The sequence below is a fragment of the Populus euphratica genome, unplaced genomic scaffold (assembly GCF_000495115.2).
Source record: "Populus euphratica unplaced genomic scaffold, PopEup_1.0 scaffold6.1, whole genome shotgun sequence".
Taxonomy (NCBI): domain Eukaryota; kingdom Viridiplantae; phylum Streptophyta; class Magnoliopsida; order Malpighiales; family Salicaceae; genus Populus; species Populus euphratica.
Genome location: NW_011499849.1, coordinates 2,361,872 through 2,464,425, shown reverse-complemented (window position 1 = coordinate 2,464,425; position 102,554 = coordinate 2,361,872). Strand labels below are relative to the sequence as shown.

Sequence of the window (102,554 nt, the reverse complement as noted above, 5' to 3'; positions counted from 1 at the left end):
CCCTACACTTTTGGTTCCTTTGTCTATATAGTTTTATTTTTAACTTTTTTTTTTATTTTTTTGTATTTTGATATTTTAAAAAAGGCAACTTCAATGTCGATTTAATACCAAGAATTAATCAATGATTTTCAAATATGTGTGTTAATTGCTAAATACATCGAAAACAAATTTTTAAATTTTGATTTTTTTTTTAAATGATCCTGAAAATGATGCAAATATATCAAGAACATATATTTTTTGAGTTTTTGTATTTTGAAAATATTTAGATAAAATAATTGGGGTAAAAAATTAGGTTATGACAACAGATAACATGAGTTGGCATTTTATGGTAGCAAGCTAGATAGACAGTATGCTATTCAAGTATTTTTTAAGTCATTTGTTAAATAAAAAAACTTGACTCCACCGAATTGTGTTTATTTAGTATTTAAAAAATTTCTATTTTAAATGTAATGAAAAATTAGTGGTTTATCTAGCTATTTGCATTATCAGGATGGATACATATACATCAGTGATCTTGTTGATATTGTTGAGTAACATTTTCTATATCAGGTAACGTATTAATTCAACAACAGACAACATATTTCAAATGATATTGATATGAGTGAAGCTTTGTACATTATAACTAGTTAGGGTAAAAATGATGATTATAATTGGTTAAGTTGCATTGAAGTTTATATATTACAGTGGGATGTATGAAGAAATGAAATATTTATAAATATACATCTTGTGATTACAAATGAGTAGTATTTGATTTGGTACATGAATATTACATATCAAGTCATTACTTTGGATTCCAAGTATGTTCCTTAACATGTCTAGTAGCTTCAAAATATCATAAATAATATAATATATTATAATTAATATATGTTAAACATTGATTTTTATATATTGATTTTTTAATTTAAAATTAATGTTTTATAAATATTAGGTATAGGAGGGTTAAAAGACTATATTTGTGCTTTGCAATATTGATAAAAAAAAAGTTACATCTATGAATCCCAATTGTTAAATGTTTGTTGCATTGAATTTGAAACTTTTAAAAAAGATTAACTCGTGATGATATCATGATAAAGAATAAAGTCATTTGAGCAAGTATAAAAACTTAGATCCAATCATGCTATTAATAAGTCTGGATCATCCAATAAATATTGTAGATATAGATAGATAGATAAGTTGTATTTATAAATTTTGGAATTTCAATTACTTGAATATTGCATTATTTAAATAATTGAAATTTACTTGTCATGTATATATGTTTTCTTATTTGCACTCGTGGGCTACTTATAATTATGAAATATGAGATTTTGTTGAGTTTGGTAAAAGTTTGTTGAGTTTGGTTATTATAAATTTTTACAGGTTTTTTTAAATGAAACAAAATTTTAGATATAGTTCTTACATAGAAAAAACACTTTCCCAATCTTGTTAAAAATATAAAATTTTTAACTCACTAAAATTATTAACTAAATTAAATATTATATTAAAAAAATAAATAATAAGTTCATTTATTTTTTTATTAGATTTAGATATGGCAGAAGCTTCACTACATATCTTTTAACTCAACTGGTTAGTCAATTAAGATAATTGTATAAATTGAACAAGGAAATTGTATAAATTTATTAATTGATTTATATAAAAATTATAATTTTATTAAAAAAAAAATTCAAAATATGTTTTATGAGTGAAAATATATACCATTTTCTAACTTCTAGACTCAAGAATAAATTTTAGTCAAAATCTTATGAAATATTTGTTATATAGTAGTTTGTTTTTGTTTTTCAAAATCAATCGATAATTTAATTAATGTAGTGATCATAAACTACACTATTAATTATAATTTTTTAATGTTTTCAGAATGACAATAAAATTATAATTGTTATCCCAATTTATAAACATCATATTTAATTAAATATCACCTCTTTAAACTGTGACATAAATAAAATTATTTGTTGTTGCCGTGTTAATTCGCTTTTCTTTTTCATTTTGAATACTAACTGCCCAAATTGCACGTCGATGTCTTACAATCCTGAGCTCCCATAACCTCAACGATGGGTCCCAGATAAACTGGAGGCCAGAAACAACCTTAAAAAAAAAAGAAAAAAAATAATATTAATAAGGACACGGGATACACATGCGAGGGCAAAAGAACGAATAAGAAAAAATTGCTGCTTTGTTAACCTATTTGGACACCCACAACAAGCAGAAGAAACGCATACGCCGCGTAAACAAAAGAAAAGGGCAAGGGAAGAGAAAAGAAAAGAGGACGCCAACACTCGAAGGTTTCCTTCCTTCCTTGCATGAATACTTGCCAAAAAAAGCATGCAAAATTGCCTCTCACACCCTTGCAGTCTCACTCTCCATCTATAACTCTTCCAGTCAACTATATTTCCCTTTGCATACAAACTCTACTAACACCAGTAAAATGTCTCCATAACAATCTTCTTCTCCGATCAAATCACCAATTTTCTCTCCTTTAAACCCCCAAACCTCTCAAAACTTGTATTTAACCCATAACCCTCCCAACCCTTATCTGCCTCTTTCTCGCTTCTTTTATCTTTTCATCCTGAATTATGGACCCTTACCACCACCAGCGCCGCAGATTTCTTGCTGGAACGGCGCCGTTTTCCCCTGAGACTCCCTTTTCCCGTTTAATCGATCAAAGCCTTGCGAGCCCTGAAACTTCTACTCAAAACCCCTACCTAGAAACTCTTGAATCTGTCTTCTTAAGACTCAATGTATCTCATGATAATCAAACTTTATATTCAGGTTCTCATGACAATATCTTTAATGGGTCCGTTGTAGATTTTAAAATTTTGGATGGTCTTGCCTCTAGCGGCCTGGTTGGTTTTTTGCCAACCCAAAACAATGAGATAAATGCTTTCGGGGCTACGAGGGTTCAAGATTTTATTCACAATCCAATGATGGCTGGTTCTAATTCTGATTTGAGGAGTAACACTTTCGTTTATGGTGGTGCGTATCAAAATCCAAACCTTAACAACCGGAGAGGATTAATGCAAAGAGAATCGCATTATGGGTCGATGAATAATGTTTTGGTGTCTAAAAGCCAGAATTATGGGAGGAGGCCACCTTGGTTACAAGATTACGTGTCCTGGGAGGATTTGAGTGGCAAGATCGTGGCATTGGCTAAGGATCAACACGGATGTAAGTTCTTACAAAGGCTTATTGAGAGTGCAACAAGAGAACAAATTGATATGTTGTTTTACGAAGTGATCGACTATGTTGGGGGGTTGATAGCGGACCCATTTGGGAATTATGTTGTACAAAAGCTTATAGAGGTGATTAGTGAGGAACAGAGGACTCGGGTTTTGCGAATGCTTACTCGAACGGATTTTCAACTTGTGAGAATTTGTCTTGATGTGCATGGGTATGGACATACATTCGGCTGTTATTTTATTCATTCCTATTTTCTATGCAAATTGAGAATGTGGTATGTGTTTTTTGTTTTTTCTGTTTTCGCTTAAAGAAACTGACATACAGCGGCTAAGTTTGTTTCTTCTTACTATATTGACTGTTGAATTGATTTATTTATTCTTTTTGTCAATAGAACTCGGGCTGTGCAGAAGTTGTTGAATTGTATTACAAACCCTCTGCAAGTTTCTTTAGTTGTATCAGCTCTAAACCAAGGTGCTATTGCATTGATAAAGGATTCCAATGGTCATCATGTGATCCAGCATTCTGTGAAGCATTTTTCTCCTCAAGACAATAAGGTGATCTTCAATTCATTGAACCCCCCACTCCCAAAAAACAAAAAGTTTGTTGGAGATCCTTTGTTATATCTCTGTAGTGTAATCTGGGTTATTATTTCATATTTCTGATGGAGTGTAATATGGGTTATTATTTCTTGTCCTGCCGCTATTTATGTTTCTAGATAATTTGCTCCATCACTTCCCTTCAACGTGGTGTGATTATTTTACCTGTCTTCATATTTTGTCTCTGTCAAGTGATTTTCTTTATCGATCAAGTTCTTTTTTATACCTTTTTTTATCTTTGAATAATTCAATTTTTCCATCTTTTAAGTTTTACTTAATGGATACTTAGTTGGGTTATAAACAATTCTAGATTTCCCCATCCACCTGAACTTCTTAGAGGTGCAATTACTACTGCAATATTCTCCTTTCTGTATACGCATTTATGCTATAGCCTAAAATCCTGAATATTTAACCGTTTCCAGTGGAATCTTTCGTTTAAGATTGTGAAAATCTTTTATCTTTTATGGGGAAGAAAAGGGCTGCAATTTTTTCTCCCACACTATTATAACTTTAGTCACTTTTCTCGATAAAGGATAGCTGGCAACCTCTCTGTGGGTTGTCATAGGCTTCATAGCTTTGGCTTTTGATGGGTTCCTTTTGAAGAAGTTTAGTATAATTTATGCCATTGCTTGCACTTGATATATACTGGTTGCACTCATTATTCATCTGGCTGGGATCTATGATAACTTTATGGCTTCAGTTCTGATTGCTTCCCTTTTTTATTTAATTTGCAATAGAGTTTCAAATCAATTTGCAAGTTGAAATTCTCTTGTTTGAGTTGTCGTGAACATCTGATGTGAGCTATTGTAAACACCATATCAGAGATTTCTGAAGTAAAGTGATCGGCTGCTTTAGCTAATTATATAGCTGACTGAGGTTTGAAAATATCAGCACAGGGTTTCTTGGGTCAACTTTGACCCTCAACTGCTATAACAATTGAAAATTTTTTAGCAAAATTTTCAGAAATTCCATAAAAACTTGTAAAATGAAACCCTTATTTTCGTATAGCTTGTATTGATTTTCTCCTGTATTTAATTATTTGTTTATTCCGTGCTCTCTTCATAGTTCATTCTTTAGAATATCAGGACTCCAACATGATATGAGTCCTATGCTTTGATTTGGATTTGAATCTTTCGGACTTTGCAAGGTTCTTCCTTTCTACAAGCTCTTTTTTTAGACTGGATGTGAAATGTTTTTCTGTGCCTAATCATTGGTGTGCAGTTTGGGGGGAGGATATAGCTATAAACATTACATCTCCACCACCTGAATTAGGGTGTAAAGCTTAGGACCATCAACAAGCTTGCAAAAACTTTTGGTAGTTTGTAGGCCGTAATAATGGAAATATTACTTGATCTTGCCGTGGTTGGATCCACAGCTTTCTAAAATCTTTTCATCTGAATCCATGGTGTTACCTATTTACCATGGGTTATTTTATGTCTGTTGCTTCATGTTTCTCTTATCTTCCTCTCTAACGTTCTATCACAATTTCCTCACTTTCTTGTTTTTGTCCATCACCAACTTTTTCAAGGCATTCTATGTCAGCGTAGTTGCACAATAGACTTGCATAAAATGTGAAATAGGGAAATATAGGTATTTCATCACCAAAATCTGCTTTAAAATTACAGGATATTGGAACTTTTTGCTCTAACACTTGTAATCCTCTTTTTTGATGCACTTGTGATCTTCAACAAGCTAGACTTGCTGTTATTCTGCAAATAAAATATTGCCTGAAACCAAATCATATTCTGGCTTCATGATTATCTGATAGTGGATTTTCTTTTGCAGTATATTTTGAAACAGGTGGCAGAGAAGTGCTTTGAGATTGCAACCAACAAGAGTGGATGCTGTGTGCTGCAGCGATGTGTTGAATACTCTGAGGGAGAACACAGAGATCGACTAGTAGCTGAGATCATAGCAAATGCACTAATACTGGCTGAAGATCATTATGGGTTTGTTTTACTAAACCTCATCAATGCTTTACAACACATTCAAACGTAATATTAACTTAATACGGTTCTTGCAATTTTCCATAATTTTCTCTAGAAACTATGTAGTGCAACATATTCTGGATTTAAAGATGCCACAAATCACAGAAAATCTCCTCGCACAGTTTGAAGGGAGTTACATGGCTCTTTCATGTAACAAGTATGGAAGTAATGTTGTGGAGAGGTGCTTGTTAACAACAAGTGAGGATCAATCCACACAAATAATATTGGAGTTGCTAAGCAATCCAGGTGCTTCCATGCTCCTTGTGGATCCTTTCGGAAACTTTGTTATCCAAAAGGCACTATCAGTATCTCAGGTTAGATAATTGCACTCCAAGATATATCTCACCTGCTTGTTGGATAACTGCAAAACAGGTGTAATGTGCAGATAGTAAGCATCGCTTTATTCTTCAACATATTTAACAGAGATTGTCAGTATCAAATTGTTTTTCTTTGCCATTTCTGTTGTTTAATTGAACTTTATAGTGCGAGTGTATTGACAATGTGGATTTGCCAGGCTCAAACTGCTTGAAATGGTCTGAATATATTTTAGTCAATTCTCAACATGAGAGACATATTTTTCTGTGAGGAATTGAGTCTGTTACATCTTTCATTTTCTCAGACATTGTGTACTGTTCTTTTTTTCTTGAGGTAGACTACTTATCTCAAAATCAGTCTCTGTACTGGGGTGATGATGGTTTTAAACTTGCATTTGTTGAAATTCCATTTTGACAATGATTAGTAGTTAATAGGCCTTTTAATGGTTGTTAGATCACGTAATAGTTTTATGAAATATATTCCATCAATACGAAGAGCCACAGTGCTTCTCAAAAAAAATTTGAAAAGTTTTTCCAAGCTTGCCAAAACTTTGCTCTACCTACTTCATGCATGACTAGTATAGGTTTAGTACCTTTTATTTTTTTTCTTTTACTGTATCAAGCTTATTTTAATCACAAAATCAAGCGGGCTTTGATCACTTGTTGTCATCTTCCCATTTTTGCAAGAGCAGGGTGAAGTCCAAAGAGGTTTAATTGCTCTGATAGAAAGAAACAGTCAAATGATGATCAGCAATATCTATGGGCAGAAGGTGCTTGTTTGGCTGACCAAGAATAGGAGGCTGCTAAACCTATAGGCATGTATAGACTGAGGGAGTTACTCTAATCACAATTTTCCTACAAGTCTCGGTATTGTTTTTTTTTTTTTTTTCAAGTTTTACTCCATTATTAGTGGTGTTGTTCAGTTGAGCTCGTAACTGCCCTCTTACACTTCAGCATGGTGAATGGCTTTGCGGGTGTCTGTTGTTTGTTGTTGTTTAGGATGTTACCTGTTTTTTTCTTGTGATGTACTGTTGTAGACTTGTAGTATTGGAACAAATGAATTTGGAGGTCGTGGTCACTCCGCAACTGAGTAGGAACTAGCTAGCCTGAATTGCCTACAACAATCTCGAGGGAATTAGAAGGTTAAACTGTGTATATTTTGAGATCATCCCGCTGTTTTTACTGCATATTTAACGTTCTCCATTCGCAAAAGGGCATTTTAAGTTCATGGTGTTTCAGAAGTAGGAAGTTTGATGATTTTTTATAGTGCAGTTTGTTCCTTATTTGATGTGAGGTAGATTTCATTAGCGATATATCTTCTCCTGATGGCGAATTATTTGCAAATTGTCACTTTGAAAAATATAATAAATGAGAAAAATGCCCATTGTTAATTCTTAGGGCGGAATCGCCCCGTTCCCAAGCCAAAATACTTACCCAAGTGCATGTTTGGCGTGAGCTCTTCCCTGACACACAAATGGGAGGGAAAGCTAGTTGTTATATGTAGCCTGCTGGGTCCATTCTTCGGTTTGTTCGTGTCGATAGCTGCTGCTGGTCCTTTCTGCTATGGTCTAAACTCTCATCTTTTGCTGGCTGCTTGAGATAGGTCTATGTTCCAAATGAATAGATCCATGACAAAGGGCAACCAAAAGGTATCGCTGTCATATTCCCAGGACTAGCTTTCCATTGCTGGAGAAAGACAAGCAAAAGCTATCGTTGTCACATGACTAGGCTTTCCATGCTAACCGGAGAACTTTTTGGTTCATAACAATGGGAGACATAAAGTCCAATTCAAATTCTTCTCCGGTCATATCGTGAGCTTATGAAATTCACACTTTTTTTTGAAGGGATCACTATTATACATGTCTAGATCAACACTGAAAGTAAATAAAGTAGACAATAACAAATTATTAACAAAAACCTATTTCTCATAGTAAAATTACTGTTTATCAAGAATACCGTAAAAGTGTAATTATGAAATTATCCTTCAATAAAAAAAATCATTGATTTAAGTATTGAAGTTTATACGGTCTTTTCATCATATTACCATTGTTCTTTTTAGATTATATAGGGGTAAATTAGTTTTTTATTTTTTTGCACGAATAAATTACATAGTTTCCACTTAATTAAAAAATAACTTTAGCTTACATTAGGAGCATCTTAGTCTTCTTGATTTTTTTAAACAATTAAATGATTTTATTACCTGTAAAGATAAATTCTACTAAACTTTCATACAATGGCTTTTTAGTTCTTTTACCACTTTTCGGTTAATTTCAAAGAGATTCTAGAGCATTTTTATATTTAAATATCTATTAAATATTTATTTGAAAAAATTAGCATTTGTCATATATGTACTCACAGGAATATGATCTGTGCACCTTTTAAGCTATACATACAGGGTTATTTAATCATCACACCGCCTTTTATGATAGTATTTAAAAGGTCTTAACACCTCTTTTGTAATGGAATGGCTGATCCGACAAACTAATTTTTGGTTTGGCACATACAACCATTTTTTTCTTCTCTTTCCACCATGAATTATATGCCATTTCTTTTTAAAAAATTTCCTTGACATTTGGTTCATGTCCTTTGAAAACTATTTTTTTTGTTTGAATAATCTATAAAATTAGAATTTCTTTTCAATTTCAACACTTCTATTTTCTTCATCTTTTAAATTTAATCTTTATTTTTTTATTGTTATTTATTTTGTTTGGGATTATTTTTATTTTTATTTTTATTTTACAATTTCATCCCCCTTAAATTTATTTTTCCTATCAAACATGATCCCTATTTTGTTATTGCTTTTTTTTTTTACTCTGGCAAATATTTTAATATGATATATTTTTTTTATTTCATCCTTCAATATAATTTAATCTTTTTAATTGAGCTTAGGTCAAAGATTGCACAAGTTGTAAATTTTAGAGATCAATCTAAGTTTAGGATATTTGCTTGGGTTCACTTTTTTTTTCTCTTTTCTTTAAGTTCATGTTTTCTGAGTTTCATCATATAATATTCATTCAATTCGAGATTAAACTCCATCATTTTTATTTATCTGTTTTCTTTAGAATTTTCACTAATCTCTTAAATGACTCAGGTTATCTCAGGTCTTTTTATTTGTTGTTTTTTGTTAAATTTTATTTGGCTAATTTTTCTAAATTGATATTTTTTTATTCCATCCTTTAATATTTGAAATAATTCTATTGAGTAATTTATAAAATTAGAATTTATTTTTAATTTCATCCCCTTTAATCTTTTAATCTCTCAAATTTAGTTCTTATTCTTTTAATTGCTATTTGTTTTGTTTAAAATAAATTTTTAATTGATTTTTTTTTACAATTTCATCATCCTTAATTTTTTTTAAAAAAATAGTATAATAAATTAAAAATATTAGTGGTGTAATACAATTTTAAAAAATAATTAGTATAGTATAATTTCAACTTATTGCGATTAAGAAGTGTAATATTTCATGAATATCACACTTCTAAAACGCAACAAATTGCTCTGTCAAGTTTGAAATTGCTACATGTCATGAAATGAAACCAGCCTCCCTTCTTCTCTCATAATAATAGAAACACACTCTTCTTTTACTTTCTTTTTTAAAAAACTAACAACCATCTCATTCCCTCTCTCAAAATTCTACAAAAAACAATTGGTTTTCATCATAAAACATCCAGAAATTGCATCTCCTGCTTCTCCAAGCCTTGAAGCATGTTTTTCTCACTGAAACTGCCACCCCAGTTGTTGTCACCACTTCACGCTAGACCTATTTAAACTTTTGTAGACAAGTTTTGTCTGGACGATTGAAGTCAAAAGTAGTACAGATTTCATCTGTAGTATAGCTATATCATAACATTCTATATTGCTATTAATTTTATGATTTTATAGTTAATTCTTGATTGGTATAACTATGATTAAATTATTTTTTAGGATTTTTTGAATTTTTTATAAATTAGCTATAAAATAAGTCAATTAGAGTTGGTTTTGTATAATTAAGCATGGAAATAACATGAATTCAACAAATAGACTTGAGTTACTTGGTTGGCTAATGACTCGATTCCGCTGGAGTGTCCAAATAGACTTGATTAGATAAGTTTTAAAAAATCATGCACGTCAAAAATAAAAATTGATACAATTCGCAGCCAAAAAGTAAATCATAAAAAATCTTATTGGAGGGTGGGATTCATTGTGTTGCTGGAATGATGGTCTTACATGGAGCATGATAGGCATATCTTGAATGGACTTTTAAAGTCAATGGGCTTAATAACAAAAGTCAAAGCCTCAAAAGAAAGCGGAGAACTAAAAAACAAACGGAGGTCCAGAACCATAGGCTAAATGCCCAAAACGAAGCCCAGATAAAGAAGAAAGACCCCGTTCGTTCTTTAGATGGATGAGGATTCTCTCACCACCACCAATATTTTCAGCATTTATTTTAATGACAAAAAAAATAAAATTATGATTGACCTGAAAAGGAGAATAGGTCACAGTATGGGTCAATTTATGAGTTGCGGGTCAGAAACATTGCCTCTGAGATTTTTTTTAAAAATTTCATATAATTCAATATTGGTATTAAAAATTATATCTATTGATATAAAGCTATATATTAGAAAAAAAAATTCTCCCACATCATAAAGTTTTCCTAACAAGAAGAGAATGATGGTTTTACACTATCGCAAGTAGTTGTGATTAAAACAAGATTCTAATGAGAATGCGACAGTGAGAGTAGCAATAAAGAAGCTGATGAGGGAACCCAACATGCATGGTGAAGAACCTGTACAGAAAATGATCAGGAAACTTTGTTTCAATTAATTTCAGAACTTTTATTCTTTCGTAACATCTAGGAAATTGCAAAGATTTATTCTTTTTGATTAAGTGATTCTTTACCACAGGACATTGTGAGTGTATATATAAATAAGAGGATTTAGAGGGTGAAAAGAGTGAGATTCAAAAGCAAAGAAGAGCTCTATGTGGAAGGTCTAAAATGCTAAGGAGTAATAGGACCACCAGCTTTATGAACTGAGAAGCACTTGGCATGATGGAAGAGAAATGTTGCTTAATTTATGCATTCCTCGGGGTCCATGAACTGCTCAGGAAGATCGGTTCATAGAATGACGAGTCCTGTCAAATATTAAAATTAAGGAATGGTAATTGGCTGAAATTTCTCTCTTTTTTCTGGTTTTGTGGGGCGAAGAATTGTAGATAGTACGTCGATACCTCCCCCTCCCCCGCTCCTTAAAGGACTGGTGAGGACCGCTTGCTTTATGATCTGGGAAGCACTTGGAGAGCATACAGTAGTGAACAACGTATAATTTATGGATTGTTTTAGCTAGGTTCATAAACTGCTGAGGAATATAAAAGTGTAGATTTTTCAGAATAGAGAGTAATTCCATTGGTATTTAATGGCGAACAATGGCAATTACTATTGTTTTGGGTTCTGTGTGTAGAAGAAAGGTAGATGATGCACCCTCCATTGAGCTCCAAACAAACAAAATCTCCCGTCCTGTCCTCTTACATCGAGCATGGTGATCGTAGTATCAGTAGTTTCCTCCTTGTTTATGATATTTCAAATTAATGCCTTTAAAGTACCCTCTAGAAGAATGTATATGAATAGCATCTTGTAACTATTGGATCTTCCATTCTCGAGCTCGTAAATACATGCAGCGAAGTACAATCTCTGTAAGAGCCGTTATAATAAATTTAGTTGCTGGTGAAACAACCGAGTCTTAACCTTTCTCGAGAACAAAAGACAAACATTCGATCTTGGAAAATGCTTCTAAGAAAATCTGAATTTATATATTATTAAAGATTGTCACGTGCACAGTACAGCTAGGTGACTAGGTGTCACTCCACCAGCAGGCCCCCGCTTTTTCATGTCCTCTGGTTAAATTTTATATGTTACAAACCCTAAGCTAACCCTGAGAATTTTTTTTTGAAAAAAAACACTAAACCAATTCTTTCATTTGCCACTGAACTATGGATTCCTTAAAGAAAAAGGAGAAGATAATGTTAGGTTGGTTGTCATTAATGTACAACAACCATGCAACAATTATTTGTTATTGTACCAATCATGTGCACTCATTCAAGATGTCAAAGGTTGACAGCCACCATTGTTGAAGAAGAGTTGGAGTTGGCAATCATCTTTGTTGAAGAAAAGCCTCCATGAATGCCTATAAATAGAGGCATATGCAAGAGAGCAAAATGAATGAAGAGAATTATGAAAATGTGAAGAGAGTAGAGAGAAAAAAAGAGCTGCAATGGCAGCAGCCTTGCTGCCATTGCAGCAGCTGCAAGTGCAGCAAAGAGAGTTGAGAGTTGAGTATGAGAGGGTGTAATCCTCCTCCTCCATGTATTTGTTTTGTATTTTTTCTCTATCTCTAAATATATTGACTTCTCCCGTGGATGTAGGCGGTTTTGCCGAACCACGTTAAATATTGTATCAGTGTGCTTGGCTCTCCTATGAGCAAGTATCAGAACATCACCGGTCGAAATTCCCAACAGATAATTCACACCATAACCACCAACAGCAGTAACGAAGGCATTATTGATAATGATACTGAACAGAACTGCATCAATCCCAGTTGTTTCTTTTGCACGATGAAAGAGCCAGACTCAATGATCAGGAGAGCAGGACTTCAGAATTGTTTCAAGGAAATGCCTTTCAGAGACAGCCAAGCACTTGCTCTGGTTCTTAGCGGTCTATGGAATATTGCTATGACACAACCAGATGATCCAGAGTTCCCATCCCTCGGTGTTTTCCACTGCATGGCAAGTTTGATCCAGAAAGGTATTGATAATAGAAGTTGGCTTCTTAAGGATCAAAACATTTACATCCCTTATTATGCAGCTCATATTATTGGCTCTTACACCATGAACAAGGTTAAGTTTGCAGAGAAAGCTGTTCAATCTGGTGTGATACCTCCATTAATGGATCTTTTAAGAGGAAAGATTAGTTGGGTGGAGCAAAGAGTTGCCGTTCGAGCTCTGGGTCACCATGCAAGCTTTGAGAAAACGTTTGATGCAGTAGCAATGTATGAAGAAGATGTGGTGAAATCAGCTATGCGGTTAGCTTCCAATTGCCTTGAAGTGGTGTACTCAAAATTCGTTGGGGTACGGGATGCAAAGGAGAGGCTGAAGTATCATAGTGACTTGCTCACAAGAGGTGTTGGAGGGATAGACACTGAGAACACGAAAGCAGAGGAGTGGGCTTGCCAACTTCAACGCTGGTCTCTCAATCTCTTAAATTGCTTTGTTTGCAAAGAAAGGTCTCTGAATCTCATTTGTAGGCAAGATTTTTTGAGAGATTTGTGTGAAATGTGGGGTGGATTGGTGATGAATCACGTATCACCTGCTGGGGTTGGACTCATTAGAATTTTATGTTACAGCAAACACGGAAGAAAGAGTATTGCTGAATCCAAAGAAGTTGTAAGAAGTCTCTGTAATCTCTCGAGATCTTCAGATGATTGGCAGTACATTGGTATTGATTGTCTTCTATTACTTCTCAAGGACCAAGATACCAGGTTTAAAGTCATAGAAGTTTCCGCCTTGTTTCTTGTGGATTTGGTTGAACTCAGGAGCCTTGGCAATCGATCAAATGTAGGAGAAGCAATCGCAAGAGTACTTCTTTTTTATTACAGACAAAGCATGTTGAAATTAAAGAACAATGAAGTTCAAAAAGTTATGCAAGAAATTTGGGATTTGAAGGTAGAGAGGAGAAAACAATGACTGAAGAAATGGTTGAAGACAGAAGGGTTTTGGCGGGTTTTATAAAACAACAGGGCAACCACATGTTTTGGCTAGGAAACATAGAAGAAGCATTGGTGAAGTATACTGAAGCACTAGATGTATGTCCATTGAGGTTAAGAAAAGAGAGAGTGGCACTTTACAGTGACCGAGCTCAGTGTCGCTTGCTGCTTGGGAACCCAGATGCTGCCATTAGTGACTTAACTAGAGCTCTGTGCCTGTCCACTCCTGCAAATTCTCACAGCAAGAGCCTATGGAGAAGATCACAGGCCTTTGACATAAAAAGGTTGGCCAAAGAAAGCTTGATGGACTGTGTAATGTTCCTGAATGGCTGCATCAAGACTGAAACAGCCAAAGGTGTGAAAATTCCATACCATGCAGCACGTATGATCAGCAAACAGATGGAAGCTACGTGGGTTTTTGCCAATCTGAAGTCAAAAACATCAAACAATCAATCAAGTAGAGTGCAAGAACTGGATTGTGACTCTGAGAATTATGACAAGCAAAAATATGATGAGATGATGAGAATTATGATAGAGAAAAAAGGTCTTATCTCCAGTAAGCGATATGAGCTTTCATCATACACATTAATTATAGTGCATACTTAAACAATTGTTTCCAATTCAGATGTTTCACTCAATTTCTTCATTAAACTTGGTGCATGTGCCTGTTGCTTGAACTATTTAGTACTCCATTGTTGCGAGTGACAATCACTTTTGCTTGCAACCTAGCTATTGCTTGAACTATTTAGTCTAGTGTTGACAGCCACTTTTGCTTGCAACTTTTCAGGGCTGTCCACCATAGGAAGTGAAGGGGTGGAGAGAAAGATGGAAAGGGCAAGGAGTAAGAAAGCTGTTGTGGCTCGATCAATGGAAGGTAGATGGAGATCAGGATTGTTGCGTGCTGAGGGAGAGATACTGTGATTTGTGACTTCCAGATTTTATTGTGGTGGACTCGATATCTTCGATATACTTTTTTGGCCACTTGTTTTCCTGAAAAAATATGCAGACCGTTTGTTTATTTATTTATTTATTTATTTATTTATTTATGTGGGGTGTTCGGGTCAGCTTATGTGCACCACGATTAATTTTTATAGCCTACTGAACATTCTGTAAGCCCAGTAAACAAGTAAGACACTGAAGTAATGACAGGTGTACAAAATAAAATTTGAATCCAAGTGCAATATTTATTTTATTAAACAGGAAAATGGAATCTCGAGCACATTGACAGTGATCAATTTCTGGAACATTTTGAGTAATTAAGTTGTAACCTTTTCAAGTTGGTGAGCATGTGAGAACTAGTACCAGTATTTATTTTAAATTTATTTATATATCATGAGGAAGCAAATAGTTCAAAAAATAAATTAAAATTTAATCACAATACCAGATACAGCTGAAGGGAAGTTTAAAGGTGGCTGAAATATTCTTCCAAGATTACCACCATTGCATTAATTATTAAAAAATAAAATAAAATAACTATGACCACTTCGGAATACACACAAACACATATACATACATACATACATATATATATATATATATATATATAGGGAGCATGGTTGGATTTAATTTTCATCCGCTCATTAAAACAATCATTAGGTCAAATCATGCATCAATAAAATGGGCTTGAATTAATTATTTGATCATGTTACAAAATAGAAAAGATCTACATTTTATACGTTAATTCACACACACATATATAAATTAAGTCAATATTTATTCAGTGTTATTTAATAAAATGACAACGAGAATTAATTGTATCAGCAACGTAAATATATATATATATATAAAATAATATATTTTAAAAATGAAAATTATCAATTCCATATATAAAATCACAAGTTAAAAAAAAATTATATAAAAAAAAAGTTTTGGGCGAGGCTGAGTTTAATTGCTATAAATGTAACTATTGCTGGGCTTAAGAACTAGAGGCCTCGACTCCTTAGAGGTGTGAAATCTGCAGAGTGGACTTCTTGAAAATGGACTGAAGATATTGGGCCTACAGTAGGCCTTAACCTTCAATAGAGGAGTCCATTTGTGTAATGGGTTTTTTTAGGTTAGCATTCAACAACATAAAGTATTTTTTATTTAAAAATATATTAAAATATTTTTTATTTTTTAAAAATTATTGTTATCATCAATATGTCAAAAAAATCTAAAAATATAATTTTAAATAAAAATAAATAATTTTCCACAAACCTCATTATCTCACTCCCAAACAGGGCTAAGACACCCATCCATCTTGCAAGGTGCAGCTGCAGATAAATTTGAGTTTGGTCACAAGCACTTGATGGACGATTTAAAGTATTTTTTATATTTATTTATTTAAAAAAATATTAAATTATTATTAAAAAAAATGAGATGGTTTTAATATTTCATTGTTAAAATAAATAATGAAATATAAAATAACATCATGATAATTCATTTCTAACTATGAGCATCATAACTATCTAGGTGGTGGTCAAGTGGTAAAGACTTGGAACTAAGGGGTTTGTTTTCTCTGTGGTCTCAGGTTCGAGTCCTTGGTTGCTCATATGATGGTCACTGGAGGTTTAGATGGTCGTTAACTTTAGGGTCCGTAGGATTAGTCGTGGTGCGCACAAGCTGGCCCGGACACCCACACTAATTAACAAAAAAAAAAAAAAACTATGAGCATCATAATAGCAGGGTCTGGAAAGAACGTTTGTTGCGACGAAGCTAAAGTGTCTGGATTACTTTGAATGGTGCCCTGCTCCTAAAAGACAAATAAATGTTTGTTGTGAGCTTTGACAGTACAATTAACCTTTTCCCTCTACCAGCAGAAGCCCATGTCCGCATATTTGTATCCTAACTTTAGAAAAAAAATTAATAAAAAAAAAAAAAAAACATTCAACCACCTTCACGCTTGTCTTGTTCTTCTACCAGAAACCACACCTGTGCCAAAAACAAATAAATAAAAAATTAGGGGCTAAGGAAAAATAAGTGACATTCTGGAGCTTTTAATTCTTTTCACTTTTTTTTTTACAGTGAAATGACTCAATCGCTTTTGAGATATGAAGTTTTAAAGCTCGCATGTCTTTTCGCAAACATAAGATGTTATTAAACTTGAAAAAATAGCTGGTGTATGCAAAAATGTACAAGCCTCCCATGAACTTCCAGCGAGCAACGTCGTTCTTTTAGCAGGCTTGCAGTTGAATGAATGGGCGATGGTAGGGTTTCTTTTTTCTTTTTTCTTTTTTTTTAGAATAATGTTTGATATTTAAATTTTTAAACGTTTTCTTTTAGTTATTTATATTTTAACTTTGATTTTTATTTTTTTTACTATTTTATAAAAAAATATATTTTTTCAATTTCATCATTCAATTTAACTATTATATATATATATATATATAGCCTTTTTATTGAAATGATTGTTATTTTCAATTTTACCATTTAATTAAAAATTCATTGTTATCCTCTAATTTATTTTTTAATTTAAATTTTATTATTAATCTTTTAATTGTTATTTTTTTATATATTATTTTTTATAATTTAATTTTTTTCCTTGATTTTATATTTCAATATTTTATTGGTTAATAATTGGGCTTATGTATGTTTTTATGAATAATGTTTTTAATCTAGTAATTTAATTCATAAGTTTAAACAATTAACATTAGTTGACAACTTGACATCCTTTCATTTCTTTTTTTTTAAGTTGATAATTTGACATCTTTTCATTTTTTTCATTTTATTGTTGGATGTTGTTTTTTAAAATAGATTTTATGATTTTTTTATTTATTTTATATCAAATTATCTTTATTTTATGATTTAAATTGCAAATTTAAGAGGTTGACCCAAGTTGTTTTGCCTCTTGTTATCTATATTACATGTTAATTATACTAATTCAAGCTGACTCAAGTCGGGATTTTTTTTTAATTTTATCTAATTTTATCTTTTTATATTTAATTAATTAAAAATTAAACTACATTAATTTATTTTTAAAAAATTATCATGGTCATTTTTTAAAAAGTTCTAGTTTGTTTGATATTATTGTTAATTTTTTATCAACTAATTAAAATAAAACCAATTATTTTTACGTATTCATGTTTATTATCCAAATCATAGATTTTCTTCTATACTTTTAAAAACACATTTACAATATCTAAAAATTATTTTCTATAAAAAATTTTTTTATGTTTCTCCATGGTAGCACAGGACCATATCTTGTACAAATTAATATTTTAAATAGCTGTCTGAGAACACGTTTAAAATTATATTTATTTAAAAAAAAATCTTAAAAATAATTTTTTTGATAACCACCTGTTCAAACCCTACCTGCTATTGCTAGGAGCTAAAATTATAACAATCAATGTTTGGGAAAAGTTGGGGCTCGGTTTTTGGGGAATAACAATTGAAACGTTGAGTGACTTTCAGAATGTTTTTATTTTTCACTGGGAGCTTGCAAGATTGTGAGCATTTTTAACGGCCCTGAACCTTTCTAAGGTTATTTTTAGTTAGTGTCGTAGGTTAATGATTGATTTTTAAAGTTTTTTTTTGGTTAAAATATATTAAAATAATATTTTTTAATGTTTTAATTTTTTTAATATAAATATATTAAAATGATTAATTTTTTTTTTTAAAAAATCAAACTTTAACAAAAAAATAGGTTGAAATTCAATAGCAAAAACCCCCTAACAAGAGAGCCCAAAATAAATACTTAATTTTTAAGTTTTCATTTTGCTTTATTTTGCAGCTCTAATGAAAAAATCAAATGAAAAGAGACTAAAAAATCATTCTTACATATCTATTAAAAAAGTCAAAATATTAAAAAAATATTTCATCAATTAGAATTTTCTTAAAAGTATTAAAATTAAATATATTTCTTAGCGGTCTATGGAATATTGCTATGACACAACCAGATGATCCAGAGTTCCCATCCCTCGGTGTTTTCCACTGCATGGCAAGTTTGATCCAGAAAGGTATTGATAATAGAAGTTGGCTTCTTAAGGATCAAAACATTTACATCCCTTATTATGCAGCTCATATTATTGGCTCTTACACCATGAACAAGGTTAAGTTTGCAGAGAAAGCTGTTCAATCTGGTGTGATACCTCCATTAATGGATCTTTTAAGAGGAAGGATTAGTTGGGTGGAGCAAAGAGTTGCCGTTCGAGCTCTGGGTCACCATGCAAGCTTTGAGAAAACGTTTGATGCAGTAGCAATGTATGAAGAAGATGTGGTGAAATCAGCTATGCGGTTAGCTTCCAATTGCCTTGAAGTGGTGTACTCAAAATTCGTTGGGGTACGGGATGCAAAGGAGAGGCTGAAGTATCATAGTGACTTGCTCACAAGAGGTGTTGGAGGGCTAGACACTGAGAACAGGAAAGCAGAGGAGTGGGCTTGCCAACTTCAACGCTGGTCTCTCAATCTCTTAAATTGCTTTGCTTGCAAAGAAAGGTCTCTGAATCTCATTTGTAAGCAAGATTTTTTCAGAGATTTGTGTGAAATGTGGGGTGGATTGGTGATGAATCACGTATCACCTGCTGGGGTTGGACTCATTAGAATTTTATGTTACAGCAAATACGGAAGAAAGAGTATTGCTGAATCCAAAGAAGTTGTAAGAAGTCTCTGTAATCTCTCGAGATCTTCAGATGATTGGCAGTACATTGGTATTGATTGTCTTCTATTACTTCTCAAGGACCAAGATACCAGGTTTAAAGTCATAGAAGTTTCCGCCTTGTTTCTTGTGGATTTGGTTGAACTCAGGAGCCTTGGCAATCGATCAAATGTAGGAGAAGCAATCGCAAGAGTACTTCTTTTTTATTACAGACAAAGCATGTTGAAATTAAAGAACAATGAAGTTCAAAAAGTTATGCAAGAAATTTGGGATTTGAAGGTAGAGAGGAGAAAACGAGAGAAAACAATGACTGAAGAAATGGTTGAAGACAGAAGGGTTTTGGCGGGTTTTATAAAACAACAGGGCAACCACATGTTTTGGCTAGGAAACATAGAAGAAGCATTGGTGAAGTATACTGAAGCACTAGATGTATGTCCATTGAGGTTAAGAAAAGAGAGAGTGGCACTTTACAGTGACCGAGCTCAGTGTCGCTTGCTGCTTGGGAACCCAGATGCTGCCATTAGTGACTTAACTAGAGCTCTGTGCCTGTCCACTCCTGCAAATTCTCACAGCAAGAGCCTATGGAGAAGATCACAGGCCTTTGACATAAAAAGGTTGGCCAAAGAAAGCTTGATGGACTGTGTAATGTTCCTGAATGGCTGCATCAAGACTGAAACAGCCAAAGGTGTGAAAATTCCATACCATGCAGCACGTATGATCAGCAAACAGATGGAAGCTACGTGGGTTTTTGCCAATCTGAAGTCAAAAACATCAAACAATCAATCAAGTAGAGTGCAAGAACTGGATTGTGACTCTGAGAATTATGACAAGCAAAAATATGATGAGATGATGAGAATTATGATAGAGAAAAAAGGTCTTATCTCCAGTAAGCGATATGAGCTTTCATCATACACATTAATTATAGTGCATACTTAAACAATTGTTTCCAATTCAGATGTTTCACTCAATTTCTTCATTAAACTTGGTGCATGTGCCTGTTGCTTGAACTATTTAGTACTCCATTGTTGCGAGTGACAATCACTTTTGCTTGCAACCTAGCTATTGCTTGAACTATTTAGTCTAGTGTTGACAGCCACTTTTGCTTGCAACTTTTCAGGGCTGTCCACCATAGGAAGTGAAGGGGTGGAGAGAAAGATGGAAAGGGCAAGGAGTAAGAAAGCTGTTGTGGCTCGATCAATGGAAGGTAGATGGAGAGCAGGATTGTTGCGTGCTGAGGGAGAGATACTGTGATTTGTGACTTCCAGATTTTATTGTGGTGGACTCGATATCTTCGATATACTTTTTTGGCCACTTGTTTTCCTAAAAAAATATGCAGACCATAATGTTTATTTTATTAAACAGGAAAATGGAATCTCGAGCACATTGACAGTGATCAATTTCTGGAACATTTTGAGTAATTAAGTTGTAACCTTTTCAAGTTGGTGAGCATGTGAGAACTAGTACCAGTATTTATTTTAAATTTATTTATATATCATGAGGAAGCAAATAGTTCAAAAAATAAATTAAAATTTAATCACAATACCAGATACTGCTGAAGGGAAGAAAGGTGGCTGAAAAATTCTTCCAAGATTACCACCATTGCATTAATTATTAAAAAATAAAATAAAATTACTACGACCACTTCAGAATATATATATATATATATATATATAGGGAGCATGGTTGGATTCAATTTTCATCCGTTCATTAAAAAAATCATTAGGTCAAATCATGCATCAATAAAATGAGCTTGAATTAATTATTTGATCATGTTACGAAATAGAAAAGATCTACATTTTATACGTTAATTTACTTACACACACATATATAAATTAAGTTAATATTTATTCAGTGTTATTTAATAAAATGACAACGAGAATTAATTGTATCAGCAATGTAAATATATATAAAATAATATATTTTAAAAATAAAAATTATCAATTCCATATATAAAATCACAAAATAAGTTTGAAAAAGGAAAATAAGTTTGAAAAAAAAAGGTTTTGGGCGAGGCTGAGTTTAATTGCTATGAATGTAACTATTGCAGGGCTTAAGAACCAGAGGCCTCGACTCCTTCGACGTGTGAAATCTGCAGAGTGGACTGAAGATATTGGGCCTATAGTAGGCGTTAACCTTCAACAACATCATAGTAGCATATTTATTAAAGGAATGATTGTTTTTTAAAGTATTTTTTATTTAAAAATATATTAAAATATTTTTTATTTTTAAATTATCAGCATGTTAAAAAAATTTAAAAAAATAATTTTAAATAAAAATAAATAATTTTCCACAAACCTCATTATCTCACTCCCAAACAGGGCTAAGACACCCATCCATCTTGCAAGGTGCAGTTGCAGATAAATTTGAGTTAGGTAAGCCAGCCCCCGCATCAAGCACTTGATGGACCCAAGCCCGGGGAGGGTTTTTATGATTTAAATTATTTTTAAAGTATTTTTTATATTTATTTTTTTATAAAAAATATTAAATTATTATTTAAAAATATTTTTAGATGGTTTAAATATTTCATTTTTAAAATAAATAATGAAATATAAAATAACATCATGATAATTCATTTCTAACTAAAAGCATCAAAATACCAGGGTCTGGAAAGAAAGTTTGTTGCGACGAAGCTAACCAAGTGTCCGGATTACTTTGCATGTTGCCCTGCTCCTAAAAGACAAGTAAATGTTTGTTGTGAGCCTTGACAGAACAATTCACCTTTTCCCTCTTCCAGCAGAAGCCCATGTCCGCATATTTGTATCCTACCTTTAGAAGAAAAAAAAACATTCAACGAACTTCACGTTTGTCGTGTTCTTCTACCAGAAACCACACCTGTGCCAAAAACAAATAAATAAAAAATTAGGGGCTAAGGAAAAATAATTGGCATTCTGGAGCTTTTAATTCTTTTCACTTTTTTATTTACAGAGCTTTTGAGATATAAAGTTTTAAAGTTCGTATGTCTTTTAGCAGACATAAGATGTTACTAAACTTGAAAAAAATAGTTGGTGTGTGCAAAAACTATAAGAGCCTCCCATGAACTTCTAGCGAGCAACGTCGTCATTTTAGCAGGCTTGCAGTTGAATTAATGGTTGTTGGTATGGTGTTTTTTTAAAAAAATAATGTTTGATATTAAAATTTTTAAAAGTATTCTTTTAGTTACTGAAATTTTAATTTTAATTTTAATTTTTATTTATTTTATAAAAATTTTATTTATTTTTAATTTCATTCTCCAATTTAATTATAATATATTATTCTTTTTATTTTTTTGTCTTTTTATTAAAATGATTTTTCTTTTCAATTTTATCATTTGATTGAAAATTTATTATTGTTTTTTAATTTATCTTTTAATTTAAATTTGATCATTATTTTTTTAACTATTATTTTTTATTTTGTATTTTTTATATAATTTGATTTTTTTTCTCAATTTCATCTTTCAATATTTTATTAGTTAGGGATTAGACTTTGTAATGTTTTTATGTATAATGCTTCGATCTAATAACTTAAATTATGAGTTTAAACAATTAACATGAGTTGATATCCTTTTATTTTTATTTTTTAAAAATTTTATCATTTAATATTTTTTTAAAATGAATTTTATGATTTATTTTAATTTATTTTCTATTGGATTCTCATGATTCCATGATATAAATTGCAAATTTTAGAGGTTAACTTAATTTATTTTGTCTCTTGTTACCCATGTTACATGTTAGTCATATTAACTCGAGATAGTTTCGGTTAGGGTTTTTTTATCTATTTTTATTTATTTTTATTTTTTTATATTTAATTGATAAAAATTAAATTATATTATTTTTTTATTTTTCTAAATTATCGTGGTCATTTTTTAAAAAGTTCTAGTTGGTTTTTTATTGTTATCAATTTCTTATCAACTAATTAAAATAAAATCAATTCTTTTTACTCAGTCATATTTATTACCCAAATCATAGATTTTTCTTGCATGTTTTTCAAAACACATTTGCAATATCTAAAAATTATTTTCTACCAAAAAGATAATTTATGTTTCTTCGTGATATCACAGACCATGTCTTGTACAAACTAATACTCTAACTAACGGTCTGGGAATGTGTTTGAAATTTTATTTTAAAAAAATAAATTTACTTTAAAATAAATTTTTTGGTTGTTTTGATATATTAATATTGAAAATATTTTTAAAAAAATAATAAAATATATATTTTTAATTAAAAAAAACTTTAAAAAATATCATTTACCACCCTTTCAAACTCAACCTGCTATGGCTAGGAGTTAAAATTATAATAATCAATGTTTGGGAAAAGTTGGGGCTCGGTTCCTGGGGAATAACAATTGCAACGTTGAGTGACTGTCAAAATGTTTTTATTTTTTACTCTGTACATAGGGGAGTTTGCAAGATTGTGAGCATTTTTAACGGCCCTGAACCTCTCTAAGGTTATTTTTAGTAAGTGTCGGAGGGTAATGATTGATTTTTAAAGTTTTTTTTATTAAAAAATATATTAAAATAATATTTTTTGATATTTTAATTTTTTTTGTATAAACATATTAAAACAATTAAAAAAATAATTAAAAGTAAAAAAATAAAACTTTAGCGAAAGATAGGTTAAAATTTAATGACAAACACCCCATAACAAGAGAGCCTAAAATAAATATTTAATTTTTGAGTTTTCATTTTACTTTATCTTGCAGCTCTAATGAAAAAATCAAATGAAAAGAGACTAAAAAATCATTCTTACATATCTATTAAAAGAGTCAAAATATTAAAAAAAATATTTCATCAATTAAAATTTTCTTAAAAGTATTAAATTTAAATATAAATGGATTGTTAAAATATTTTTTTTTACTATTGAAGTATAAATAAAAAATAATTATATTTATACCATTTAAAAAAGTCATATCAACAATTTAATTTTTCTAAATAACATTTGACACTGTACACACAATCAAGATAGGTGATAATCGCGGGGCGGGCCTGCAAAAATTATTTATTCCAAACCGTCGTCCATGCCATATCTATATATGACAACCTTCAAAAAATGGCACCACAGAGCATCCCTCCAAAGGTTGGTCGGTTTTTTTGAACACCCCTACCACATAGCATCCCTCCAAGCTCCAAAATCAACACCATCACCCGCCCACCCAAAACAACAGACAGGCTTGCGAGACAGTAAAGATTGACTGTTAGTTAGACTCTTCCTGTATCCTTTATATCCCTCCCTTTTTTCCCTTTATAATCCATTACCATTTCTCCTACTTCTTCAATAATCCAGTCTAGAAAATGAGCCGGTGGTGGGCAGGTGCAATTGGAGGTGCCAAGGTAAAAACAAACCATCCCATTTACAAATCTTCACTTTATTTCAACTTTTGAATTATGTTGTTACTTAACGTTTCATTTTTTGGGCAAATGTTTTGCAGCAGCAGTCTGAAAATGGCAACGCGTTCCGAGGACACCAGAGCGTGGCCCTAGTAATAGGCGTAACTGGCATTGTTGGCAACAGCTTAGCTGAAATCCTTCCACTCTCCGACACACCTGGTGGACCATGGAAAGTCTACGGAGTGGCCCGTCGTCCAAGACCAAACTGGAACTTAGACCACCCTGTTGAATACATCCAATGTGACATATCTAACACGGCGGAAACTCAAGCAAAACTCTCCCAGCTAACTGATGTTACTCACATTTTCTACGTCACATGGGCCCTTCGATTCACGGAGGCCGAGAACATCGAAGCTAATAACCTCATGTTCCGCAATGTCCTCCAGGCTGTTATCCCCAACGCCCTCAATCTCAAACATGTTTGCCTCCAAACTGGTCTTAAACACTATGTTGGTCCATTCGAGCTGGTAGGCAAGATCGAACCACATGACACTCCTTACACGGAGGATCTGCCCAGATTAAGCGCACCCAATTTTTACTACGATTTGGAAGACATTCTGGCCGGGGAAGTGGCAAAGAAAGAGGGAGTAACTTGGTCTGTGCACAGGCCGCATACAATTTTGGGGTTTTCTCCATATAGTTTGATGAACATAATGGGCACCCTTTGTGTTTACGCTGCTATATGTAAACATGAAAGGATGCCTTTACTGTTCCCTGGGACCGAGTCTGTTTGGGATGCTTATTCCATCGCATCTGATGCAGATCTGATTGCTGAGCAGGAAATTTGGGCAGCTGTGGATCCTAATGCAAGAAATGAAGCGTTTAATATCCACAATGGTGATGTTTTTAAGTGGAAGCATTTGTGGAAGGTTTTGGCTGAACAGTTCAGGATAAAAAAATATGGGTTGCCTGAGAGTGGGAAGAAAGTGAGCTTGACGGAGTTGATGAAGGATAAAGGAGCAGTGTGGGAGAAAATTGTGAAGGATAATCAGCTGTTGCCTAACAAGTTGGAGGAGGTAGGAGTGTGGTGGTTTGCAGATTTTGTGTTGGGTGCCGAGTCCATTATTTCGTGTATGAATAAGAGTAAGGAGCATGGGTTTCTGGGGTTTAGGAATTCCAAGAATTCGTTGATTTCGTGGGTGGACAAGTTGAAGGCTCATAAGATTGTTCCTTGAGCTGAGTGGGTTTCGGTTTGCTTGTTTTTTACTGCTGTAGTAGGTTGTTTTCAAAAATAATTTTGAAGATCGATGGATTTTTCTTCTTGTGGGTGAATTCTATTAAAGCATATATCTGAATTCTGAAGAAAAATGGATTTGCTGGAGGTCTGTTTCTCTTGTGGTTGTTCTTGTCAGGAATTTAGAATAAAAAGAGAAAAATCTCTCTTCTTTTTGGGCTACCAGTAATATCAATAAACAACTTGGGTTGCCACTCTTTCATGTCAGGACCCAGAGCCCATAAGAAAGATAACTTAAAGTTTGTAATGCTTGGGGAAACATTAACATTAAAAAAGAATAATAATACACAGCTAAAAGAGGATGGATTTTAGAGGAGTTTTGTGATTATTTTTTAAATTTATTTTTATTTAAAAATATATAAAAATATTATTTTTTTATTTTTTAAAATTTATTTTTAATATCAACATATCTAAATAATCTAACTTAAAAATTAATTTTAAATAAAAAAATAAAATTTTATAAAATAAGGTTTCACCACAAAATCAAATTGTTCATCCTCCAGGTGTAAATATTGTAGCAATGACAGTCCTGTGTTTTTCACCAGTTTCTTTCTCTTTTTTTTAAGAACAAAAGGCTGGAAAATGATGGTTTTTCATTGTTCTTGTAACAGTGACAATCCTATAATTTTTGACAATTTGTTTTTTTTTTAATTTTTTCCCACCATTCACTCTCTTTTTGTAGATATTGTGCAGTGACATTCTTGTGATTTTTAAATAATTTTTTTAATAAAAACTTTCTTTTATATTTTTCTTTTAAATATTCACTCTCTCATTATATATTGTGAAATGTAGTACTTATAGCTATTTTAAAAAAAATATTATTGGATTTTTTTAATAACTTCTTCTTCGTTTTTTTGCATGGGTTTTTTTCCATGGTATCTTTCTTTATTTGCTTTTATAATGCACACTTCTTATTTGTTTTTGTATTTTAACATTATTTAAAAAAATTATATATTTTTTATTTTTTACTTCAAATTAATATTTTTTTATATATTTCTAGATCATTTTAATGTGCTGATATTAAAAATAATTTTTAAAAAATAAAAAAAATATTATTTTAATATATTTATAAATAAAAAATAATTTAAAAAGCAATAACAACTATACTCTCAAACATGCTCCAAAGATATCAATCTCTCTCATAATCTTTTTTTCTTTGTTCTTATCTTAAAGGATGTGGAAGTTTCTTGATGTTATTGAAATTTTCTTTTAGGTTTTGTTTTTTATTCTTTTTCTTTCCCTGGTATTTTTTTACTTTATTATATGTGATCTTTTTATTATATTTTATATTTATAAAAACATCAAATTATTTTTTGATCGACTTAATTATTACAAAAAAACTAATATGAAAATTTAAAAAAATCATTAAACCCCAATTTATTAAATTTTAACTTTAAAGGTTGTTTAATCATTTTACTTAACAAAAAGACTACTATTTTTTTTTTTTTTGACGTGGAAGAAATGTTGTTTAGATGATGTAATATGTCTTGAAAAAGAAAAAAAATGACTTGGGTTATAGATCCAAATGGTTCAAATAAGTTAGCTTTATTTAAGTTAGATGATAAAAAAAACAATGATAAAATACGGAAAAAAATCTCTTTAAGAAAAGTGATCACTATAACCTATCAACATTTAAAAAAAAAAAAAACCAATGATAAAATACGGAAAAAAATCTCTTTAAGAAAAGTGATCACTATAACCTATCAACATTTAAAAAAAAAAAAAACAAATGATATGGTTCAATTTTTAGCTAATTAAATATAGAATAATGAAATGAGGTTAGCTAAATCTAAAAAAATCAAGTTTAGTCAAATCGAGTTAACATAACAAATTTATAACCTTAATATTAGAGTTAATCTAACTTGAACTATCAACCAAATTTGCAGTCTATGTTATGAGATAGAGATAATCTAATAATAAAAAAAATCATAAAGCCTATTTTTTTATTAAAAAAACAATGTCAACCGTCGTTAACTTCTTAAACTCGTGACTCGGGTTATTAGACTTGAAGTATCCTATCTAGAAAAGCCATGAAGCTAAAAAAAAATTCAATTATATAAAAGGATTCAAAATAAAAAATTATAATTAAAGAAATGAGGATTAAAATCAAAAAATAAAATCAACTTTATTTTTTTATTGAATAGTAAAATTAAAAAGAAAAATCAATTTAACAAAAGGACAAAAAAATCAAAGTAATGAGAATCAAAATTGACATAAAAAATAAAAATAGTTTCTGAAGAGTGAAAATAAAAAGAAAAATCAATTTAACAAAATAAATAAATAACAATAAAAAAATAAGGATCAAATTGAAAATAGAATAAAATTTCACAAAAAAATTAAGAACAAAAATTAAAAATTAAAAGGACAAAAGTGGAGATCCATATAAATTAGAAGACAACTTTAAAATTTGGTATGGCTTGCGCAAAATCAAGAGGAGAAAAAGAAAAAAAAAAAGAAGCATTGCCAATAACAAATAATGCTACCATCAGAAAAAGAATGTTATGCCGTGTTCAATTGCATGATAAAATGAAAATCTTGGCCATCGGGAAGTTTTGCACAAGCTATCTAATGGTTATTGGTGTCTTCAACAAGCTGGCATGTACACTATATGCACTGACCCCTTTTTTTTAATATTTAATTAAATATCAAATTGTTTATCAACTGATTTAATAATAATTAACAAATTATTGTAAATAAACAAACGAGTCCTTGAGAGCATGTTTTAAATTTTTTACTTTCAAGAATATTTTGGTCATTACACCATGCTTTTAAAATAAAAAAAAATATAAACATTTATTTTTTTTGATCAATTTTGTAATGAATAATACTTCTTGTATAAGAATTTCAATGCACTTAATAATTAATTCAATATTTTTAAGTGTGAAAGAAAAAAACAGTCATTACACGTTTTCATGTAAGAATATATCCAATGAAAAAGACCATTTAAAATAGCTAAATAATTAATATAGCATTTTAAATAGTATAAATATAGCTTCTTTATTATTTTTATATGTACATTCCAATGGTAAATGCTATTTTATCAACCCATTTATATTTTAATATGTTTGATTACAATTACTTTGACTTAGTAACTAATTTTGCAAAGTTCTGCATTTCTCAATGTGCTGCGCTGAAGGCAGAAAATTAGTGTTCTTCTTGCATTAACACCATCCATGTAACAATCAAAACTTTATACAAATGTGGAAACATTAGAAAATCCCAGAATTTACTTTGACTCCCCCAATCCTGACAGAAACAATTTCCTCAGATGTAAACCACTAACGTGCTGCTGTCGTTCCTACCTCTAAAACAAGGAAAAAAACAACATCAGCAACTCAACCAAAAAGGATTTCTACACGGATCATGGAAGCTTCTATATAGCTTTGCTGTTGGTGTTCTTTGTATGTCATTAAATTGAGACAGTAGCAGAGATAAAGTTCATCATTATTGTTCCCAAAACCTAAGGCCACCAACTTGCAAATAAAAGTTGGTCGAATAACAAAACAAGACAGTAAATCTAGTTGCTAGAGACACTTTCCAACCAACCAAATTACCGCAAACATTTATGATAAGAAATGTAGTAATGTAGCCAATACCAATCCTTCTCTTTTCCTGGTTGCATGTACAACACTGTCAGCGATACCTTTAGCCTCAAAAAGGCTGTGGAAAGAAATGCTAAAATATTTGCAGCATCGGTTACATGGGTAAGTCTAACACAAAACCTACAGAATGAAAGAAGTGATGAAGAAAATAAAAAATGGATTCACTACAATATTTTGAGCAAGCACGATACACTGTTTGGTTTTGTGCTTAAAAGTAAACAGCTAAAAGATATATTCATAGATCAGATATCTTCTGCTTAAAAAGGTAACTGCAGCTTTGTTTCTTATCCACAACACACCAAATTAAATTAGAAGTTGAACTGAGTCTAAGAAAACCAGAGAAATCTAGGCGTTTCTTCTTCTCTTTTCATCGACACAAGAAAGCCAGAGAAATCTATATCCCCAGTAATTCCAAGAAAGCAAACAAATCGTATAAACTAATCAAAATAATACGTTTAATCACGAAAGAGGCTATTAAACAAAAAATAAATCAGTCAAAAACACATATCTAAAAAAATCCATAAGCATTTGCAAGTGTTGTTCTTTTCATGTCCTCGTGATTTTTCTCCACCTAAAAAAACCGTTTAAAATTAACAGAAAAGGAAACGAAAAGGTAGAAAATTAACTCTCTCTTTTTTAAATAATAATTTCAAGACACAACAAGGAAAGAAAAGGAATTATTACAGAGAGTCAGACAGATTCAAGAGGGTGATATTCAATAATGTCGCCTCTCTTGGAATCGAGACCAAAAGGAGAAGGAATTATAATAGAGAGCTAGGGCATGATTTTGAGAAGGGAAGGCTTCTTGTTCTTCTTGTTCTTGAAGAGGGAAGCAATTATACTATTTAGGATTCTTGCTTTCTCATCAATTTCCCCCCCTTTTCTCTTACTATTTTTTGTTTGATTGCTAATTAATTTTAATCTAATTTACAGACGTGGTGTATGACGATTTAACAAAACTAAGAATACTGAAGTTTATTCAAAGTGAATACTGTAACTATTACAGAAACTTTGAGAACCAGAAAGAGTAATTCAAGAATGTATTTGGAAATCAAACTAGTCTCAATGACTGAAAACAGAAATTGAAATTGGACTTAGATAGAATGAGAGCAAATTCACCTGAATTTCTCTTTTATACACACTGCATTGTTTTTTCTCCCCTTTGCTCCATACGGTTTCAGTGCATTATATGCATGCAAGATGCTTGTCCTGAATAATAGGAGTGACAATTTTCTTACACGTGTCTATTGACACATTACTAATTTAAAACAAATGAAACGGTGCGTTTGGTGATTCTGAAGTTTCCCGCTATGGCTCTGTTCAAAATCCTTCCCTTGCCTTGTTCATGACTCATCGTCAGAGGTGTTAGAATTTGGTGTTAGAATTTGCAGCATGCGACAAATCTTCCCCCATTAAACCCACCTTGTCCTCAAGGTGGAAATCAGGAAAGTGTGCTGCGATTTCATCCGTAATTTCCCATGTGGCATCTACAGGTGAGAGCCCTTTCCAATGAATTAAGACTTAGGTGAGTGCTTGATTCCTCCTTCGTGCAATTCTTCTCTCCATTATAGCTTGTGGTTGCAATTCTTGTGTTTTGAGGCATTGGTGGCAGGTCACTCTGTATTGGCTGGCGACCGATACACTACTTGAGCTGGGAGACATGAAACACAGGATGAATGGTAGATGACGGTGGCAGCTCCAGTTTGTATGCTACCTCACCGATTCTGGCAATCACTAGGTAAGGCCCAAAAAACTTGGCTGATAATTTCTGTGATGTCCTGCGAACTACTGAATGCTGCTTGTAATGTTGTAGTTTAAGATACACATAGTCCCTGATTGAAAAAGTCATTTCACTCCTCTTGTTATTGGCGAATTGAACCATTCGATGTTGTGCTAGTCGAAGGTTATCTTTGACTTGCTTAATGATTTCCTCCCGTCGAATCAGTAGATCATCAACTGATGCTACCGTAGAGTCCTTGGGAAAATAAGGAATATGAATAGGAGGAGAGAACCCATATAGAACATCGTAGGGGGTTAGTTATGTGGACGAATGAAAAATCATATTATACCACCATTCAGCCAATGACAGCCATCATGCCCACTGGTTTGGGTTGTCCCCAGTCATACACCTGAGATAATTTTCCATACATTTATTCACTATCTCAGTCTGGCTATCGGTTTGGGGATGGTATGCTGAAGAGTAGAGCAAATTAACCCCTTGCATATTGAACATCTCTTTCCAGAACCTGCTAAAAAATATAGGATCCTTGTCGCTGACTATTGATGTTAGGAAGCCATGTAACTTGTATACATTGTCCATGAATACCTTAGCCACAATCGGAGCTGTATAAGGATGGCTGAGACTCATGAAATGAGCATATTTACTGAAACGGTCTACTACAACCATAATGACATCTTTCCTTTCAAATTTAGGTAACCCTTCAATAAAATCCATACTGATGTCGATAAATGGGGCGTGAGGAATAGGCAGAGGTTGTAGGAGTCCTAGAGTGGCTATATTTTCGTGTTTGTTTCACTGGCAGGTAGAGCATTCCCTAATAGATTGACAGATGTTCTTTTGTTGCCCTTTCCAATAAAACAAGTTTCCCACTCGTTTTGCAGTGGTAGTCACTCCTGAATGCCCCTCTAAGGTTGAGCTGTGATAGAGGAAAACAATCTTGGACTGTAGTTCCAAGTCACAACCCACCACAATCTTACCCTTTCCTATTTAAGTGGTCATTTACCCAGTTGTAGTGAGGATGTGAGCCTGACGCGGTCTGTAAGTCATGGATGATCGTTAACAAATATGGATCTCCTTGCCAAGAATTGGTAATTGCCTCCATGATGTTAGAAAAAATAGAGGAGACAACCATTATATAGATTGTATGACTGACAGGCCTGGAAAGTGCATATGCAGCCACATTTCCCTTCCCTCGTCTATATTCTATCTCATAATCATACCCCATCAACTTGACTAGTCACTGATGCTACATAGGAGTGGTTATTTTTTGGTCCAAAAGGTATTTAAGACTTACATGATCAGTGCGAATCTTAAAGTGTTTTCCCCATAGATAATGCCTCCACTTGTGAACTGGATGCATGATAGCTAACATCTCTTTTTCATAGATCGACATGGCTTGCTGTTTTAATCCGAGAGCTTTACTGATATAGGCAATAGAGTGGCCTTCTTGCATCAGAACCGCACCCACACCAACCATAGAGACATCTGTTTCTACCATGAATAGTTTATCCAAGTCTAGTAAGGATAGTACTGGAGGGGTTCTCATTAATTTGTTAAGTAGTGCAAATGCAGTGGTAGCTTCAAAATTCCATCTGAAAGCATCCTTTTTAAGAAGTTGCATCAATGGTTTACAAATGGACACGTATCCCTTCACAAACCTTCGATAGTAGCCTGTAAGCCCCAAAAACCCTCGTAGTTGCTTCAGGTTCCTAGGTAAGGGCCAATCAATTATTGCTTTGATTTTGTTGGGGTCGGTAGCAACTCCAAATTTGGAAATAATGTGGCCCAAGTACTCGACCTGCTCGCTGCCGAAACTGTATTCACTTGCTTTCGCCACTAATCGATTTATTCTCAGCAATTTGAAAATAGTTTGTAAATGTTCATAGTAAGCCATAAAAGACTTACTGTATATGAGAATGTCATTGAAAAATACCAGGATGAATTTCCTGAGGTGTGCTCTAAAAACTTCATTCATTAAGCTCTGAAATAGAGCAAGTGCATTAGTCAACCCAAAAGGCATAACTAAAAACTCATAATGGTCATTATGTGTCCTGAAAGCTGTCTTGAATTCCTCCCCCGAACCCATTCTGATCTGGTGATACCCCAAACGAAGGTCAATCTTTGAAAAAATAGTTGCTCCTGCTAGTTCCTCCAGTAACTCTTCCACCACTGGAATGGGGTACTTGTCCTTGATCGTAAGTTTGTTCAGAGCTCTATAATCCACACATAGCCTCCAGGTGGAATCCTTTTTCTTAACCAATACAACTGGTGAAGCAAAAGGACTGTTGCTAGGCCTTATAATACCTGTTCCCAGCATTTCCTCTACCATCTTCTCCAACACATCTTTCTGCAGTCCTAAGTACCTGTAAGGTCTCAAATTAATAGGTTGGCTTCCTTTCTTCAATAGAATAAAGTGATCGTGGCTCCTAGGTGGTGGCAGTCTTTCAGGTTCCTTAAATAAGTCCTGGTAGTCTCCCAACAGCTTTGTGATCCTGGTATCCCTGTTGAAGTGAGGTGGTGGTGCAACTATCATTGAACTAAGAGTGAAATCATCCTCGTCTAGAATTCATAAACTACACAAATGGACTTCTGACAACTGTTTCTGATTGCTTAGTAATCCCTTAAGCTGCTCCAGCTTAATAGCTTGGAATTTGATGGGATTTTCACCTCTGAGCAGCACCCTCTAGCCTTGCCAATCGAAAGACATCTAGAGGTGCTTATAGTTGCATAAAATATCCCTTAGCATGGATAGTCATTAGATGCCCAGCACCATGTCGTAATTGTTTAAATCCATGATAAACACATCATCTTCAAAACTCACTCCTTGTATCTTCCATTTGAGACCTTTGTAGACTGATTCACATGACATCTTGCCCCCATTAGCTGCTTGTATAGTGATAGGTGTGATAGTGGTTAACTCATTTTGTAGTTTTTGTACTATAGAGGAGTTGAGAAAATTGTGGGTACTCCTAGAGTCAACTAATATGTGGAGGGTTTGTTTCCCTATTCTCCCTGTCGCCTTCATAATATGAAAACCTACGGTCCCTTTCAAGGCATTCAATGAGATGTGGGGTATAATTTCTTCTTCTTGAACCTCCTCCCCATTAGTTTCTTCCTGCTCCTTTAGAATACTTAGGGAATATAATCGTTTATTTTTGCACCTATTGCCCAGCATGAATTTGTCATCACACCAAAAACATAGTCCTTTCAACCTACGTTCTTCAAACTCCTGGTTTTTTATAGATTTGGTGGGCTTATTAGGAGTTCTGTTAAATGAGTTTTGGAAACTGTTTGGCCAGGAAGGGCTTTTAATTGGTGGTATGTTGCTTGCTGTGGGAAGGGTAACTGTAGTAAGATTTGGCTGGTGTATGGGTTTTGATGGAAGGCTATGAGGTGCTGTGGACATTGAGTGTTTTGGTATATATCCCAGATTTTGTCTGTGAATTAGAGTGTTTGCCTGCAATCTAGCAAGATTGAAGACTTGCCTAAGATCTTTTGGTTCAAATATTTTTACAGTGTTTTTAATTTCCAACTCCAACCCACCTAAAAAAATAACTAAGGCTTACTTCTCTCCAATGCCAGCCTTATTCCATAGAACATCAAAATCATGGATATAATCCTCTAGGGTCCCTACCTGTTTCAAATCTATCAGGTCTTCCATTGGATCTTTTTGCCCCCCGAACCTATAATAAAGAGCTTCTATATACTCCCTTTAGCTCACTCTCTGATTGTTTTGGTTCTTCATAAAATTTTGGTGTCAATAAAGTGTTATGCTGTCTAGGTAGTAGGAGGCTAGCTTCAGTTTATCTGATTCATCAATATCCTCTATCTCAAAATGCTGGTTGCATTTGTACAACCATTTATGCATATCTTCACCCTCAAATACTGAAAAATGATGTTTAGGTCGGTGTACCTTGTAAGCCGATGGCCTTCCTTCAGTTGAGTAGCTAGGCCTGAATGAAAATTCATTTTGATAAGCTGCATGCTTATCTTTACTTTAGCTGGATTCCCCTGAGGGAAAAGGAACCATTTGCATAACCGATTCAAGTTGTTGTGTCAACCCATGAAGCAGCTCCTTAATTCCTCTAATTTGAGCTTCATGATTATTGGTAGTGTGATCCCACCTTTGACCTTGGTCCTTCATAAGATTAACTAGCTGATCGTACCTAGAGTTGGCCTCTCTTTTTGCTGACTCAATAGAATCTTCAAGTCTTTTGATCTCTATGGTTCTTGTGTCGATTCAACAAAACTAAGAACACTGAAGTTTATTCAAAGTGAATACTGTTACTATTATAGAAACTTTGAGAACCAGAAAGAGTAATTCAAGAATGTATTTGGAAATCAAACTAGTCTCAATGACTGAAAACAGAAATTGAAATTGGATTTGGATAGGATGGGAGCAAATTCACCTGAATTTTTCTCTTTACACACACTGTGTATTGTTTTTTCTCCCCTCTGCTCCATACGGTTTTAGTACATTATATGCATGCAAGATGCTCGTCCTGAATAGTAAGAGTGACAGTTTTCTTACACGTGTCTATTGACACATTACTAATTTAAAACAAATAAAATGGTGCGTTTGATGATTCTGAAGTTTCCCGTTATGGCTTTGTTCAAAATCCTTCCCCTGCCTTGTTCATGACTCATTGTTAAAGGTGTTAGAATTTGCAGCATGTGACATGGTGATACTCTTTTGGATGGTGGTGGGTAATTCTGATTCTTGCCTTTTTCTTCAGTTTCTTTTCTTTTCTTTTTTTTAGAGGTGGGTGGTACTTACTTCCTGTCCCAATTCTTTCTTCTATTTTTCTTTCGGGAATTGCAGTATCCTGGGTTTTTACGCAGAGGAAAAATCCTTAATGGAACAAAGTTATCATCATCATGGGTCCTTCTCTTTTCAAAGGTATCTGTTCACTATACTAATCTTTTGAGATATAACAGAAAAAATTGAATCTTGACATATGAGGTTATTACTGTTGTTGACTTTCTAAAACTATGCATAAATGAAGGGGAAAATAAAAATATATTGACTGACCCTCATGTTTGTACATGCCTAATTTTTCATACTAGCTTGAAAATGGCCAGTCTTTGTATGAAAGCATAGAAAAAAGGCTCCCTCTTTCTGTTTCTGTTGTTTTAATTTGCTCAGAAACCAATCGGGTTTTTTCTCCTGAAATTGTTCGTCAATTCTTGAATGAGAGTATGTTTGTGCCTAGATTACAGGAGAAAAATGAGGATGGAACAGTGGATGGAGAGTGTGGGTCGGTGTTTGGAGGATTTAGAATTCCTCGAAGTTTTTTGAGACTTCAAGCCAACCAGAAGAAAAGGAGTTCTGATTACAGGGAACTTTTTTAGCACACTCATGATCAGTTGTCTGATAGAATGGAGAGCTTGGAGAAAGGAAAGAGCAAAATCTCAAGGTATTCACAGTTAGTTCTCAATTTGATTTATTGTATTTCATATTTCTAGATATTGCAGGAAAAGAAAGGGATGGATTTTGAATTTTCAGTTTACTTGCATGTGTATGGACAGCGAGCAGCTCATTACTTCATCTGTCTTTTGCTTCTTTCTTTTTTTCACTGCAATAATATCTGACGAGATTTTGCAACCTCACCTATGATTTTGCAGCTTGAAATGTTTGTGTTTTTGCCTTTGGAACTGTTGGTGGAAATATCTCTGCTGGGAGGGAAAAAACAGAGGCTGTTGTGGCTTTTCATTTAAGAAATCACCAAAGCAGACTGATCCGCTCTCTATTCTTGCTGTTGATCTTTTTTCACGTAGAGAGTTTCCAGACTGTTAAATTCAACAGTACAAAGAAAACTGAGTATATGTTGTTTCCTTTTGCCAATCTCTTGCCTTCACTGCATGCGTCTATATGCAAATATCTGTTCGACAATTGGATTCACTTCCCATCAATAGTATAATTTAGTTTGCTAGGCAACATAAATTCATCGTCAGGTTCCAAATAGGTTACTTTAAGCTTTGGACTTCCAGTTCATTATCTTTTAGATATTCCATAAAATTTAGGTTTAAGTTGGTACGATTAAAAGGAAAGAGATTAGCTGGTGAAAAGAAATCCGAATACATATAAATGGACAGATGGAGGCGAGCCATTATCCTTGATTGTTAATAACATAAAAGATGATTCCTCATTGCTACTTTCCCAAGCCACAGCATATTGTAATATTTAAGGTATTATTAAACATTATTACATGTCATGAATGAGGAACAGCTTTGTGTTGCTAACAAGTTTGAACTATGCTAGTAGCTCCTCAAATCTGCTGGGATCCCGACCAATTAATTGACATGTGCATGGACCCTACGATAGGTTTGCTAAGTAGCTTGACCATTAGTTTTTTCCCAGGAATTGATTGATCAGGAGCAACACTGTACGCATTCAAAGAAAAAAATCATACCACCAAGCATGCAACTTTAAAGGTCCAATCTTACCACCTTTTCAAACAAAGTCTTCCAGCACACATGACCTCCTTACTCTTTCAACTACCATTCATTGCTAATTATCTATCATTCACGTCTGTTCATGATTATTTCTCTCGGAAATCTTGCAAACCAGCTAGGAGCCGGCACTGTAGTTCATACTTCATACTAATCCTTTTACCTTTTGTGCTTCCGTCTGGATGAGATAGTTGTCATCAGGATTACATATGGATGGAGGTGAAACCACAAAAGTCCAAGCTAACATATATATAGATGCGTCAAAAAGATGCAACTCATAAAGATGCAGTTTTTTTTAATTATATTAACCAAACTCAATGCTATCATTTGACCTCCAAGGGCAATGACATTCACCACAACGCAAGAAGATAACCGGTAAAATACTATAGGAGTAGTAAATAACAAAGACAAAATGCAAGAACAATTTCACCTACCACTTTGGAAAGTTGATTAGAAGCAGCAATCCACGCCCTCCTAATTCCTAAGAAACAGCCAAAGAGAGGTCTACAGGGGCCTCTAATTTCATTTCTTTTTGTAGGGGCTTATCGATCTTAATTCTCTGTTGACGGGTATACATGGCTTGTTAATCTGAAATTCTCTAGATAGTGCTGTTATTATTGTCTAGATATTTCTTCTTTTTTTATATAGTTTCATTTGGATCTTCAATTCAAGGTTGAGAGGAATTCGGATGAATCTCTTAACTCTTGTTATTGAATGGCTGGGGAGTCAACTGATCATCTTATAATATTGCTTTGATTTGAGAGTGGTGTTGGTGATTTGTTTTTCATAAACGTGTGTGTGGGGATTTCACGGTGTTAATAAAATGTTACATTGCTTGTTAAAAAGCTAGTTTGATAAAATAAATTTTTTTTATTAATTTAAACATATATTTAATTCTTTTTTAAAACTAATATTGGGACTAATTTGCACGGAAGTTTATGTCCTTGTTTTTTTCAATCACTAACTTTTTCCTTAGAGAACATTTCATAAATCATCCTATATTTTGGTCCAAATTGTAATCCCCGTTATAGTTTGAAAATCTATTATTTACATCCTAAATGTTATACATAGAATAACAATAACACTAAAACTATTTTTAGTTGTTTTTATTTGGGAATGAGAATAGAAAATAATCAATATTAAATTTGATTTTTATTTTTTAATTATTATTTTTACTTTGATTTTTTTTTAATATTTTTTTTTCAATTTCATCCTTCAATATTAGATTGGTCATAAATTGAACTTCGTAATTTTCTTTAACAGGATGATTTCAGTCGCATAAACCTGGTCAATCGGGTTGATATTAAAAATTTAACCTGGGTTGACATCTGTTTTTTTAGATATTTTTTTATATTGATTTTATTTTTCAATTTCATCCTTTAATATTAAATTTATTAGAAATTATGATTCATTATTTTCTATAAATTTATCTTAATCTTAAGACCTAGATCGCGAGCTTAGCAGATTAATCTAAGTTGACTTTGATATTTTTTAGTCATTTTTTTAAGAATGAATATTTTTTTGCTTCATCCTTTAACATTTGGTTAGTTTGAGAATTCCTTGCAAGTTTGGCATGTTAGCATAGATTGACTCGAGATTTTTTTATTTATTTTTTGAAGAATAAATAATTTTTTATTTTGTCAACATTTGGTTGGTTTAAGAAGTGCACGTCATACTTTTTCATGTTTTTCCTTCTATTATGTTATCATGCTCACATGATCCGACTTACAGTGTTTGACGATTTTACCCAAGTTTGTTGGTGTTTTATATTTTTAGGTTTTTTTTTATTGATTTTTTTTTGTATTTCATCTTTCTATATTCTGAATGTTGGAAATTGGACATTGCAGTTTTTTTTTTTAATTTTTTTTATTGGGTTTTCATGGTTTCATTATCTATGTCGCGAATTTGACATTTTAATTTTGGATGATCGAGGTTTCTTTTGTTGTTTTTTTTATTTTGTTTAATTTTATCATTCACGTTCGATTGTCTAAGAATTGAATTTTATAATTTTTTTTTTACAGGGGTTTTTTATGTGTAGGTTGTCATGATCTTTTTTTTTTTTTATTTCTATCCATTTACTGTTATTGCTTATTTTCTTATAACATAGTTAAATAAAATCATTTTATTAGGTACATTTAGATCCATAATTTGAGTTACACGTTTTTCTTACACATGTTAGCATCATTTAAATATTTTTTTTACATTAAATTATGTTTTTAATCCATCTTGCGGCATAAAGCGGGCCTTCTATTAGTAAGAACCATATAAAATATTCCACTTATATATTTAGAAAAATCCACATATAACATGTAAGCTGAAATAATAATTTACGGATAGAAAAATTATTATAGGAATCAAGCTAACATAAAATGAGTTTGTACCATGTAACGGGAAAAAAACTAAGAACCTACCAAGCAAAACAAAACATTTAACCATCATTATACTTCAAAATCATTGGGTCCGCCAGAGGCGTCAGGATTTGATTAATTACTATATGGCTCGCGTCTGATAATAATGGAAAAACCCACTTTTAGTACGGTATCGAAGCGGACCAAGACATGTGCAGAACAATCAACGATTCAAACCAACAGAACAAACAACGATACAGTCTTGACCATTAGGTGCTGCTTGTTTTTATTTTTATTTTTAAATAAAATTTTTATTTTGTTTTAAATTATTTGAAATAAATTTTAAAAATAAAAAGGAATATTTCTAAGCCAGAAATATTTTAAAAAACACTATCGTAGTTACAGAAAAAGTTATTAGCTAGCGAGGATCTCCTTGAAATTTCCTGATTTATTTTATCTACTATCATCGTTTCCTGTCTCCTCCCGCTTCAAATTCAATCAAAAGAATAAAGAAAAATGAGCTGGTGGTGGTCTGGTGCTATCGGCGCTGCCAAGGTAAGGATTCAACTGCCCTCTCGCTATTATCTATCATGCACCCAAAGCCCATATGTGTGTGGGTGCACGTCTATATATCATTTATTTTTCTTCAATTTACAGAAAAAAACCGAAGAAGATGAAGCATCACGAGGTTACCAAAGCGTGGCCCTGATTCTAGGTGTTACCGGGATTGTTGGCAACAGTTTGGCGGAGATTCTCCCACTCTCAGACACGCCTGGTGGCCCATGGAAAGTCTACGGCGTCGCCCGACGTTCCCGCCCCAGTTGGAACGAGGATCATCCGGTGGAGTACATCCAGTGCGACATCTCCAGTACTGTCGAAACCCAATCCAAGCTTTCTAAACTCACCGATGTCACCCACATCTTTTATGTTACCTGGGCCAGCAAATCCACGGAGGAGGAGAACTGTGAGATTAACGGTCTCATGTTCCGCAACGTCCTCCAGGCTGTTATACCTAACGCTGCCAATCTCCGCCATGTCTGCCTCCAAACCGGAGCGAAGCAATATGTGGGTCCCTTTGAGTTATTCGGCAAGATTGAAGCTCATGACTCACCTTTCACGGAAGATCTGCCCAGATCAAGATTTCCCAATTTTTATCACACATTGGAAGACGTTATGTTCGAGGAAGTGGCAAAGAAAGAAGGGGTGACTTGGTCTGTTCACCGGCCTGGTGTTATATTTGGGTTTTCACCATATAGCTTGATGAATATGATTGTGACTATTTCTGTTTACGCTGCAATATGCAAGCACGAGGGAGTTCCGCTGATCTTTCGTGGATCGAAAGAGGCATGGAATAGTTACTCAATTGCTTCTGATGCAGATCTGATCGCAGAGCATGAAATTTGGGCGTGCGTGGATCCTAATGCACAAAATGAAGCTTTTAATATCCAAAACGGGGATCTGTTCAAATGGAAGCATTTGTGGACGATTTTAGCAGAAGAGTTTGGGATTGAAAAGTATGGATTTGAGGAGGGGGAGAGTAGCGTGACCTTTGCGGAGAAGATGAAAGACAAGGGACCAGTGTGGGAGGAAATTGTGAGGGAGAACCAGCTACTGCCTAACAAGCTGGAGCAAGTTGGGGGATGGTGGTTTGCAGATTTCGTGTTCAGTATACCGGGTTCTGTCCTTTGTTTGAATAAGAGCAAGGAACATGGATTTTTGGGATTTCGCAATTCCAAGAAATCATTCGTTTCGTGGATAGACAAGATGAAAGCTTACAAGGTTGTGCCTTGATATGGTTGGTTTTGGGTTTTGTTGCTATGATCTTTGTTTTCAAAATATAATAATTGGAGAGTGATCAAGGGCTCTGTGCTCCATTGTAGCTGGTATTATGTCAGCTATCTTAAAGAAAGTTGCATTTGTAGTTGGTCCAATTCTATTTCCTTGTAAAACCTACCACTTTAGTTGGTATTATCTTGCTGTCTGCATTCTGCTTCATTAGATTACTGTTCTACTTGTAAAAAATTAGAAAATCTGGTGGCCCTTGAAATATTTCAGTGGTAAATGATAGAAAAAATTTTAGTGGCAAGTGATTCTTTTTAAAATGTATTTTATATAGAAATATATTAAAATAATATTTTTTATTTTTAAAAAAATAATTTTAACCCATCAAAACACATCGAAAATATCAAAAAAAAAATTAAAGCAAATAACTAAATTAAAAAATTAAATTTATGTTAAAAATATTTTTTAAAACACAAAAAAAGGGTATTATTCTATCACGAGGTTCTTTGGTGAACGATTAGATTAGCAATTGTTTTTATAGTAATTTCTTAATTTTTAAAGAAATGTAACTTCATGATGTTTAAATCATAATAGCTAGAGAGAAAGCACATACCTTTACTATCAGGCATCCCTCTCAGATTATTCTTGACACATCTTTAAATGCCAACAAGAGCTGCTAAATTAAAATTTTAAATAAAATCTTTAAAAAGAAGATTTTTTAAAACAGCTAATATATATGATTGAAAAGAATTTATCTTGTAGGATAGTCAATTACTAGCGTGATAAACCGATTGTAAGGCTAACTTCGCTTGAAACACCATGTACCTTTCCCTTCTATCTCAAAAGCAATTCCAGGATAAATAGTATTTAGTTACTATTTGAATTTTTGATATATAATAAATTTAATTATTTATTTTATTAGTAAATATATTTGAAGAAATTATCTAATAACTGAGTATTGAATTGTTTCTTTATTATGATTAAGGACTTGACATGATTTTAATGGGTGGAAAAATTATTTTTTAAAGTTAATTAAAAAAAACATTAATGCAACTAGAGTGAAAATAATTTTATTTATTTATTATTTCAAATATCATAAGTTTGATAGTAATATATATATATATATATATGAAGAATAAACAATTTTTTTAGAAGATCATACATGTCGAGGTCAAGAATTTAATACATGTCCATCGAACAAAGCCAGAATCCGGTCCGGTTCCTTGCAAAAACACTTTTACTTGACTAAACGCGATTTTACTTTCATTGCCAGCAACAAAGCAGAAATGCACCTAGGAGTTTGGACGTTGTTGTTGCCTCTATTCAGTTTGTTATGTTGTCCACTATTCATAATATAACACAATTATACATTTTTCTGAAATTACATTATTACAGGTACATGAATTGTATGAAAAATAAAATAATAGTTAGATGAAGTTATGAAAACTTCACTCTAGATTCAGCTTTTCACTATTGTGATTATATACCTAGTGGAGTGACTCGGTTTGTTAACCGGTTGGTGGGTTGACGAAATGATTTCCACGCTCATTGCAAAAATAAGTCTTTTATTGAAATAAAAGACTATCTAATATATAAGTTAATAAATATAGGAAGAAAAATAATGTACCAAAAGTGAGATCAGGAGAAAAATATGCTGGGGGGAGTTTGTGGTCTCCTCTATTGTTCTGAATGTAGTTTTATGTGTTTGGGTTGTAAATGAACTTGTGTGAAGTTAAATTGCTTCGCCTGAAACGTTTACCTATTATATTAAGGTATTTATATATTTCGTACTAAATTTATTCCACCAGAAGTTTTTCTATGTTTCTGTATATATTGTTGACATGTTAGTTTTTGCCGCCGAAAAAATCTGATGACGATGTTGCCGCATCACGAGACTACCAGAGTGGGGGTGTGACCCGGGGCGGAGGTGGTTTAAGCAGGGCCCGGCCCTGAATAATTTTTCCAGCTTTTTTCTTGATAATTTATATGGTTTTAGCTAAAATAATATAACAACCGAAATTTTAGCTCTTTTTAATTTTATTTTTTGTCTCCGCCCTGGGTGTAACAGGATTGAATAGTCGGCAGCAGCTTGGCTTGGATTCTCCGACTCCCTGACACGTCCATCGAAAGTCTTTGGTGTTGCTCGCATTCCGCGGCCTGCAAAAATAAAATTTGGATTGATAAGAAGATTTCCGATAATTTGGTGATGATCATCAACATGTAGCTTTACCTAGAAATAGTCAGAAGTTGAGTTAATGCAAGGGAATTGGTAGATGGCATCCCTTCTAAGTGGACCGGGCCAGTTAATATAATAATAATCTGTAGGCTTGAGGGGCCTATTTTGAATTCTTGGTGGGCTGGGTATTTGTTCCTTCTTCGGTTATAGAAGCGAAGGAAAAGAGAGAGAGTTGTGTTTTTGAAATCGTACCTCCACTCGACGACGTTATATTCTTGCCTCTCATTTATTTTATTTATGTACCGACTGTCGCTGCGCAGCTCCAAAAGCAATGGTGCTTACAAATTTTAGTGGACCTGGTGTTGGATTCGGTATGCTTATTACTACAATTAATTCTGATTTTCTTCTTCTATCTCTCTGTCGTTTATGCGAAATTTGATTTCAGGTTTCGGTGTTGGTTGTGGCTTTGGCGTAGGCTGGGGTTTTGGGGGTCAGTTCCTTTTCCTTTTTTTTATTTCACTTTAAAGTCTTCCTTGTGATGTTATTTGAGGAAAACCCAGCTAAGCTAAAAATATCATGCTGCTTCTCTGAATTGTGGGGTTCTTATTTGATTGGAATAGGCGGTTGGGTTGGGAGTGATTTCTGCCTTGAGTTTTGATTATGGGGTTGCCTTATTTTCTTATAGTGGTGTCCTTAATTTTTCATAACTAAGCACTGCTTTATCACTGCTATTGATCCAAATTCAATTTTGAATCTTCTGCCCGTCTTCTTCTACTTATTTGTCATGTATTTTTGGGTTTTTTTTTTTTATTTCCAGGGCAGTATATATAAATAAATACTTTGCCTGGACAGTGAAATTGTTGAGAAATTCGTAGAACCTAATGAATGAAGAATCTAACAATCATCACTTTGCCACTCTTAAGGTGGTAAGGGTATTTTTAGTGTAGTGTTCACATTAGCTGGTCTTTCTGGAGAGAAAACAACAAACTTTCCTTCTACAGTGTTGATTGTCTGGTAGATGTGGGTGATGCATGGATCCGTTTGGTTAAGTGTGGTTGGGATTCAATTCTTGTTCAACCCAGCTAGTCTCGGTACTTCAATCCTGCTCAGTGGAGTTATGTGTCGCTTGCTATTCATGGCTGGGGCATAATTTCAATGAATTGATCTAGTGTTGCCTTTACCTTCTACCACAGCTGACAGAAAACAGCTGATTGTGTCCTCATGTTTTGCAAAATATGAGCTACATCCAATAACTGTTGTGAATGATATCCGATCGTCAAGAACAACTTTGTGATATTTAGAATTTTGCATGACGATCCCATGATCCTTGATATAAAGCTTGTCTGGTTGATGTGTGTGGTAGAATAGTCACCTCATCTGACTTGCTGTTTGAGACTCTGCGTAAATCTTCCCTTTGAGTGTGAACTGAGCTACCAATTTGCTTACGTATATGTTTGTCTGGTGCAGGCATGCCTTTGAATATTTTGGGTCTTGGTGCAGGTATGCACCTTCTTGTCTCTTTCCCCAAATGTAGATCTTAGACTATCATTCATATATATGTGTGTATGTGAGTGTGTGTCTTGGTCTATAAATAATCCATTCAAGAATTGTTCAGAATTAGGACCTATGTTTTGCAGGTGCAGGCTGTGGGGTTGGCCTAGGCCTTGGATGGGGCTTTGGCACTGCCTTTGGGAGCCAGTATAGGTCATCTACTGTCACATTCCAGGGCATGGAATTGGCCAAAAAAGAAGAAAGTGATGACGATCAGTCTTGAGTATTTGTTATGAAGCAAAGTTTATGCATTTCTTGTGTTTTTTTCCCTCCTTTTTTTCCTATGAAGTTTCCAATTGTCATGGCACTGTAAAAAAGAAGCAGCAGCTTGCTCTTCAACCTATTTCTATGTTCAAAGTACTGTAGTGTCGAAATCCCATTGTTCAATTTAATGGAACATAGAAATTCTACATGCCAGGATAGTTTGTACGTCTATGAAATAAATGATGATTTAAAAGCCGAAATCAGAATATCCCCCAAAAGTACCCGGCTTCCATGCAGCACCTTCCTGGCGAAATGGCAACCAGAGTAGATTTCTAATAAAGAACCTGACGTTTTATTATTTTTCTTGGTGCATGTTTGTAGCTGTATCTTGTGATGCCTTTATATGTACACTTCACTAATCGATGAACTCCTTTCAGTGTTTTATCTACGATGTCTACAAATTATTTTATGGAGATGAAAACGTCTAACAGAACTTCTTGGCAATTAAGGTAGGTTTTTTTTCCTTTTTCTTTTTTGGTACAATAAGAAAGAAACGGAGACTGGTATCGGACATAAATTGCACCCAAAGCGTCACTTCGATTTCTCCAGTCTACTTTGCTGGTTTTACTTTCACTGAGCTTTGTAATTCAACCTTTGACGAGAATTTAATGGGTTTATGAGTTTAAAATTTTATTATTCAGTATTTATATTTTATTATTATTATTATTTTAACTAGCAAGAATCATATTTTATAATCAACTAAAATAAATACAGAAACAGAAACAAAGATACTTGGTTCGACAGAAATAGCCTCCCTCCGCTGATCATGCATGCCGCTATGGAAGCTGGCCATCAAGACGCCTCCGAAGTTCTCCTGAATGCTTGCTGGCAGAGTAAAAAGAAGTTCCCTCATTTCTCTTGATTTCCTCTTAATTCCCATTAGTAATTAACTAAAACAGCTATCGTCTCATTATAATTACGAAGATATCCTCTGATTGTACAGGAATTCGGTCTGGGTTAATATTAGGAACAATTGCATGTGCAGGGAAAGGGAAGTCAAATTCTGATTCTAGTGAGAATTACTTAGAAGATAGGGTTAGTTTTAGTGAAGATAAGATAATGGACTCGAATAGCTTGGAGAAGCCATTGATGGAAGCACGCGCAAAGGCGGTTTGCTCAGGTGGTGGTCATAAACTGAACATTGGCTTTGGAACGGGCTTTGTGGATACAGCTTGCGTATCCTTCTAATGTCTTGAGGTTGTTGGGTTGCTCAGTGTGTTTTTGTTAACATGATTATACTGTAGTGTTGGACTGCAGTTTGCCATTGTCTGATAAAAAATGAACCTCGGGTTACATAATTAAGTAGTTGATACTTTTTCCATGATGTTGTAGACCGATAGTGAATCAGTTGAACTAGGCCACTGCTGAAGGAGCTAGTGATATGGTGAGGAATTCATTCCATAGGATGTCAAAACTGATGAATGGAGGGAATCTCCACAAATCTTCTTGTTATCAGAACTTCAACACTACATTGTGTCTATATTGTACTTCTTATTTCAGTTAAATTAGTTTGAGGGATGTCTTTGATGGTTTTACACCCCCTCGTGTTCTTCTTAAGCTAGGTCTTTGTAAAACCCCTTTTCCCAATTAGTTCTTGGGCATATAATAACTTCACGTAAGCAATTTCAACATGGGAGCCTTTTCGTTTGGCGACTGGATTTCTCCTCTCGTTGAAGTTCGGTTTCACTTGATGCATACGAGAACATAATTAGCTCCCTCTTTAATCTTCAGCCATAAAGCATAAATTGTTTAAAGGCTTTAGATTCAGAGCCTCTTATAAAGACAACTGGAGATCCATTTTCAGTTCACATACAATTCTTTCCATGGGCTTCTGTACAACTATTCTCCCTTTTTTTTCTACGTCCTCTGATCACCTCAGAGAGCAAATATAAACGTTACAGCTGGTTCAACCGGCACATTTGTTGGAACATCAGAGAAGAGATTAAAAATACACAGAACTTGAGGCACATGTCCTATGAATGATATTCATTTATGGGATTTCTTCAAGATTTCGGATCATGTCCAGCTGAAAGCTATTGGACTACGGACAACATGCTTCCCGTCTGACCACTCCAGATGAGCAAAGCTGTTTGTACCGGAGGGCATGGATGTAGCGGTAAAAGTCACTGTGTAACTCTTTTTCTCATATTCTTTGGCAAAGCTCAGAGATTCTGGCTCGGCTAACATCTTAACCGATGTAGTTTGTGATGTCATCGAAACCTTGTATGTTGCTGGAGCACCTACATTCGTCAGAGTCCTGGTGTATTTGACTCTACTTTTCATCCCAGCTCCGCCCTCCTTGCCTGAAGCAGTTTGTAGTGGAACAGAGAACGATGGGTAATTAAGATCCCCCAGGCTGTATTCCTTGCTTGAGTTGCAAATGAAGTCTTTATTTGTGATTTGTTTAATGTCTGATGCACTATAGTTTAGAGCACAAAAGAAGCTTATGTAGTCATCAACAGTGGCATCATAGACGAGGCCAGGATCAAGGGCTGCTACTGGATTTACATGTCCAGCTCCATAATCGAACGGCGTAGATGGTTGTCCTGTAGCCACGTCTAATATGTTTTCCCCATTTTTGTATGTCGCATAGGCTGTGGTCATGAGAGCGGACTTAATGGCTGCTGGACTCCAGTCCTGGTGAGCAGCCTTGATGAGTGCAGCCAACCCACTTACATGGGGACATGACATTGATGTACCTGAAATGATATTGAATTCTACATGCCTCTTGTCGTTTGTTAGCCCAGTTGGGCCAGCTCCCCCAGTCCATCCCGCTAGTATGTTGACTCCTGGTGCTATTAGGTCTGGTTTGAGTACTTCTGGAGTGACCAGATTGGGACCTCTGGAACTGAATGCCGCTACCACAGGCGATGGTTCAACTCCAAGCTTGGTACCTCCAGAAGCAATCGTGCCCACTGGCTTTGGATCAAGGAAGGCATAATTCTTAATTGCATTTGCGGTTCTTAGGCCCACAGCGGCTGTGGGAAGAAGATGTGCGTCAGCGACTAGCTCTTCCCCATACAGCTCTGTGTTTGCAAGAATCATCCCAAGGCCACCAGAATCTTTCACCACCAAGCCCTTTTGGACCCTGCTATTCCCCCCTCGATCACATATCACAATTTTCCCTGCAACTTGTGCAGGAATCAAAGTTCCTATCATGCAAAGGCTGCCGCTTGTGGAATTGCTCACGTTACCAGCATAAACCAGAGGCATCAACGAATCAGATAATGGCTTTCCACTGTAAAGCGATATACCCGAGTGCTTCCTACCATTTCCAAGGCTCACATAGGCTGGGAAATCACGGTCCAACGTTCCAGCACCTACAGTGGTTATCCAAGGAGCGACATTAGACAAGCTGCCTGGACTTGGCCCTCCATTTCCAGCCGAGCATGAGACTAGAATTCCCTGTGCTGCTGCTCGGAAAGCTCCAATCGCAACTGTATCTCGAGTGTAATCTGAGAGTCCCCCTCCAATAGACATTGACATGACATTAACGCCATCTGCAACAGCCTTTTCCATTGCTGCTAAAATATCAGAGCTAAAACATCCACCCAACCAACACACCTTGTAAGCTGCTACTCGAGCTTCTGTAGCCATTCCACGTGCTATCCCAGAAGCATACCCGAAAAGGCTAGCTCCTGAGACAGCTGATCCAGCTGCTGTAGTTGCAGTGTGGGTTCCATGGCCATCATCGTCTCTCGGTGATTTTGACTCCATTGTTTCGTCAATAGGTCCGAATGAGGCTTCATACCCTTTTGAGAAATATTGTGCACCTATCAGTTTCCGGTTACAGCTTGATGAATTGAAGTTCTTACCCACCTCACAAGAACCTTTCCAGGTACTTGGTATTGGGCCAAGCCCTGTGTCATCAAAGCTTTTTATCTCTGGCCAGACACCGGTGTCCAGTACTCCAACAATCACCTCACTTAGGGAGGCAGATGCAGGGAGGAGGACAGCATCACTTTTTCCCAATCCAAGGAACTCCGGGGTATGAGTTGTGTGTAGCTTGTAAATCATTTCAGGTAGGACCGATAGAATTCCGGATTGTTTTTCAAGTAATTCAGCTTCCTCTGGTGTGAGTTGGGTGGAAAAGCCATGGATTATGTTGTTGTAAGTGTAAAGCATGTCAGCAGATTCTGATACGGATTTTAAAGATGAATCATACCATTGGAAATGATCATAGTAAGTCGCTGGCATATTGGACTTGTCCATTTGAATTATGAAAGTCTTCTTCGTTTGCTTCTTCACTTCTGCTATCGCATACGTGTAACAGAAGCACAGAACCAGAACTGTAGCTATCAGTTGAGGCCCGAACTTCAAGCCTTTCATCTTCATGACATGTCTTTCCGACCTCATATTGGAGAATTCAGGCAGTATATAAAATGTTATACTTCTGGTAACTTATCCTGTTTTAAAGTGCAGGGAGAATAGAAACTGAGGTTTGCACAGGAATAGGGAAGATTCTCTTGGCTTCTAGGTCGGTCTCCACGGGGTTTATATATATAACAGGATGAAACCTGGTTTGGATCGAATGAATTGCTGTCTAGAACTCCGAATAGGAATTGGAGCTAGCGGAGGAGGTATGAAGCTTATCAAATTTAGCAGTGCTTTATAACTAGTTGTTTAACTCTTGAAATCGTCTGCAATGGCACTAGTGTAATATACTCTGGTTTTCTTATATATGGAAACCAATCAAGTTTCGATACTACAGTTAGGGACAGATATCTGCATGAGTAAAAGCAGTCCTAGAGTAGAAATGCAAGGTATTGATGGCTGTTAAATAATCATTTTCCCACGTGGCGCCATTGTCTCTGGATTCCTGAATGTTATTCCAATTAGTGGCCGGCTTATTGAGTATCTCTGTCTTAAAAGGCAAGCACTAAAGGTAGTGCATTTTCCTACAGAGTCGGATGCCGATCACAGGGGTGCGATGTTGAAGGATTACGAGTTTTCGTATGTGATTTCCAATATTCCGAAGCCATCTCATGGCCGCTGGCCAGCATTACAAGGCCAGTGTCTTTGGATTTCTCTTGGGACACTTGAGAAAGTTCCCAGTTAATGATGAGCTACACTGTGAATCAAGTAATATTCAGTTTACTGGGTGTATTTGTACGCTCTTTTTTTGCCCCTGTTATAAGCACTTCTTCTTGCAGCCACATGTTTTGTAGACAGGTGCTTCCATGTCTTAATCCTCCGCGAGCAGTTGGCCACAGAATTTGCAGGTTCTGTCTGAACAATCCCACTTGAGAGGATAGAAAACATAGACCTCAGTAGTCAGTGGGGGGCGGGAATTCACGAAATCTACCACTCTTTCTAAACTTTACAGGTCATCGTGCGTAAGAGCAAGTGACACGGGAATCATAGCTGCTTTAAAATCTATAGTAAATTATGGATTCCTGCTTTCACTCAACGTAATATAAACAGATACACTGCTCTTAGGCGGCTGTTTCCTTTCCTTTCGCAACTTTATAACGATAATGAAGTTTCCAAACAGAACAAGACAAGCGTATTTTATTAGGCGAGAATCTAAACTTGATACAGAAAAAACGCCAATCGCCTCTGTGGATCCATTTTTGGCTACCAATAATATAAGTTATCCCATGTGGCTTGACATGGCGAAAATAACCCTCGCCTCATCTCACTGGCAGGAAATAATCATCCGCCTGTGTTTAGTGGAAAGAGCACTGGTGAAGGACTGAAGTCATGGCCTCTAACTACTGCCGTAATGAGCAATTATCAGTGCCAATTCGTGGTGGGTGGTTGGAGATTTTGGGCCATCTAGATGGAGTAAATGCATGGCTGAGAAAAGAGAGCTATAAAAATAAAACTTTATGGAGACAAAAGCTGAGGACAAGAGGTGGTGCTGTACAATCATCACAAAGTAATCAAAGGTCCCTCAGAAAAAAGAGCCTTTTTCTTTGATTAGATAATGGAATCGTTGTCATGTTTAATCATGACAGACACCCATGTGGTTGTTCCTCACAATCTCACAGCTATATTTTTCTTGACAACTAGCTGGAGTGGGCCCCGCCACTAATAATAGCCTCATTGTCCTCTATTTTGAAATGCTTGTTTATGTAACTCGTTACGTGTCCATCAGTCATCACCACTTGCTTGTCTGGTTTTTGTTTGATTACAGCTTCCATTTAAGGACTGGCAACGGAGAAAGGTAAATATAGCCACCTCCCAACCGCTTCTAATAAACTCCTTTTATTTAACTATGATATAAAATCATTCACAATAAATATGCTTTTGATATTGTAATGATTTTTTTCTGTTGAAAAATCAGGTTAAAAATAGTTGTCAATTATAGTACTTTATAACTATTATTTCAAGATGAATTTTTTAGCAGAGGTAATACAAATCAATCCTTTATATTAGCGTGATTAGTGAAACTTTAATTCTTTTAAATTAATAAAATTAAATTTTATTTTATTAAATTAAGCATCAATCAAGTAAAAAAATCCCCAACATTGTGAAATCTCTATACTCATATATAAAAAATAAATCATCAAATTTAATTTTTAATCAATATAACATTAAAGAATCAAATAAAAATTACAACATTAAAGAATCAAATAAAAATAATAAATTGAACAAAAAATAAATAAATAAATTTCATTGTGAAAGCTCTTCGAAGTTTCAATAAAACAACATTGATCTCTATTAGTTTTATTTTTCTTATTAATGTTGCTAAAGTAGGAGTACTTATTATCTTACAATTTGTAAGAATGCAGTGAGCATGGAGTGTATTTTTCAAAAATAACACATTGACTAAGAATATATATCCAAAATATCATAGTTGAAAGCTTATTTTTTAAAATGGCACAGTTACAGAAGACATGCCGGTGGTTCATGCGCGATCAAGCGAGAAGCGCGTCACGACCTTATAACTACAGTAACAGAGGCCATTTTCCAGCTTTTGCGGTCGGTCACGCGCCTGCGCCTCTCGTGAAACTATATATTACTTTGAGAAATATAACCACGTTATTTTGAGTATATTTCTTAATCACTATGTTATTAAAAAAAACCTTATATGAGCATCGATAAATCTAGTCAATTCCCCCCCTCACTCTTTGGGTTTTGTGGGAGTTGGTGTCACTACCGAATAATTAATATGCGAAAACAATGTGACCAAAGGACCATTTGCCCCTTCATGCCTCTTCTTCTCTTCCATGGTGGTATCCAATCAAATTCCTGTTATCACCATTTTAGTCGGCAGACACATAGAAACAAAAGGGATAGGGAAGATAGAGAGAGAAGAAGAAATTAATGGAAAGAATCAGTGGTTGGGTGTGGTTTAATGATTCTATCAAGAGAGATTTAAGGATAAATGACACTTTATCGAATAGATAAGAAATTGAGGGGGGTGGATGCAAATACCTGATTGAAGATTTTCATAAAATTGATGTCCTCAAATGAAAAAATTAAAGTTCAAGTCCTTAACTGAAAAAAAGGGATAACATTGGTGTATTAATAATGCAATTATCCCTAAATACAAAACGTTGCTCTTACTTATAGACCATGCAAGAGATTAAGTCATAACATGAAAGATTAACTTTTTAATCATATCTCCGTACATCTTAATTTAATCTTCATTGACATTAAGATATCTTCATGAGTGGCTCTATCTGAGCCGTTAAACGTAGAGCTCCATAAAGCTGTGGCTTGCCACACTATAAAAAAAAACTACGTTAGTCTCAGCATGCTTTCAAGCTAGACCCTTAAAAATTATTACTGGCCTGCAAAAAGTTCTCAAAATACTTTATGATGTTTCTAAAGCTTTATGATGTTTATAATTTGAGCCCTCCAATAATTTAATCCACCCTCCAACGCGACTGCCATCGTCATCTTGCGAGAAATAATTAACAAAACTAAATAGCATGGTACATTGAACTAGGTTAATATACATATTTTAATTGTCTTATAATTTAGTGTTTGAATAATGGATAATTATATATTCATGTTAATATTATTTTCTCTGAAACTTGGAAAGTAGATGGTGATAGAAAATTTAATATCTGTAAAATAATTTTTTTATGGGATTTAGAAACTCTTGAATGGTAAAATTAATTATTTTTTAGTAAAAAACTACAATAAATAAAAAATAAATTTAAAATTTAAAAAACAAGAGTGTTTGATTTTGTTTTTTAATGATTAATGCTTTGATAATTAAAGTATAAATACTTAAAAAATAAAAATTATAAATTTTTATCTGGATGATTTAAAAGGTATATATAGCCCTTAAATATTGTAATGTTACTTGAATGGAGAAGTTGTAATATTATTTACTCCTGATAGTATTAATAAGATATAAGTATCTTCTAGATAATATTAACGAGAAACAAATATCATTTATATAATATGTTAATATTGATGAAAATATGGTAGGTCCTTTCAAGATTTTTATACTTCTAAAAACATAAAAAGATAATTATTCTAGATATAAATATTTTATGTTTAAAAATCATAAAAATAAACAAACAAAGTTTTATAGTGCAACACTAAACGACGGGTCTGATAAATAGTTATATATATATATATATATATATATCTTTTTTGGTTTGGTACATAACTGAATTTAACGATATTGGATCTGATATCTTGTCAAGCCTACATGTACTTTAATTCAGGATGCAGCTGAACTCAATGATATTGAGTCTAATACCTCGCCAGACTTGTATTTATTTTGGCTCAACATGTAGTTGAACCCAAGATCATTAGGTCTGGCAATTCACTAGACCCATATATACCTAAGCTCAATGCGCAATTGAATCCAAAAATATTGAGTGTGGCATCTCACCAGATCCATGTCTATTTGGACTTACCACGTTATGAACTCAATATCGTTAAACCTATCAATTAGCAAAACGTATATGTATTTGAGTTTAGTACATAGCTAAACCTATGGATGATTGGTCTAGCAACTCATCAAGCCTGTTTGTATTTGAGCTAAACGCATATCTGAATCCAAGGATGTTGAGTATGACAACTCACTAATCTCATATTTGTTTAAGTTTAGTATGTAGCTAAACTCAATAATATTAGATATGACAACTCACCAGATCCATGTATATTTAAGATTAGCTTGTGGCTGGAATTAATGACGTTGGGTATGACAACTCGCCAAACTCATATATAATTAGGCTCAGCATATAGCTGAAGCAAAAGATATTACATCTAATAATTTATCAAATTTATATGTATTCGGACATGATATGTAGTTGAGCTAAAAAATATCGAGTCTGAAAGCAAGCTATACTTATATTATTTAAATTTAGTATTATGTCAAATCTAAAGTTATTACAACTGTCTTTGGCTTTTTTTAAATATGGACTGAGGCACAAAAATAGAATTTTAAAAATACAATGACCATTAACAACTTTATCTCGTAGCTCAATTGGTTAATATGTGTCTTTAATTAGTCAAAAGTCGCATGTTCATGTAGTACTAGGAATTATGTTATCTCTTACGCAGGACATGGGTAATCCTTTGTATATTTACTTAAAAAGAAAAGGTTGGATAACCTGCCTTTTCATATTTTAATGTTGGGTTTTAAAATTTTATTATTTAATATTAAATTAATTATTAATATTTTTATTATATAATAATTTTTTTTTTTTCAATTTAATGAAATTTATAACTCACGTAATGAATTTAATGGCTTAAGTAGAATTAATCTGTTATGTTTTTTTTAAAAACCTTTTTAATTGATAAAATCATGTTGAGGCAATTCTCCCTTGATTTTATTAAAACTCAAGTTAAATAAAAAGTTGAATTGTGAATTTTTTTATGCCAAATTTAATAATAATACTCTAAATACTATTTCTTTTATCCAAGCTATAGCGATAGCGTGAAAAATAACCTGGTTAACTTCTATGGACAAAAATTCTGAAATATATGGTGCGTGACCGGGAAAATATTTACATATCATATGGTTAAAAACTTGCGAGCAGGAATTTAAGAGTGGGGTAGGGAAAACTTAAGCCTTATTTGTTTCAAGAAAAACGTAGCTATGGTAGTGATAATGGCTATGGGCCGGGTAGTGGAGGTGGAGGCTACGTCAAAGCCAATGGGAATGCTGTGGGCCCAAGGTGGTGGTGTTAGCTGGGGTGGCGTTGGAGGGGATGGCCACTTTGAAGGTGGGTTTCGCTGGCGTGGTAATGGTGGAGGTATGGCTCGGGTTATGGTGGCAGCATAGGTACCAGGACGGCGGGGCCTATGATCACAACAATGTCCATAGCACTGGTTCTGTGTCAGAAAAACGATCTTAATATGCCATGTTTCACCAAATAAGAATTACTAATTTTTCTAGTATCGCAATAAGGATAACATTTCTCCAAAATTTGCTTTAAATGTATTCTCTATCTTAGTGAGGCAGCATGCTCTAATAAAGAGCAGTCGTTTACATTAATCAGTGCTGGAGGCATCCATGGCCACCAAAAAAGAAATGCGATAAAACAGTCAGGCATGGAAGCCATCCCTAACACTTGGCCACGCTTACCACATTCTGAGATTTGCTTATAACTCGTTCCAGAATTACTTGGTAACGAATTCAAATTTATTGTCCACCTCCAAAGAACGGGAAATTAAAATCTAAGGGCCCTTGCGACAACCTCGGTGAACCCAAAATCACGAGCTCACAAGGCAGTCAAATGGTCTTGTCATGTAACTTACCATACCAGCAACCATGACTTTCTGCAAATTATTTGACTGGTTAATTTTTCTCTACTTTCTTCAGCTGAACAGCCAAAAAGAGAGAGAAAACTTCACTCGGTTAAACATATCTAAACTCCAAGTGCAAAATATCATCCACCCTGTCTCATCTATATCCGAATCAGCGTCAAGGGATGCCCCATACTATTGGAGTGCAAATGCTAAGGAAATAGGAAAAAGAAAAAAAGGGAGACTTTAACTTGCGAAGAAAAACAGGGACTATAGACAACTACTTTCCCTCCCAACAATTCCAAACGCAAGGAGCACTTTACTTGCATGTGAATGTATAATCGTAACAAGTATTTGACAAACAGCAATCGCTTAATTAGTGCGCAAGTCTTGTAACACATTCTTTCACGTAATCCCAACATCGCTTCACATTTTTTCAGGGATTAGAATTAAAAAGGAGTAGGGACAATTACCCGGAAAGACTAGCATAAGCATGCTCAAATATGCTTCAGGAAGAATGGTGCATTAACATCATATTATAATTCAATGATCCCAACCAGCTGGGCGATGAATCATGGGACATACATACACGTTGTATATATACAAATTCAACAATGCACTGCACACCCACGTTATTAGTATCATACAATGCATAGTTCACTTCCAAGGACATATTAATTATAGCATAAACAGGCAAGAACCTTACATAATTGAAGCAAAGATTATACTTAGCAACAAGATTTAGTCTTGTTTGTGGTTCAGCCAAAGGAGAAGGGTTCCATGGTTGGAGATTTCAAGCAGCAGAGCAATGCTTGTCATTCTTCGGCCTGAAAATTTTCATATTAAATTGGTTACGTGTAAGCCCTGTGGCTTGTATATTGGGATCATTGGTAGTAAGACCTTTCAATAAGAAAGAAATGAGTGACGACTAAAATGAAAATTCATTAGAGAAATGCTCAAGAATATGACTCAAATCATGGATGGCAGATTCCCAATAGATTGTCGCTAGTGATTGTCAAGTTGCAGAAGAAAGCTAGGTAAGAATCTTATTAGAATTGATTTCAATAAGTGGCAGAAACAAGTTTTCTCATAAGAATGTGATGATGCAAAGAATGGTCATCATCCACCCATTATACCAAAAATCTTTTATATTTATAGTGTGATGCCTGTGGTTTCTTTTTCGACAGTGCAACATATTCTTTGAAGGGATTTCTTCTCAACCTCGTTGAATTCAATCATGATTGAAGAAAGACATTCCAGTAAGGATTATTCAAATTAGACAGCAACCACCAACATTTTTCTTCTATTTGGTACAACGGAAAACCCCAAGTCAACAACCTAAAATCCCAACCCAAACTCCCGTACCCCTACACCTGAGCTACCCCCAGGCCTAGTCATATTGTCCTGTGAAACTAACAACATTCAGTTCAAAGCCTTTCAGGAACCGGCAAGTTCCTGCAACAACTTAGGAGAAAAAGGCAAATGGAAGAAAATGCAATATGCATGAATTAACGATTTATACCCTGTTATCCAGTTTGAGGCCCCAGTCAAATCCCTTTCTTCAGCAACAAGCTTCGGTTCTTGATTCTTACATGTCCTACACGAGGACACAGTGATATTATCATGTTATAATAATAAGCTCAGGAAAAAACAAAGACTAACAAATAAATGATTGAGGGGGAAAATCATAATAGCCAAACATTTAGGACATACATTGCTCCTGCACAATCTGGTTGCCGGGATGAAAATGTACTTAAATCTGGAGTTACAGCAACAGGATTTGTCACTTCAGATGATCCTGGTTTATTGTCTCCCTGTAAAGTGAAATTAACCAGAGACTCTTTTCAGTCAAAGTCATTATAGGAAACAGAACGCTGCAATGGAAAATACCTACACCAGCTTTGTCTTCCATCCACCCTGGGGCTCTATCAGATACAAGGACAATATACTGCTCCATAGCTGCCTCTGGACTCGTGTTTCCCAGCCTTTGCCAAGCATTCCTTGCACAACGTAACCAGTGCCCTCGATCACTCATACATAGCAGCTGTCAACCCTGTTATTATAACTAGCTATCAAACTATACGGAGTAACTTCTTGGTACAGGCAGCCCCTAAGGTGTTGTTCTGTGCATTCATTTTCTTTTTCTTAGGTTAACAGTCCACCTAGAAAAAGATTACAGGCGATGACCGCCATAATCTTGTATTTTGTTTGCTAAGCTGTCTGGATTTTTGGCTATATCTAAGCAGCTGGAACATACCAGGAAAAGGTCCAGGGTACAGCAAACAAGATTTGAAGCGTGAATCATTATTTTTAAAATATTAATTGACTTCATTATATTTGTTTGTTGTAGGGTTGAAGCAATATAACTTCAAGATAAAGTAAAACCTTATATTTATAGACTAACTTCTATAAATTTATTAAAAAGCTTTGTTTATTTCTAGTAAATGTAAACATAAAGTTAGTGAAAAAAAAATCAGGAAGAGAAAATGATTGTTTCTAATCTATTTCTGCCAACATCAAACTGATATTTCTAAATAAAATAAACATTTTCATACCAATATGTTTATAAAATTTAGAGGTATATCTTTTCAAACCAATATATCTATTATACAATTTAAAGTTATATTTCTTCAGATCAATATATATATAGAGAGTTTAAAAAGTAACTCTTCATCCAAATTATTTGAATAACTTGACAAGAGGTGTCATGAATAATTATTAAATTAATTAATTCTGAAAATTTAATTAATTAACCTAAATTAATTAATTTAAAAAATAATAATATATAAATTTTGGCTTTCCATCCAAATATTCCCTCCAAAATCTAAATTTATTGATTTGGTATCTCTCAAGATATAACAAAATTTCTTACCTTAGAAAGGTGGAGTAAAATTCTCTTTGAATAACTAGCTATGTTTTAACAACATTAACCTTCTTTTATATTTATTTTTTAAGCAAGAAAAACTATTGTAGACCTAACCTTAGAGGGAGACAGACAGACAAAAAAGGCCATAAAAAACGTCATTTATAATACAGCCCAAGCGTGGATTTCTAATGATTTCCATGTGTTCGTGCTGACGTCTGTAATGAGCAAGCTGCCTCAATTTGTCGGCATTTTCATTTCTCGATCTACATTTCGGAAACTCTCACTTTTCATATCATTAAAACAAAGCATTTTACCTGGAGACCATCTTATCCTATCTTCTCTCTAAATGGAAAACGTTTATCTGCTCCCATTCAGTCAAATTAACAAACAAGAGAATAACAATAATCGAGTAAAAATAAGAAGAAGAAGAAGAACAATGTAAACGGAGACATGGGAAAGTTAATTGAGGAAAGTTTAATACCACTTGGCACGGGCAGAAACCTTGAGAGCCATGGGAGGCTTCTGGAGGCAAGGCCCCTCGGTGGCAACCTTATGAAGTCCATACAACTCCATTTGCACATCGCTGCCTACACCTGCAAATCTCTCATCTTTATCTCCTGACTCCACAACAAACCTTGCTGCTTCTCCAAACATTGTCTCCAATTCACTCCTTTCTATCCCTTCCCAATCATCATCCTCGTCATCATTGACTTCAATCTCATTCATCTTCTCTTTTGAATCAGTCTCGACAACATCTACTTCAATTCCAACTGATTCATCTTCTCTGTTTTCATTAATTGAACTAGCCAAACTTACATGTTTGACCTCTTCATTGTCAAATTCACCTCCCTTTAACTTGTACTCTTCTTCTCTTAAAATTGCCTCGATCAATTCTTGAGCCAAGTCACGCGCCTCGATTTCAAGCAGCATCTCCTCGCGATTCGCGGCCTCGTTAACGTTCTCGAGAGCAAAGCTTTCCGTGATGAATTCATCGATCTTTTCTGTTGCTTGTTCAACAAATTCAGTTTTAGTTTCGGTCTTAACCCCCTCGACTTGCAATCTTTCACGGAACCGTAACTCTTCGGTGATTACTTTTCCTTCTTCACCGACAATCTCTGCTGCAGTAATAACTTCTCGATTGGCATTTTTACTGCTGGAATCACCACCAGACGCAGCCAGAGAAACAAGTTTGGCTATAAGAAAAGAGAACAAAACAGCAACAACACCAGTCACAAGCAGCTCTTTAACAAGCTCCATCTCTTATCAAAGCATAAAAAGAGAGAGAGCTTTTTTTGTTTTGTTTTTTGATGGGAGAGAAAATGGAGAAGACAGAAGAAGTAATAAGGGATTAAGCACAAGAGATGCAGAGGGAAAGGAAGCTCGCAGGGTAGAGCAAAGCATATTCTGCTAAAAAATGCCACTGTCGCCCTTTTCAACTGTTTTTTATTATTTTTTAAAAGTAATTTAAAAAAAAAATTATTTTTTAAAATTATTATTTTTTCGAAAAATTTAAATTATTTTAAAGTGTTAATATTAAAAATAATTTTTAAAAATTAAAAAAATATTATTTTAATATATTTTATAATAAAAAGTATATTATACTTCGCTGTTAAATCATTTAAAATCAATTTTTTAGATTAATTTTAATTAATTAATTAATTAATTTTATATTTTTAAATAAAATTAATTCAATTTATTTGAAATATTATCCTTATTATTTTTATTTTATTTTTTAAAATTCTTTCAAAAAAATAATAAGTTGACAGGTTTTTTTAGTTTTAACATCAATTTTTTTTTCTGCAGTGATCTCTGAACTATATTTTATTATTTTTAAGAATTAAATTTATTAAAATTTAATTATTAAGATAATTATAAATAGGAGATTTTATTAAAATTTCTAATTAAATCCAACTAAAAAATTCCACTGTAAAAGTTTTGATCTTGCTCGGGGTTAAAAAGAATTGTTTAGGAACAAGTCTAAGGAGGCAATAAAAGAAGAAATTATTAGAATCTTGAATACCTAAAAGAAAAGAGCGTTTATTCACGTGCCCAGAAGTACCCCCGATCATGATCAATATTCTCTTGAGAGCCATAACCCCAAAAACAAATAAATTATGGCTTTCTTTTAGGCATTTATAAGTTCGATGACATGTCCGATCTTGACTGGCTCAAACTCTCCAGAAGTATATTTGCCTGTTTATTTCATCGTTGATCTATTCACATAGCCTTGCCAAGTTCACGAATTTCCATTTTTCAACGATATTGATCGTGTTTTTTCTTTGAATATCTTATGATGCAAAGGCGTCCTTATCTCAATCTATATGTGGCAGTGATGAACGCCATCTTCCTTTAATAATCAGGGGGGGTGGGGTGGTGCTTGGGGGTTTGTGGTGGTTGAGAAAAAGGAAAAATAATAAAATGGCGGTGGTGGATAGGATAGGAGGAGTGGGGGTCTTGTGGTGTCTCCCGGACAAGTATTCATAGATTATACCTTCAGTCGAAGTATGGAGTCTTCACGCGACTTCAAAAATCACTGTAAATGAATTCCATGGGTGCAATTAACACTGAAGAAAAAACACTACACGAAAACGACCCCGTCAAGTATAACTTCACGGGCAAGAAAGGAGTGGACAAGTGACACGTCGTCTAGTGGCTTTTTTACGAATGCCAACGGAGATACAAGAATGAATTCTCCACCTCTATCTTTATAAAGCCTTTCTAATTTTTCTACCCCGTCTCCATTTGTATCAAAGGCAATGTTCAATCGTACATACCCGCCTTCATTGAAGGTATTAAAAAAAGAGAGGTAAAGCCCGCGTGCCTAGCATTTTCTCTTAACGAGCCATATGTTTAGGCAATTTAGGCCCAGTAGCGTGTCACTTTTTTATTTTAATTTATTTTTATTTAAATATAAATTAATTAATTTTAATTAATTCAATTCATGTGTGAGATGCTCAACCTAGCAATTATAAAATTTAGTAGAGATTAATTAAAATAAATAAATTAAACAAAGTTTTGTGATGTTATTTAACTAGAGGCTAATCTGGAAAGTTGAGAAGTTCTTTTGTTTTTTCCTTATAATTAAAAGCCACCAGGTCTATGGATTGTATTATAATATTTTATATTTTGATTTACATGTATTTTTTTAATTTTGTACTTCAGTCTTTGATTATCATCAATATTTTTTTTGTGTTTTTATAAATATAAATAATTTTTAATTTATTTAATTAAATTCACACATCAACTTTTTAATTTACAATTAAAATTTTATTTCACAGCAAAAACCACATTAAAAACACCTGCATATTCAAGTTTTTAAGTTAAAACAAAATTAATTTGACTCCCAGCAAAACATGGACAACAACTTAGTTAACAATACTCTAAAATGCATGCATGGGAGAAAGTATTGTTCCCCGTGCATTGTACACACACACCAATGGGCATTGTTGATTCGCTATGCTTATAAGTTTTCTTCATCCTTTTTTTTAAAAAAAAATTGCCCTTTAGAGACTTAATTAAAATCTAATTTGGCTAAAATTTGCTAGAGAAGAAAAGCATTGAAAGATAAAGGATCAAAATAAAAGAATAAAGGATATGGATGTTGTTTTCAAACTTTTAGATGAAATGTTCCATTTAGTTTTTATACTTTCTAAATTATAAAAATTGAATTCCTCTAATTTTTAAATTTTAGAAAACAAATCAATTTTGTTCTAAAACTTCATTTTCTTTATTTTTCAATTCTAGTTCAAGAAATGAAAGAGAAAATTGGATTCTAGTGGTGGAGAGATAATCATTATTGACACCAATTGTAAAAACCAAAACAGTTGATTTCAGTATCAACATGTTATATTCAACAAGTAGAGTTCTACTAAAGTGTTTATCAACTTTCAAATTTCTTAAAGAACATGTTTGAGCTTGAGAAATTTTTTGATTTAGGTTTGATTACAAGTTTTGGGTAGCTTTTTAGATTTTTTGAGGTCATAAATGAGTTTATTAAAATATCTACAATGTTTTCTAGAAGATTTCAAGGTTAAACACGGGTTTAAAAAAATAAGTTTTTAAGCCAAAAAAGACACCTCTCTTAATTTTTCAACCATTGTGGTGGTCATAATTTGGGAATGAATAGGGGACTTATTGCTTGCTTTAAAAAAATAAAATCAAATCAAATAAAAAAAAGTTGTCGATGTTGAATCAAAAGACTACTGGTAACACATGCTATTTCATTACTAAAATGATATCAAAACGATTCAAACATTATATTAAAAAGCAATGTTTGACCATCGATCAGCTCTATACGTGCTGACATATGCATTGTATATGTCAAAAATTCTATTTTTAAATAATAGTTACATTTATTAAATTATAAAATTGCTACAACAATAACAAAAGAGAATATAAAAATACTCTTAGAAAAAAACTTAAGAAAATTCAACTTATAAGGGCATTTAAGTTATTTTAATATTCTTAAAACAATTGAAAATATAAAAATGCCTTAGCCTTAAAAATCTGAATTGAAGGGCAATGCATTCATTTCACTGTGCATTAGAAATTCACCTCTCATGAATACAGTAATAACTAATGAAACCCTTATAAAAATACCATATTACCTTTTATAACTAGTTATTTAGTTTATTTTGAGAAGGAAAACATGATATTTCTAATGGGGATAACAATATTATTTTTCCCCACATATTTTAGAGTTTTTATATATATATAATTATAACAATAGAGAGCAAATTCTTTTTTTATTGAGACTAGGTATCCCTAGCCTGAGTAGATTAAAAATACCTTCTCAAAATATTTAACCAAGTTTTTTAAATTTAATGGGTTAATTTCTCAAATAAACACAAGGGAAAAACTACGAGCTTCACATATGTAAAATTCATGAATAAAATTTCATGTTTTCTAAGCCTTTAATTCATGCTTGCACCTTTCTTCGAGTCAGGGTTCACTTCGTGAACAATTAAGCATTATTTATTTGCTAGAAAATATATTTTTTAAGTGAATTAATTATTTTTTAATGTTTGATAATATTATAAAAAAATAAATTTAAAAATATTTTTTAATATTTTACTATATTATAAAAAATAAATTATAAAACATTTTATTAATATATATTTTTAAATTTATCAAAAAGACGAGGAAAAGAATATAATATATAAAAAAGTTATGGAGTATAATTTTTTTTTAAATATAATTTTTTATTTTATTTTAAAAAGAATATCAATAAAAAGATTGAAGACTAAATCTGGCAGATAAAGTTTTTAAAAGAATACATTGTTAAAAAAATCAATTTTATGAATTATTTAAAGTAAAAAATAGTAATAAAAAAATAAAAACCAATTCTAATAGATAAAAAAATCCAATTAAAAAAAAATAAGATAAAAATAAATAATAATTAAAATAATAAGAAGTAAAGTTGATATAAAAATTAAATTAAATAAAATTTTAAGAAATGAGATTAAAAAATAAAAAATAAAAAATAAAAAATAATATATATATAACAATTAAAATATTAAGGATCATATTTGATACAATTAACAAATATCATGATATTTTAAAATTTACAATAACTTTTGAAAAATGTATTCCACTCAAAATATAAAAGTTTTTATTAAAATCAAATGAATTTAATTTTTACTAAAAAATATTTTTTATAAATTAATTTTTTTAATAATAAATAAAAACGAGAAGTTCTTGAAAATAATTTCTAAAAATTCATTTTTCATAAATCACAAGCAGGCCTTGGTTTCCTACAAATTCCATAAAGGGTATTTAAGGCTTTTCTCACTCGCTCAAAGTACCGAAAAGAAAAGAAAAGAAGCAGTTGGCTCTGTTAGGCTGCCCAATTGGGCTGGGTTGCACGGGTCCACTACTCCTGTGTGCTGAGCCTTGTCACATACGTGCACAAACCACCACAAGTTAGAAGTGAGCTCCAGCTGTGTGGTTCATTGCGATAACTCACACACTTCTTTTTCGTGGACTCTATCCACTTTCATGACATGACATGGACACACCCCGAAATTATTCCACCTATTCTAGTCCACGAATAGGATCCAAAGTTCCAAACCTGCCTCCAACGAAGTTTCTAAGCAGCTCCCTCGTGGATCCTTCAGCACACAAAAAAAAGTCTCAATTCTAGTCCTCACACAAACCCTCTCCCCCGCAGAAACACAAGCTACGACGTCGTTCTAGAGGATTAAGTCCTTTCTCCTCCTCCTTTTTTCTTATCAGTTAAAATCACAAATAAATTTAATGATTGCCCATCTTCTCTGGCTTCCACTGGGGTCTGAATATAAATACGTATCCTCTAGGAAGATTTTGCCGGGGTGTTCTCTCCTATCTTAAAGCGGCAGATACCCAAATCTCATTTCCTCCACTCCAACACTCGCCCTCGGTTCAACCGAAGAAGAAAAAAATGGGAGGAGGCAACGGGCAGAAGGCAAAGATGGCTCGCGAGAGGAACCTGGATAAGCAAAAAGCTGGTTCCAAGGGTAATTAGTTAACTATTCATAAAACCCTAGCAATCCAAATCTCTCTCTCTTTTAGTTCATCTGACTGTTCGATGTTTGTCTGAGGAGATCTATGTGGTTATTTTCATAACCTGACTCGAATTTGTGGTCCGATCTATATGCAGGAAGTCAGCTTGAAGCAAACAAGAAAGCCATGTCGATCCAGGTAATTTCTTCCTTGCTCTTTCCTCTTTCCGCCTGCTAAATTTTTAAAATTTTAATTCAAAGAAATTGCAGCTCCTGTTGCTTCATAAAGTGAAACTGGAGCTGATATTAGGCCAAATGCGGTTGATTTTGTTTTTACCAATCACTAATATCTAGGCATGAATTAATCAAAGGAAGAAAACCAACCTCTTCAATTCCTACTCTTCCTTGTGTGGTAATTTCGATGGATGCCTTGATCTTGTCATATCTATGTTTTCCATTGGCTTCAGCCATGTTATCATCTCAATGGGAAATCTTGAGATTATTGTGGTCGACTCAATAAGATTTTACCCCTTGGATGCATTGGATCCAATAATTCGGTTATTAAAAATAAGCATATGGAATTATGAATTGAAAATTTTGTTTTTTTCTGTCTTGTAATTTGTCTGCAGTGCAAGGTGTGTATGCAGACATTCATTTGCACCACATCGGAGGTGAAATGCAGGGAGCATGCAGAAGCCAAACACCCCAAATCTGACGTCTATGCGTGTTTCCCCCACCTCAAGAAATGAAGTGTGGGAGAAGAACTAGTGGATACGGATTCAACGCTCCATCTTTATTGTCTTGTAATCGAGTTTGGAACTTTGCAAAGCAATTCATTCAAATTCATGGATGTCAATTGCGATGTATTGTGGAGTGTGTTTATATTACTATGATGCCTTGGTTACATTGTCGACTTTATCTTTAGATTCTTGGGTTTTGCTTCAATTCCTTGAGAACGCGCCATAACAACATGCCAGTGAAGGTAGAAAATAAATTAATTGAAGAATGCATGGGCGTAGCTATCCTTTAGATTACGCTAGGCACCATTCCGTTAAATCCCAAAGAAATTATACTAAAACATACCATTGCCTCACCAGCTGTAATCCTGTATTGATGATCCTAACGAAGAAACTTAGCAATAAAATCAATGGCCTGCTTGCCACACAAATGAAACCAAAGAACCAATACTTGCGTTAGAAAGAGTCCATGGCCAAAGCCGAAATAATTCTTACAAAGACTATTTGGAAACTATTATTTCATCCGTAGAAAAATAATTCACGTGACCTCTGGGAAAACTAGATGCCTGTTTTCTGAAGTGATGACCTGAGACCGTGGTGTTCTGCTGTACCAGCAGAAGAACTGAATAAGCATTGTGTACCGTAAGTATATGTCAAACAGCAGAAATTGACTTGAATGTTCTTAGAAATTGAAAGGAGAAAGGTTGTGTATAAAGATAACAGGGGAGAGGATGTGGGTGGGCAGAAGCTACAACAACTCCTTTCTTTCTTTTTTAAGGCTAGAAAGACTTGTTCAAATAAGCTTTAAACTCATCTGTTCCAAGAACCTGAAGAAAAGTGATGACCAATTACTATGATGCCCCGTGACTAGATAAAATAGAGCATACAAACTGGAGATACCATGTCCTCTTGTACTATCAAACAAGCAACCGATCAAGTCTGACCGTAAGATTATTTTGTCAAAAACCAGACATAAAATTACCTCCACAATTCTGACGAGCTCGTCATAATTGTCACGGCCGCAACAGAATGACTCCTTTCGCGATATCTGCAGGGCAATATTTGTGCAAAACATTTACAATCATATAACATTACACTAGAGTACATTGGCAAGTAGCTCTTATGGGATTTAATTACAATATAAGGAACAGGCAGATCCACCAGAATTTTCACCATCGTTGCAAGCAAACAGCCCAGTCTCCACATGCCTCGAGAATAGTCATAGTCTTGTAAATCAACAAGGAGTTTTGGACCCTTAAAATATATGAACGCCAATAGATACCTTATTTGCATTTTGCCGCTAAAAGCTTACAGAATGTTTGACTCTTTTATGAAGGGGTTAGAACAACAGTAGCTGCTTGGAAAAACATAATTTCTCATGGTGCTTCGGCCAACTGTACCTTCATGGAAATTACTTTAAAACAAAGTACCCTCTGAAATCTCCACCTTAGTGTTAGAGAAGAAATTACATTTTAACGTCTACATTTACTAATCTAGAATTCATGAATACGATGAAGCTACTCTCGCATTGTACTCTTTGCCGGGAAGGTAAAACTCTGCGAGTCCCCAGTCAATCAAGCGTAGTTTTTGGACCTGATGATCAATCATCACATTTTGAGGGTTTCACTTCTCTATGCACCATGCCTTGTGAATGGCAGTAATCCAGTGCCTAAAATTACAGAAAGCAGTAGATCAGTGTGTAGCAGATCATTTGGCATACTTAGTGTTGTCCTCTTTCAAACTAGAGATGGTGCCGTGCTTTTGACATATACAATACAACATCTTAACATGCTTGTGAGGAAAATCTAGACACCATCGGGTTAGATATGCCAAATTATCAAAAAATAGTGAGAAAAGAGCAAACTCAATCCTTCCAATTGTAGTTAGAACAATCTCATCAAGGATGCACTATAAATGTGAAAGGGAAATGCTCCAGGTTCAAATACCCTTTCCAGCAAAGAAAAAGTGGCTATGTTTCTCATACATAAAGTAGTTAAATTTGAAATGATATAATTAACCAAGCTAAAATGAATATTTCGAAAACTGAAGAGGGGCAATTGCCCCCTTCTTCTGCACGTGACTCCTCCACTGGAGAGGCTGAGGAGACCTCGGATTGAATGCTTCTTGATAACTATTATAACTTTGTTTGATGGACTTATATATATCTTGTATAAGCTAAGCAAGTCTTTTGCAAATTTGCAGGCCAATTGAGATGGCTTTGATCATAAGTTAATGTCTGTAGACCAATTTTTATGAGAGGAGTCATGTCCCATTCGCATTTGATCCTTTGGTCATGTCTATACAGTCTTTGGGGTCTACTGGCTTTTAGGTTTCACAAGAGCAATATAGTATTTACAAGTCCAAAAAATTTATGAAAAACCATTTATACCATCTTGCAATTATACATTGACATTTATATGTTGCAAAATGACCATTTAACCCCCCCTTTTTTTAAGGCAAACAATAAGAGTGCTTTTTCCAAGGGTATAGTGAAAAAAATACAGTAGATGACCTCAATATTTCTCTCATACCATTTAAAATATATGTAATATTATCAAAGACATTAAAGTTCCTGTGATATTACTGTATTCCGAGCTATAATTTACTATTAATTATAACTGTCTCTTCTCATTTAATTTTTAACTTGGTTTTGGGGTAGGGTGGCCTTTTTACAATAACATGAATGTTTTTTAAGCATTATGTGGGAGTGTATTAGTAATTGTTTGTTTTTAATACACAATAAAATTATTCATTTAACTCTTGAAAAAAATAATTCAATGCCTCCAAATTAAAGGTATTTATTTTATAGAATAGAGTGGTTACTCGATACATTTAAAGACAAAACTAATTAAACCCTCATCTAATAGTTTTTTTGTTTGTTGTAAATTTTAAAGGTGCTAGAGAATATTATTATAAATTATTTTTATTAAATATAATTAAAAAACTACTTATAAGCACTAATTATGGAAGATCTCATGCACTGTTTTAATGACACATAAAAAACTTTTCAATCATTAAACACCACCCTTCAAGACAGTATTTGAAAGATCCCATGCACTAATTATCTCTCTCTCTCTCTCTCTCTCTCTCTCTCTCAAATTTAATACTTGATCTTTTGATTACTAATTTCTTAATAAACTTCTTTGTCTTAATAAGTTTTTATTTGGAATCATTTCTTAAATTGATTTTGTTTTATGATTTCATCCTTCTTTATTTTTTTTCCCTATTAAATTTAATCAATGTTCTTTTAATTGCTACTTTTTTTTCTTTTACTTTTATAAGTTTTAAAAATTGATATTTTTAAATTGACTCAAAATAAACTTCTTATTTGGACTCGAATCCAGAGCTTTATAGGTTATAAATTTTTAAGATTTTACTAGGTTTAGAACATTTGCTCAAGTTTCCTTAGTTTTTACAAATGTTTTTTCACTTTTACCCCTTATGATTTTTTTAATCTTTAAAATTTTACCCTTATTCTTTTAATTACTATTTATTTTATTGGGGATTATTTTAAAGTTTTTTCATTAAATTGCATGCTTCTTTGATTTTTTCTATCAAATTTTATCTTTATTTTTTTTGTTATTTTTGTAATATTTTTTAATTAATATTTTTTTTATCCATCTTGTCATTAAATTAATTGAGAATTGTACTTCTTCATTGAATCCAGATCAAAGATTTCACATGATGCAATTTTTAGAGATCATATTAAATTTAAGAGGTTTGCTGAGTTTGCTTGGTTCTTTCCTTTTTCTTCTAAATTGGTGTTTTTTAATTTTATTTTTTTTCTCAGTTTGATTCTCCTAGGTTAGCCATTTACAATTTTCTTTTTATTTTACCCCATATCATTTTTTAATCCATAAATAATTTATCAAATTACAAATCATTTTTAATTTCACCCCCTATGATTTTTTAATACTTCAAGTTTGGCCCTAATTCTTTTAATTGCAATTTATTTTGTTTGGGATCATTAATTTTTTTTTTCAAACTTCATCCTTGTTGGGTTTTTTCTTGTTCAATTTTATCCCTATTTTTTTTCTTTTACAAGTTTTTTTTATTAATATTTTTCCTTGATTTCATTATTTAAGATTGAATTTTTTGGGAGTTAAGTTTCTTGATTAAAATCAAGTCCAAGATTTAGAAGTTATAGAATTTAGAGGTTAGACCAAATTTTAAAAGTTTACCCTAGTTTCCTTGCATTTTCTTTCCTCTTTAGAGCTTATGTTTTCTTATGTTTAATCTTCTTTTTTAGGTTTTTTTATTTTTTGGGTTTAATTCTATTGGTTTAATTTCTATTTTTTTTTTAAATTTCATCCCTGTTATTTTTTAATTTATAAATAATTATTTTCATTTTCATTCTCAAATTAAAAACACCAAAAAATTGAAACAGGCCACTGAATAAAAGAGCGCGTGAACGACTGGTCTCTAAGACCCAAAGCCCACACAAACAATAAAACCAAGCCCACACAACGAAACGGTTCGGGCAACAAGGGAAGGCCTAAAACACAAAAACAGTTCTGGATCACCAGGTCCCTATATCATTGCTACATATAAGACGGAAAAGGGAACACAAGACTGCAACGGTTTCCACTCTCTTCTCCGAAAAACCTGTCTCTTGTTCTGTCCCTGTCTCTGTCTCTGTCTCTCGAACATAAAAATAAAATTGAATGAATTAGCTCCACTATTGCTTCTGTTACTTTATTTCTAAATTAATTTCATCTCTATTTTATTTCGCACCTCGAAATCTTATCCATTCCAAAAGCAAACAGATTGTGTAAAAAGCGACATAGTTGTAATATCAATCACAGGCTGTTTGGTTTATAATGGACCCTAACATAATGAAGCTTCTTGAAGAAGACGAGGTACGCATTTCTTTCTTCTTCTTCTTTTAGTTTTTTATATAATATTATGAATTTTAGGTTTTCAGTCACGAGGGTTTTGTGTTTGAAGGATGAAACCATGCATTCCGGTGCTGACGTGGAGGCTTTTCAAGCTGCCTTAAATCGGGACATCGGGGGTGATGTCTCCACCTCTCAGCCGTCTGATTCGAGTTCGGGTACTTATTTGAGCTTTCATTCAACCACCTTCTGATTATATAATTCAGTTTCTTATGATTTACTGATAGCTTAATTATATGATTTAGGCTGAGAAATAAGACGGCGGAAATTAGCATTGCGATGTAAACGCATAAAGTTGGAGGATTTTTTTTTTTTTTAAAGAAAGTTGTAGAATGTTTTGGGTGTTGTGATCATTTAAGTCATTAATTAGTCAATCAGTTTATCATGGTGGCAATGTCATTTGTGCTTGTCTTTAGCCTTTTTTTATGTTCGTCATGTTAATTATATCAGCAATGTTTTCTGTACTTGTGCTTGGTATTTTAGCCTGTCTGGAATATTGTGTTTTCAAAATTCTGATAATTTTTTCTGTGCTGTGCACAACTGAAAAATGCTGTAGTTTTGTCCCACGAAAACAATCAAAGTTCCAGTCAACAATTTCCAAATTGGCCAACTGTGGGGCAAAATGACAATGCCAGTAACACTGAAGAACATGATGCAAAAAGTGTTGAACAACAACATCATCAGGAGCAGCAGTCATCTGCAATGGAGACAAAGCAGCATGTACCTAATGCTGATAACCAACAACAAAAGGGGGATGTCCTGCAGGAACCAACCCACCCACCAGTGCTTCAGAAAAAAAATCAAGATGATATTAAACAAGAGCTTGTGGAACAAGCTCCTGTCCAGACTCCTCAATCTATTGGGGCGCAGAGTTCTGAGCAAAATCCTACCCCAAAATCCGAGCCTGATAAAATGCAAATTTCAGATGTTGATTCTCAATTTTTAAATTTTCAGAAGATAGGCAATCAGCAAACTACAGGCACAGATCAGGCTGCTAACCAAAAGAATAGCAAGCAGATACCCTTTGTATTATTGTTGCCTGCCTTGAAACCTCATCTTGATAAAGACAGAGAGATGCAGCTGCAAACTTTGTTTAATAAACTGAGGGTGGGTATCTGACATGACTTTTGTGCTTTCTCTTTCATGCTCTGGACTAATTGTTATCATGATATATCTTCCTTTGTCATTTTTAGAAAAATGAAATTGCGAAAGACCAATTTGTTAGACTTATGAGAAATATTGTTGGGGATCAAGTGCTCAGGTTGGCAGTTGCACAACTGCAATCACAGGCAAGTAATGAATGAGTTTAGTGACATTATAATGAGCTAAGGGCTCCCTTAGGTGATACTAGGCTGAAGCCAGCTTGTCCTATATTGCAGTCAGGTTCCAACCAATCCCAGTTACAGTCTCAAGCTGGTCGCCAGAACAATGTGAGAATGCCTGCTGGAATCAGTGCTACTCAATTTCCTGATCCACATCATTTACTTCACCCTAGGGGATCTATTTCTTCAGAACCATCTCGTAATCCTCCGTCAGCAGTCCAATTGCAGACTGATTCAAGCATTGTCAATTCTCAGAAATCCAAAGCAGTGGAATGGCAGGCAGATTCTCTTGGAATACAAGCTAGCCAGTTGCATTCTTCCAGTACCAGTATTGTCAATCAAGAAAGGGAGCGACCTTCTATTTCAATGCAAGGGCAGAACAAACAGCAACAACATGTGCACTTTCCACCAACTTCCTTTCCAATGTATGGAAGCAGTGGTGGTAATTACAATCCATATCCTGGGACTAAAGTTAGTACTTCAGGACCATCTGTGAAGCCGCAACCCCATGATCAACAAACAAGGCAAATTTCACATCATCAGAACATGGGCGGGACACAAGTAGGAGGGCCACCACATAACATGATAAGCATGCCGAAGTTTGAGAGGCAAAATTCTGCTAATGATTCTAGTAGAGTGCACAGTGGTTCTGTTTCCCATTATACAAACAAATCGGCTGTACAACAGAATTCAGTTCCTTGGCAAGCGCCACCAAATAGAGAGCAAAGTCCTGCTCCATTCTCATCAATGAATTATGTAAAACCGGGCTCTCTTGAACAGGCTGGTGAGCAGCAGAATAAACCCCAGTTGTTGAGCCCTCAAGTGCTGCCTCCTGCACCCGAACAGGGAAATGCCATATCAGGAAATTTAAAGGATCAATCTTTAGACAAGCAATCTTCTAAAGTTGTTTTTTCAACATCTACTGGTATGGTTCCCCCCAGTTCTGTTTCCCCTTCAATTGTGACTCAACTGGACCCCAATGGCCAGGTACTCTCGCACTGATCATGAATATATTTCTACAACATTTAGTTGTTTGAGTTCTTGATTTCATAGTTTATCTACCATCTTCCTTGTTGTTATTTGAACCACTAGATGCAAATTGCACAGCGTCCCTGACTCTTTATTAAATCACTTGATGGTGGTTGGACTAGTTAGCAAAAGTTATCAGGTTGGACTTTCTAAGTGCTTCACAAGCCCAAATCTTTTAGACCTTGTCTGGGAGTACAGTAGCTTCTGCTTTTGAATGCCTTTTAAAAGTGCATTTGCTTTGAAAAAGCACCAAATTGGTGTTTTTTAGTGTTTTTTGATTATTTTGATGTTAAAAATGAAAAAAAAAATAAAATCATTTTGATGCATTTTCAATCAAAAAGCACCTTTGAAAAGCACTTTGCTCCGCAATACGAAACACACACTTAGTCTGTGATAATTTATCTGGTTGTACTGGGCTTTACGTTTCTTCTAGAGAAGTCCAATGACTATGGCATGAATTAATTAATTAATCATATGTGTTTAGCAATTTGAAAATCTTTTACTGGAAATTTAATTTCCTCCATGCAACTACTTTGAAATTGATTGAAAATGTAGCCTTGTCCAAGATACTTGGATATGATATGCAAATGTCATCCCCCTAGAGTACTTTTTAGGTGAGCAAATATGACGTAGCTTGGGAAGAGAAATCAACTCAAAACTGCAAAGAAGATTAAATATGATGGCTAAAACTAGAAGAAAATTAAAGCTGGAACTAGAAAAATAGGTTTAGGGTTTGTAGCAGCGTCCAAAGTGGAAAGCAATCTCCATCTCTAAAAATACAAGACATCTTGGCACTGGCAGCCCTATTTATACTAGTTATAGGTTTAAATCCTAATCCTTATATGAAAAGAAGGCACTATGAAAACTTATAGGGTCCTTTTAATACTAAGGATTTATAATACTAATGATTTATAGATTATACAAATAACCAAGCACTATTAATAGGACTGATAGTGAATTCAAAATAATGTAAAACTGACACCAATTGGAGCGAAGAATATGGTTCGCTACAAGTCAAGACCTTCAAGGACCAAAAACATTGTAACTATGGGAAACTCTCAAAATATTTAATTTTATTTATAAACGTCTTCATTTGCTAAAAGACTATTATAACATTATATATATATATATATATATATATATATAAATAGAAAACCCGAGTAATACTAAATAAAAAAATAAATTAGAAAAACTATTCCTTTCAAATAGAAAACAAAAAAACTAGAAAAGCAACAGGAAAATAAAAATAGAAAAACATAAAATTACTTAGGAAAATATCTATTTTTCTAAAAAACTCTTGCATTAGTCTCCTTGGATTAGAAGGAATCCGTTCTCAAGTTTAGACTTTAGTCAGAAACCGTTGTCCACCACGAAAATCTTTTTATTTGTGGGCCATGCATCATGGGTTCCAAACACCATTGTGCAGGTCGCTCCATTGAGGTTTCCTAGCACCTTTGTTTGGACCGTCCCATTGTGGATCCTAACACAATATCTGTGTGTAGCCCATTACCATTAGAATTTTCAATAAGAGCAACAAATGTAGACGAAAACAACACATTAGTTTCAGGATTTTTTTTTCCAAGAAGGAACCCCATTAGGATTTCCAATAAGGGCAACTAATGCAGACAAAAACAACACATTAGTTTCGGGATGTCTTTTGTCCAAGAAGGAACCTTCTCATCTCCTCCGACATGGGCATGTCCTGTTGTATAATCTTTTCCAATCATGGCTATTCAATATCTCACATCAACTAACCATTAGGAATTGTTGAGATTTGATAAAAATCCTCATTAACTTCAAACCCAAACCATAGGAATCGTTGGGCCATGATGCCAACTTACACAAATGAAAGCGAGGGATAATTGAGATTTGATAAAAATCCTCATTACCTTCAAACCCAAACCATAGGAATCGTTGGGCCATGATACCAACTTACACAAATGAAAGCGAGGGATAATGGGGTTTGGTATAAGTTAAAATCCTCAAGGACCAAGAACACCATAACTATGGGAAGACTCTTAAAATATTTAATTTTATCCTTGCCTAAAGGCTATCACAACCTATATATATATAAAACTAGAAAACCCTAGTAATACTAAATAAAAAGAATAAATTAGGAACATGAAATAGGAAAAAAAAAAAAACTAGAAAACCCTAGTAATACTAAATAAAAAGAATAAATTAGGAACATGAAATAGGAAAAAAAAAAAAACTAGAAAAACATAATAATATAGAATAGGAAAACATAAAATTAACTAAGAAAAATATTTATTTTTCCAAAAAAGCTCCTGCATCATAAACTAAAATTACCAAGTAAACGTTAATTCTTCTTAAATTTCCTGCTTCAATATGGTATACAGCTAAAGACATCCCCGTCCTTTCATGGAACATGTGAATGAATTTGTCTTTACTAGCTTATTTCCTTTTGGTTTGACTGAGTAATGCTATACAAAACAGATTCTCCAATCACATGAAGTTTTTAAAAGTTTTGTTTCTTTATCTCATATCAGAAATATCTTGTTTTGCATACTCAATTTCACACACAAAACTTTCGTAATGATTAAACTAGTCATTCTTTGTTTATTTGATGAATAGTATCCCCTTTACTTCTATGTGCCATCAGGTAAGCTCGCGAAACCCATCTGTAGCTTCTCCTGCTGGAGTTAGTGCAAGAACACCTCCCAAAAAACCTTCTGTTGGCCAAAAGAAGCCATTTGAAGCACTTGGTTCATCGCCTCCTGCATCAAGGTGAAATAGCTCCTTTTTATGGAGCAAGAGTGATTGATCATTTATTTCTTTTATCTAGTTAAAAGCTTGTTTTTTATCATGTTTGATGCATAATCTGTGGGATAACATGCAGTAAGAAGCAAAAGGTAGCTGGGGCTTTTTCTGATCAAAGCATTGAACAACTCAATGATGTCACTGCTGTCAGTGGAGTTAATCTCAGGGTATGGTATTTTTTACAATCATCAAGATTGCCTGATCAAAAGTATCACCTAGCCAGTAAAAGCACTCCCTTTGACAAATAAGCTTGTAATTCTTTTGATAATTTGCTTTGAAATAGGAAGAGGAAGAACAACTATTTTCAGGGACAAAGGAGGACAGTCGAGTTTCAGAAGCATCACGGAGGGTTGTACAGGAAGAAGAAGAAAGGCTCATTTTGCAGAAAATTCCTTTGCAGAAAAAATTAGGAGAGATCAGTTAGTATTTCTGTTATTTATGGCTGTTGTAAACTCATTTCTCCTTGCATTTTGTGCTTTATGGAAGGCTGTATCATTCACATGGTTTGATATGTGTTGGGTTTGTCTGTCTCCAGTGGCCAAATGTGGTTTGAAGAACATTGGCAATGATGTTGGGCGATGCTTGTCTTTGGTGAGTTGCTTGTTCTTGGTGCATTCTTTGTGCTAATTCTCCCACAATTTCTTATGGAATTCCATTTTTAGTGCGTGGAGGAAAGGATGCGTGGACTGATAAGTAACCTGATCAGGCTGTCAAAACAGGTGACTTTTTTAATCTCTGTCTCTGCTTCTATTTATTTTCTCACTTTAATCATCTTTTCATGATTTCAATTGGATCTCACAGCGTGTTGATGCTGAGAAGCCAAGACACCAGACTCTAATTACTTCGGATGTTAGGCAACAGATAATGGCAATGAGCCGGAAAGCTCGGGAAGAATGGGAGAAAAGGCAGGCTGAAGCAGAAAAGCTCCAAAAAGTTAACGATGTGCGTGCTTTATATGGCACTGTACTTTCTTTTACTATCATTATCTATGATTTTATGAAGTACATGTTCATAAAGAACAATGCACAAGTATATTGCATGATATTTCACTATATGATATATTTATGCAAGCATGAATTCCTTAATTTTTTTTTACCTCAATATCTCTAAATGCAGCCCGAGGGTGAAAATGGAGGTGAAGGTGACAAGGAGAAAGATGAAGGTCGCGTGAAGTCAGTGAAGGTATCAAAGATGTTGGCAAGTATTAAAAGTTTGCCTTCTAGCCAGTAAAATAGATCTTTGTTTTTCTAATTTCTACAACTACAACTACGTAGGCTAACAAAGAGGAGGATGATAAAATGAGGACAACAGCTGCTAATGTTGCTGCTCGAGCTGCTGTTGGAGGAGCTGACATGCTGTCAAAATGGCAACTAATGGCTGAACAAGCACGGCAGAAACGTGAAGTAGGGATGGAGGGGGCATCCAGTTCCCAGCCAGTTAAAGATGTGAACCGCAATCCTCAATCACCATCTGGAAGAAACGTGAAAGAAAATCTCGAAGCAGAAAAAAGGAGCCCGGCAGTTCCTCCTTCTGCATCTGGTAAGTGTGACTATTAGCGGGACATGTGCTGAAGCAAGTGACTGTTTTAAAAATATTTTTAAAAAAATTTAAATTTTTTTTATTAACTTCAAATTAATATGTTTTTAGTATTTTTAAATTATTTTAATGTACTAATATTAAAACTAATTTTTAAAAAATAAAAAAATATTATTAATATACATTTTAACATGAAAAACTATTTAAAACATAACAGCAATCATACTTTCAAATATGCCGTTCATTATAACATATGTATAGTTATGTTCGTTACATTTGTTGGTTTTTCACCTTGCCTTCCTTTTCCTTTGGCAGGAGCTGTTAGGAAATTTGGAAGGAATCAAGCAATTGCGCCTCAAACGAAGGTGGTTCGTACTATTACTGTTAAGGATGTGATGGCGGTGCTGGAAAGGGAACCTCAGATGTCCAGATCTACTCTGATCTACCAACTGTACGAGCGAATCAGGTCTGAGGCTGCACCTGAATAACGTCACACGGGCCTCCCAGATAATGGTGGCTTTTTGTATTTTGCTCGACAAGATTGTGATCCTGAGTTTTGCATGCTCAATCATGGTCTGATTTATATGATAAATCACTGTAAAGGTTCTGCCTCGACATGATCGGGCTCAGACGTTCAAGTTATAACCGTCCACAGTAACTTGGTGGGCGCCAGAAGATGTGCCCTTGGTCAATGTGTTAGCTGTTTCTCGTGTTAATTTGTCACCTTAATTCTTGCTTTCCTCATTGAATGCAATTCGCTATCTGACGCATTTCTGGTAAAACTTGGCATCGAGCAGATTTCGTAACTCCTATCGAACAACATGAGCCATGGCCATGCAAGTTAAGGCAAGATTTTATCATTGCGAGATGATCGCCACTCATGTTGTTACAAGGATTGCGAGCTCTCCTATATCAATTTTTAAGTGAATACAGGTTTCACAGGCAAAAATAATAGGCTAAAATCAATCATGGATTTTCTTAAACGAAAGAGAGAAGAAAAACATCATTGCATCAATAAAAGTTACAATCGGATAGCTCGAATGCACATCCAAGAAAACTTGACCTTTCCCGGCCAGTGCAGGTGCGAAGGCCCTCTATTGCAGTCACCTACAACAGCTTGCAACTAATCGGAAAAATTCACGTGGCAAGAAGTGGCACACACCAGAGCAGCCAGCCAAGTGTCTTACATGCAAACTCTACATATCTAAAAATTTCACACGGCACGAAGAAATGAAAAACACCAAGCAGCCGAATGTCTTACATTTCCTTGCAAGGGGTGAGGTGCGGTCTGGAAACAGTGGAAACTAAACCATTCAGTTAGGGGGGTTGTGTTTCCCATGAAACGGTCTGGTGCTCGCTAACCCTTGGTGCAATGGGCATCTGTACCATGCTGGACACAATGGCTATATCCAACACCATGGAGGAAATCCCGGATCTCTTTGGCACTACTGCTGCTCGCTTGCAGCAACCGTTCATCCTCCTCGTAGATTAGGTAGGGAGCTGCATCTTTCTTTCTTGACAATAATTTTACGGCCCCTTTCAACACATGATATTCCCATCCTTGGACATCAATTTTGAGAAGCAACACAGGTTCTGAATTTGGAATTAGTTCATCAAGGGGAACGGTCCTTACTTGAAAGGCTATTTCTTCGTTGGACTTGAACGCCAACTTTGCACCATTGGCTGAGACAGCACTATTGTCAAGCCGACCTACCAGCTGCCAATTTAAAAGGGATTAAGATGACTCGAGTATTCAATACAGCAGATAGAAGTATGGTTCAAATTAGGCTAAATCAAATCAATGACACAGATGACGCGTATTCAATACAGTAGATAGTTTCAAGTTAGGCTAAATCAAATCAATCAATTATAATTATCAGCCCTAAATCCAATATATCTTCGATAAATTAGATTAATTAGAAGTGAGTGAATTTTTACCTTATAAAAAGTAATATTCCCAATCCGATCAGAGACAGCAGCCTCAAAAACAGTAACCAGGTCCGCAACACGATTAAACCAAATCCCATCACAAATCCTCTTAAGATTATCAATCACTGGCTCGAAAGCCAGCACTTTAAAACCCATTACCGCGGCTGCAAAACTCGCCATTCCCACGTTAGCCCCAACATCCACCACCAACCCATTTCTTCCTTTCATCCCTTCAAGAAGTTGCTGAATCGTGGCAGAAATATCTGGCTTCCTGAAAGGCTTTCCTTTCAGAAGCCTCACAATGTTCTTGTGGGGCTTGTCAGGCAAAGACCCAAAATCTGAGAGAGAGTAGAGAAAGGGGTATTTGAGGTTTTCCACAATGTTGGCAACCACAGGGTGAGCTTGTGGAGATTCTAAGCAATTAAAAGAAGGGATTGGGTAAACTTGGGTTACAAATAGTGTGGAGGTAGGAGGATTCGACGGGGACCGAGCAGAGAAGAAGAAGAGAAAGAGGAGGAGAAGGAGAGAGAGTGAGAGGATGAGAAGGATGGGAGATAGGAGTTTAGGCTGTTTGTTGTTTTCTCTTTTCCAGGCATTTGCCATCCCTGACATAAGTGAGGGAAGATTGGATCCAAGCCTAACGCGGGGGAGATGTTAATTAGCTACCTGACCCCTTCCCACTCAGATTTAAAAAGAAAGCATACAGAAGTCTCTTACTCTGGTTTTTTGAATGTTATTTGTATTCTCAGGTATATTTAATAATTTTACTTTTAAAATTTATTTAGGATTTTATTTTTATTTTTTTTGCAGGAGATTGTTTTTCAGTTTATTCAATGAGTGGTTAGTCTCTTGAACTACTTGTCATGGTGAAATATTAAAAATCAAAATTTTGAATTAGTGTTATTACTATAGTGATCCTATTAAGTAGAATTTGGGGTTGTTTATTAATATTGTATTTCTTATGTTATTTTCATTTGCATTGGTGTTAGAGGTTTCATACAATTATAGCCTAACAATTGTTAGTGATTAGTTATTGTATATTGTTAAATAATTACCCCTCGTAAAAAAGAAGTTTAGAAATTATTGACAGAAGATATGCAAAAATGAATTATAAAATTAACTCGTCAATTGACGATAGTAAATATACATAGACAAGTTAAAAAATTATTTTGTATATTAGTAGAGATTAAGAAAAGAAGACTAGAGAATAGTGATGAGAGTTATCACAAATCCATAGCCAATTTTAAGAACTCATCTTAGAGACATGAATAACTTTTTAATTAGAGTAAATATTATAAAATTTTTGGTAATCTCGTTTATGATGAGATAAATGTGAATTGATATTCTTTTTCAATTTATAATGTTTATTTTTATGATAATGATATCATATACAATGATAATAATTGTAGTGATGATATTATTAATAGTGTCCTCGTTGATAATTTAGAGGCCGAGTTAAAAAAAAATATGAAAGGTGCTCATAAAAAAAATATTGATTTAAATTATGTCAATCCTTTCGATTACAAGTTTATTATTATCATAAAGGTATGCGTGTCCAAGGATTATATAGATATAACATATATTGATGAAGCAAGTTTGAAGTCTTCAATTCATTATTCTTAAAAACAAATAAATAATTTGTCAATTGTTATTTTTTAAAAAAAATTTAAAATAAAAGGATTAAAGTTCATATATAGAATTGTTATTCATCTAAAATGAAGAAATAAAAAGGGTTGAAGAGTTTTGATTAAACATTTATAAGATCGAGATAATAACAACTTGAACTTGAAGATAAGTTTTTTCCAACTTGAGGAGACTGATAGAGGAGGATTTTTAGGAAAAGTTATTTGTTTTCTTAGTTATTTTTATTTTTTTCTATTTAGTTTAACATATTATTTTTTCTAATCTTTTTAGGACTTTTGTTGTCTTTCCTTTATTTTCAAGTTTATTTATATTGTTTTTTGAGTTTATTTGAGGAGTTGTAAACCTTTTAAATAAAAGTTACTTGATGTGGTGAATTTGTAAGAAATAAAATTTAGGATTAGGATTTGTTTATGACACCGCTCTATGAGGTAAAATTTTGTATTGTTTGTTATTTTTATCTTTCTTTTGTTGTTTTTGTCCATTTCTTCTTCTTTTACAAGAAACTTATCACAAATCCATGGATTTCTATTGCTTTTGTTATTGCTATTAGGTTTGTAGTTGGGCTTGCTTTTGTTGCACTTCGAGTTGATCAATGCATTGTTGCAAGCTAAGTTGTAAAAGGTATTACAAGACAACCTAAGGCAAAGGAAAAAAAAACAAGGTACTTTACAACTTCTTAAATAAACTCAAAAATACAACCTAAATAAACTACAAAACCTAAAAATAAAAGAAAAGTAATGAAAGTCCTTAGCAAATTACAAAAAATAAAACTATCAAGTATAATATTTAATTTTTTAAATTGAATAGGAAAAATACCTTAGAAAAAAAAATATTTCCTTAAAAATCCTCATACATCACTTGTATGTCTACAAATCATCCCTTTTCACACCCATTTTCAACATCAAGATCATCCTATTCAAGTTCTAAATTTAAAGTTAAGTTTATAGAATGGTATTTGAATCAGCTAGAATCGTATTTAATTGTCACCAAAACTTCCACTATTAGGTATTAAACCTCAACTTCTTTAATTTTATTATAGTTCAATTTCAATTTCTATATACCTATACTAAAAGGGATAGATTATGTTTGATGAAATGCAAGTTTATTCATTTTTTATGCAAAAAGAATATGTTCATGTAATTGACGAGGGCATTTAAGTCTTTATAACTTGTATTTAAGATGCAAAGAGGGAAGGGGGAGCAACTTGGATTCCAACTACTAATAAATATATTTGAAGGAGAAGGATGTTGTTTACTTATGGTGATAATGAATCCCATTATTAGGATTTCCATCTACTAACAACTCAAGTTATGAATATAACATTGACATAGTGATAGATGAGTCATTTTAATCTATTCTATCTCATTTTGGGTGTTAAGGTTGTAAAATAGAGTTTTATATCTTTTATCTAAAGATTTAATTGTATAGTATAAATATACTGAAACTTATTTTTTTCTATGATTTTATCTATGTACTAACCTTAATAAATGTCGAAACTCTAATCATCATTGTAATTTTATCCAACTTTAATCATTTATCACAATCTTTTTGGCTTGCAATTTTAGTTTTGGGTGTTATTATGTAATATTTATGAGGTATAATCACAGGTTAAAAATGAAACTATTTAGTTTACTCTTTTTTTCCATCAAAGTATATGTTTAAATTGATACTTGCTCTTCTCTTTTATGTTACCGGGTTTACTAGCTTATAATTTTAGCTATGCATAGTATCTTTTTGATTTATTTATAGATTTAAGTACATGATCTTATTTTATAATATTATGTGTGTTAGTGTGTGAAAATTAAGTTTTTTGATTGCTTATACTGAATGTTTGTGAAAATAACTTTGTTGTCATCATCTAGTTCTTTTGATTAAATTAAAAACATTACAAATGGATGGATATGATTTGCTATTTTTAAAGCCATCGCAACATCTTTGGTTCAATTTTATATTAAAAGTTCTTCCAAATCATAACATATTGGCTACTTCAAGAAAAGTTTTATAAAACAAGTGGTTTATGGACTTATTAATGAAATTCGTTCTTTATCCTATAATGCAACTTTACAAGGTAAACACAATTTTCATTTTATTATAACTATAATGTTCTATGGCTATAGTATTTTAAAAGACATATTATATTTGACTCTTATAGATTTCTTTTGGTTTTTTTTTTTACCACCACAAGGTTATGGAGAGGCTATTATTGGTCAATTTTTAATCATTTTTTATTTGTTTAAATATTTAAAAGTAATGTTAGAGCTCTCATCTGGATATGAATCCCTTTACTTGGATTATTTTGGCTTTTAGCATGGCTCTATTTGTTTGATATTAGTGAGTGTTTATTATTTTTATAGCTATTATCGGTTGCTAGCATACTATGCACAACTTTTTTTAAATTTTAGAGTTGTTATGAGTTTTTCATGGAGCTTTATTGCTCATTTAAGTGATTTATTTACTTAACTAATTAACATAACCATAAACAACTGAAAGCATTAGATTTTATTGCTACAACATGATAATTTAAACCAAAAGTGGTTTTATCTAACATGTTTGCTTTGTTGTTTGTTTTAGGAAAATCAAACTCAAGACATAGTTCATACACGTATATGATCATATATAATAAAGAATATTCTAACTCGTGGATTGGTCCTTAGCCTATGTTATTATGTTTAATTTCTTTGTACTTTTATTTGAGATCTATTATGGCTTGATGTTATTCTATTTTGGACTTCAATTTATTTTTTAGTGGGCTTTTGGCTTAATTGTTGATATTATAGGGTTTACTATTTAAATATAATTTTTCACATTGTAGTAAGCTTTTTTAATTTTCACTTTATCTGGCATCATCTTTGGTATCAGAGCAAGGCTTTTAATTATTTATATAATTAAATGATCCATTAAAATACTTGTTTAAACTCTCAAAATTTAACACATTTTCTAAAACCTAGAATTTATGAAAAGCCTTTATATATATATATAAACTCTTATACACCTTACCTAAACATGCTCTAAAACACACCCAAAACCCTAACCATTATTCATTTTCTATCTAAACATATTAGCCACCATGTTACAGTATACTCACCAACCTCTATAATCTATAATCACCATTAATCATGCTTATTTTTGTTAGAAATAACAGTGTTGTCATCAACTAACATCCTTCTCATTTGATATCCACCTCTTATTTATGGTTCTTTTACTAATGAACTAGGCCACAATAACGCCTAGGTAATAACAGTCATCATTATTATTAGAAACTGTAACACTAGAAAATAATAGCTCATCTAACCACTTTAGTCAACCCCTTCAAATTAGAAAGAATCGGTCAAATCAACCATGCAAACCCTTCTCTCAATCTTAACTATAAACAATTATAAATCGATCAATGCCAAAAAAAACAACCACATCACTCAACCCATAACTAGATTAGTCATTTATTACCATTCGACTCATTAAAATAGCCATTCACATCATTTTCTTAATGCAACAACCCATATAATTTTCAATCATAATTAGAGAAACACACCACTAACAAAAAAGTCTTAGTGTATTTTGGTTTTGAGTATTCTTTATTTTTTAAAAATAGAGTTAACTTTATTTTTATTTCATTTTTACTTGTAAGATGCATTTGAGATCTCAATTTCATCTTTAAACTAGTGTTATATGCATTTATTATTATCATCTAGTGTCCAACCTTGAATCTATGTTTATCATGACCCCAACCTTTAATGATACTTTTAGAACCATTAAAGGAGAATTATAACTTATGCAAACCTAGATAACTAACCTATCTAAAAGAGATGAACCAATAAGGCACCCAAAGACTAGTAAAATTTACATCAATAATCATTTTAAGCAAGTTCATCAAGGACGTCACTAGTATAAGTATCATTTATGTTACTCTAGTCATAATAACCCCAACCGCTACTATGTCATGCACACGCACCTAACCATTAGAAAAAAGACATCATGATATTTCCATCATCATCATGAAAGGTGATATTTAACCATAGTAAGGAAACACATACGTATTCTAAAAAGCATGGACACCTCTTATTCGCTACCGCTTGTATAGTACGCACTATCCACTTTTATTTTTTTAAAATTATGTTTATATTTAGTAAAAGATTGAATTGCCCCCTCATTTAAATTAGTTATAACTAAAAAACCATGATAACAAGATCAAAACGCCTATGAACATTTAATTTTTATGCTTTTAAGGATAATCTAGTTATTAGACTATACAACCAAAGCAGTAAAATATTATAAAGCCCCTAGATCCCATTTTTATTTTTATTTTTGTTTTTAAAGGTACTCAAGTCATTTCATTATACATCTAAAATGTAAAAAGAATAATATGTACCTCATCAATATAATAATAACAAATATACCCTATGAAAAATATGATTTTGTCTATAATAACTAATTAAATGATTTTGTTAGGAAAGGGAAAAACAATCATTTTATTGTTCTAATTGAAATAAATTATGTCTTATTGTATAATAAAAAACTAATGACTTTCAATTTATTTATTTATTTTAACTTGACCTAATTGTTGTTTGTTTTAGAATTTCACTATTTAAACATAACTTTCAACATTATCATGGGTGTTTTTATACTTTGATAAAAGCTATTTACTTTGTTTCTCTCAACATATTTTGAATATTTTTTGTTTTAAATTATATTTTTATATTTTTAAATTGTTCTATATGATAAAGTTATAAATAAAATTTAAAAATATTATTTTAATATATTTACGAATATTTCTTTTTTTAAAAACCTCACCCACACTCCAAAACATTCTCTTAATTCCCTTTGTTTCTTCTTCTTCTTTTAACTCCATTTTCTTCCTGTCTTCATAACTTGTCTTTTCTCTCCTTACTTTTTTCAATTTTCTCTTTGTCCAGCGTTCAGTTCTTCCTTGGAAAAGGACCTCGACCTCACGTTAGGACTGAGGATGGCTTCTCACTCGTTTCACTCAACATCCCTGACTTTATGGATAGGAGATGTGCTGACTTGCTCGGAGGCCCTTTGGCTTCTAGTTTAATTGTTTATATTTCTCTTACACTATGGCATTCTTGATGACTGCTACGGTACCACCTCAGGTGAGTATCGATATTTGATGGCTGGTATTAATGGAGGATGCCCGTCTATAGGCGCTGAGAATTTACTTGCCATGCTTTCCAAACTTAAAAAGGTGACTCGATGAGTGCTACTCTAGTATCTTAAGAAAAATTCATGTCCCTCCTGCTTTTAAATCATGTAAGAATAATCAAATTTAAATTTTGATGTTTTGGATTGTCCTATACGTGATTGTCGATGATCTAAGGCTAAAGACTTCAAATTCGAATCGGAAGACTAAGACTAATAAATTGTTATTGCGAATATTAATTACCAGCATTAGGAATGTGTAAAAACCTCCTCTCTTTGCTTCCCTGTTCTCTTTCCCAACTCTCCATTCCTGAATCACCCAAGTTAATATCGCTCTCCTCCGCTGACGCATCACTTCTCCATGTGTGCCACGTGTCTGTTGGACGTGAAGATCCTAACGTTGTTTGAGGGAGACCTGGTGGTTGGTTTGTTACCACGTGTACTACAACAATAGGAGGTCCATTCTTCGAGATTGTACGGCCATGTGATCGTGTTATTCTCTGTGGACCGAGACCTTGCTTGCCCTCCTCAAGCTTTTCCAGGTGCCACGTTGATGCTAAAGGTTCAAGCGCGTTTCTTGTCTTTGAGGAGGGGCAAAAAAAATTGCTGCGTGTTGGGAACGCACGAGGTGAAGGAAGTGAGTGTCGTATTTGTTTGGACGTGAATCTGATTCCAATTTGGCCCTGTAAAAAAAAATCAGAACCTTCCATGTATAAAACTATCAAAATGCTCATCGTGTAGATGCAAATCACCCTCGATCAACCGTGGTGGGGTCTCGCCTGCCACCGTACGCTGGTGACATTATCTTTCCGACCAACTAATGCTAGAATGCCACGTTACTGACTAAAGCAGTAGCCTTCACACAGACATCTCACTTCCTTCACCTCGTGCGTTCCCAACACGCAGCAATTTTTTTTGCCCCTCCTCAAAGACAAGAAACGCGCTTGAACCTTTAGCATCAACGTGGCACCTGGAAAAGCTTGAGGAGGGCAAGCAAGGTCTCGGTCCACAGAGAATAACACGATCACATGGCCGTACAATCTCGAAGAATGGACCTCCTATTGTTGTAGTACACGTGGTAACAAACCAACCACCAGGTCTCCCTCAAACAACGTTAGGATCTTCACGTCCAACAGACACGTGGCACACATGGAGAAGTGATGCGTCAGCGGAGGAGAGCGATATTAACTTGGGTGATTCAGGAATGGAGAGTTGGGAAAGAGAACAGGGAAGCAAAGAGAGGAGGTTTTTACATATTCCTAATGCTGGTAATTAATATTCGCAATAACAATTTATTAGTCTTAGTCTTCCGATTCGAATTTGAAGTCTTTAGTTTTATTTTAATAATCAGCAATCAATTGCTTCTTTTTGTTTTTGATCGGTAGCTAAGAGTATTAAATTAAGAATAATTTTGCACTGGTATTTTGATGCAGTGGTAAAATCAGCTCGTTCGTTCTTGATCTCTCTATAGTATCTCTCCTAGGAGGGAGGGAGGGAGGGAGGGAGGGAGGGCGGAAAAACTTCCACCATGGGGTTGTGTGATAAGCTGCGAAGAGTTTGGAACGGCATCGCTTTGCGTCTTTGGATTCGCAAACGCGGTTAGTATCTCCCCACTCACTGGTATTTGTCTATCTGTCCCCCTTTCATTACTTCCCCTGCCTGTTATCGTGGAAATGAGCCTGCGCATTATTATCAGGGAGAATGAGGCATAACTCAGATTTGAACCAATTTCCTTTTTTTTTTTTTTATTGTACTCATTAACATAGACATCAGCTAGTGATATAGAGTTTAGTTCCCCTTCTCGTGATGGTTTTGGAAATTGATTTTTCTTAGGACCAAGTATGTTTGATTTCATTTTTGAAAATAATGTTTTGAATCAAAAACAGGACTACTGAAGCTACGGCATGATGTAAGAGCTTGTGAGTACGCTGATGTGCATGTAATGTGGAAGATGCTGAGAAGAAATGAAACTGAAACTGTTCAATTCTCAAGAAAGCGCGAAAACAAATCCTTGTGGGATTGTTTTCACTGGGCTAGGTGCACCTCCATATCTTGAGCGGGCTTTCTTATCATCTCTTTGAAGACGAGGAAAGACTTCTCAGACAACAGTTATCCGGATGATTGCGTTTGGGATACCAGTAATTTCTCACAATAAAAGAGGAAGGAAGGCTCCATGTACAAGATATCCTCCCTTTCCTCCGCCCCGCCGTGTGGATATGTTCCATCTCTTCTTTATCTTTATGTGTTCATCTCCAGCGGAATAAACGATGTTTTTGCGGCTATATAAATTGCGTTCCATGCTGTTGTGCTATTGTCATTTATGAGTGACCTGCATTGTATCATCGTCCTTTTGTTTCCATCTAGCATGAGTCTCTTTGAGGTGATTGGAATCGGACTGGTTGTGTAGATAGCTAGATATTCTTACAAACGGAGAGAAGATTGGTGAAGAAAGTCTATTTAAGGCATTGATTGGCACGCTCAGATGATGGAGTGATTCGCTGAAAGTGGCTTGAATAATTAAGATGGGTCTTTTTAAATTAGACTTTAACGGTTCAGAGGTCGAAACTATAGTCCTGGTTCTAGCTACCACCCCATTCTGATTGAAAAACATGGCTGCGCCCTAAATTGCCTTTAGAAATTGTGATGGGCCGATCTTTTGATTTGCTTCTGTGTGGGACATGTTCTAGTTGATTTTTTAACTCGAGTCTAATTTGTGTCATTTGGGACAAGGTGAGCATCTGGAAGTGGGGATTCCAGCAGAAAAAAAAAGAGGATTTTGATAGCTGGTGGCATCATTCATCCTCTCGTCTCTCGTCGACGGAAACCATATGCGATTAGATCCAGTTGACCGGAAAGTTATAAAAATGTGCGATCATCCTTTAGCATCGGATTTTGAATCAGCTGACCAAATGAATAATCCTGAAATGATTCTATAGCCAGCCAATCTCATTGCTCACGCAGGAGAAACTTTTATATACCAATTGAGTTCTTTGATTGAATTAAAAAAAAAAAAAAACTACTGTTTTACTACACTCTAAATTCTTTATTGAAAAAATATAATGATGTTTTTGTCTTTCTCATCAAAATTAATAAAACTTGCAATTAAAGGTAAAATAGGATTTTTAATAACATCCATTAGACGTTGTAATATTGATTGAGGATAAAATGTTTCACGCATATTTTTTTTCTCCGTTAAATGACTTTGTTATTCTTAAAAGAAAAAACACATGGCTTTGGTTAATTTTTTTTTTTGTCTTTTTACTATTATTTGCACATTAAAATTATTGTACTACCCCAACAAACCATTAAACTTGCACCGAAGGCTTTTTGTGTTTTTATTTTTTAACAATGAAGCTACGGTATTGCCCTCAAAATTTTTTTAAAAAATTATATTCATTGTTATAAGAGTATTTTTTTTGTTTTTTCTTATGTTATTTTTGGGTTGAACCAGAGGTTGTTAAGTAATTTTAAAAAATTAAATATTATTAAAAAAATTGATGATATATACAATGCACTGGTTAATGCATGTGAGACGATATAATTACCAAAATCATTTGTTCATGATAGCATTTAGAGCGGCACATTGTTTTTCTTTTTTCTTTTTTTGATAAAGTGCATGTATATAGTGAAAATGTAGTTGGGTTTTAGTGATTTTTTTATTCTTTCTCTTTTTTTTATTCTAAAAATTCATGTCAACTATTTCAAGAACTGAATTTATCTTTCAGTTTCTATTTTTATCAATTTTATTCTTATTTTTTTTTTAAAAAAAGTTTTTTTAATTTCATTCCTTATCATTTTACTTCATTTAATTTTTTTATTGTATTCTTCTTATACTTTTCTTGATTTATTTATTTTTATTTTGCCTGTCGACATTTTACTTAATTTACTTTACAATTCAATTCTAGTCTTCATCTTTTGATGTCTATTTTCTTATCTTTTAATTTTAATATTTTTTTAATTCCTAATTATTTTCTTTCATCTTTGGTGGGATACTCCGTCATGCGAGCAAGAAAGAAGATCGATCATGACCCATCTTCTCTAAAGAATCAATGTCCAGAGCCTCGACAGTTTCAACAAAAAAGCCAGAGCCACTCCCCCCGCACCAGTGTACAAATAGAAGCCACACTAGATATAGGTAGAAAAACAATATTTCCTCGTGAACCAAAAAAGAAAAAAGAAAAAGGAAAGAAAAATCGTTTGTTTTTCTCGCTTGTTATTATACAGCCAAGCTCAAAATTAAAATGTTGGGAGATGATTTTTTTAGCGGAATCCTACGAACCTAGTAACCAAAGCCTTGCAGAATTAGCCAATAATAAGAGTGATAGCTTATGTTATCGAACCTTTCAAATTAACTGCCACGTGATCTCCGATAGCTGCAATATCAAGTTATTTGCATTTCTATAGCCCGTAGCATTTGAAAAGTATTTAAAAAAATAAAAAAAATTATTTTATTTTTACTTCAAATAATTTTATTTTAATTTTTTAGATCATTTCAATATATTAATAAGAAAAAAATTAAAAAATATTAGTTTAATATATTTTTAAATTAAAAACACTTAATTTTTTTTTTAGTTATTAACTAAAAAATAGCAGTAAAGTTATAAATAATTCAATTTTTTATCAAATTTTTTCTAGAATATTAAATGCTAGTGTAGTATAAAATTTAAAATATAAAAAGTAATTTTTTAACTTTAATAAGCAAATATACATGCTGTTAGATATAATTTTTCCTATTAAATATTAAAATTTGACATTTTGGAATTTCCAGGTTTGATGAATCTATGTCTTTTAATATTGATGATCTATTTATTTTTATAGTTTAAAAATAATTTTTAAAAATAATTTTTTATTTTTTATTTACTTTAAATTTATATATTTTCAGTATTTTTAAATTATTTTAATACATCAATTTAAAAATAATTTTTAAAAAATAAAAATATCATTATAATATATTATAATATAAAAAAATATTAAAAAAAAATCAAAATCAGCTAGCTAGTAGAACCAGGAGAAAAACAACGAAATTGTAGACAAAAAAAAGAACAAAAAATCACGCGGGTCCGCCTTCGACCTATAAAACTGCAAGCCTATCTCTTTCCGCCTCAAAGAAATCACGGTTCGGGTTAGTGGCACTTAAGAGCGGCGCAGCGAGTTAGGTTTTTCTCCGTCGATTAAAGGAACGAAATGGGGCACTCAAATATTTGGAACTCGCATCCCAAGAACTACGGTCCTGGATCTCGCACCTGGTATTTCTTCAAACCTATCATCTCTCTATCGTCGTCTTGATCTGGTGATTTCCATGTTGTTTCTACTTTCTATTTGATTTTGGGTTCGATATCTGCATGTTATCTGTTTTCGGTTAGATAGTTGTTGAATGAGAAATAACAACTCATGGAATTCTTATTTTTTTGACGAAGCTAAGGCCAGTGAATCTTATGCAGAATCTAAACCTTGTTCTATTGCTCGATTGCATTGTTTTCTTTGTTCCGTATTGCTAGAAAAATTGATGCTAATCCATTGCAGTTCAAGTTTTTTTTCACAAGTTCTCTAGTTGCTGCGTGGGCAGAAATTTTTTTCCCGAGTGAATTTTATGTTTATTGATGCGATGTACAGAACTTTACCTACTGTATTTAGTTATTGATTTTGATTGGAATCTCCTTGTTGACAGCCGGGTGTGTGGAAACCCACATGGGATAATCAGGAAGTATGGACTGATGTGTTGTAGGCAGTGCTTCCGCAGCAATGCCAAGGAAATAGGCTTCATCAAGGTAAGAGTTCAGAAACATTTGTTAATTTCGTTGGTTTTTATTTTACGTTTATTTGTTGGCTTATACAGTTGTTTAGTTGTATTATCTGCCTTTTGAAATGCCTTCTTCTTTTAGATTGGTAAGTTCTTATAGTGCAATTTAAATATTCCTTAAGTGAAGTGTTTGGTTTGATGCATCCGGTAAGTTGAAATGAAAAAAAAGCAGGAATTAAGTTGAACTGGCCAGGATTTGTTGTGGGATTATTTTTTTATGAATGGGTCACTGGTTGAATTCGCCCTTGAGAATTTGAGCCTTTGAACCTTCTCGCTTTGTAAAGAGGAATTAAAGGAAGCAAATAGGAAAGCTTTCTCCCATTTAATTTTTTGATGTGTCATTTCCCAAGGCCAATCTGCATTATTCAAGGTGAGAATTATTTGAGCCTTTGACCCTCCTCGCTTTGTAAAGAGGAATAAAAGGAAGCAAATACGAAAGCTTTCTCCCATTTAATCTTTTGATGTATCATTTCCCAAGACCAATCTGCATTATTGTTGCCGAATTCATTTATTAAGCGAGGTGATTCTTATTTGTGTTTGTTTCTGATTTGCAGTACCGCTGATTGGGGACCTTTTTGATGCCTGTTTTTGAAGGCTTTGTTTGAAATATGATGCGAGGGAGTTTTTGTTTCCTTTTCTTTTGTCCCCCCCACTGATGTAATATGCGCGATTCAGACATTCAAATTATAGAAGCTGTTCAGCATTCGAGCCAATAGAAGTGTCACCTTTTGGAATGTTAATTCTTAGAATTTCTTTTAGAGTATTTTACTTGTTCTTCCTGTGTGCGCATATCACCTTGTTTGTGTTATTGTTTTTTATAATTTCTGTTTTTTACATTAGCTAGTATTGGGTCTACGGATTTGGTTTTTGGTGTGAGCTTCCACTTGTGTGTTCAACAAATGTGTATGAAGATGAACCCTACCCGGAGACCTTTTTGATGAATTTAAGTACCAGATTGTGATTGGTGCTAGTGCAATATATTTTGGTCTCCCATGATGGGTCTGTTCTTGGTACCTCCCTAACCCGTGTCGCCTCAACCCTGATTTAGAAGTTGGTTGGGTTCTGGTTACTATCAAATTCGTGTTTCCAAAACAATTTTTTTTTCCCCCTTGACGAATGAATTCTGAAAGATGTTTTGAACATGCATGCAAGCCTCGAGTTTCTGTTAAGATCGAAAGAATTTTGAAAGATTTTTATTCGGAGTGCTGGTAATGAATGAGCCAAAAAATTGCGGAGAATCCCTCCTTTCAGGATCTCGTTATTCAACCTGTTCAAGCAATTTGCTAGTGTGAGCTAGAATCTTGCACGGAAATGTTGTCTTCTGACCAACAAGTGATAAAAAAATGATTAGTGTCGCATAAATTCCCGTGTTTTTTTAGGTTGTTAGATTTCTCATTTGTCATTGTTGCTCTTAAGTTATTTTACATTATGATAAATAAATATCCTCAGGTAAGTGTAACACGGATCGTCCCATTTTAGATCGAAATGACAAGACTACTTCGAACAATGAATTCCTTAGTTTTAACTTTTAAGGCCCTAATTATCGTCCTTTTAAACGTAATTAGCGAAGCAAAACAACTTCCAATTGGAAAATAGCCGAAAGGATACGCTGCTGGGCAAATATTGAGTCAAGAACTAAAATGAAAGCGAGAATGTTGTAACGAGCAACGCATAGAGAAACAGACAGATAAAGGTACTTGCCCCGCTATGATCTGAGCACAGCGGGAGTCCTCCGGAAAGTCGCTCGGGAGATGGTCTGACCATCAGCACTCCTTTGGAAGGATCTCAGAATACTTTTAGGAAAATTCTTTTTAGCATAAAGGCTGATGCTTTTCACAGAAACAACTGGAGATGGGTGGTATTTATCTTTTGTAATTCTGCAGTCAAAACTGCTACTACATCTTTTTCCACAAGGAAATGAGAAATTATGAACAGAGAATCAACCATTATTATGATTTGCATACGATCCTTCCACTTACCAAGTCAAATTGCCATTAATATATACTCTCTTAGTCTAATAGCTTAATTTTGTAGGTCAAAACTACTATTTATTCAAATATTGCTTCTTTTTTATTAAAAAATTAGAACTTTTCACAATTTGTTCATTCAATTTTCTTTTCTTTCTATTTGGTCCTTATAAATTCCTTTGATTTGCGGTTTGTATTGATAATTTGTTTTCCACATGTGCGCATAATGATCTCAAGCTACCAAGAAAATGTTTCATTGCTTAGTTAATTTTTGGTTTTACAAAACAAAATTCAATTTAATTTATTTAGAATAATTAAAACTTAGTAACCAAATTTAAAGCCTAAAGAAATACAGTCTTTTTTTTTTTGCCAACATCAAGAACTGATTTGCAAGATCAAGAAAAAGTTCATATCCCTTTTCTAATTTCAGTCATTCAACTTTTTTTTTTATTTGATCCATATACATTGGCTTTATTTGAGATTGGTAATTAACTCACTAATTAACTCCCTTTCGACTATTATCCTATGAAATTGTATGATAATGGCTATGATCTGAACAGTGACTTTAAGAGCACCGCACACAGCATGAATCTGGAAGTTTACCACCTTATTGATCCAGTGAGCATGGCAGTCCTCTTAACCCATATATTCCCAGGCCTTCTACTCCCAGTCCTGGTCATCCAAGACCCTAGAGTTAGCTTGGTGTACATGCTCATTTCTCGAAAATGATGTAGCCTGTTAATCTCAATTTGGAGTTCCAAGTACTTCGCGTGTTTTAATGTTTGCATGTAGCCAACTTATGCATCCTATCTTGCTTTGTTTGAAGTTGCTTGTAATTTGACGATGTGTATGGCATTCGCTATCCATCAACTGTAACTCTAATATTTAAGCAGTAAATTAATGGAGGGAGATTGCTTCATCCTTCAACTAGAGTAATAATTAACGGATTTTGTTGAATTTGAATTTTTTAATAGAAAATAATATAAATTATATATTAGAATTTTATTTAAAAATTTAAATTATTTAATTAAAATAATTTTTTAACATAATATTAGAATCTTTATAATTAAATGATCATAAATATAAATCTCATCATCATTATTTATTTAATAAAAATTAATCATAACATAATATAAATCTTAAAATTTTATCTAACAACTTAAACTTTTAAATTAAATTAATTCTTTATGATCTCATGCTTTTTATGCAGATTTCTTGCCTAAAACAGATCTATTTCTCTTCAAATATTTTATTATCTTTTATTATATTGGAATTAAAGGGATTTATGTCTTTCAAATAATTTATTATCTTGGAATTAAAGGGATTTATGTCTTTTTCATTCGATCTTGTAGATTCAGAAGGCAAGAGACAAATGATTCGGAGACATTTAGAATCTAGCTTGTTTGACAGCTGGAGCAATCAATGTGATTTGTCACTATAACCAGCTGGCAATGCTCTGCGCTTGCATTGTTTGTATCGATAGACAGAGAGCATCGCCAGGAAGGGAGGGCAGAGCTTCTTGTTTTTTTTTTTTTTTTTCGCTTTATATTGTAAAAGAATAGAACAATGATAAAATTGCATGAGATTTGATTTTATTTTTTTTCTTTTGAGCAGTTTATTTGATTCGAATCTTTTGAAGGTAAAATTCTTAATATAAAGTTTTATGACAATTTACTTTACAGGAAGGATTGATTAGATGATAAGGTGCAACATGCCTTTTTGAAAATGAAGTCCAATATGATATAATGATGAAGAATCAAATCAAAAAAAGATATTAATTAAAAAAAATTATAAAAGTAAATAAAAATAATAATAAATAAAAAGACATAAGATAACTTATATTATTTTAAAAATTCACAAAAAAATCTTATAAAATAACAAATATAATAGACCATAATAACTAATAATATAAATATTGAAAGATGAAGTTAAAAAAAACAAACAAATATGAGTTAACCTTCTAAACCTGAATTAATATCTTAAACTTGCAAAAAATCTTAATTTCTAATTAATTTAATATTGAAGGGCAAAATTAAAAAAAAAATAGCTATAAAAAATTACAAATAAAAATATTCGAGATAACTTAAGTCATTTTTAAAATTAGTGAAAACTTTTATAGAAAGCAAATAAATAAAAATAACATAACCCAATTTTTATTTAAATAAATGTTTAAAGATAAAACTTAAAAGGTATAAGATCAAATAAAGAAAAAAAATCAAACATGAACAAACCTTTTAAACATAAGTTAATTTTTAAAACTTGCAATGTGTTAAATCTTAATTTTGATCTCAATTAAAAACCTAAATTTTTAACTAATTTAATTTTGAATAATAAAATTATATATATATATAGATGGATAGATAGATAGATAGATAGATAGATAGAGAGAGAGAGAGAGAGAGAGAGAGAAAGAGCAATCAAGAGAAATAAGGATGAAGAGAGATAAATTAAAAAGGAGTTCAAATTTTATAAATTATCTGAAATTACATAAATAAAAACCAAATTTAAAAAAAAAATAAAAGGTTTATTTTAAAATTTTTAAGGACATGAAGAGGGAAAAAAAGTTCTAATCAAACTAGAGGCTTATTGGTCACACGCATAATAAAAGGGTCTTCTAGATTATTCAAATACATCACCAAACAACCTAGTACATGTAGTCATTTAATGCACATGTCAACAAGTATTTTTTTAAAATATTTAACATTAATTAAAACACAAAAATTTGCTCATGTCACCTTTATATTAACAAACAAAAAAATCAAAATGAAAAGATGAAAAAAATCCCTAAAAAAAGGTTGAATAAATTTTCAATTTAAAAATAATTAAGTTATTTTACTGTGTTAAAAAATTAAAAAGACTAAAAACACTTGAATGTAAGTTTTTTCTTCCTTTGCAACTAAGTAGTTTTACTATGCGAAAAAAATATCAATCTATCCCTTTATAATTTGAAATGAAAATTATATTTTGGTGAGAAAATCATCTTATTTCCAATATATAGTTAAAAGGTTTTATGATTAAGGGCGATTTTATTATTATACTATTATAATAAATAATGTTCTTTGTCTTGACGCCCAATAATTTCCCTTCTAGTTTTAATCTTTTTGTTAGTTTGTTTGATGTGATCTGTCTAACCGTGATTTTATGTAATTTTCTTGGTTCAGTTTACAAACAAAACTAGAATTCAATTTCAATAACCACAATTCCAGCACTGGTATCCCATTAAAAAAAATGTATATTGCTAGTAGAATTCATGTAAGACATCGGCAAGGATGGCAAAAAAAATAAATTAACACGCACGTGACATATGACTCGTTTTAAAAATATAATTTCTTTTTTAACATGTATATAATAGTAAATTAAAAGTTTTTATGTAATTGATGATTTTGTACACAGTAGCTGTGTATTGTTTTCACCACGACGTCTATTGTCTATGCGTGCTTGCATTTTAATGGCAACTGATACAGTTTTCTTCTTCAATTTTTGACTACCGATATCCCTTGAAAATAAATATTTAGCTTGAACATTATGCATGATTAAAACTATTCTTCAAACATTGCCTATGATTATTTTTTAATATGGTATTAAAATTCTTTGACCCGGAGGATACCTACAAAGCAACCAGCAGAAAACAAGCCAAAAACATGGAGGGAATAACAATCATGGTGTCTCTGACCATGAACAGTGTCTATCTTAGATAATGATGTAGAGGGTGACCAAACCATACCTAAAAGGAGGAAATGATCAAGGAAAATTGAGCTATCCACACACCAACCCTCATCGACCAGACCCAGAAATAAAAACGATATCTTCTTCTCCATGCTAAATCTGATTACAATCCAATTTTGAAAATCAACATCTCAACTAGCTAGCTCACCAATATTCTCCCAAGTCATTCTCTCTTCACATTATCTCCATGATAACACAGGGTATCGTGATAAGAATTGGAAACGGGAGACTCGACTATCTTCTAGCCCATACCGTCTCGCCCTTCTCTTGTTTTCTTTTCTCGGCTTGTTAGCAGAAAGATGAACATCGTACTTATCAAAGCAATGGGGCAAAGGAAAAGGAAAAAAAAACATTTATCGTAGCCTTCAAAGTGGGGTCTCGTAAATAAGTTTAGAAGCATAGGTTGATAAAAAGCTTATTAGTTCCTTTAAAACCAATTATAATGTAAATTGCTGCTTAATTCACGACACTATCTAACTCCTAATTATGATCATGATTTGGTGGTAAAGATATGATTTTAAATTGATTTTAATGTTAAGTTACTAAGGAGCTAGCGTGGAACCAAATGATGTCCTAATCAGCTTTTCAGTTTGTTAAACCATTCCATATACATGCGATGGACTTTACCTGTTTGGTTCCCACTAAAGAAATCGTGTTTATCTTCAAAAGTGTAAATAGTTTGGAGTTCTTACACGATTTAAGATAAAACGGTGGGGTTTTATTTCCTTAATGTTTTAGTGGGGATTGTGGGCAAGAGCTCTCATTCGACGACACCAAACAAAGGCAAACAAGCTGTTTTGGTTTCTACATTTTTCTATAGTAATACTAATAGTAATGACAAAAGAAAAAACAAAACAAAAAAACCGCATTATTTTCATCGTAAATATGAATCCTTGACAAGAAACCTGTCACCGCCCAAACCACCAATTACCATCAAAGGAGTTAGACCATGAAAGTTATAAACTATAGCATATTTCTGAGGCTGCAATGTCTGTGTAATTTGGAGGAAGAGTCCATGAAAAAAGCAAGGGAAAAGATTCATGCAGAGAAGCAGGGGCAGAAACGGACAGCGGGGGACAGGGCATCCTAGAAAGAGCGCAACATTGACGGTTTCAATTGCTAAGGATGAATACAGTGCCCCATTGATTTGTTTTCAGATTATCCTTCCACATTAATTATATTTGAATTTGGATGATAGTTTGTTTTCATAGGCTCTCTATATGATTCTCAAGGGTACAAAGTTTTTTTGCCATTTGACTCAGACTCAATTTTGCGCCATATTATTCAGGTTTTTCATTTTTTAAGAGATCAAAATTAAGGGATTATAATTGATAAATGGGAAAAACAAAATCATTCACTTAAAAGGAAGAAAAAAAACAAAAAACTATTAAATTCAAAAACATAAGACTGTTTTGGAGGCTAGAGGAAGGATCACGCGCTGCAACAATGCGACGAGTCCTCCCACGTATGCTAGCTATTTATGTTTGCCTTTTACTGTTTCTTTACCTTGGAACCCATTAATTGTATTTTGAATTTCATCCCATGTGAGTTTAAGTTTTTTTTTTAATTTAATTTAATTCCTAATTATCAAGTAATCTTTAATTTAAACCTAAATTCCATCAGATCCTAACCAAATGAAGGCCTAATCAGCAAGAGAACAAAGAAGGGGAATAAAAAAGATAGTTGAGCAACCGATTTAGTGCATCATGATCGTGTATATGACTTGGATCGTGATTTTTATATTAAACTCAGGTTGATTGAGAATGATTTGTAATATCTCCATCTTAAAATAATAAAATGTGTCATACTGATTTTTTTAAAGCCTTCGTTGAATCAACCCTAGACATGATTTAACAATTGTGATGCATCCTCGCTGTTATTGTAACCAACTTGAACTCTTTTGTGGAAGAGTAAAGTATACAAAATGACTTTTTTCACAAGCCTTAACTAATTCTTGATTGGAGAAGTTGAGCCGAAGGTTCTTACACCTCTTCTTCAATCTTTTTTCATGTGTTTGTAAATAACCTAGAAGCTGATTAATGTCTATAGTCTCCAAATTCTCTGATATCGCTGCCACGCATTCAAAATTTGAGTCCATGAATCGAATAATTTCAATCACCAATACATATTTCGAGTTCTCTCCATCTCTTTTTTTTTATTTATTCACCATAACAAAGACTGCTACTAAGTAAATCTCAGTTTTTTTTTTTTCCAAAAATTCAAAATAGTAGATAAATCTTTATAAAACGAAATAAAACAAAACCTATATAAAAAATAACATAAAATGAAAGGGTTTTAATTAAATTGAATTCATATCTAAAAGAAAATAGAATTTTTAGTATGTATTTAATTTGGTATTGTGGTGTAAGATGGTTTGCAATTGAAAAATACATAAAAATTATATTTTGAATATTAATACATTAAAATTATTAAAAAAACACCTAAAAATATATCATTTCATGATAATTGGATTTTCCTTTCTATAGGAAATGGCACGGTAAAATAATTAGCTCAGCGGTAATGGATATTTAAAGATAAAAAAATTAAAAATTAAAAAAGTAGGGATCTGGAATGGGAATAAGTTGGATTGGTTTTGATACCACCACACACACGGATTGATGCGCTGGTGATTACTTGGGATTAGCTTAACAGAGAGTTGAGTTATAAAAACTCAAAGCAGGGTGGGAGCCCTTTTTCAACAAAATAAAATAAAATAAAATAAAGAAAGAGACTAATCAGTAGTTAGTTAGCCTTTGGTTATGGCGGACGCAACTGGCTTTGCTTCTTATAATTTAATTTAGTTGGTGATTACATTCTTCCCTTTTCTTCTCCTTGAAAAAGTAAAACTTATAAAGAAGCAAAGCGTGCTAAAGAGGGTGTTTGGTATCACCGCAAAGACAAAGACACCATTTGTCTAAAATTTAAATATTTTTGCCTAATATTACTCTCTCTTTTTTTAATTATTTTAATATATTTAATTTTCAAAAATAAAAAATATTATTTTAATATATATATATATATATTTAAAAAATATACTTAAAATCCAAAATAAAACCCGACGAAACGCCATTGTGAGTGTACTTCGATGATGGTGTTGAAGTCTCTTCGTTCCATCTGCCGCTCTCTATTCTTGTGTGAACAAAATTCAGGTCAGCATAATTGGGTAATCTTAACCTGGTGTTTTACTTTGAATGTAACTTTCCATTTTATCAAGCAAGATACTCAATCGATTATTGGGAGTAACTTAAAGAAATAGATCTCATCAAATAATGTTGATGACTGTATTTTTTATTATTTTTTCAATTGTTTTAATGTATTAATATTAACAAAAAATTTAAAAATTTTATTAATATATTTCTAAATAAAAAATATTTTAAAAATATGAAAAATTTGTTTTAACATATTTAACGTAAACAAAATATAAAAAAATTATTTTAACATATTTAACGTAAAAAAATACTTTAAAAAAGAATGCAATCACACTTCTAAAACAGTCACTAAATTAATACTATTTTTCCCTTACTGCAGATGTCTTTGTCCTTCCCGCGGTAATGACGACTTTGGGGAACACCTTTTATTTTATGTTAAGCAATCAAGTAATTTTTTTTTAAAAGAAAAGGGCTCAATCCAAGTGTGAGTGCTTCACCATGATAAACTCATCAATATACTGAAGACGAAGGTACGAGGTTTAGTTGTGGGAAAAATTGCGTTAACATTAATTTGATACCTTTGTTATACGCACTGTCATTTTAGCAATGCCAGCTTGCATTACCATCAGAGATCTTGTCTGTGAACAGTAAACACAGAACGTGGCTCAGCTCTTTTACTCGTCTTAACAGTAAAATCTGGTATTCCCCACCGTTGGGGGTATAAAAGGAGGTGAAGAAAAAAACCTGTACAAAAGTCCTATATTTAGATATTGTTTAATTTTATGGTACAACTGTATTTAAAATAATAATAATTTTTTTAGTTTTAAATTATCTTTTTATTTATATTTTTGAATATATATTAATATAAAAAATAAAATTTTAAAAATAAATAAAAAATGTATTATCACAATACATTTTACAATTAAACCACATTAAAACACCGCCTCTACTGCTTTTATAAGCACCGGCGAGTCATGTCTCCCCC

General features: G+C 33.3%; 10 protein-coding genes, 2 long non-coding RNA genes and 2 pseudogenes across 14 annotated transcripts; 10 read left to right on the top strand and 4 right to left on the bottom strand.

The window, feature by feature from the left end:
- Positions 1-2,180: 2,180 nt before the first annotated feature.
- On the top strand, positions 2,181-7,297 carry LOC105120584 (pumilio homolog 12-like). The gene is made up of 5 exons (XM_011018841.1): positions 2,181-3,382; positions 3,563-3,725; positions 5,553-5,716; positions 5,811-6,069; positions 6,762-7,297. Exons 1-5 carry the CDS (start codon positions 2,568-2,570, stop codon positions 6,882-6,884), a joined length of 1,524 nt encoding a protein of 507 aa, XP_011017143.1. The 5' UTR covers positions 2,181-2,567; the 3' UTR covers positions 6,885-7,297.
- A 5,213-nt stretch (positions 7,298-12,510) lies between these two features.
- Positions 12,511-14,788, top strand: LOC105120583 (uncharacterized; annotated as a pseudogene).
- A 3,845-nt stretch (positions 14,789-18,633) lies between these two features.
- Positions 18,634-20,628, top strand: LOC105120839 (uncharacterized; the record flags this gene model as incomplete). The annotated part of the gene is made up of 2 exons (XM_011019222.1): positions 18,634-20,263; positions 20,495-20,628. Coding segments are annotated over 2 exons (1,764 nt in total), but the record flags the coding sequence as incomplete, so codon positions are not given.
- A 3,945-nt stretch (positions 20,629-24,573) lies between these two features.
- Positions 24,574-26,135, top strand: LOC105120582 (3-oxo-Delta(4,5)-steroid 5-beta-reductase-like). 2 transcript variants are annotated; one of them, XM_011018839.1, is made up of 2 exons: positions 24,574-24,682; positions 24,781-26,135. In XM_011018839.1, the coding sequence occupies exons 1-2, from the start codon at positions 24,644-24,646 to the stop codon at positions 25,912-25,914; spliced, it is 1,173 nt and encodes a 390-aa protein (XP_011017141.1). In that variant the 5' UTR covers positions 24,574-24,643; the 3' UTR covers positions 25,915-26,135. The 2 variants fall into 2 exon arrangements, with proteins under 2 accessions (XP_011017141.1, XP_011017142.1); XM_011018840.1 differs by having other exon boundaries at positions 24,581-24,682; positions 24,784-26,135.
- Positions 26,136-36,109: 9,974 nt separating this feature from the next.
- LOC105120580 (uncharacterized) lies at positions 36,110-37,209 on the top strand. The gene is made up of 2 exons (XR_841358.1): positions 36,110-36,216; positions 36,530-37,209. It is a non-coding gene; the product is annotated as an uncharacterized LOC105120580 (long non-coding RNA).
- Positions 37,210-40,500: 3,291 nt separating this feature from the next.
- LOC105120579 (3-oxo-Delta(4,5)-steroid 5-beta-reductase-like) lies at positions 40,501-42,115 on the top strand. The gene is made up of 2 exons (XM_011018838.1): positions 40,501-40,672; positions 40,775-42,115. The coding sequence occupies exons 1-2, from the start codon at positions 40,634-40,636 to the stop codon at positions 41,906-41,908; spliced, it is 1,173 nt and encodes a 390-aa protein (XP_011017140.1). The 5' UTR covers positions 40,501-40,633; the 3' UTR covers positions 41,909-42,115.
- Positions 42,116-44,301: 2,186 nt separating this feature from the next.
- LOC105120578 (glycine-rich protein) lies at positions 44,302-46,090 on the top strand. Of its 2 annotated transcripts, XM_011018837.1 has the most exons (5): positions 44,302-44,342; positions 44,396-44,446; positions 44,521-44,565; positions 45,543-45,575; positions 45,713-46,090. In XM_011018837.1, exons 2-5 carry the CDS (start codon positions 44,407-44,409, stop codon positions 45,847-45,849), a joined length of 255 nt encoding a protein of 84 aa, XP_011017139.1. In that variant the 5' UTR covers positions 44,302-44,342; positions 44,396-44,406; the 3' UTR covers positions 45,850-46,090. The 2 variants fall into 2 exon arrangements, with proteins under 2 accessions (XP_011017139.1, XP_011017138.1); XM_011018836.1 differs by having other exon boundaries at positions 44,330-44,446.
- Positions 46,091-47,605: 1,515 nt separating this feature from the next.
- On the bottom strand, positions 47,606-51,043 carry LOC105120577 (subtilisin-like protease). Its single transcript, XM_011018835.1, has one exon. The coding sequence runs from the start codon at positions 50,244-50,246 to the stop codon at positions 47,907-47,909; it is 2,340 nt and encodes a 779-aa protein (XP_011017137.1). The 5' UTR covers positions 50,247-51,043; the 3' UTR covers positions 47,606-47,906.
- A 6,016-nt stretch (positions 51,044-57,059) lies between these two features.
- On the bottom strand, positions 57,060-60,832 carry LOC105120576 (acyl-CoA-binding domain-containing protein 3-like). Its single transcript, XM_011018834.1, has 5 exons — positions 59,903-60,832; positions 58,450-58,555; positions 58,269-58,369; positions 58,078-58,152; positions 57,060-57,382 (listed from the first exon to the last, which is right to left on the bottom strand). Exons 1-5 carry the CDS (start codon positions 60,676-60,678, stop codon positions 57,349-57,351), a joined length of 1,092 nt encoding a protein of 363 aa, XP_011017136.1. The 5' UTR covers positions 60,679-60,832; the 3' UTR covers positions 57,060-57,348.
- A 4,703-nt stretch (positions 60,833-65,535) lies between these two features.
- LOC105120574 (uncharacterized protein At2g23090) lies at positions 65,536-66,824 on the top strand. The gene is made up of 3 exons (XM_011018832.1): positions 65,536-65,915; positions 66,059-66,099; positions 66,530-66,824. Exons 1-3 carry the CDS (start codon positions 65,840-65,842, stop codon positions 66,647-66,649), a joined length of 237 nt encoding a protein of 78 aa, XP_011017134.1. The 5' UTR covers positions 65,536-65,839; the 3' UTR covers positions 66,650-66,824.
- Positions 66,710-68,449, bottom strand: LOC105120575 (probable casein kinase II subunit alpha; annotated as a pseudogene).
- A 2,747-nt stretch (positions 68,450-71,196) lies between these two features.
- Positions 71,197-79,060, top strand: LOC105120573 (transcription initiation factor TFIID subunit 4b). The gene is made up of 14 exons (XM_011018831.1): positions 71,197-71,496; positions 71,585-71,690; positions 72,089-72,639; positions 72,726-72,821; positions 72,912-73,841; positions 76,507-76,631; positions 76,744-76,831; positions 76,948-77,083; positions 77,200-77,255; positions 77,327-77,383; positions 77,466-77,606; positions 77,781-77,846; positions 77,939-78,203; positions 78,516-79,060. The coding sequence occupies exons 1-14, from the start codon at positions 71,458-71,460 to the stop codon at positions 78,686-78,688; spliced, it is 2,829 nt and encodes a 942-aa protein (XP_011017133.1). The 5' UTR covers positions 71,197-71,457; the 3' UTR covers positions 78,689-79,060.
- A 98-nt stretch (positions 79,061-79,158) lies between these two features.
- LOC105120572 (uncharacterized) lies at positions 79,159-80,832 on the bottom strand. The gene is made up of 2 exons (XM_011018830.1): positions 80,139-80,832; positions 79,159-79,917 (listed from the first exon to the last, which is right to left on the bottom strand). Exons 1-2 carry the CDS (start codon positions 80,739-80,741, stop codon positions 79,558-79,560), a joined length of 963 nt encoding a protein of 320 aa, XP_011017132.1. The 5' UTR covers positions 80,742-80,832; the 3' UTR covers positions 79,159-79,557.
- A 7,121-nt stretch (positions 80,833-87,953) lies between these two features.
- LOC105120571 (uncharacterized) lies at positions 87,954-89,286 on the top strand. Its single transcript, XR_841357.1, has 3 exons — positions 87,954-88,195; positions 88,361-88,525; positions 88,814-89,286. It is a non-coding gene; the product is annotated as an uncharacterized LOC105120571 (long non-coding RNA).
- The last annotated feature ends 13,268 nt before the right edge of the window (positions 89,287-102,554 follow it).

What these genes read in the sequence shown, in the direction of transcription:
- LOC105120582 (XM_011018839.1), top strand. Translation starts at nt 24,644, where the DNA reads ATGAGCCGGTGGTGGGCAGGTGCAATTGGAGGTGCCAAG. An exon ending in GTGCAATTGGAGGTGCCAAG is followed by an intron (nt 24,683 to 24,780) that starts GTAAAAACAAAC and finishes AATGTTTTGCAG; the next exon opens with CAGCAGTCTGAAAATGGCAA.
- LOC105120577 (XM_011018835.1), bottom strand. Translation starts at nt 50,246, where the DNA reads ATGAGGTCGGAAAGACATGTCATGAAGATGAAAGGCTTGAAGTTCGGG.
- LOC105120574 (XM_011018832.1), top strand. Translation starts at nt 65,840, where the DNA reads ATGGGAGGAGGCAACGGGCAGAAGGCAAAGATGGCTCGCGAGAGGAAC. An exon ending in GCAAAAAGCTGGTTCCAAGG is followed by an intron (nt 65,916 to 66,058) that starts GTAATTAGTTAA and finishes ATCTATATGCAG; the next exon opens with GAAGTCAGCTTGAAGCAAAC. An exon ending in AGAAAGCCATGTCGATCCAG is followed by an intron (nt 66,100 to 66,529) that starts GTAATTTCTTCC and finishes ATTTGTCTGCAG; the next exon opens with TGCAAGGTGTGTATGCAGAC.
- LOC105120584 (XM_011018841.1), top strand. Translation starts at nt 2,568, where the DNA reads ATGGACCCTTACCACCACCAGCGCCGCAGATTTCTTGCTGGAACGGCG. An exon ending in ATTTGTCTTGATGTGCATGG is followed by an intron (nt 3,383 to 3,562) that starts GTATGGACATAC and finishes TTTTGTCAATAG; the next exon opens with AACTCGGGCTGTGCAGAAGT. An exon ending in AGGCACTATCAGTATCTCAG is followed by an intron (nt 6,070 to 6,761) that starts GTTAGATAATTG and finishes TTGCAAGAGCAG; the next exon opens with GGTGAAGTCCAAAGAGGTTT.
- LOC105120576 (XM_011018834.1), bottom strand. Translation starts at nt 60,678, where the DNA reads ATGGAGCTTGTTAAAGAGCTGCTTGTGACTGGTGTTGTTGCTGTTTTG. An exon ending in GTTTCTGCCCGTGCCAAGTG is followed by an intron (nt 58,556 to 59,902) that starts GTATTAAACTTT and finishes ACGTTGTGCAAG; the next exon opens with GAATGCTTGGCAAAGGCTGG. An exon ending in CCAGATTGTGCAGGAGCAAT is followed by an intron (nt 58,153 to 58,268) that starts GTATGTCCTAAA and finishes GTCCTCGTGTAG; the next exon opens with GACATGTAAGAATCAAGAAC.
- LOC105120572 (XM_011018830.1), bottom strand. Translation starts at nt 80,741, where the DNA reads ATGTCAGGGATGGCAAATGCCTGGAAAAGAGAAAACAACAAACAGCCT. An exon ending in GGAATATTACTTTTTATAAG is followed by an intron (nt 79,918 to 80,138) that starts GTAAAAATTCAC and finishes TTAAATTGGCAG; the next exon opens with CTGGTAGGTCGGCTTGACAA.
- LOC105120579 (XM_011018838.1), top strand. Translation starts at nt 40,634, where the DNA reads ATGAGCTGGTGGTGGTCTGGTGCTATCGGCGCTGCCAAG. An exon ending in GTGCTATCGGCGCTGCCAAG is followed by an intron (nt 40,673 to 40,774) that starts GTAAGGATTCAA and finishes TTCAATTTACAG; the next exon opens with AAAAAAACCGAAGAAGATGA.
- LOC105120573 (XM_011018831.1), top strand. Translation starts at nt 71,458, where the DNA reads ATGGACCCTAACATAATGAAGCTTCTTGAAGAAGACGAG. An exon ending in CTTTGTTTAATAAACTGAGG is followed by an intron (nt 72,640 to 72,725) that starts GTGGGTATCTGA and finishes TGTCATTTTTAG; the next exon opens with AAAAATGAAATTGCGAAAGA. An exon ending in AGCTCCAAAAAGTTAACGAT is followed by an intron (nt 77,607 to 77,780) that starts GTGCGTGCTTTA and finishes CTCTAAATGCAG; the next exon opens with CCCGAGGGTGAAAATGGAGG.
- LOC105120578 (XM_011018837.1), top strand. Translation starts at nt 44,407, where the DNA reads ATGGTGCTTACAAATTTTAGTGGACCTGGTGTTGGATTCG. An exon ending in TGGACCTGGTGTTGGATTCG is followed by an intron (nt 44,447 to 44,520) that starts GTATGCTTATTA and finishes ATTTGATTTCAG; the next exon opens with GTTTCGGTGTTGGTTGTGGC. An exon ending in TATTTTGGGTCTTGGTGCAG is followed by an intron (nt 45,576 to 45,712) that starts GTATGCACCTTC and finishes TATGTTTTGCAG; the next exon opens with GTGCAGGCTGTGGGGTTGGC.